The sequence below is a fragment of the Balaenoptera physalus genome (genome assembly GCF_965194825.1).
Source record: "Balaenoptera physalus genome assembly, chromosome: X".
Classification (NCBI taxonomy): Eukaryota; Metazoa; Chordata; class Mammalia; order Artiodactyla; family Balaenopteridae; genus Balaenoptera; species Balaenoptera physalus.
The window spans coordinates 102,931,883-103,066,804 of NC_138903.1; the positions used below are offsets into that span (position 1 = coordinate 102,931,883).

Consider the following 134,922-nt stretch of genomic DNA (forward strand, 5'->3'; position numbering starts at 1 on the left):
CAGCAACGTGCAACCATGTGGGCAAAGGATATTACCGCAGAGACCAGAGGAGGTCAGGGACCTAACATGCAAGGGTCCCTGCATTCCCTCTGCCATGAGGTCACCGAAGCCATATCCCTCTCCCCCGTACAACTACGCTTCGACCTAGGAGAGAAGTAAGGAGGAGGGGGAAGCTGTCTTAGAGACTAAGCTATTTTACCAAGAGAAACTGAACACTCCCTAAAGAGACTGTTTAATTTATTAGATCAGACTAAGATTTAAACTGGATTGGACATTAAATTAATTTTTACCCTCACCAAACAGAGAGTGGGAAACTCAATAGGAAGCCTAAATTAGTTGTAGACAAAATAAATAAATTACATTTTCTCTGCACAATGAAGTTTTAGTGTGAAGTAAAATTTTTAATATTGCTTTTGAAACCTGAAAAGGATGGAAACCCTAGACGTAAACCATGCCTCTTAGTGATTTTCAGATGGTTATTTTTGCTTTTAAGCAGAAGGAAACTGCTGAACAAGGGGAAAATGATAGGGGATTTCAATTCCAGTTACAATGACCCCTGATTCCTGTATAAATCTGAGTGAATCACTAATTCTTAGCAAATGGTGTAGAGAATACACAATTTAACAAAAATTTCCAGAGATGCATTGGGACCCAGCTTCTTATACAATCTTCTCTTCCTATTTGGAGTGATAATAAAGGGAAGGAAACACAAATCAGACCAATGATATGGTACATCAATATCATTACATATGGAGTAAAAGAAAGAAGCAGTCAAAGAAATATTTTGATTATAAAAAAGAGTACAGCTTGGGTGCAAACATGTTAACACTGAGATGGAAGTTTTAGTAATAAATTGCATGAATGTTACGAATCATTTTATTTACTTAATGCAGAATGTTTCAAGAAATAATCTTAAGAATATAATGTATGGGGCTTCCCTGGTGGTGCAGTGGTTGAGAGTCTGCCTGCCAATGCAGGGGACACGGGTTCGAGCCCTGGTCTGGGAAATTCCCACATGCCGCAGAGCGGCTAGGCCCGTGAGCCACAATTACTGAGCCTGCACGTCTGGAGCCTGTGCTCCGTAGCGGGAGAGGCCACGAAAGTGAGAGGCCCGCGCACCGCGATGAAGAGTGGCCCCCGCTTGCCACAACTGGAGAAAGCCCTCGCACAGAAACGAAGACCCAACACAGCCATAAATAAAATAAATAAAATAATTAATTAATTAATTTAAAAAATATATATAATGTAGATTAAAAAGTTAAAAAAACCCTGATTTGCAAAAATGTTACTGTTATTAGTAATCTACTTGTACTTTACAGTTTACAATGCTCTTTCACATTCATTTAGAAGTCATGCAATTGATTAAAATATAAAAATAAATAAAAATTATTAACTAAAACATTTCAAGTGAATTTATTGTAAAATATGTTGAAAACATAGATCCAATATTTAAATATGCTACATAAATCATTATATTTCTAGACTTAATTGATTTAAGTGAAATTATGATTTACTTCTATATACAATACTATCTTTTAAATATATTGGTTCTTCTTTGAAAAATGAGGCTCAGAGATTTTTTTCTCACACTTTAATCTCATTTTATTTATAACAAAAACTAAATATGTTGTATTCTCTGTAAGTTAATTTGAGCTTTTGGGTCTTTGACACGTACAGGTATATAACCTTGAGCAAGGCAGTTCCTAAAGCAAGGATAAGTTTACTCATTGCAAATTGAGAAGATTGGATTAGATGCTAAGACTGTTTCCAACTCTGACATACAATATTCTATGAAATATTTACGTTGTGTGTGTACCACAAGTAATCCAGAACTTTTCATCACCTGACCATACTCTTCCTTCTTTATCAGTTATCACTATCTGAGGGACCTTATCTACATGCTCAGTGAGTATACTTTCAACCAAATGGAAAATAAAGTGACAAAGGCTGGAAATACTCTTTGGATTCTAATTCTTTGCTTTTCATCCATGTCCTAAGCATGATTTCATCCAAGAGTCACTGAACACCAAAGACCATTTACCTTTCAAACAGAAACCAAAATGACTACACTGTAGAAATTGCAGAGAACATGATCAGGGCAGCAGATTCAGGATGGAGTACCTGGTGTGCTAGTTCTGGTTTTCCGCTAGATCATTGAGAGAAATGGGGTGCTTCACCCATACTCTGGTTCCTCCATTTGTTTAATAAAATCTCTGGACATGCACCTTCAGATGGCTCGTCTGTGCCCATTCCTGTGTCAGCTTTTTCTTTTTTCTTGTGATTTCATGGTATGGGAAATGGCTCCTAAGCAACAGACTGGTTGCTCTCTTCTGAAGTGTGATAAACAGAAACAGTAGAATTATCTGGCCACCTCAGATGTCACAACCTCATTAAAGATAGGACCACAGTGGTCAACAGGAGCTACTAGAATGACATTCTGTGAAATACAGTGGGTGGGGGTAAAGAAAAGTTAAAGCTTCTTTTTTTTTTTAGATCAAATGATTAAATTTTATTGAAAACCATTAAAGAACACCTAAATCAATGCATCTAGGTATTTTATATGTGGATTAGAAGATTTATGATTACAAAGATACCACTCCCTCAAAAATGGATCTACAAATTAGTGATTATTCTAATTTTTCAACAAATCACTTTTGGGGGAGGAATTTTAAAAGCTGGTTGTATAATTAATGTGAGAAATCAACTCTTCTAAAGGAGTCTGAGTGTTTAACAAGAAGCAAAGCAAGTAGAGTCCTTGTCTCATCAGATATCAATTATTATTATTACACTGTATTAACTTAGTATTGTATTGATGCAAGAATTGACTAAAGGAACAGAAAAGTCTGGAAGCAAGCCCACAGATATACAAAAAACATAATTTGTAACTAATCTAACATTGTATGTGATGGATTCAGTGATGTACTGTTATAATATAGTAGTATTTAGATTTAATATTAACAAATATAGGATAGGAGTAAAAGAGCTTTTCCTCTGTTTCTCCATCAAGATCAATATTTATGGGAAGCTACATAAAACTGGGCCTGAACTAAACACAAATGATGAATTATGGGAAAAATTAGACTAAGAAAAGTTAAAGCTTCCTTTTTTTTTCTTTTTAAAAAATATTTATTTATTTTTGGCTGTGTTGGGTCTTCGTTTCTGTGCGAGAGCTTTCTCTAGTTGCGGCGAGCGGGGGCCCCTCTTCATCACGTTGTGCGGGCTTCTCACTATCGCGGCCTCTTCTTGTTGCCGAGCACAGGCTCCAGACGCACAGGCTCAGTAGTTGTGGCTCACGGGCCTAGTCGCTCCGCGGCATGTGGGATCCTCCCAGACCAGGGCTCGAACCCATGTTCCCCTGCATTGGCAAGCAGATTCTCAACCACTGCGCCAGCAGGGAAGCCCCCAAAGCGTCTTGATTAGATTGCTAAACCTGCTAAGGCATGTTCTTCCTTGAGTCACAGCTGCTGCTGTTGCTCACAACAAGAATGATATTTATCATTTTTTGAGTGCTTACTGTATCAGGAATTGTACATGCATTATGGTATTCAATTCTCAGAACTTCAATAAATAGATGCTAATATTATCTTTCTTTTACAGATGAGGAGAGTGATCATAAATACGTAATATTTTTGAGGATGTAAAATTAAACATTGGAAGGGCGTGGGTATACACCCAGATATGTGTGACTCCAAAGCCTGACCTCTTTATTACTGAACTAACAGACTTATGCGGAAAATTTGTTAAGGAACCTTTAGACTTTGGGGAATTTATAGTGAGCCATGTTTTTATCTCTGAAAGTATAGCATTTGATTTTAAAACTAAGCAGATTTTACAAAAGTTATTGAATATCATAAGAAACCAGTGCTAATCTAAGACAACTGTATTCTTTATGGAACTTTCCATCTTTTTGAACTTGAGAAATTAAGTAGTTATCAACTTTAATCTAAAATGGCTGTAAGTAAATACTCTGACAGAGGGTATAAAAATATCAGTGGCTGAATAAAACTATTATTACTGATAAAAAATTTAATAGAATTTTTTATTAGGGAAAAGCTGAGTAATATATTCAGGTTTGATTTTTTTTAATGTACAATAGTAGAAGTTAAAAGTGAAAAATAATTTTTGGTTTTGCATTTAAAAATTACACATTTTTTTAGGTTGAGAGGGATGATAAAGACCACCTGGTCCAAAGCACAAATTTACAGATTAGGAAATACATCACCCAGAGGTTACATGGCTTGCCCAAGGTCACACAGTGTCAGAGCCAGGACTAAAATCTTGGTCCCTGATTCCTTGGCTATTCCTCCTTAAAGTCTATATTCCATACCAAATGTTTATTGTAAGAAACTTTGGAAGCCTAACAATTAGATGCTTTTAAAAATCATTTGTGTATTAGGTCTGAAGGCCAATAATTTTAACTCATTGGTTTTAAAATGGAAACATTTAAAGTAGCTTGACATAATAAGGAAAAGCTATTGAATTTATCCCACATATTTAACTGGAAAGCCAGTGCATTTTTAAAGGAAAAATATAATTCTGGAAAACCTCTCTTTAGCCTCTCATCCACTCAAAGGTGAGTCAAAATTTGATACACTGATTAAGAAGCACATTTCTACCCCAATACTTGAGGCTGAAGAAATAGAGACTAGCCTTAGATAAACAAGCAATTGATGAAGCTAAATAAAACCATAAGTTCTTTTTTTCCCCAACTTTATTGAGCTATAAGTGACATAGGACATTGTGTAAGTTTAAGGTGTACGATGTGGTGATTTGACATACGTACACGTTTTGAAACGATTACCACAATAACGTTAGTTAACACATCTATCATAGCACATGGTTACTTTGTGTGTGTGTGTATGTGTGTGGTAAGAACTTTCAAGACCTACTCTCTTAGTAACTTTCAAGTATACAATACAGTATTGTCAATTATAGTCACATGTTGTACAATAGATCACCAGACTTACTCATCTTATAACTGAAAGTTTGTATACTTTGACCAACTTCTCCCTGTTTCTCCCACCCCTCAGCCCCTGGACACCACTCTTCTACTTTCTGTTTCTATGAGTTTGGTTTTTTAGATTCTACATATAAGTGAGATCATGCAGTATTTGTCTTTCTCTCTCTGATTTATTTTACTTAGCATAAGGTTCATCCATGTTATCACAAATGGCAGGATGTCCTTTCTTGCAGCTGGATAATATTCCATTGTACATATATATATATACATATATATATATATATCACATCTTCTTTATCCATTCATCCACTGACAGACACTTAGATTGTTTCCATATCTTGGCTATTGTGTATAATGCTGCAATGTACATGAAAGGGCGATATCTCTTGAAGATCCTGATTTCATTTCCTTTGGATATATACTCAGAAGTGGGGTGCTGAATCATATAGTAGTTCTATTTTTAATTTTTTGAGGAAATTCCAAACTGTTTTCCATAGTGGCTGAACCAATTAATATTCCCACCAACAGCATACAAGTGTTCCCTTTTCTCCACATCCTCACCAATACTTGTCGTCTTTTGTCTTTTTGATATTAGCTATCCTAACAGGTGTGAGGTGATATCTCGTTGCGGTTTTGATTTGCATTTCCCTGATAATTCATGATGTTGAACACCTTTTCATGTACCAGTAGGCCATTTGTATATCTTCTTTGTAAAAATATCCATTTGAATCCTTGTGCCCATTTTTTAATCAAATTGTTTTTTGCTATTGAGTTGTATGAATTCTTTATATATTTTGGATATTAACGCCTTATCAGATAGTGGTTTGCAAATACTTTTTGCCATTTTGCAGGTTGCCTTTTCATTTTGTTGATCATTTCTTTTGCTGTGCAGAAGCTTTTTAGTTGACATAGTCCCATATGTTTATTTTTGCTTTTGTTGCTTGTGCTTTTGATGTCATAGCCAAAAATCATTGACTAATTTCTCTTCCTATGTTTTCTTCCTGGAGCTTTATGGTTATAGTTCTTACATTTAAGTCTTTAATCCATTTTGAGTTAATTTTAGTGAGTGGTATAAGACCAGGGTTCAATTTCATTCATTTACATGTGAATATCCAGTTTTCCCAGCACTATTTTTTTTTTTTTAATCTTTTTTGGCTGCATTGGGTCTTCGTTGCTGCGCACTGACTTCCTCTAGTTGCAGTGAGCAGGGGCTACTCTTCGTTGCTGTGCACAGGCTTCTCATTGCAATGGCTTCTCATGTTGCAGAGCATGGGCTCTAGGCACGTGAGCTTCAGTAGTTGTGGCATGTGGGCTCGGTAGTTGTGACTCACGGGCTCCAGAGCGCAGACTCAGTAGTTGTGGCACACAGGCTTAGTTGCTCCACGGCATGTGGGATCTTCCCAGACCAGGGATCAAACCTTTCTCCCCTGCATTGGCAGGTGGACTCCTAATCACTGCACCACCAGGGAAGTCCCCCAACATTATTTATTGAAGAGACTCTCTTTTCTCCATTGAGTATTCTTGGCTCCCTTGTTAAATATTAGTTGACTGTACATGCATGGGTTTATTTCTGTACTGTCAATTCTGTTCCATTTGTCTGTGTGTCTGTCTTTATGCCAGTACCATACTGTTTTTGATTATTGTAGTTTTGTAATATAGCTTGAGACCAGAAGTGTGATACCTCTAGTTTTGTTCTTCTTTCTCAAGACCTGCCTTGGCTATTTGGGGTCTTTTGTGATTCCATACGAATTTTAGGATTTTTTTTTTCTATTACTACAAAAAATGCCATTTAATCTATACATGGCTTTGCGTAGTATGGACATTTTAACAATTTTAATTCTTCCAACCCATGAACACAAGATATCTTTCCAAACCATGGGTTCTGACTGCTCATGTTCAAGTCTTTATATGCCAGTCATAGGCTGTTATGATAGGGGGAATGAAAAGAAGGTCAAGACTCTCCAAATTATGGTTAAAATAAAATATCAGCCAACTCTAAATTATTTGGGATTATTTGTTGAGTCAGACTAGAGAAGAGACCTAGGCAATGTTCACCATGCAGGAGTGGTAACTTATTAGGCAATGGCTGATCATCAGCCCACCTTTCCTATCTTCCTCCTTCAGGCAGAGAAAGTTGGCAAATGAAACTGGAAACTGGGGGGATGAGAAAGAGAAAAAACTGCTTTAAAAGCCCAGGAAATGATAAAGAAACAACATTATATTTAATAAATACTAATACAGAGTAGGAAGTAAAGTGCTGTGAAAAAAGAATAAAAAACAAACTGTGAGGAAATTTTAAAGTAATTAGTTCCTTCCAACTAGGAGAGTCAAAGAAAATGCATAGAATAAATGGCATATAAACTAGACTCATAAAGACGGGTGGGAATAAGTATTTGGAGATTGGAGAGGGAATGGAAGGCATGTGAAGTGGGAGTAATGTGGTATGTAAAGACATGGGAAAGCGCAGGGCATATTTCAAGTGATCTGTCCATTCTGTCTACAGTTTGAGGTGATGAATGAATGAGAGAGAGAGGTAGGTGATAAAGACTATAGTAATAGTTTAAGGCTAGATTGTAGTGAGTTTTGGAGGTAAGACAAGGATTGAAGTTGGTCCTGAAGGCAGTGGAGAGCTAGTGAGAGCATTTGAGCAGGAAAACAACATGACTTCACCAGCAGTAGCCTATAGAATAAAAATAGATTAGAGGGGCTTCCCTGGTGGCGCAGTGGTTGAAAATCTGCCTGCCAATGCAGGGGACACGGGTTCGAGCCCTGGTCTGGGAAGATCCCACATGCCACAGAGCAACTAGGCCCATGAGCCACAACTACTGAGCCTGCGCGTCTGGAGCCTGTGCTCCACAACAAGAGAGGCTGCAATAGTGAGAGGCCCGCGCACCGCGATGAAGAGTGGCCCCCGCTTGCCACAACTAGAGAAAGCCCTCGCACAGAAATGAAGACCCAACACAGCCAAAAATAAAAATTAATTAATTAATTAAAAGTAACATTAAAAAAAAATAGATTAGAGGGAGAGATCATAGAAATAGAACAACTAGGAGTATGAAGTCACAGTTGCCTGGTGGAGGTGGAGAAAGGAACATGAAATATGCCATTCTGTCCCGAAGGGAAGTCTTTCACCCAGCCTACCAACTATTCTCTTCTTAGGTGATTTTCCTTTTTTTTTTTACTTGATGGTAATTTCCCTGATGGTACTCTCATGCTGGTACATTCAGTAAGGAGATGGGACCAATGCCTTATCCCTGCAAAATATTCTGTCTCATATCTAGAGGATTTCACAGACCTCTTCTTCTTTCACATTCTCCACACTTATGCTTTTCTGAGATTCACAACTACTGCAGCAGTTCAATGTGTGACAAGGAGCTAAAGGTTAGAAGGTAAAAGGATACTGAGAAGTGGCTTGGTAAATCTTTGTATGCTAAGATGAGTTGATGCAGTGAAATTGATTAATCTCAAGTAAAAAGAAAATTTATATCCAACTTTCCAGCCTGCACCTATCATGTGGTAGTAGAATGGGATTTTTACAGAGGATTATTACAGAATATCAAAGGGCCCTTCACTCCCCTAAACCACCTATGTGCCTCTGAAGGAAACTTAAAGGAGAAAGGAGCTGCTCTGAAAACACTTGCACAAAGCCCATTACTGTGTAGGAAATCATTACTATTGTGTTGTTTGTAGGAAAATTGCCAAGTAATTTTTGAGTAAATTCTTTCTCTCCTCCTTTCATGCATACATTCAGATCAGCAATATAGTTTGATTTCCTGCAAGGAAGGGATAGAAAACCATTTGCTCAGTGAGATAAGTTCAAAGAAAACATTGCACACATGTATTAGAATGGCAAAAAGGAACAAACAAACAAACAAACAAATACCCTGACAATACCAACTCCTGGCAAGGATGCAAAGCAACAAGAACTCTCATTTGCTTATTGGTAATGGGAATGCAAAATGGTACAGCCACTTTGGAAGATAGTTTGGCAGTTTCTTACAAAGCTGAACGTAGTTTTACCATACAATCCAGGAATCATGCTCCCAGATATTCACTCAATTGATCTGAAAACTTATGCCCACACAAAATCTGTGCACAAATGTTTATAGCAGCTTTATTAATAATCCCCAAAAACTAGATGCCACCAAGATATTGTTCAATAGGTGAATGTATAAACAAATTGGGGTATATCCATACAATGGAATACATTCAGGGAAAAAAAAGAAGAATGAGATCTCAAGCCATACAAAGACATAGATGAATCTTACGTACATATTCTTAAGTGATAGAAGGCAGTCTAAAAAGGGTATATACTATATAATTCCATTTATATGACATTTTGGAAAAGGCAGAACTATAGAGACAGCAAACATATCAGTGATTGCCAATGGGGGAAGGTGTTACACAGGTGAAACAGTGGAGTTTTTAGGGCACTGAAATTATTCCATATGATACCATAATAGTGGATACATGACATTATGTATCTGTCAAAACCCATAAAACTTGACAGTACAAAGAGTGAACCTTAACATATGCAAACATTTTAAAGTTTATTAGGAAGTTAGGGGATCCCAGGATGAAATACAAAATGTAACACAAAAATCCAACTAAATTAAAAATGCATTAAATAACCTCACTGAAGGGTTGGGGGAAGAAGGTGCTGACCTAAATAACTTTGGAAATGAGTGGACTCTTTAAAGTTAAAAGGAACTGTACATAAGCACTGTACTCTACTTGATAAAAGCATTTCTCATAGGGGTGTGGGTTAACAGTTTGGAAACCAATATACCTGTATATTGGGAATGAACAATTAAGTAAATGAATGGCAGATGGTTTCTTGTTGAAATGTGAGGTTACAGATAAGCAAGGGCAGGGGGCTAGAATGATTCCATTGGATTATAAGAGTTGGTGATATTAGTATGACCTTGTATTTGCCTTAATATGGGTAAAGATAGGTACATGTAGAAATATTTATAGATATATGTGTTTACATGGGTTAGTATATGCACATAACTTTTCTTGCTCTGTCAGCTGAGAGGGCCTAAAATAAATGATACCACAGTAACAATGTGGATGCCTAGCACCCAGATCTTTGTTTCTAATACCATTCCCCAATAAAAGGCACGGAGCATTCCTGGAGAAATGACTGATTCTAGGACAAGTGCAGGAGATATACATCTTTTAGTGCCAGAGCATCTTCTAGTGTCAGAAAATAAAGCAGATTTCAAACAAAACAAAACAAAACAAAACAAAAACACAATAATGGAGCTATGTCAAAGTGGCAGAGAAGCCAACTGAAAGAGCTCCCAATAGCCAAAGCTGAAAAAATTTGTGCAACAATATAAAGTAGTATTGGATTACCACACTAATTATAAAAATAAATATCTGAATTTACACTAATATAAATAAATGATTGAATAAAGAAATAAATGGGGGAGAATAGACAAATCTCCCTCTGGAAGATTTATCTAGATATTCTGCTCTCAAGGAGTGGAGTACAGTGGAGGCTGTGTGTGCATAGTGATTTCCTTCCAAACTGTAGAGTATTGAAAGGGGGTGAAACAGTAACTTTACAGTGAAGAAGTCTGACAAACACTACCTCAGGCAGGTGATCAAGGTTAACATCATCAGTGATAAGACATGTGAAGAGCATGGACCCTTGATGTGATGTGATGAAAATGGTTTACCTCTATGATCTTCCTCCTTAAAATCCATTACCTCAGTCTAAAAAGGAGAAAAACATCAGAAAAACACCAGCTAAGGGACATTCTATGAAACACCTGATTGGTACTTTTTTTTAAAACATCTTTATTGGAGTATAATTGCTTTACAATGGTGTGTTAGTTTCTGCTTTATAACGAAGTGAATCAGCTATACATATACGTATGTCCCCATATCTCTTCCCTCTGGCGTCTCCCTCCCTCCCACCCTCCCTATCCCACCCCTCTAGGTGGTCACAAAGCACCAAGCTGATCTCCTTGTGCTATGCGGCTGCTTCCCACTAGCTATCTATTTTACATTTGGTAGTGTATATATGTCCATGCCACTCTCTCACTTTGTCCCAGCTTTTCAAAAGTGTCACGGTGTAACTGAGCAGGACCCTATGGGGCCTTCCCGGGACAGACCTCTCCCCCATATCCTCTGCTGTAGCTCCTCTCTGAAGTACTTAAATAACAGTATCTCACGCATACTTCCTGAGTTTTTCAGACGCTAGAAACCACCACCAAATGGAAGAAATTAACTACGTGATGATCATGGGCACGTGACCCCCAGACCTGCTGGTGCCTAAGGATTGATAATGTTAACGCCTGTGACACCGCCCTGTTACCTCATCATCAACCAGTCAGAATTGTGCACAAGCTGATCACTTGACCTGCAATGCCCCGCCCTTACCTGGCCCTTAAAAATGCTTTGCTGAAACCCTTCGGGGAGCTTGGAGTTTTTTGGGGGTGTGAGCCACCGACGCTCCTTGCATGGCCCTGCAATAAGCCTTTCTCTGCTGCAAACTCCGATGTTTTGGTTTGTTTGGCCTCGCTGTGCATTGGGCACACGAATTCGCGTTTGGGAACAAAGGTCTTCAAAAACAAAGACGCTTTGAGAAACTGTCACAGCCAAGAGAACTAAGGAGGCATGTCAACTAAATGCAACGTGGTATCCTGATGGAATCTGGAACAGAAAAAGAACAGTAGGTAAAAACTAAGGAAATTTCTCTAAAGTATGAACTTTAGTTAATAATAATGTATCAGTATTGGTTCGTTAATTGTGGCATTGTATACCCTATTAATGTAAGATGTTAAAATAGGTGAAACTGTGTGGGAGGTACTCAAGAACTTTGTACTAGCTCTAATCTGCAAATCTAGAACTATTCTAATATAAGTAGTTTAAATAAAAAGAGACATTGCCACAGTTGGAGGTTATTAAGATCAATCTAAATCATTAATAAGGTGTTCAACTAAGGCTCAGAATTTGTTGACTTTCCCCTTCTTTCTAGATACCCTTCATCTAAGTTATTTTCTTAGTCCCTAAGGCTACTTAGGGATGGTGTGCTCGAACTAGGAATAAAAAATGCTCAGTTGCCTTTTGCTGCAAGAAACTACCCTCAAGGGCTGACTGTAACTTCTATATGGTGCTGGCATTTAGCCTGATCTGGGAAATCACGGCAAACTCCAGATGGAGAAGGAGGGAGGCAAAGGAGCCTGATGTTTTGGTTTTCTCTGAGCATTAGTCATTCTGAAGCCAATGTCAAACCTTAGCTAGTTGATGAGCATTGTACTCTGTCATTTCAGCATGTTCGCTAGTGACAGCATGGTAAACTTGGATGAATTCTCAAACCTTGGGAAAATGCTTTCTGGCTCATTTTAAAGGATGATGTGAAAGCTTTCAGTGCATATTGGGTTCACCTGCTCTCTGAAGTGTCAGCTAAAAAGGAACACCCAAAAGTCCCAGCTTTTGTAAGGACATTAATTTCACTCCTCAACAGGTGCCAGAGAGCACAGAATGGCTCTCACCTTGTCAGAGAAGTTTATGCCTCGGGTAAAGAATAGGTTGAACACCTTTAAAGAAAAGTTCACTAATTCTATGTATTGAATAAATCAACAGAAGGAGCAACATTACAGGACTATTTGAACCAATATCAAAGTCAGTGGCAGGGAGAGATGCAGTGTTGGGAGAAGCAGCAATCAGTAAAGAATATTTAGGCATCTCCCTCCCATGATTCATGAAACAAGTCTCTGCGCAGAAGAAGTCTAAAGAACTATATAGCATTTAACAAATGAGAACACTAGACTTTTATTTATTTATTTATTTTTAGAAGCAAAGGTCATGTGAGGACCTCAATTTTTTTTTTTTTTTTTTTTGGCTGCATTGGGTCTTTGTTGCTGTGTGCGGGCTTTTTCTAGTTGAGGCGAGCGGGGGCTACTCTTCGTTGTGGTGCGCGGGCTTCTCATTGCGATGGCTTCTCTTGTTGCAGAGCACAGGCTCTAGGCGCGCGGGCTTCAGTAGATGTGGTGCACAGGCTTCAGTAGTTGTGGCTCACGGGCTTATTTGCTCTGCCGAATGTGGGATCTTCCCGGACCAGGGCTCGAACCAGTGTCCCCTGCGTTGGCAGGTGGATTCTTAACCACTGCGCCACCAGGGAAGCCCAAAACTAGCCTTTTAGTGGGGAAAACTATCCTGCTAAATGGAACTTTGATAAAGAAGAATCAGAACTTTAAAATATCTCAACTTCAGAGCTTGATAAAATATATTGTATACTCTGCTGGTAATTTATTGAATGTATTCTTCCCTTTATCATAAGGCTCTTTCAATCCCCAGCACCACTCCTTAACCTCCTGCCATTACCCATTTAATACTTATGTGCCACAAGAACTGTCCTTTCCGTTTTCTTTATGGATGTTGATTCTGCTGCTTCCTTACCTCTTTCATATTCCCCTCTTCTCTGTACTGTCCAGTGTCTATATTTAGAAATAAGCTAGTACCATCTACAAAGTAGTAGGAAACACGCCTCCAAAATCCACATGCGTTGACCCTCAGAACTTGAGAAAGAAGAGTTGGTTGATGTAAGTTGGGTACATTTTTTTCCTAGTGGATTTAATAAAGCTGTCAGGTTTTTGTTTTATATCTCTAGAAATTCTAAAGTTTTCTGCTGACTATGAATACATTTAAACACCATAGTTTAATAGTATTAACATTTTGTCAGAAAATTAGCATACTTCCTTAAATATACAGTTTCAAATCATACAGAATGCCACTCTTTATTCTCCTTTGTGATCCTTGTGTTTTGTTTTCATTTTATCTTTTGCAAGGAGTATATCTCTTATGTTATCATGAAAGTCAAGGCAAAAAGTGATTCAAAACACATGCATTCAATTGCAGAAAATATAATGTGAATTAACTCTGTCCTGCCAACACCATGGAAGAGGTATCAAAGTCTATTATGCCAGTGCATTGACTTTCTCCTCTAAAACTTCTACAGTTCAATTCCAAGACCTATAGATTTAGAGACACACCAAGACTGTGCTTATATGGCAGAAGTAGAGCAGCATGCGTGAGTCAGTGTTTTGGATAACTAGTCTTTTTTTTTTTAATTGAAGTATAGTTGATTTACAAGGTTGTGTTAATTTCTGCTGTACAGCAAAGTAATTCAGTTACACATACACACACACACACACACATATATATATATATATACATTCTTTTTTAATATTCTTTTCCATTATGGTTTATCATAAGATACTGAATATAGTTCTCTATGCTATACTGTAAGACCTTGTTGTTGATCCATTCCATATATAATAGCTTACATCTGCTAACCCCAACCTCCCATGCCATCCCTCCCCCAACCCCCTCCCCCTTGGCAACTACAAGTCTGTTCTCTATGTCTGTGAGTCTGTTTCTGTTTCGTAGATAGGTTCATTTGTGCCATATTTTAGATTCCATATATAAGTGATAAATGGTATTTGTCTTTCTCTTTCTGACTTACTTCACTTAGTATGATAATCTCTAGTTGCATCTGTATTGCTGCAAATGACATTATTTCATTCTTTTTTATGGCTGACTAGTATTCCATTGTATACATGTACCATGTCATCTTCATCCATTCATCCGTTGATGGACATTTAGGTTGTTTCCAGTTTTTGGCTATTGTGAACAGTGCTGCTATGAACATAGGGGTGCATGTATCTTTTTGGATTAGTTTTGTCTGGATATACACCCAGGAGTGGGATTGCTGGATCATATGGTAATTCTATTTTTAGTTTTTTAATGAACCTCCATACTGTTTTCCATAGTGGCTGGACCAATTTACATTTCCACCAACAGTGTAGGAGGGTTCCCTTTTCTCCACACCCTCTCCAGCATTTGTTATTTGTAGATTTTTTTTTATGATGGCCATTCTGACCAGTGTGAGGTGGTACCTCACTGTAGTTTTGATTTGCATTTCTCTAATAATTAGTGATGATGAGCATCTTTTCATGTGCCTGTTGGCCATTTGTATTTCTTCTTTAGAGAAATGTCTATTTAGTCCTTCTGCCCATTTTTCGATTGGGTTGTTTTTGTTGTCGTTGAGTTGTATGAGCTCTTTGTATATTCTAGAAATTAAGCCCATGTTGGTTGCATCATTTGCAACTATTTTCTCCCATTCTGTAGGTTGTCTTTTCATTTTATTTTGGATAACTAGTCCTTTATATAGACAAGTATTGTTAACATAATTAAAACCATAACATTTACAAATAATCTGTTGATGTGATTGACTCAGTTAAATAATGGAGATTATGAAGTCATGTCTTTTAGGTAGTAGTGGTTAGTGAGAAAGGATTCTCAGGATCTTCTGTTGGGTATCATTCAATTCCCTGATTCTGGAAAGACACTAGACTCATTCCCTTTCTTTTTTTGCCTCTTCTACTTGCCTTCTTTCCTTCTATCCTATATATAAATATATACCATATCCAATATCCATATTTATAGGATAAATATCTATATTTCTTTTTAGTATACCAAATATATGTATTTATACAAATACAAATATTTACATATAAATATACCATACTACTCCCTTGGGGTATGGAGATAGATATAGATGATATAGTTGTATCAATAGATATAGATCTCCCAAGGGAGGGGTTATAGTTGGGGCTGGGTGAAGGGAGGAAGGGAGGTAGAGAGGGGAGAAGTGATAAGCTTTTCTTGATCAAAGCCTTAATCCATTTTATAGATTTACATATATTGCCAGGATTGTAGATCACAGGTATTTTGGTTTTCTTTGTTTTTGTTTTCGTTTTTTTTGCATTTTTCATAGCCTTTTATGGGGTAAGATGTGTTAGGCACTACCAGTTGTGCAAAAAATGTTTTTATAAGGAAACAACTTGGTTTATTTCTCCCTTATGATACTTTATACATTCTGGTTGATTGCACACTAACCTGGGTAAATGTACCTCTCCTCCTATATTTTAAGTTCCTAGATGGTAGCAACAGTGTTTGTTTCCTATTTTATCCTTCATGGTATGTAACATAGTACCTGGCACGAAGCAAGTACTCTGTGGATGCACCTTGAATAAATGAACTCTAGGGGTTGGATAGCTATAAGATAACTTTTTAACTTTGAACAAAACTATAGTTCTTGAAGTATATTACCTGGGTTCTGTATACATTTCAAAATGATTCAAAAAGGTAAAAACTTACCCTCATTAACCATAAAGGTTCATGTTGGCAACCACTTAGTTCCTACGGTTACATCTCCAAGACATTATAAAACAGGCACTTCAATGGTTTGGGAACAAATTGGCTGTTATAGAATTCATGAATGCTAATAACTCATTTACTTATAATGCTTACAATTAATTGGTTTAAAATCATCTACTACAGTCTTAAAATGAATAGGATATTTGAAGGTCACCATTGCTCTTGACTCTCATTTAAAACTCTAATCGAACAAAAATACATTGTGGATATCAATTAAAACATTTGAAATAATTCTCTAGCTAAACTTGGTTTAGGATAGTAAATGATGTATTCACATGCTATCTTTTAAGTGTTGTGATCTACACCCTGTGATTAACTTATTATAAAACAATAATTTCCAAGATTTTGGATGATGGGGGATATGCCCATCATTTATGAAATGGAGTGAAGTAGAATGAACTATGTACACACAAGGGTAGTTTCTTTTTTTTTTTTTTTTTTTAAGGGTAGTTTCTTGTTAGATATTTAGCAACGAATCTTCACCTTTTTTTTTCCTTCACTGGAAATGCCAATTGATGTCATGTGCTAAACCATGTTTAATACTAAAGATATGAAATTCAATTAGGAAGTCCTTTTATCAATGGCAGATATAGCATCCAACAATACGTCTCAACAAAAATGAAGCAACATATTTACACGTAATGCTAACAGAAGAAGTAGCATCTCGTCATTTTTGACTAGAGGTGTATTAACAGACATGTTGACACTATTAAAATGGGTCATTTGTAATTATGACAATTATAACTCTTTAGAAAAAGTTGTTACTGTTGGTTCATGGCAGAATTTTTCAAGCTCTATTCCATGGAATACTATTTCAGGAAATGTTGATAGAAATGCTATATAAAAAGGGCTCCATGACCAAATAAGTTTGGAGAGTTGTGGATGGTGGTTCTTTAGCTATGTCTTCCTAATCTAAACAGATTTTTCTAATGTCCTGGATGAATGCAGGAAAGCATATCTACCCATTTAATGATACTTTTTCTATGAAAACATTATCAAGACATCAAAAAACATTTTGTTGGGACTTCCCTGGTACTCCAGTGGTTAAGAATTCGTCTTCCAATGCAGGGGACATGGGTTCAATCCCTGGTCAGGGAACTAAGATCCCACATGCCGCGGGGCAACTAAGCTTGTGAGCCACAACTACTGAGCCCGCATGCCACAACTAGAGAGAAGCCCACGCGCCGCGATGAAGAACCACGTGCTGCAACTAAGACCCAACACAGCCAAATAAATAAAATAAATAAATACTTTAAAACATTTTGTTTAAATACAATGCATAAATCAACAATATATAAAGAACTACAGATGCCGAGTGTGACAGATTGTATTTTCCAAAGAAAGATAACTGCAACAATACCTCCCGTCCCACGTGTTTTTCTTACAAAGTAATGTTGACACTTCTCCACTGGAAAAGTGAGATCTATGTTGCCTCTCCTTTAATCTGGGTGAGCTTGTAACTACAGCAGAAGAGTTGCAGTGTGACTTCTGAGGCTAGGTCATGAAAAGTGACACAGTGTCTGCCTGGTTCTTTTGAATACTTGCTTGCAGCCCTGAGCTGCCATGTAAGCAGTCTGAGTGTCTTGAGGGCTCCATGCAGCACCAAGAGGAAGGTCAAAGGGAGAGGCAACATGGAGAGGCCCTGAGGCTACATGAAGGGAAAAGAATGCCCAGTCAGCCCCTTCCTGCTTCAGCACCTCCACAATTCCAACTCTAATCACCACGTGACGGTAGTCACATGTAGACTCTGAACCTGAACCACCCAGCTGAGCCCTTCCTGAAATTACTGGCTCACAGAAACCCATGAGAGAGAATGAAATGATTTTTGTTATTTTAAACTACTAAATTTTAGGGTGATTTGTTACACAGCAGTAGTAACTTGAACATTGGGTACCATATTCGATATAATCTTTAGTAGTAATATTAATGCTATCATCAACTAAATACACCACTCATAGCCTCTTTGACCTTCAGCTTTTGTCATTGTGAAATGAGGATAATCTTTTGAATTTAAAAAAGGAATAAAGAAACAGATAAAATATTTCACAGGTTCCAAATCTCATGTTCTGTGGTAGACAAGCTACGTGCTCACTGTCCAAAGTATTTCCAGGAACATAATTTAGGGTTAATTAGTCACTAGGAACATATGGTTTAACTGTTCTTGAATTATTTAAAAAAAGAATATTAGAAATTTTGGCACCTGTTTCTTTACAATTTACTGCCCACAAAAACCATACTGCAATTTAGTGATTCAAAAGGAGTTGAGTATTCATAGATAGAGACTTATATCTAGACTTGAAAAGACTCCATGTATACTTTTTTCTTTAAATTTTATTTATTTATTTTTTATACAGCAGGTTCTTATTAGTTATCTATTTTATACATATTAGTGTATACATGTCAATCCCAGTCTCACAATTCATCCCACCACCACCCCCCCTCACTTTCCCCCCTTGGTGTCCATACGTTTGTTCTCTACACCTATGTCTCTATTTCTGCCTTGCAAACCGGTTTATCTGTACCATTTTTCTAGATTCCACATATATGCGTTAATATATGATATTTGTTTTTCTCTTTCTGACTTGCTTCACTCTGTATGACAGTCTCTAGGTCCATCCACGTCTCTACAAATGACCCAATTTCATTCCTTTTTATGGCTGAGTATTATTCCACTGTATATATGTACCACATCTTCTTTATCCATTCATCTGTCAGTGGGCATTTAGGTTGCTTCCATGACCTGACTATTGTAAATAGTGCTGCAATGAACATTGGGGTGCATGTGTCTTTTTGAATTATGGTTTTCTCTGGGTATACGCCCAGTAGTGGGATTGCTGGGTCATATGGTAATTCTATTTTTAGTTTTTTAAGGAACCTCCATACTGTTCTCCATAGTGGCTGTATCAATTTACATTCCCACCAACAGTGCAAGAGGGTTCCCTTTTCTCCACACCCTCTCCAGCATTTGTTGTTTGTAGATTTTCTGATGATGCCCATTCTAACTGGTGTGAGGTGATACCTTATTGTAGTTTTTTTTTTTTCCTTATCGTAGTTTTTTTTTTTTTTTAACAGTAATTTATTTATTTATTTATTTATTTATTTTTGGCTGTGTTGGGTCTTCGTTTCTGTGCGAGGGCTTTCTCTAGTTGTGGCAAGCGGGGGCCACTCTTCATTGTGGTGCGCGGGCCTCTCACTATCGCGGCCTCTCTTGCTGCTGAGCACAGGCTCCAGACACACAGGCTCAGTAACTGCGGCTCACGGGCCTAGTTGTTCCATGGCATGTGGGATTTTCCCAGACCAGGGCTCGAACCTGTGTCCCCTGCATTGGCAGGCAGATTCTCAACCACTGCACCACCAGGGAAGCCCCCTTATTGTAGTTTTGATTTGCATTTCTCTAATAATTAGTGATGTTGAGCAGCTTTTCATGTGCCTCTTGATCATTTGTATGTCTTCTTTGGAAAGGTGTCTATTTAGGTCTTCTGCCCATTTTTTGATTGGGTTGTTTGTTTTTTTAATATTGAGCTGTATGAGCTGTTTATATATTTTGGAGATTAATCCTTTGTCCATTGGTTTGTTTGCAAATATTTTCTCTTATTCTGAGGGTTGTCTTTTTGTTTTATTTATAGTTTCCTTTGCTGTGCAAAAGGTTTTAAGTCCCATTAGGTCCCATTTGTTTATTTTCATTTTTATTTCCATTACTCTAGGAGGTAGGTCAAAACAGATCTTGCTGTGATTTATGTCAAAGAGTGTTCTGCCTATGTTTTCCTCTAAGAGTTTTATAGTGTCCAGTCTTACATTTAGGTCTTTAATCCATTTGGAGTTTATTTTTGTGTATGGTGTTAGGGAGTGTTCTAATTTCATTCTTTTACATGTAGCTGTCCAGTTTTCCCAGCACAACTTATTGAAGAGACTATCTTTTCTCCATTGTATATCTTTGCCTCCTTTGTCATAGATTAGTCAACAGTAGGTGCGTGGGTTTATCTCTGGGCTTTCCTGTTCCATTGATCTATATTTCTGTTTTTGTGCCAGTACCATATTGTCTTGATTACTTAGCTTTGTAGTATAGTCTGAAGTCAGGGAGTCTGAATCCTCCAGCTCCGTTTTTTTTCCCTCAAGACTGCTTTGGCTATTCGTGGTCTTTTGTGTCTCCACACAAATTTTAAGATTTTTTGTTCTGGTTCTGTAAAAAATGCCATTGGTAATTTGATAGGGATTGCGTTGAATCTGTAGATTGCTTTGGGTAGTATAGTCATTTTCACAATATTGATTCTTCCAATCCAAGAACATGGTGTATGTCTCCATCTATTCGTGTCATCTTTGACTTCTTTCAGTGTCTTATGTGTATACTTAACAGTAATCAGAGGTCAACTTGAGGACAATGATTGAAAAACTTCTTACAGGATGATATTCCCTCTCATGGGGTAAAACTGAGGAGACACTGCAGGTAGATTTCATGAAGGTAGGAATCCAGTGTGATTCATTAGTCATAAAGAGCCACTTAATTTGTTTGGTTGCCGATGTTCTTCCCGAGAAGGGGAGGGGACATCACATAGTCATAAATTACCAAATTTGAAAAAGGCCATTTAAAAGGAATGCTGATGATATGCATTTGAAATAGGGAACAGTATATGTCTGGAGAAATATTTTAAGCTCTAAAAAGGAGTCTAAAATTTGTCTAGGAGTGTGAAAGTTTAAGGTTAACTTGCCCAAGATTACACAGTCAATAATTGCTAAAGTCTGGATTCAGATGCAGTCAATGTAGCTCCAGAGCCAGTGCTGTTCAGTACCATGCTAGAATGCTTCCCTTGAACATTTGATTAAATATAGTACTAACCAAAGATAATACTCAGTCAAAGTTCTGGCTTTTCAAGATCACTGACTCTGACCTTGGATAAGTTGCTTAATTGTTCTGACTGTTTGTCTCTGCACCTGTGTGATAAGGTAATAATACAGTTCCTATGCTTATAATGCAGTTTTGAGGATTATAGGAAATATGTGTAAAGTACCTAGTGTTATACTCAACACATACTGCTGCTGCTGATGGTGACAGTGATACTTCCTTCCTCCAGGACCTCCTGCTTAAAGCATAACATGGTCACACACACAGACACACAGGGACAGATATATGACTCAGTAGGCATTGGATGATATATTTGAGCAGGTCAAGACTGAGATAAGAGTGTTATACAGGTAAGACAGGCTTGAGGCAGAGGTGATTCCCTTGGGCTATCTATCTGCCCTGTAGCATTAGAAGGAGGCAGATAGGGTAAGGGATGGGCCTAAAACAGGTCATTGATCCCAGGTCTCACAGTGCCACTGAGAGTTCTGTCTTTCTGAGGTTTATGCCAGAGCAAGGGATAAAATGGCATTAGGATTGTTGGCTGTATCTTTGAACATATAAATCTGAACTTATGATTTCATGAGTAAGCATTTTCTTGGGAAAGCCCATTTGTATTTGAAAATGTGCTGAAAATCCATAGAAACATATTAGAAATGGTTTGAAAGACTATAATTATAAACAGTAAGAGAAAATAATTATGATAATGACATTCCCAAAGCCTTTAGATAATCTTTTGCTTAGATATGATTTTGGAGAATTTATAGTATTCTGTGGAAAAAATAGATATTTTTTAAAAAGCACTTTAGTTAAATAACTAGGCCATTATAGCAATCTTGCATCTTAGTACTTTATGATGACCAGGTTAATATGCTGATAAAAACATCTGTGTGAAAAAATCCAGATGTAATATACACGTGTGTTTAGCAACACCCAGATAATCTGCTAAATGTGGCATTTGTTTTTTGGTTTAAATGTCACAATGGGCTTTATCCCCATGTCCTTCACACAAACTTATTTCTAGAAATTTTCATCTAGATGAGTTAAGAATTGGGAAAACTAAATATATCCACATCCCCCAACAACTAATTCCACCCTTTAAAAAAGGTGTTTTAATTATTTCAAAGAAAAACTACTGCATATATTTTTTCCCTTTTATTTCTCTTGAATGAATTTCTTTAAAAAATTTTTTTGGTTTTTTGTTTTTTAAATTTTTATTTATTTATATTTTTAAAATGTATTTATTTTTATTGAAGCATAGTTGATTTACAATATCATGTTAGTTTCAGGTGTACAACACAGCAATTCAGTTTTATATATATATTCTTCAGATTCTCTTCCCTTATAGGTTATTACAAAATATTGAATATAATTACCTGTGCTATACAGTAGGTCCTTGTTGGTTATCTATTTTATATATAGTAGTGTGTATATGTTAATCCCGACCTCCTAATTTTTCTCTACCCCTACCCCCCTTTCCCCTTTGGTAGCCATAAGTTTGTTTTCTATGTCTGTGAGTCCTGTTTTGGAAATAAGTTCATTTGTATCTTTTTTGTTTGTTCGTTTGTTTTAGATTCCACATATAAGTGATATTATACAATATTTATCTTTGTCTGGCTTACTTCACTTAGTATGATAATCTCTAGGTCCATCCATGTTGCCACAAATGGCATTATTTCATTCATTCTTATGGCTGAGTAATATTCCATTGTGTATATATACCACATCTTCCTTATCCATTCACCTGTTGATGGACCTTTAGGTTGTTTCCATGTCTTGGCTATTGTAAATAGTGCTGCAATGAACATTGGGGTGCATATGTCTTTTCAAATTATGATTTTCTCCAGATATATGCCCAGGAGTGGGATTGCAGGATCATTTGGTAGCTCTTTTTTAATTTTTTAAGGAACCTCCATACTGTTCTCCATAGTGATTGTACAAATTTATTGAATGAATTTCTTAAAAGACCTTTTGTTGACTATAAATAGAAGCAAATGAAAATCTCATTTAGTAGTTATATTTGGTAAAATATACAATTTGACATTTCCAGCTGTACCAGTCAATTGGTCAATGAAATTTACTGAATTCACTTTGTAGCACCAAAGACAGAAATAAACTCTGAGATGCAAAGGAAGCTGAAGACATAGAATTATGTGTATTGAGCTGTGGTTCTTACACTTTAGCATTTATAAGGATAACTTGGGGAGCTTGTTTAAAATGGAAATTCTTGGGTCCTCCCTCCCAGGAATTTAGCCTTATTAGGTGTTGGGTAAAGCCCAGCAATCTGCATTTCCAGTAATCTTCCCAAGATGATTCTGATGCAGGTGATCCTTGATCAAACTACTTTTAAGTCTAGAGATAGACAATATTCATGAATAGTGGTTTTCAACATCTGCAGTACACTGGAATCCTCTGGGGAGATTAAAAAACACAAATGTTTAGCCACCACTTCTTGACTGTCAATGCCAAATTATATGGAAAAACACTGATCTAGGATGTGCCAAGGCTCCTATCTCCCCCATTCAATCTCTTGTTCACCTCTTACTGAATTTACTCTCAGTGCTAGATTAGATAAGGTCTTTGTCCAAAAGTTTAAACTCAATTCCATTTCATGCAAAGCATATGAACTTAACCTCTTTAATAGTTTTTCTCTTAAAAATGTAAACCATGGTCCAACTGTATCAGAATTATCTGGGTAGCTTCTTGAAAAGGCTCCACCCCCTAGAGATTTTGATTCAGTAGATTTTGGATGGAGCCCAATCTACCATGGTAAAAAGGTACCCTTAGATGATAAAGATCCAAGTGGATCATTATCTATACTGAGAAATACTGATTTTCAACAGCCCAGAAAATGCCTCTGTCACCTCTACTGTAACATCTCCAGTAAGGATAAAACTCGTGAATTCTTCAGGTAGCAGATTTCTCTTTTGAAAAGTTCTGGTTTTAAAATTCTTCCTTAAAATCTAGCTCCTCCTAGAGATTTCAACCTGTTGAGCTCTTTTTTGTCCTCCCCAGAGGCATTCCTCCAATCCCCAGACCTTCCCCACCCCCCACCTCCAATACATTTTTTTCTTCTGCAAACGAAACATTCCTTGCCTTCATGTGAAGCAAACTAGAGATTGGTATTATTTGTCAATATGTGTTTTATCCACCATCTACACCACAGTCATGTGGAGGGACTTATTAAGATTCAGACTTCTGGGCTTTAGTCTATTGAATTGAACTCTCTGGTGGAGAGATGTAGGGACTTACTATTTTATTAAGTCCCCTAAGTAATTCTGATGACAGTGGGTCATGGACCACCCTTTGAGAGAATGCTGTAAATGTTATATGTATGGTATTTAGAGTGAGATGGAAATGAGTTAAAATCCCAGGTCTATCACTTATTACCTGTATATCAGGCCCTAAACAAATCTCATGTGTCAGGGACCTCAAATTTGTCCTCACCTCCGTTCTGCTCTGTTGTAATATTCTTTTCTGTGCATACTCAATTAGGGCATTCTCCTCTGACCTTGGGCAGAGAAGGCCTCCTGAGTAGGTATTACTATTCCCATTATTTCCTTTCTGTAGATATCCATTTGTCCAGTTGTTTACCTCCTCTTCCTTCTAGTCCCCTGTCTTGAAATGGTTGCCAGTTCTCCTCCTGAGTCATGTTTGCTGAATGGCTTGGTTTCACTGTTCTAAACCCAAGTATTGATGGCTTTGTTTTGGGGTCACCCAGTTTGCAATGTGTTTAGAACAACCACAACTGCAATGCATGGAACTCACTGGAAAAATATCTTTGCAAACCTTAGAACCCTCCCTCCCTGCACCCATTGCCCCTTAGTGTTCCAGAATTGCCAACTCCTCATATCCCATCCCATAGACACAGAAGACATTATAGTTCTTGCAGGTAGAGGACATGAGATCAGGGAAGGCTTCATAGAGAAGACTGTATGGAGCTGTGCCTTGAAGGATGGTCAGGATCCACTGTCATTGATTGGGGAGAAGGGCAGATCAGAAAGAAGCAACAATATGAACAAAAGCATGAACACTGTAGAGCAATGGTTCTTAAAATGTGATCTCCAGACCAGTAGCATCAGTATCAGCTGAAAACTTATTTAAAATGCAGTCTCAGGTCCCACCACCAGATTAATTAATCAGAAACCCTGGGGTTCCCAGGAGTCTGTGTTTAACAGGCCTCCAAGTGGTTCTGATACCCAGTGATGTTTGAGAACCATTGCTATAGGGATTAAGAGTATGAGATCTAGGACTTGGTATAGCTGTATTCAAATCACAGCTGCTGTCACTTGGTAGATCTACTTATGAAATCTACCCCTCTTGCTTGCTCCCTGCTCTTACCCCAGTCACACACCTTCTCCCCTGCTACCCATGGATAGTGGTCTAGGGGCAGCCTTTTATTCTCTTTTCTCCTACCAGCCCTTTGTCTTAAAATGACTGCCAATATACCTTGTCAAACATAGTTCCTTTGTGATTGGAATTCACTGCTCTGACCAATCAGAGGGCTGGTATTGGTTCCATTGTTATAGATTTACTTAATTTATAGCCTGTGGATGCATGTGTTCAATTTTATATCTTGAGTAGAAGCTTGGCTATTTCGTTTTCTTTTGCTATGCCCTACTACTCTTTGGTACAGTGGTACTTATACATTACTGTGCATCAGGATCACTCAGGAAACTGATTTGAAATTACCCAGATTCCTGGCCCTGACCCACATTCCCACCCAAGATTCTGAATCAATGGGTTTGAGGTAGGGCCCAGGATCATGTATTTTTGACAAGAACACCAGGCCATATTGATGCAGAGGTCTATAGATCACAATTTGAGAAACACAGATCTAGGAACTTGCAATGAAGGCAGCAAAGCAAATGCCTTTTTCAGAGTGTATAAGATGAATGCCAACCACGTGGCTGGTATTGTTGAAGAACCATCAACATGTACACAAGTACTTCAAGAGAGAGACTCATTCATGCATAGTGCTTTTCAACTCTTATTGTGCATCAGAATGCTCTGAGGAAATTTTTTAAATATGCAAAAGTTCTATTTGAAAAATGTAGAAATTCTGATTCAATTGGTCAGAGGTGGGACCTTGTACATTTTGGAAAGCTCTTCAGATGATTTTAAGGTATAGTTTGAATTGAAAGCCCTATATTTGGTTAGGGCACAGGTAGGGGCATTGAGAGAGGGAATAATCTGAAGAATCTGTGGCCAAAGGGTAGTGATTGGAGAAAGTATAAGCAAGCTGAGATAGTCTCAGAAAGAAAAGGTTGAATATTTGTGAAGGGAAACAGCATCACTGAGTGAACTTTAACCATTATTATTTTTTTACATATAGAATACAATTGTTCATTAAAATTTTGTTCAACAAAATTTGTTGAGTGCCTGCTATGAGCCAAGCAGTGTGCCAGGCTCTGGAGATAAGACTTCAAGACAACATACAGGGTCCTTGCCTTCATGAGGCAGTTTGACATATGTTTTTTTAAGTCAAAAAATAATTACACAAATAACTAATTACAAATACTCTGCATGTTATGAAAAATACATCAAGAGTATTTAGCCTAGTCTGGAAGGTCAAGGGAAGCCTTTCATAAGAAGGATTGTTAAAGTTTACACTTGATATATGACCAGGGTAAAGGTTTGTATGTGTTTGGGGGCTCTGAGGCAAGAAAGAATGCTATTGTTATAGCATTTGGGTTCCCAAAGTGTGGTCCCCAAACCAGCAGCATCAGCATCATCTGGAAACTTATTAGAGATGCAAATTATCAGGCCCCACCCTAGACCTACTTAATGAGAAACTTTGGGGGTAAAGCCCAGCCATCTGTGTCTTAACAAGCCCTCCAGAAGATTCTTATCTAAAGTGTGAGAACTACTGACCTACTCTGAGAGCTTGAAAGATGACCAAAGTGGTAGAGCATAGTGAGCAAAGGGAGAAATAGCAAAAGAGGAAGCTGGCAAGGTAAGTAGGAATGAGATTTTGCAGGACTCTGTAAGCCCTATTTAAAGATTTTGAATTGTTAACAACAATAATAACAAATCACTTTTACTGAATGTGTATTATGTATAAGATTCACAATAACCTTAAGAGGTAGGTTACTGTTATTGTTTCCTTTTTGCAGGTGAGTAAACTCAGTTTTAGAGAAGTTACTTTTCCAGGTTTTACAGCTAGTAAGTGGTGGAGCTTGGATTAAAATCCAGCCAGTTTTTCTCTAGAGCCCAATTCTTTAACCATTCAGCTGTACTGATTAAGTCAATGGAAAGCTACTGAAGAGTCTTAAATAGGGGAGAGAGATGATCATAATGAACTATCAAAATATCATTCTAGTTGCTGTGTGGAGAATGATTTGGAGAGGGTCAAGTCAAACAGTAGGAAGACCTGTTAAGAATCTATTGTAGAAATTCCAGTGAAAGATGATGATAGCTGGGACCAGGGTGCAAATGGAAAGAAGTAGATGAACTCAAAGTATGTTTTAGAGGTAGAATTGGTAGATAGAAAAATATCTCCCTCTTTATCTTCTTATGAATTCTAAGATTACTCTGGCTGCTGTGTGAAGAATGGATTGAAGGGGGGTAAGAGTGGAAGCAGGGAGACCAGTTATAATCCAGGAATGGGGAGTTAGTGGTGTGAGACAGAGAAAACTGGTAGGAAATGAGGCCAGAGTGGTAGTTTGGGGCTAAATTACTCGGGATCTTGAAGGCCATGATACAAAATGTGGTTTGTATCCTAAATTCATGTAGAAGCCATTGGAAGGTTTTACACAGGTAATGAATACAATTGAATTAATCTTTTTTTAAAAGATCACCTTGGAAGCTGTAAGGAGAATTGATTGGGGATATGAAGGATGAAAGGAAGAAGACCACTGAGGAGACTAATGTGGTCTAGGCAAGATATGAAGGAAGAATGGTAATAGTGTGGATGGAGAGATGGGAGTATATGTAAGATAATAGGTGGTAGAATTGATAGGACTTTGTGATAGGAGGATTCTAAAATGAGATACTAGATGCCATTGACTGAAGTAAGGATAGTGGGGAAAATGAAAAGCAAAGCCAGTTTGAGGCAGCAAGTGTGGGGGGGGGTTAGATAATCAATTCTCATAATTCTCACAACAAATGTTGTGAGAATTTTAGAGATGAATGAAGTAACTTGCTCAATCTCACATACGTGATAAGTAACAGAAATGGATTGAAACCTCTGTCTGATTCCACAAGCTATGCTCTTTTAGTTTATACCACATGGCATTTTCATGGTAGTGAGTCTTACGTATCATGTGTAAGGCAAGAAGTAATATGGTATGGCAGACAGGAAGTAAAGAGGGCTCTTTAACTGGACCTCTCTTGGCCTGATGGACAATGTGGAGGTAGCGGGAAAGAATCTAGGTTTAGGAAAAGGAGACCACAGTGAAGAACTGAATGAGAATGTTCAGAAAAATAAGGGATGGGAAATCATGGAGTGGAGACTTTAGGTGCAGAGCCTAAAAGTTCACTCACAAGCAAAATTATTGTTTGGATTTGACATGCTATAGGGGTGATTTACTACATACAGGCTTGAGAATAGGGGGGTTACATAATCTGAATATCACTTAGGGAATATATTTGTTTACATGGGGAAGCAGACTTGGTGGTGATGGAGCTCAGGGCAGGACGCCCCAAGAGGTGCCACTCTGGCATGAAAATTATTTTAAGCTGAAAACAACCAAGCCCCCAAAAACTCAGGAAGAACCTTTGAGCTTCCCCCTAACTGCCTAAAAGAATTTAAGATAGGAGGCCTGTCCAGGAAGAAGTTATCACCATAGATAACTATAGTAAAGTATTAAGTATGGTAGAAAGAGAGGAACCTAGCAAAGCCCATTTGATCAAAGTCCTCTCTGTGTCGCATTGCCTTTGGATGACCCAGAAAACATTTGTTTACCAAACGTTAACTCTTTATCTTCCTGTGAATTACCTTATTTCTCCTTGAAGTCTCAGACCCCTACCTCCTTCACCTTAATCCAGAATATATATATCTCACCTTGCCTTGATGTCTTTGCAATTCTTCATATTTATGTGAATTCCCTGTGCACATGTAATAAATTTGATTTTCCCCTATTAGTCTGCCTTATGTCATTTTAATTGCCAGCCAAAAGAACTAAGAGGGGAAAGAAGGGAAATTTCCCCTCCCCCAACAGTGGCATTAAGGAGGCAAGTAGTCATCCAGCTGGTTGCAATTTGATTTTGGGCATAGAGAAGAAGAGACACATCTGAGACCTCTAAATTTTAGGAGCTCCTTGGAATTTTGAGGGCTATTTCTTGAGATCTTTGCAGATTTTCAAATTCAAGAATACCACTCTAGCATATAATATGGGGATATGCTATGGGGATAAAATGTAGTGAAGTATGACTGAAAATTTTAAGGGAACGCTTTGGGTCTTTAACAGTCCTATAAATACAGTCTAAAATAATTCATAAAGCTCTTAAAGTCTACCAATATTTTAAGCCACCATGCTCTTAGATCGCTTCACTTTCATCACCGTTACTTGGAAATTGGCATTCTCTGTACAACCTTTGGACAAGAAAACTACTTTGCCCCGGCCTATTCCTAAACATTGCTGTGTCATCCATTTCCAACAGAGAACAACAAAGCTGTGCTGAAAAAGCAGGCGCTTAAAGAAAAAGAAAATGATGTCTGTGGTAGCTGATCAGGTAGTTTCACTTACTAGCTAAGTAAATCACCTCCACACACCAGCTACAGAGAGGACACGGTCCAATTTCATGCCCCAGAACACTGACAAATGATTATGTGTCATGAACCTTCAGAATCACTTGAGAATAATTAGAACTGAGTTTCAAACCTAGGAATGCTTAGTAAAGGTTGAGTATACATTAACCCTTTTGTCACTTAAGGTAAGACTCTTGGCCCATGCCCTTACCTACCCAGTAATCATAATCACTCACTTGGGGCCCTTCTGCTTGTAAGGCTCAAATCATATGTCAAAAAGGGGCTGCATATGAGCATGCAAATGTTGTCTCCTTTACCCAGCACTGCTCTGTTATATCTGTGAAAACTCTATGCCAGTGATTTTGCCTTCCAGGCAATATTTGGTAAGACTTTGGTTGTTACAACTTGGTGAGTTGTGTTGTTACTGGTATCTAGTGGGTAGAAGGGAGGGATACTGCTAAACATCCCACAATGCACACAACATCCCCTACAACATAGAATTATCCAGCCCAAGGTGTCTGTAGTGTTAACGCTAAGAATCATGGGAATCATCTATGTCAAGGAAATCATCTATTCAGAGAAAGGAAACTTAATTTTTCCCACTAAAAGCTGTGTTTGGTTCCCAGTGTTTTGTTCCTCTTAAGTTCTCTCAGTCCTATGATTAGGAGAATCTACAGTCTCTAGAGTAAAGGATACAGACTTTTTCTATCTACAAACTCCTCTTGAGTAAGTCTCTGACCTTTGTGATTTACCCATCTATCCCATGTATGAAGATTGTTATGGACTGAATGTGTCCCCCCAAGATTCATATGTTGAAACCCTAATCCTAGTGTGATGGTATTAGGAAGTGGGGCCTTTGGGAGATAATTAGGTCATGAGAGTAGAACCCTCATCAGTTGGATCAGTGTCCTTATAAGAAGAAGCCAGAGAGCTAGCTCACTTCCTTTCAACCATGTTAGGATACGAGAAGTCAGCCTTCTGCCACCAGGAAAAGGGCTCTCCCCAAGGATTTGACCCCAATGGCACCCTGATCTCAGACTTACAACCTCCAGAACTGTGAAAAATAAATGTTTATTGCTTAAACCACCCAGTTTGTGGTATTTTGTTATAACAGCTTGAGCCAAGACAAATATTTTGCATCTGTTGTGCTAGTTCTGAGTTACAGTAGAGAATGAGATAGACAGGCTTCCCTTATAGTCCCATATCATTTGCATTTTAGTGAGGCACACAGACAAGCAGATAATTACAATGCTGAATGGTAAGTGCTGTAATGGCAAATGATGAGGTTCTCTGGGAGCTCGACATGGATTTGTTGAGACCAGGCATTTGGTGGCAACTCACCTTAGAAGTATAACTCTTCTCTTATAGCTTAATGGATCAGGACCCTAGGGGGCCTTCCCGGGGCAGACCCCTCCCCCATGTCCTCTGCTTTAGCTCTTCTCTTAAGTACCTAGATAACAGTATCTGATGCACCTTTCCTGAGTTGTTTTGCTGATGCTAAAACTCCCACTAAAGGGAAGATGTTAACTACTTGATGACCATGAGCATGTAGCCCTCAGACCTACTGGAGCCTGAGGATTGATAATGTTAACTCTTGTGACACCACCATGTTACCTCACCATCAACCAATCAGAGGATTGTGCATGAGCTGATCACTTGCCCTGCAAGTCCCCTCCTCTCCTTGCCTTTAAAAATGCTTTCCTGAAACCCATTAAGGAGTTTGGGTGTTTTGAGCATTAGCTGCCCTGAACTCCTTGCTTGGCATCCTGCGATAAACCCTATACTTTCCTCCACCACAACCTGGTGTCAGTAGATTGGCTTTACAGTGTGTGGGTGAGAAAACCCAAGGTTTGGTTCGGTAGCAATAGTTCCTTGAACTTGTTATTTTCCCTTTCACTGGGTATTTAACTGGGCTAACTGACAGCATGCGCGCCCTGGTTCTTGATTCAGCCCTGCCTTGCAGGCAGATGGATGGAGGAATGGAGGAAGATGGTGTGGAGCGGAATGTGGGGCCGCCTTTCTGGAGGAGGTGACATCTAAGCAGAAACAGCAGGACAAGAAGAAATTAACCATGTGAAAATAGGGGAAGGAGGAGGAGGATATTCTAGGCTGAAAGGAAAGCACATGTGAAAGCCTGGACTCTTTGAGGAACTGAATTGGCCCTTTGTAGCCTAAGCTATTTTGAATTTGTATTGGTGGATGAGGAGAATGGAAGATTCAAGGGACGAGGCTTATGACGATCACACTGGTCTCATCTCCAATCCTGAAATCATTTTCCTTTTCTTTATTCTTCCGTATGTTACAAAAATAACCCTCGTTTATTGTTAAATTTTTCGAAGTATATAAAATGAGAGATGAAAATCCCCATCAACACCTGTCAACATCCCTTACCAAAGGTAGTCAACATAGTTATAAATATCCTGCTGGCCTTATCTTCACTTCTTTTGAATGCCTTTATGTTCACATGCTATTTACAGTCTTTAGGGTTTTAAAGCATAAAATGTATCATGATACAGATACAGATGCAGATAAAAACCTCTTCCCCTTTTCATTTTTGCAATATTTTCTGGAAGTTTTAAAATATCAGCACATATGGATCTACCTCATTCTTTTAATATCAGCTTAATATTCCATTAATTACTTCACCAAAGTTCCCCCAATTCCTTTTCTGCAAAGTGGGCAGGGCAGTGGACTGCCCACTGAGGATGCAGTGGGTTGTAGGATGATGGGGAAAATAATGAGAACTCCTTAGCTGAGGATTACATACAGACCATCTACACCTGAAACCTCCTCCCCTAAACCACCATCTTCGGCCCAAAGCATTTTTCCTTTCCAATTTTTGCATAAGCCCTTTAGGCTGCAAGTTTTTGTCTGCCCTGACCCTCAAGAATGTCTTTGATGTTTGCCTTAATGTGATTTCATTTGGATAAATGTACCCAAGGAGGGGAAAGGCAGCGAGCTCCCAGTGGGATTTGCCCCAGAACCTGCCCACTCACTTTGCCAGCTATGCTTCAGAGGAAACACAATTGGTTGCTTTTAGATGTAATTTAAATGGTAATCAGGCTTTTAGAAATAAGGCAAGGAAAGGAATTTGGGAAATTCTCAAAGAAAAAGCAAAATTCAGTTAACAGGAAGCAGAGAATGGAGGCACCTGGCTGGGCAAGCCGACAGTAAAATAACATATGTTTGAAAAACCCTAGGCACAGAGGGATTTATTTGAATTGTTAACTATATTATGAGTTTTTTATTCCTGTGTTTGCAGGTTTTATTGGTATATGTTTACAGGATCAAGAGAACAGGCAGTCCGAATTACTGTTTAAAAATTTATCTGCAACACCATCTTTTACTTTACAATTTTTATAAAAGGTGGAATCATCTTCATCCCTCCAGATGATCACAAAGCAGATATGGATATCAGCTTTTGTTTTCAGCCAAAACTGGGGTACACTAAGGCAGGTGTGATCATTGGAGAGGTAGATGGTTCAGAGTACACTGGGAAGCTCTGGGAGTTGATAGAGGAGAGATAAGACATGAAGAGCAGGGCTAAGGCCATTGCTGAGAGAGCATAGGAGAAGGAGAAAGGGAAGTGGATCAAGCAAGGCAGGAGCTAGAGCAGAAAACAGGGCAAAAACTGAGAGAGGGCTCAATCAAACTGCTCAGGGACAAGAATACAGAAGCCTAAGGACCATTCAAATAGACTGCCAGCGTTACCAAACCAAACTTGGATCCACTCGCTCAAGCGCAGTAAAGCCAATCTACTGACACCAGACTGTGCTGAAGGAAAGTTGCAGCATTTACTGTAAGGTGCCAGACAAGGAGTCCAGGGCAGCTAATACTCAAAAATCCCAAACTCTTTGATGGATTTCAGGGAAGTTTTTAAGGGCAGGGTGAGGGAGGGGAGTCTCAGAGTATGTGATCAACCCATGCACAATTTTGATTGGTTGATGGTGAGGTAACAGGGAAGTGTCACAGGGGTTAACGTTATCAGTCCTTAGGCTCCATTAGGTCTGGGGGCTGAGGACATGCTCATGGTCATCAAGTAGTTAATGCCTTCCATTTGGTGGGAGTTTTAGCGTCTACAAAACAACTCAGGAAATGTGCATCAGATACTGTTATCTAGGTACTTCAGGGAGGAGCTAAAGACTCTGTGACTGCCATATGGTTGATCTACTGTTTAAATTCTTACCAGTTCTCCTGGCCCAATTGTTATTTTTGTCACTACATGTTCACATCCTTTCAATTATTAATTCTTGAGCCAGGCTTTTGTGACCCAGGGAAGGTCTGGGAGACTACAGCTTTTATACAAACAAGAGGCAGGCAGAGGACATGGAGAGAGGGGCCTGTCCCAGGAAAGCACCATAAGATCCTTTTCAGTTACTCCAGTGGACCAGGTTGAGTGCCCAGGGAACAGGATTGGCAAGAAAGGGCCACAATTGAGAAGTTACATTACTGAAATGAGTTGCACCAAAATTGCTTGATCTTAGGTTTGAAGAACTCTGAGAATCCTACCAAAGTGAGGTGGGAAGAGCATAATTTTAGTGGCATAGATTAAAGGATACTGGGTGAAGCATAGCAATGGGTGGTCAATTCTCAGATATAAAACTTTGGTCCATATTCTTCTAAGTCTCTTAGGTATTTAGCCCTTATGTGGAATTGGGAATCCAGGGCAATCTGTACTTCATACTCTTCTGAGCCATTTACTGCTTCAAAGGGGAGTATTTATAGTCATGATAAGAGAACAGAGTCAATTTTAGTTGGAGTGAGCAGAGAGAGTGCTGTAAGACTAAAGAGCCTTAACAGTAGTGGAGAGCTCTGTGAAAATTCCCTCCAGTTTCTTGAACAGATGGGTTGATGTGGAAACAGATGCCCATCTTTGTCAGGCATCTCTTTTATAAAGGCTCCTCATTGGGGTGCCATGTGTTTTCTTATGCTTTGTTATTGACTTCTTCCCACTAAACTTGGTGGGCAGATCAGAGTTTACTTAGGACAGTGGTTACTAAATTTTATTTCATTCATTCTTTTTTATTTTTTTAAATTAAGGTAATGTTGATTTATAACATTATATAAGTTAATGTGTAGAACATTATACTTCTATTTCTGTATACACTACAGCGTGCTTACAACCAAAAGTTTAGTTTCCATTCAGTTGATCCACCCTTTACCCATTTTGCTATCCCACCTCTATCCCCTCTCCCCCTCTGGTAACCACTACTCTGTTCTCTGTATCTATGTGTTTGTTTTTGTTTTGTTTGGTTTGGTCATTTATTTGGGGTTTTTTGGTTTGTTTTTTTATATTCCACATATGAATGAAATCATATTGTATTTGTCTTTCTCCGTCTGACTTATTTCACTTAACATAATACCCTCAAGGTCAATCCATGTGGTCTCAAATGGCAAGATTTCCTCTTTTTATGGCTGAGTAGTATTCTAAATTTTATTTTTAACAGTAGGCTTATTTTTATCAAATGAAATCTTACAGGGTGCTGTAATATGTAAACATATGTTAGAATATTTTAAGTTCAAATTTATACCATTTACTTAGGGTATAATCAGTATGTGAACGAAGTTTTGATAAATATAAACCTTTGAAATAGGGGGTTCTGGGTGACAGTTATATTCTTATGTTCAGCTTCAGTATCTAATTTATTTTTCCTATAAGGTTTTGGTTGCACAGTGTAGAGACATTCTTAATTCACACAGATAAATTGCAAATAGCAACACTATTTTGGATAGCTCAACTTGCAGTCTCAGGGTACTCCTGAATTAAGTAGAAATGGTAAGAGTAGCTCTCAATCAAGATCTGCCCCTAAAACTAACTTACATGGTAGCACAAATTAACACTGTAGTGGTTTCCAATATATTACAATTTGCTATTTATTCCATTTGAGTGCGTTGTCATTTTACTATATTTTGAAAGGTATTTAAAAATATAATTATTGTAATTCAAACTGAATGCTTTCAGAAACACCATAACCTCTTTGAGGAATCTTCAAGGTCTTTGAATCATAGTGGTAAAACCCTTGACCTAGGGAGGTGTCTGCTCTGGGAACAACATTATGAGAGGTGAATCAGGGAATTGAATCAGAGGAAAATTGTAACTTGTAAGAAAACCATGTTCTGAATCAAGTCAGATGATCATGTAAGCAAATTCTGTGACTTACAAGAGGCATATTCAGTTATTCCATGGATCATGCAACAATGGAAAAAGTAGCTTCCTGACTCTCAGTGTTTGGGACTCAGTGGAGGTAGGGTGATCAGCAAAGTAGATTGACCCTTGCCTGGAGCACACAAGATAGACTGCTACTGAAGTCTTTTTGCTTCCTTTCTTTTCTCTTTATATATTCAGTTCTTACTACAATACTTGGCACATAGTAGATTTTCAATAAATATTAACTGAATGAGTGACAAGGGCTATGAATGGTAGCCTGGCTCAGGACTTCACAGAGGCAAGATAGTCTTTGGAAGTATACAGTTGACCCTTGAACAACGTGGGGGTTAAGGGTGCCAACCTTCTCCCTCAAGTCGAAAATCCACATGTAACTTGACTTTCCAAAAACTTAACTACTAATGGTTTACTGTTGACCAGAACCTTACCAATGACATAAGCAGTCCATTAATACATATTTTGCACATTATATATATTATATACTGTATTCTTGTAACAAAGTAAGGTAGAGAAAAGAAAGTGTTATTAATAAAATTGTAAGGAAGAGAAAATACGTTTATATACCGTAGTGTATTTATCTATACTATAAGTTTATGTTATCTGTTTACAAGATGAATTGTCAGTACCTACATCAATATTGTCTTATATGATACAAAACACTGTAGACATTATATGTATTACTAACACTAGACATCAAAAAATGAAAAGAAATGAATGTGAAAAAGAAATTCATATTTATTTACAGGTAAAATGATACATGCACTGATAATGAAGAAGCAGCAATATGAATGTGTCTGGGGCTCATTATTAAGTCAAATAAGGGTTACCTGAACACAAATACTGCAATACCACAACAGTCAATCTGATAACAAGATGGCTACTGAGTGACCAATGGCAGGACACACTCAACAAAGGGATGATTCAAGTCCTGGGTGGGATGAAAGGGAGGGCAGAAGATTTCATCATGCTACTCAGAACAGCTCACAATTTAAAACTTATGAATTGTTTATTTTTTAAATTTTCCACTTAATATTTTCAGATGGCAGTTGACCACAGGTAACTGAAATGGCAGAAAGTGAAACCACTGACTACTGTGTAATCTTTTCCCTTCCTTATGTGCACCCTGATTTTGCTATCTCACACACCTGCTCAACAGGTACTCCTCAGTGGCATTGAGCTCATCCCTCTGCAACAGCTCGTGTGATGCCTTCCTTTGTATTAGTCCCTTTCTTCATCCCCCTCTATTTCCCCTGATGCATCCAAAAGTGGAATAGTCAGGCTAAATTATAACAATTGGTCACATTTATTTAGAATGTACTGTGTGCCAAGCACCGAACTAAGTTCTTCACGTGCTTTACCTCAAGCCTCACAAAAGCCCTATGAGGTCGATACTGTATTTTCCTCCATTTTACAACGAAGAAAAATGAAGTCAGTCAAGGAATAATGAACTTGCCCAGGGTCATACAACTTGTTAGTGTGACAGCAAGATCTGATTCCAAACCCTGGCCTCCTGGGATGAGTATAAGTATACCTCTTATCCCAGGAGTATAAGTATACTACTTATCCCAGTATAAGTATGCTTGTTAAACTCTTCCCTTACAAAACAGCTTGTTGGAAAGAAGTATATTATTAGCAAATAAGTCATTGTTTGCAATTCTGGCTAGAGTCCAGCTTATACACAGGCCTAGGGAACAAAGAGCAGGCCACGGCTTTTTAGATCTCTGCTGCTGCTCCCAGAGGCAAACACTGATACAATTCCTTGTGTTCTTTTACCAGATTTGGGGTTCAAGGGTGTTTTTCCCTATTTTACTAATGGTGAACATAAGTGGCACTGAGAGGGCAAGAAGGCTGTCTCAGAGTAACAAATCGAAGGTGTGGCAGGTGCAGGAACAGAACCTGTGAGTTGTCAATCCTGGCTACCTACATTCCCAGGCTATGCCTAAATAAGAGACATAGGGAATTTCCGAAGCTGTCTCAGAATTCCATATTATTCTAAAAAATATCTTCAATGAGCCCTCTTCCTTTCCTTCCAATACCACTCCCCTAAATTCTTCCTCAGCAAAAATTGTGGAACCACAGCCTTTTCATTCCTAACCTCCATGGAATTTTGAGGTGAGTTCCATTCTCTTCTCCAAGTGGGTTATCTCCTGTCTGCCTCTATCTCTTCTTCCCTAGTCTGGACTGTTCTAGGCTACCACTCCTAATGCTTAGTGAGCATCTTAAGGTGCTTCTCCCTTCCCCAGACACAAATATAAGAATCACCAGGTTTAGGGTCTGTGTATTTGGAATTTAATATTGCTAGGTGAACATGGTGCCTGCTCAGGGCCCTTAGAGGTTGTGGGGTTATGTCCCTTGCAGCAGCCTAGAGAAGTTCAGTGTCAGGACTATGGGTGATGATAAAACAATATAGAGACAGGCTAAGAGCTATGATTGGGCAAACAAAGAATATGCTAAAGTCAAGGTGAGCAACTGAGTAGGTCAGTTTGTTTCGGTTTTTTTTTTTTCCCCCACATTCATTATATGAGAATGAAAATAAAATAAAATGACAATGAGAAAACAATAAAATAGTTAATAAGGAAATGTGCAAAATATATGAATAGGAAAAAGTTAACAAACAGCAGCTGCCTCTAGTTGAGCACTGCCTGAGCACAGAGGAGAGAGGGGATATTTTATTCCACATCCTTTACTTTGAGTTTTGTACCATGTGTATGTATTGCCTTTTCAGAAATACATATAAAAGTATTGCTGAAAATAAAATAAAATAAGCTATGTTTTATATTTAACTATGTGAAGTAAAGATTCTTGTTTGCATGCGTGGGGGAAAGGAAATTTCCCCTTTCCCCTCTTAGTTCTTTTACTTGCAATTAAAATGACATAAGGCAGATTAACAAGAGAAAATCAAATGTATTATGTGTGCACTGGGAATTCACATAAGTTTGAAGAATTCCAAAGATGCCACAGCAAGGTGAGGTATAGGTATATTCTGGATTAAGGAGAAAGAGGTAGTGGTCTGAGTCTTCAAGGGGAAGTAAGATAATTTACAAGAAGGTAAAAAGAATTAATGTTTGGTAATAAACAGATGTTTTCTGGGTCATCCAAAGGCAATGGGACACAGAGAGGACTTGGATCAAATGAGCTTTGCTAGCTTCTTCTCTGTCGCCACACTTAATACTTTACTATAGTTATCTATGGTGATATCTTCTTCCTGGACAGGCCTCCTACCTTAAATTCTTTCAGGCAGTAAGTGGGAAGTTCAAAGATTCTTCTTGAGTCTTTTGGGGCTTGGTTGTTTTCAGCTCAAAATAATCTTCATGCCAGAGTGGCATATCTTGGGGTGGCCTGCCCTGAGCTCCATCACATGTATGGTAGTCTTACCCAAACCGCCTGAGGAGGTGGAATTCAAAGTACATTTGCTTCCTTTCCTGGATTGTCTAATGCTGTCTCCCCCCAGACTCAAGAAATACTATTATTTACAGAACTGTGACATATCCTGTTTGTACAGGAAGAAACAATAATTAACATCAATTGAATATTTACTATGTGCCAGGAACATAGTATTAAGGTGTGTTAATTTGTACAATCCACATGTAGACTCCGTGGGGTAGGTGCTATTATTATCATCTCTACTTTTCATTTAGGGGAGCTGAGGCACAAAAAGAGTCAGTAGCTTGCCAGGCTCACATGGTCAATTAGTGGTAAAGGTGGGATTTGAATTAAAGCAGTCTTACTCCAGAGCCCACCTCTTTCCTTACTCTACTACACTGCATCTCAGACACATGGTCACTCAAATGCCATCTAATAGAGGAAGGGTAAAGCTAGGGCATCTATACAATGTCTGTCTTACTATAAGCCACTCTAAATTTCTTTTGGGGGAGTTCAAGATGCAGATAACACAAAAATAATTCTAGGGACCCAGGTAGTGACTGAGACATCTGCAAGGAGTTGCTGTTGAAGGGGTAATGCTGTAGCAACCCAAACAGATCTCTGTTAATTGTTGCTCCAACATTTCCTAGAGTGCTTCTGATGCCTTAAAAAAATCACTCGTGTGATTATTGAAGGATTATTTAATCCTCACAACTACCCAATTACGTAGGTGTTACTTTTGTCCTCCACCTCTCAGAAGGAGGAACTGAAGTCCTAAGAGGACGATCATGTTGTCCAAGGTCACAGAGCTGGTAAGTGGCAGAGCAGCCTGGATTTAAACTCATGCAGTTTGTTTTTAGAACCCACATGTTTAAATGTTGCAAATGATGTAGGAAATCTGGAGTCTAAAAGCTCATGCAGGGGAGTTCCCTGGTTGCCTAATGGTTAGGATTCCAGGCTTCCACTGCCATGGCCCAGGTTCAATCCTTGGTCAGGGAACTGAGATCCTGTAAGCCACAAGGCGCAGCCAAAAAAAATAAAAGCTCATGTAAATCAAAGGTCAGAGCAATGAGTCACCAATCTGGGGGAAACAAAAACCTGCAGGACCAACTTATTGAAAAGCAAAGCCAGCAGTTGATCAAAAGGGCAAGCTCAGAAGAGCCTCAAGCAAAGAAGGAGCAGGACAGGGCAAAGGAGACTGGAAAACAACCTAGAGCACTAGCACAAAGGATATTTGAATTTCGTGTGAATACCTGTCCCAGCCAGGAAACTTCATGTATGTTTCTATTAGTGCAAAGACCAGTCCAAAGGCTTATCTAACCTAGAGCTATAGAAAGAAATAGGTTAAGTAGGAATGCCTGGATGGAGTGGTCATGGCATATTCAGATAAACAGTTGCTAGAGACTATTTTAAAAAATGATAAAATTATGGACTATTAGGGGTCAGGAAAAAATACTAGACTCCTCCCCACCAGGTTTATCCTTAAGTCCTTTTGATAACATTCCTATCAAGAGGTCACCTATCTTCTGCTCAAACACAACCTCCTGGGGCAGCCTATTTGATTTTCAGGCAACTTTCGCAGTTCTAAACTTACTCTTTATGTTGACCTAAAATCTGCCTCCCTGTACTTCTCCTTTTGGCCAGAGACACAAATAAGTCAAAGCCCCAAACACATGACAACAGACTTTGGGGCACATTTTGGAAAGGTACTGAGAAAGGATAAATTGTGCTATAGCCTAACATGACTGGAAAAGTAAGCATGTTATTGAACCCAAGTTCATAACCAAAATGTTGGAGTTTAGAGCAGAGAAAGGTTTATTGTAAGGGCCAAGCAAGGAGAATGGGTGGCTCATGCTGAAAAGACCCAAACTCCCTGATGGGTTTCAGAGAATAGTTTTTATAGGCAGTTTGGTGGGGAGGTCTGCAGGGTGTGTGACCTTCCTCTAATTGGTTGGTGGTGAGGTAACAAGGTGGTGTTCCAGGAATCGCAGTCATCAGCCTTCTAGTTCCAACCAGTCTGGGGTCCATGTGCTTGTGCTCAGCCTGAAGTTACCATTTTCCACCTGGGTGGGGGCCTTAGTTCCCGTAGAAGAACTCAGAGATGTGTACCAGATTGTTATATATAGCCTTTGAGGAGGAATTAGGACTCTGCTTTATAGGTGTACCATTGTTTCTTTCTGCATTCCCTCACTCTCCTAATTAGTAACTTTTTGAAACTGACCTTTGGAACTCAGGGAAGGTCTAGGAGGCTGAAAGTCTTTTTCTTACAAACAAGAAATGGGGAACATGGAAAGGATTTTATGTCCTGGAGGGCCTCACAGGGTCCTGCTCAGTTTCAATCCCCCCATTTCTTTGATTCCCCTCAATCTTGAGGGGAACAAGTGTTGGACAAGAAAGGGAATACCATTTTGGGTAGAGAAGTTAATCGTAAACTCGGCAGAGGGACTCGGTTTTAGGGGGACTCAGTTTCGAGCACAGGCTGACTTTTCTCATGGAAAGGCTGGTTTCTTTGACCATGGAAAGTTGAGTTTCTTAAGACGTGATTTCTCCAAGAGGGGATTTTATTTTGGACTTGCTGTTGTCTGAGCTCATTCTCATGGATCTTCCAAAATACCCTCAGAGCAGTTCGTTCCCATGGTAAACTCAAGTTATAGTTTGACTTTGTTTACTTATTTCTGGCCCACAGGTCTTGGCCCCATTCAGTGAAGAGTATGAGGAAGGAATTTCTGTTCCAAATAAAGTCAAAGCTCAGCAACTCTCTCTCTCTCTCTCTCTCTCTCACACACACACACACACACACACACACACACACACACACACTGCAATTGTTACATGTAACCCCAAATAAATGCTATCTTTGTGGCTAACCTGATCATTTAGGATAAACATTCAATATTTAAGGGATGCTGCATAAGTATAATAAGGACAGAAAGAACAGGCTCTGTCTTATTTTGCTGATGACTTTAATGGCTAAATTAGTAAGATAAGATAGAGACAGGTTAAGGGGATGCAAAAAGTTATGCATTTTTTGTCTCACGAGAGAAAGAGAAATTAAGAGAGGGAGGGAGGGAGAGAGAGAGAGTTTGTACCAGACAGAAAGAGGAATGTGCCATACAGGATAGTCTGGAAAGATCATCCAAGATATACAGCTTCTTGGCCTCTGTATGATGAGAAAGAAAGGAAAAATGGAAACAATGGCAACTATAGATGAAAAGTGGAGTTCGTGAATCAAAATTGAGAAGGATTTATGAACCACATAAAGAGAGAAATTCCATGCTGGGTACTTGTGAATTTTTCCAACCAGAGTCTTGAAAATTAAGAAAAGATGTATTAAGAAGTTGTGGCAGTGTAAATATAAGAATTAAAGAAAGAAATGATAGGGTTTAAATTGGAACTCAAAGAAGCAATTATTTTAACAGAAGTTTGGAATAGCGTTTCATGAGGTTCCTTTTCTTCCCCTTGGGTGTGTGTAGAGAGTCAGGGGCTCTGACTTGGCAGAGATCTAAATCCCAAAAGGCACTGGTACAGCCTTTGTAATGTGGTTCCAGGGAATAGCAGGGGTGGGGTGCAGAACAGGACAAACTTGGGTTTAGGCAAAAAGAAAAGAGGGAGTACAGAAGACTGTACAAAACTGTCAGGGAGGAAGAATTTTTCCTCTACCATTTTAGGTTCCTCTGGCTGGTCTAAGGATTAAACTGACATGAAACAGATTAAGAGGAGAAAATCAAACAAAAGTTTAATAACATATATACATGGGAGAGACCCAGGAAAACTGAGAAATTTATGAAAAAGGCTGAAGCCCTCACCTTAAATACCATCTTCAGCTAAAGACAAAAGCGGATGTTTGGGGTAAGGGTTTGGGACTTCAAAGGGGAGGAAAGCAATTCACATGGAGAAGGGAAAGCAAATGTTTGGTAAACAGATGTTTTGCTGGCCTCACAGAGACAATGGGACACAGAGAAGATTTTTAACAAGCAGACTTTGCTAGGTTCCTCCCTGACACACCTAGTTCATACTATAGTTATCCAAGGTGATAACCCTTCCTGGAACAAGTCCTCTATATTCTTTTAGGTAGTTAGTGTTACCAACCAAGCTTGGGTCCTGCATGCAGTAAAGCCAATCTACTGACACCAGGTTGTGTGAAGAAAGGTGCAGCATTTATTGTAAGGTGCCAGACAAGGAGTCCAAGGACAAAACACGGAAACTCCCCAGTGGGTTTCAGGAAAGCATTTTTACAGGCCAGGTGAGGGAGGGAAGTCACAGGATATATGATTAGCTAGTGCACAATTCTCTGACTGGTTGATGGTGAGGTAACAGGGCGGTGTCATGGGGTTAACTTTATCCATCCTTAGGTGCCGAAAGGTCTGTGCTCATGATCATCAAGTAGCTAACTTCTTCAATTTGGTGGGAGTTTTAGCATCTGCAAAACAACTCAGGACACGTGCATCAGATACTATTATCTAGGTACTTCAGAGAGTTGCTAAAGCAGAGGACATAGGAGAGGGGTCTGTTCCTGGAAAGCCCCTTAGGGTCCTGCTCAGTTACATTAGGGGAAAGGTCAAAGGTTCTTCCTGAGTCTTTGGGGCCTTAAGAATAATCAACCTAAATTATTCTCATGTTTAAGAGATAAAATTAGGGGTGGCAGATATTGCTTCCCTACAAAACAAACAGGGAGGAGCCTTCCAGATAAGCCAGAAACTCTATTGGATCTTATAAGAGCTCTTTTTCAGTTCTGCTGTTGTCAAAGCCAGATTTGTAAAGTGCAAAGAAGGGCCATGAGGCAGTTTTAGAAAAGAAGTAGACACCCAGGATGCTGGGGAAGTAGAATAAAACATACACACACACACACACTATCCTGAATGCCATTATTCTGGAATAGCCTATAACCCAAGCCCAACAGCAATTTAGGCCAATGCTGCAGTCCTACAAGCAGCTCAGTAGTGTGAGCTGGGTACTGAAAACTTTTCCATAGCTCTGACCCACAGAAGGTGAACCCAGTGTTCACCAGCAGGCTACATTTTTGTGAGTAGTTCTTTAGGGGGGCAGATATTCTAGGGTTTTCTCCAGGTCAGAGAGAGAGAAAAGTTACACTGAGTGCCCAAAGCAAAAGGAGCCAGGCAGAATCTCTCTTCTCCTCTGCCTGCTGTTGTCAGGCACACCCTCAAAAAGTCTTGAGTGGATATTGTGTGGAACAGGAGACAAACTTCTCTGACCTCGTGATTTTGCTGAAGGTAATGAAAAGAATGAGTGGATCCTTTCTATTTCCAGTAGCAACAATTGGATGATGGGAATGGAAACTCTACTGCCTGTAAAATATAGGATGGGAGAACAAAATGTCTAGGAAGCTAATCCTTTATTAATCACTAGTTGATCTCCCTACACTGAGGAACTCTTTCTAGATTTTAAGGTCTGATTACTTAATCCCTTCATAGTGCCACATTGTTTATAATTTATCCCAGATAAGAAGTGCATTTTCTTGCCAATGCTTAAAATGCAAAGATATTTAACCGTGAACAAATGAAAAGTAACATAAAGAAAATGAGCTTTATTCATTAGGATGCTCTCAGCTCTGGCTGAATAAAGAACATCTTTTTTTTCACCTAAATTTTAAGTGATAGAGTGCCCTGGATCAAAATCATAATGACATTTATCCTGTTATCCAACACCTCTAAGAGGTTGGAGGGATTTATAAATATAGTTGTCTTCACGTTTCAGACACATCTTTCACTCTTTTTGACAGTTATTAAATACTTTAATTTTCTGGTGGTAATTTCAATGTAATAACCATATAAAAATGTAAGTCTTATTTTCCCATCAGAAAAGAAGAAACTGGGAAGTATCTTCAGAGCCATAAATTAGAGTATGAAAGACCCTTAAGCTGCCATTCACGGAGTGGGGTGGAATTTTGTGTGTCAGAATTGAATTAGAAAAATATAATGTGGTTAGAGTGAAAGGGATTTTTCTATGTAGTACTTCCCTAACCTGGTTAGAGAGATATAGTAGCCTTATCAGAATTATTAGTAAGCAAGAAACACATAGACGTGAGACACGGTCTTGAATTTTTAGTTAACTCTACCAAAATAAACCCATAAATAATGTAAGGAAAAAGCATTATTGAAGCAGATAGCTTAAAAATCAAATAACTTGGGAGTAAACATTGGCTTGGTACAACACTCTGTGAAGGACCTGAATTTATTTCCCGGAGGTGAGGCTAGTTGGCTCAGCTCTGTTCCCGGGCTCTAGGATGCACCCCCTAACCTTAGCTAGATCTTTGGCTAATGCACACTGTTGGCCCCAACGGAACTAAACCAAAGATCAGGTAAATGGCCTAAATATACATAACAATAGAAAAACCATCCAAAGGGCATTCCTTCTCCCTAAATGAAGAATAATACATTATTTGTAATGAAAATGCCACTTTTATTCAGAAACATCTATTTTAGGATATATATGGTTCTTAACATCCATCTTTGTTAAAAGCCCCAAATGAGCCCCAGAGAATAGTCGGAAGCAAGCATGACAGAGCATTTTTGAAGGTTGGCTGGTAGTATTATCCCCATCATTGCTTTTGAGGCAAAACCGGCTGATTTCTTGTTCATTATAAAGACCTTCCTTTCAGACACACCACGACTATTTCACATCCTGCTTTGGCAACTCATTTCATTTTGCTTCATTACTTTTCTTTTTATTTAATTTTTAATGTTACCAAGGTAATATATGTATATAGTTTAAAAATAAAGTTTAACTTGAAAAAAGCAGTCCCTTTATTCATATTTCTCCACTTCCCAGGCCCACTTGAAACTTTCAACTATTTCTTCTAGTATTTCCTTCCATATTTCTAAGGGACATGCTTATGTTACAATTTTTTGACTTATCAACTTTGTAAAACTTGATTGTCTATTAACTTCTTATAATGGCAGATGAAAAATTTAAGCTCTCTGCTTTCCTCTCACAGATTTACTTCTATTATTATTTAAAATATCAGTAAATAATATTCACTGTTGAACTAAGTGTTCTACCATGATTCCATTTCTTTTCTCATACAATTTTTTGTCACTAATTTTCTTTTTTGTTTGTTTTCATTTGCCTTGTTTTCTGTTTACCTAACATTAACTTTTCCCCCAAATGTCTGTCCAGAATTTTCAAATGCCCATCAATATTTTTTACAAGCACTCAAATACTTAGAAAAAATTGCAAAAACTCTACCAGTTCCATTTTTCCCTATAAGCCTCTTTTTCACTGTCCTTTATCCTCCCGTTTCAATCTAGAATGGTTGCGTCTGCACTGCAGGCCTGGGGCACAGTTCTCTTATAACCTGCTTTCATCATTCTGTGTTGGATCACCTACTTCCTATATCTTATTATCTTTTTCAGTTTACTCCTTCACTTTGATAAAGCATATGCAACCTGAGAAAAGATACATGAAAAGTAAAGTTTTGAGTTCTTGTAACCTGTCTTATCTTAAGGGTTTTGCTCAAGTTGGAGACTTGTTTGGCAATTTTTGGCTATATAACAGTGATATATTATGAGATTGATAGCAAAAACTCAGCCTCTGTGTACCGTTGCCAAATCGAATCTCAGAGACAGAGCTTTGGGTGAAGTAGAAAAGAATAACTTTATTGCTTTGCCAGGCAAAGGGGGACACAATGGACTCGTGCCCTCAAAAACTGTGTGTCCCAAGTTGGGGGGACTTGGTGAGGAGTTTTATAGCAATGATTCAAGGGCAGGGTTGCTGATAAGGAACAGAGGGTGTACAAGGCCTGCATTCCTTTAATCTGGCCTCAGGTGGTATCTTGATGAGCTCCTGTGGTTCTCAAGGTTATCAAGCTGTGACCTTCTCTCTGGAATGAAGAATGCTTCATCAAGTAGTTAACATCTTCCATTTGGTGGGGGTTTTAGTTCTGCAGAAGAGCTCAAAGATATTGTTATGTGTATCCCTTGAGGAGGAACGAGGACACTGCCCCGAGGCTGCACTATTGTTTTTTGACAGCTCCTCCCTTGTCTCTGCATCCCCCTTCCTTCCCTGATTAGCAACTGTTTGAATCTGCCCTTTGGAACCCAGGGAAGGTCATGGAGGCTGAAGCCTAAACAAGAAATGGGGGACACAGAAAGCCTTCCATTCCCAGGAGCCCCACAGAGTCCTGCTCAGTTTCAAAAGTGATTAGAGTCTCTATGTGTATGTGTGACCAGGCAGAAGCTGGCCTCTTCATAGGGACACTCCAAATGTCAGTTCTTTTTCTCTAAGGACCTTAGTTTCTCTAAGAATAGTCATCCACTTCATTATCTTGAGCAAAGCAGTAGTAGTATATACCTGGCTGTGTCTAAGAATAGGGTCCAGGAAAAGAGTGAGTGTCCCACTGCCCTTTTTGTTACTGAACCAAACCTTGGGTTCACTTGCCCACACGAGGTAAAGACAATCCACTGACACTGGGTTGTGGTGAAGGAAAGTTCAGTGTTTATTGCAGGGTGCCACGCAAGGAGCCAGGACAGCTAATGCTCAAAACTCCTGACATCCCCAATGGGTTTTAGCAAAGCATTTTTAAAGGCAAGGCAGGATAGGGGAGTCACCGTGAAACAGGAGGGAAGTGGGCAGGGCACAACCTTTGAAAGAATGACATAGCCCGAGGACATGATATAAACGGATTAGAACCAAATGGGTCCAAGATGGTGGACAAGTCAACTTCCACTAGACCCTGAACCTCAGTATAAGCTCATTGTTACACATCAGCAAGCTAAATGACACACCCACAGGCGCCATGACAGTTCTAAGATGACCATAAGGATCAAAAAGTGGGCAGTGGCCCAATTCCTGGAAATCCCTGCCCCTTCCCAAAATAGTTGGAATACTCCTCCCACTCATTAGCCTATGAAATTACCCACCACTATAAAAACTGACAACCCCATACCCTGGTGCCTCTCTCACCTTCTGAGATGGCCCACACTCTGTCTGTGGAGTGTGTTTCTCTCTAAATAAATCCATTTCTTACCTATCACTCTGTCTCTCACTGAATTCTTTCTGTGATGAGACATCAAGAACCTGAGCTTCATTAAGTCCTGAAACCAGGTGTGTGATCTCAGTTGGAAGACTGTGGGTTTTGGCCGGGTTCGAGTCCTGGCTGCATGGGTTCAAGTCCCAGTCTGGGTTTTGGCTGGGTTCAAGTCCCAGCCGCATGGGTTCAAGTCCCAATCTGGGTTTTGGCTGGGATCGAGTCCCTGCACATGGGTTCAAGTCCCAATCTGAGGTGCACGGTTCCAACAGTGTATGTGTTCAGCTCATGCACAGTTCTCTGGTTGGTTGATGGTGAAATAAAGTGAAAAGACAATAAGTTGTTGCAAATGTTTCCTGGTTCTTGCCAGACTCCAAAGGGGATGTATTAATTTCTTCCATTTGGTGGGGGTTTTAGCATCTGTAAAACAGCTCAGGAAACATGCATCAGATACTGTTACCTAGGTACTTCAGAGAGGAGCTACAGCAGAGGACATGGGGGAGGGGTCTGTCCCAGCAAGGCCCCATAGGGTCCTGCTTGGTTACACTTCTTCTCAGCTCCATGATTTATCCTTGACCTACACTATCATCCTTGAGTTTGGAGACTCCCCAGTTAAATTTTTCCAGAGACTAAACTTCTTATCTCCTATTGGAGAAGGAGAGGTAGTCACCACCTGCATGGATCTGAAGAGGGGACCTGGTGAGTCCAAACACTCTGTATATTATCTTTCAACCAATCATTCTGTTTTCATTCTGTGCCACTTCCCTACCTTCTATAGCACTGACCCTCAGGTTCTGCCGGGATACAGGGGTCGCTTCTCATTACTCTTCCCCCTCTGCAGGCACTTAAGTTATACATTTCTTTATTCTGCAGAATTCATTTACATTTTTCCTTCCACTTTTTGTTTTCTGAAAATCTGTTGAAATCTTTTGTCTACTGTTGTCTCCTCTCCTATTTTCTTAGTCCCTGTCAGTGAATACTTTTCATTATTCCTATCCTTGGCATTTTTTTAAAAATTTATTTATTTGGTTTTGCCGGGTCTTAACTGCAGCAGGCAGGCTCCTTAGTTGTGGCTCGTGGGCTCCTTAGTTGCAGCTCACCAGCTACTTAGTTGCATCATGCAGGCTCCTTAGTTGTGGCAAGCAAACTCTTAGTTGTGCCATGCATGTGGGATCTAGTTCCCTGATCAGGCACTGAACCCAGACCCCCTGCACTGGGAGCATGGAGTCTTAACCACTGTGCCACCAGGGAAGTTGCTTGACATTTTGATAAAATTTTGGGAGGAAAACAAGATAAATTCATGTTGTCAGTTTGCCATATTTAACTAGAAGTTTGTTTACCCATTACTTTTCTATAAGCAAGGTGGTTTGTACATTCTTCTCTGTTTACCTGTGATTACAGGTGATTTGGTGCAGCCTTAACTGAAAGGACAAGAAAACTAAATTAAAGTAGCCTGTATATGAAGACTGTTTTGACTTCAACTCAGCAGTACTTCTTAGGGTCCTATAGAAAGTGTAACCAAGCAGGAGCCTATAGGGAGTTCCTGGGACAGACCCCTCGACCCCATGTCCTCTGCCTTCCTCTTGTTTGTAGAAAAGCTATAGTTTTCCGGGCCTCCCATGAGTCACAAAAACCTGGCTCATGAATTAATGATTGAAAGGATGTGAACATGTAGTGACAAAAATAGTAGTTGGACCAGGAAAACTGGTAACAACTTAAACAGTAAATCAGCTATATGGCGGTTGCAGAATCTTTAGTTCCTCCCTGAAGTACATAGATAACAGTATCTGATGTACATTCTGAGTTGCTTTACAAATATTAAAACCCCCACCAAATGGAAGAAGCTAACTACATGATGACCATGAGTACTTAGCCCCCAGACCTACTGGAGCCTGAGGATTGATAATTTTAACCCCTGTGACACCTCCCTGTTGCCTCACCATCAGCCAATCAGATAATTGTGCATGAACTGATCACACACCCTGCTACTTACCTGCCTCACCTGGCCTTTAAAAACTCTTCCCTGAAACCCATTGAGGAGTTTGGGTTTTTTGAGCATTAGCTGCCCCAGAATCCTTGTCTGTCACCTTGCAATAAATGCTGCACTTTCCTTCACAACAGCCCGGTGTCAGTAGATTGCTTTACTGTGCATAGGTTAGTGGACCCAAGTTTGATTGGGTAACAAAAGTAATTTTATTTTTCTACACTTTAGGGAACACCATCAATCTTGGGACTATTACTAATTAATGAAAATATCAGTGTACCCTTCATCAGTTGTCTCTCAAACACCTATCCTAAGCACTGTAGTGAGAGAATTATAAGGAGATAGTAAGTTGAAATCTCATAAAGGCAATTCAGGTATTTGTGTGGGAATTTTTTCAGCTAACCTTTACTTATTATGTAAATCCAAACATCAGATAATCATACATATAGCTTCAAGTTACACTAAAATATTTTATGCAATTCTGAGACCTATTAATATCTCAGTCATTTATTCAGAACTATCCCTGCCAGCGAGAAATTATATAAACTCCATTTTTTTCTACTTATTTAGTCTGAGAAATATCTATGGCAGGAGATTGGGCTTCTTAAAAAGAAAAAAAAAAAGAAGAAGAAGTGAAAGAGAAGCTAAACTGCATAATTCCTTGTTCAAGAATTTATTACATTGTTAAATGTTTTAAAGCAGTGTAAAAAAAAAAAAAAGAAGAAAAAAGCTTTGGTAGGCAGAATAATGCCTCCCACAAAGATGTCCGTGTCCTAATTCCTGGAGCCTGTGAATATGTCCATGTCCTAACTCCTGAAGCCTGTGAATATGTTATAATACTTAGAAAAGGCCAATTAAGATTGTGGATGGAATTAAGGTTGCTAATCAGCTGACTTTGAAATGGGGAGATTATCCTGAATTATCCAGGTGGGCCCAATATCATCACAAGGGTACTTTTAAGTGGAGGAGGGAGGAAGAACACTATCAGACTGATGGAATGACAGTCTTGACCAGCCATTGCTGGCTTTGAAGATGGAGGAAGGGGGCCAGGTACCAAGGAATGTGGGCTATCTCTAGAAACTGAAAAAAGCAAGGAAATGTATTCTTCCCTGGAACCCCCAGAAAAGAATGCTGCCCTGCTGACACCTTAATTTTAATCCACTGAGACCTGTACCAGACTTCTGACTTCCAAAACTGTAAGATAATTAAGCCACTAAATATGTGGTAACTTGTTACAGCAACCATAGAAAACTAATACATGAGCCATATGGTGAGACTTCACTTCATTTATTCAGCATACTTATTGAACACTAACTAGTACAAATCACTGTACAGGTAATATGAAGGCTACAGAGATGAAACATGAGAGCCTTAATTTTTAGGAACTTACAGTCTAGTAGAGTGGATGAGATACTGCTTTGTTTCAGATGTGCTACCGATTGGTAGGAAGACCCTCACAGCCTGCACGCACCTATGTGCACACACACACATGCACAGTTCTTGATTTATTTACCCAAGGATATACAAATTTACCAGAAGTGAGGTGCCTATGAGAGCAGGAGCAAAACAGCATAATTCCTGTAACCCTCTGAGTCCCTAATGTGAGGCACACAGTAGTAGTAATACTGCTTGAATAAGGCAGAGTCTTTCTGGGTGCAAGAAATCTGATTTTGTGTTACACTGTACCCTTCTCTATGTGTGGCTTATATCACTGTTGAGGAAGAATTAAATAACCTTTGCACTTCTGTTTAAGGGGATATTAATAAACATCACTGTTCTCCTGCTTCTTCAGTTGAACTCAGCATCATGAGGTTACATGTCACCCGGGGTGAAAAAGCAGAGTCAGTGAGTTTTAAGGTGCACCTGAGAAGTATTTCTTCCTTGCGCTCTGCAGTGTTCCAGAAAGCCCATTTCCCCATGGGTATTTATGTAAGTGAATCTGATCACTGTACATAGAAGGTAGGAATTGATAAGAGGAATATGTATTTATACACAGAAACACACACATATACATGTGGCTTTAGGTATTTATAAACAAACGTTGCTAAGGTGATTAATGTATTCTCTTAAGCAAACAGATGCAAGGCAGATTTTAGGATAAATCTGGGCTTCGAAGGGTCAGAGAGGAGAAATTAATCATGAAGAAAAGAAAATATCTTGTTGAGGAAAAAAACAGTGACAGAAACAGCAAATGTTGCATCATGTTTATAATTTTTTTTTCTCCCGTCTTGGCTTGCAAGAAGGGATAGGTACAGTGACAGGGAAAGGCTAGAGAACAATAAAGCCTTGGAAGATCTAGAATCAGGGAAATCAGGGTTAGATTAAATAGTGGTTAATGGCTGAGTTTAGTGTTGCGACCACAATCGTGAAATTCAACAATGATCATTTTGGCACCTACTATGCGCTCAATAGGTTTTGTGAGAATACAGAGATGAGCAAGAACAAGTTCTTGGCATCAAGTAATTTTCAGTCTAGCATTTGGGTATAAATACTCATATAACTCTAATGCAAGGCCAGATATAGGAGCTCTTAGCTAGAAGAACAGGGGCATGTTAGTCAAAGAGGGAGAGGGATCAGACTGATGGGTGATGGGGGATGGGACAGAGGAAAAGAGAAAAGCCTCAATGAGGGAGGAGGTATTCAAATGGAGCTACAGAGATGGCTAGAAGTTCAACAAGAAAAATGGACGGGGAAAATGTGGACCATTGGGAAACAAGACTGAGTCTCTGCCCTCAGTGAGCTCAGGGTCTTTGGGAGACTATCATGGACAAGTCACTTAATGTTACTGATTGAATTGGGCCCTGCTGCTCGCCGCTTACAAAATTAAACTCATAAACATTGGTAGAGGGGAAAAATTGTCTTTAATCAGAATGCCGGCAATCTGGGGAGATGGTGGACTCAGTGTCCCCAAAGAACCACCTCCGAAGATTCTGCTCGGCCATGAAAGTTTTAATGGAAAGGAGGAAGGTAATCTCAGTTAATCAATGAGATAGGGGGGTCAGAGTCATCATGATCACCCACTGAGTGCAGGCTCTTCAACTCCTTGTGATCTTCCTCTAGACGTTATCTTGTTCACACAGTTTGGTCACACAGTTTGTTTGTTGGATTACTGAACGGGAAGCTAGGAAAGAGATCTGGTCATCTGTTAATTACCTAGTCTTCATTTCTACTTCTTTGATCTACAGAAGGAACCGAAAAGTTTGGCAAGGTATCGTGGGATTAAAAGATTTGAAAGCTGTGCTCAGGTCAGAGATGAGTAGAGCAGCGGTCCCCAACCTTTTTGGTACCAGGGACCAGTTTCGTGGAAGACAGTTTTTCTACGTACCAGGGGGGTAGGGGGTGTTCAGGAGGTAATGCGAGTGGTGGGGAGCGATGGGGAACGGCAGATGAAGCTTCCCTCGCTCGCCGCTCACCTCCTGCTGTGCGGCCAGGTTCCTAACAGGCTGTGGACCAGTATGGGTCCTCGGCCCGGGGGTTGGGGACTCCTGGAGTAGAGCATGGGGGAGGCTGGTTAACAGTTAGTTACAATATAGCTTTGCTAAAGTGACAAGGAAAAGGGCTTCCTGCTGAGGGTGGTTTCCTGCAAAGAGCTGCTTACATTAACCTTTTGAAGCCTCACTTTCCTCATCTTTGAAAATGGAACTTGGAATGGCTTTCCTACATGGAGCTATGGTAAGACTCAAATTACTGTATGTGAAAGAACAGTTTAAAAGTATGAAGGGAAAGCAACCTAAATGTCCATTGACGGAGGAATGGATAAAGAAGATGTGGTACATATATACGATGGAATATTACTCAGCAATAAAAAAGAACGAAATAATGCCTTTGCAGTGACATGGATGGACGTAGAGATTGTCATACTGAGTGAAGTAAGTCAGACAGAGAAAGACTAATATATGATATCACTTATATGTGGAATCTAAAAATATGGTACAAATGAACCTATTTACAAAACAGAAATAGAGTCACAGATGTAGAAAACAAACTTATGGTTACCAAGGGGGCAAGGGGGCAGGGAGGGATAAATTGGAAGATTGGGATTGACATATACACACTACCATATATAAATTAGATAACTAATAAGGACCTACTGTATAGCACAGGGAACTCTACTCAATAATCTGTAATGACCTATATGGGAAAGGAATCTAAAAAAAGAGTGGATATACCTATATGTATACCTGATTCACTTTGCTGTACACCTAAAACTAGCACAACATTGTAAATCAACTATACTCTAATAAAAATTAATTTTTAAAAATAGCAAAAAAGAAGTATGAAGGGCATTATAAATGTTCAGTGTTATGATTGTGTGAATCTGGCTATCCTCTCCCACTTCTTAGTCCTTCTGCATTGCATAGAGGAGTCTCCTGGGCCAGACTGAACCAGGGTAAGTGCCTGTCCTCTTAACTGCTGCAGTGATGAGTCAGATGAATGCCTTGACTCCAACACATTTGCCTGGCTCTCTGACATTCTCTGGCACTGTTTCTTGAATAAGCATATTCCTACTTGATTGGCCTATTGGGAAAATGGATTCTTATCTGGGAGGCATCAGGCGTCTGAACACCGGGTTGGAGCTCTTCTTGCTGGGGCCCTCTGAGCCATTGGTGTCTTGTCAGACTGCAACTTCTCCCCAGAGTTAACCTTGTTACGCTCTTCAGCTGAGGTCTTCCAAGTGGGAGGTGCAGCAGCAAATGGAAGGCTTTCAAAAATCTACCTGTGGGTAACTTTTACTGAAAATATTGCTATTAATGCACACGTATTCACCTAAGAGTAATGGAACAAAAGAGGGAGTGGGCTTTTGAAATTGATGGCTAGGGTGAACACAATTTGTACTAAGTTTGCCTCTCAATTGGACTTGTGACAGCTTTCAGCTCGGTTTGAAACATCAGAGAAATTTGTCTTTTGTCCCTTGAAGGGGAAGTGGCTAAATTGATTTGGGTTATTTGTCTGGAAAGCTGTCTCTCTGGATGCATGAAACAGCCTCTTTGATAAAGAGGGCCCCTTGGTCATGGCTACCTTTTATAATTACGAAATGCACCACGTTTATCAGCAATAGCGATGTATAGTTTCTCTGTGGAAATGTTCTGGCTGGATTGCAGCTGTTTATCATTATTTCTAAATCAAAAGCTCTGAATGGGTTGTGACGACTGCCAGACAGGTGTTATTTAAATAAATAAATAAACAAAACATTGGGAGAATTCTGATTACATTTCTCAAAGAAGTGGCATCTCAGGTAGTTAGAATAATCATCCTGAGCGCTAGTCTCCCCCCACCAGCCTGCACCTGGGGAAGTTGAGCGACAGCTCTGGGGTGGGTGGAGCGCTGGTGGTGGATCTACTTAAAGTATCGCTGCTCCAGGATTATATGGAAGATGAAAGGAGCACAAAAGTTGGATGGCCCACTGATATCTTGCCTATTTCCATCTGGTACCCAATGAGGAAACTGGAGGAAACTTGATGTGCCCCCTTTATATGACTGAGAGTAGTATCTTAAGAAGCAATACATAGTCCATATAGAGAGAGCTTTTTTTGAAGATAGAAACGTGGACTACAGCTTGGTTTTTCAATCTATAAGATGCGTAAGGTAATGCTTTCTGTTTACCTCTCTAGGCCCTTTATATGTGTTAGTTAACCAAGACAGTGCATGCAAAACAGTGCAATGCCTGCCTGTCACAGGGTAGGGACTTTATAAAGATAAATATCACATCGCTATTGCTGATAAACGTGGTGCACTTATTTGAAAAATGAGTGGATACATGAACAGTGGGTAGTGGGAAGCTCCACCTGGGTGTGTCCCTTTGGGAGGAAACATGCTCCTGGCTAAACCCCTGAGTGTCTTAAATGGAAATAGGTGAGGAGTCCATAAGAGGGAGAAAGTTCTAGGCAACAATTACATGGCCTTCCCTGGTTCTATCAGAGAAGAAACTACAAAGATTCCTCTTTTACTTCTCACAATTCCTTCATCCTCTTATTCCTGCAGTTTTTTTTGGCAATCGAGTATCTGTACTGTCCTCTCCTATGTGAAGCATGCATCATCATGCTATTAGAGTGCTATTTCCATTACGAGGTTCTCTTTTTTTATTAATAGTAATAATATTAGCATAGGTATAGTTTTATTGAATGCTTATTATATGTTAGGCACTTGGACAAGCATCTTTGCATGCCTTACCTCATTTCATACTTAATATCCTTTAAGGTGTAGGTATACTGAGGCCCAATGAGGTTAAATGATTTTTGTAAAATCATATGGCCAGAAGAATGTGAATACATTTCAGAAGAATATTAAGAAATACTAAATATTTTTAAATAGTGTATTGGAGGAAAGGAAAAATGCAAATGGAATTGTTTTGTCAGGCCAAATGAAGTCTGAGGAGTGAATTCCTAATCATCTTCAAGTTTATGAAGGAATATTGTCTTTGATTTCTTTAGGGAGAGTAGCAAGAAGAAATGGACTAATGTGGATGAAAAGACAGAAAGAAGGTACCACGTGCTGTGGTCAAACCTCTGGAATAAGTGACCCATGGATGATGGCCAATTCCACAGTTAGCCAGGGGGCTTGGTTGATTTGTTCAAATGCTTGCTCAGTAACCAGGGTCAAATGAGCTAACCTCTTGAAACACAAGGCTCAAGATATAGGCGCATGTTTCTGCCTCCAGATTTATTTTGCTTTCTGTCCATTGCTTTAGAGAGATCCATTTCATTAAACTATTTTCATGTTTTAAATGCATCAACTTGGTGACGTGACTTACATTTTTTTTTAAACATCTTTATTGGAGTATAATTGCTTTACAATGGTGTGTTAGTTTCTGCTTTATAACAAAGTGAAGCAGCTATACATATACATATATCCCCATATCTCTTCCCTCTTGAGTCTCCCTCCCTCCCACCCTCCCTATCCCACCCCTCTAGGTGGTCACGAAGCACTGAGCTGATCTCCCTGTGCTATGCGGCTGCTTCCCACTAGCTATTGGTTTTACATTTGGTAGTGTATATATGTCCATGCGACTCTCTCACTTTGTCCCAGCTTACCCTTCCCCCTCCCCGTGTCCTCAAGTCCATTCTTTAGTAGGTCTGCTTCTTTATTCCCATCCTGCCCCTAGGTTCTTCATGAGCATTTTTTTTTTTTTTTTTTAGCTTCCATATATATGTGTTAGCATACGGTATTTGTTTTTCTCTTTCTGACTTACTTCACTCTGTATGACACACTCTAGGTCCAACCACCTCACTACAAATAACTCACTACAAATAATTTCGTTTCTTTTTATGGCTGAGTAATATTCCATTGTATCTATGTACCACATCTTCTTTATCCATTCATCTGTCAATGGACACTTAGGTTGCTTCCATGTCCTGGCTATTGTAAATAGAGCTGCAATGAACATTGTGGTACATGACCCTTTTTGAATTATGGTTTTCTCAGGGTATATGCCCAGTAGTGGGATTGCTGGGTCGTATGATAGTTCTATTTTTAGTTTTTTAAGGAACCTCCATACTGTTCTCCATAGTGGCTGTATCAATTTACATTCCCACCAACAGTGCAAGAGGGTTCCCTTTCCTCCACACCATTTCCAGCATTTATTTTTGGTAGATTTTTTGATGATGGCCATTCTGACCGGTGTGAGATGGTATCACATTGTAGTTTTGATTTGCATTTCTCTAATGATTAATGATGTTGAGCATCCTTTCATGTGTTTGTTGGCAATCTGTATATCTTCTTTGGAGAAATGTGACTTACATTTTTATTTTAATTTTTTTTTAGAGTATGTATTTTGACAGATAAAAATATTTATTAATAGTAATATTCATAACTTTGCATATAGGTATACAGGGATGATATCCAGCTGAAACATACCTGTAAGGTGTTCCAGATGTTTACAGCTGGAGTCTGCTCTGACTAGCAGTGCTGGTTGGGTGCCTATATCACATCAATAGTCAAATATTATTAATATCACCATATATACACACAAGTGAAAACCACAGATGAGTACCTGTCTCAAGGAATTCTTTGTGAGTAACGCTATAAAGTGATTTTAATCCCATTATTGATTTTTATTTCAGTGTTTTTCAAATTGTATGTCTGTGACTCCTAGGAGTTATGGAGACATTGTTGAGGGATGGAAAAGTTCAGCTGTCTCTCTCCCACCCCCCAGCACCTTCCCAGAGCAGCTCAGTCACTACAACCTCATCCTCCCGTCCCAGTAATCTTCCTCCCAGAGAACTGAGTAACAAAGCTGTTTCTTTTCTTTTCCTTTCCAGGAAAGCAGTCACTCTGAGCCCTATGAGTGAGATGAGTGTACGTGGGCATGTATGTATTAAGAGCTGCCTGACTCCACAAGGATGGTTACATTCTAGTGGAACTTTTTTAAACAATTAAACATTTATAAATATACATAACTATTACCTAGCTATTAATTAGCTGCCTTTATAGTGCTGATGAAGGCTATACTCATTCACTATTTTTTTTTAACATATTTCCATACAAATAACCCAATGAAAGTTTAGTATTAGTTGTTTTGTTTGTTTGTTTGTTTTTATACTGCAGGTTCTTGTTAGTCATCAATTTTATACACATCAGTGTATACATGGCAATCCCAATCGCCCAATTCAGCACACCACCATCCCCACCCCACCGCAGTTTTCCCCTCTTGGTGTCCATATGTCTGTTCTCTACATCTGTGTCTCAACTTCTGCCCTGCAAACCGGCTCATCTGTAAAATTTTTCTAGGTTCCACATACATGCGTTAATATACGATATTTGTTTTTCTCTTTCTGACTTACTTCACTCTGTATGACAGTCTCTAGGTCCATCCACATCTCAGCAAATGACTCAATTTCGTTCCTTTTTATGGCTGAGTAATATTCCATTATATATATGTACCACACTTTCTTTAACCATTCATCTGTCAATGGGCATTTAGGTTGCTTCCATGACCTAGCTATTGTAAATAGTGCTGCAATGAACATTGGGGTGCATGTGTCTATTTGAATTATGGTTTTCTCTGGGTATACGCCCAGTAGTGGGATTGCTGGATCATATGGTAATTCTACTTTTAGTTTTTTAAGGAACCTCCATACTGTTCTCCATAGTGGCTGTATCAGTTTACATTCCCACCAACAGTGCAAGCGGGTTCCCTTTTCTCCACACCCTCTCCAGCATTTGTTGTTTGTAGATTTTCTGATGACACCCATTCTAACTGGTGTGAGGTGATACCTCATTGTAGTTTTGATTTGCATTTCTCTAATAATTAGTGATGTTGAGCAGCTTTTCATGTGCTTCTTGGCCATCTGTATGTCTTCTTTGGAGAAATGTCTATTTACGTCTTCTGCCCATTTTTGGATTGGGTTGTTTGTTTCTTTAATATTGAGCTGAATGAGCTGTTTATATATTTTGGAGATTAATCCATCGTCCGTTGATTCATTTGCAAATATTTTCTCCCATTCTGAGGGTTGTCTTTTCGTCTTGTTTATGGTTTCCTTTGCTGTGCCAAAGCTTTGAAGTTTCATTAGGTCCCATTTGTTTATTTTTGTTTTTATTTCCATTACTCTAGGAGGTGGATCAAAAAAGATCTTGCTGTGATTGATGTCAAAGAGTGTTCTTCCTATGTTTTCCTCTAAGAGTTTGATAGTGTCCGGTCTTACATTTAGGTCTCGAATCCATTTTGAGTTTATTTTTGTGTATGGTGTTAGGGAGTGTTCTAGTTTCATTCTTTTACATGTAGTTGTCCAGTTTTCCCAGGACCACTTATTGAAGAGACTGTCTTTTCTCCATTGTATATCTTTGCCTCCTTTGTCATAGATTAGTTGACCATAGGTGCGTGGGTTTATCTCTGGGCTTTCTATCTTGTTCCATTGATCTATGTTTCTGTTTTTGTGCCAGTACCATATTGTCTTGATTGCTGTAGCTTTGTAGTATAGTCTGAAGTCAGGGAGTCTGATTCCTCCAGCTCCGTTTTTTGCCCTCAAGACTGCTTTGGCTCTTTGGGGTCTTTTGTGTCTCCATACAAATTTTAAGATGATTTGTTCTAGTTCTGTAAAAAATGCCATTGGTAATTTGATAGGGATTGCATTGAATCTGTAGATTGTTTTGGGTAGTATGGTCATTTTCACAATATTGATTCTTCCAATCCAAGAACATGGTATATCTCTCCACCTGTTGGTATCATCTTTAATTTCTTTCATCAGTGTCTTATAGTTTTATGCATACAGGTCTTTTGTCTCCCTAGGTAGGTTTATTCCTAGATATTTTATTCTTCTTGTTGCAATGGTAAATGGGAGTGTTTCCATAATTTCTCTTTCAGATTTTTCATCATTGGTGTATAGGAATGCAAGAGATTTCTGTGCATTAATTTTGTATCCTACAACTTTACCAAATTCATTGATTAGCTCTAGTAGTTTCCTGGTGGCATTTTTAGGATTCTCTATGTATAGTATCATGTCCTCTGCAAACAGTGACAGTTTTACTTCTTCTTTTCCAATTTGTATTCCTTTTATTTCTTTTTCTTCTCTGATTGCCATGGCTAGGACTTCCAAAACTATGTTGAATAATAGTGGTGAGAGTGGACATCTTTGTCTCATTCCTGATCTTAGAGGAAATGCTTCCAGTTTTTCACCGTTGAGAATGATGTTTGCTGTGGGTTTGTCATATATGGCCTTTATTATGTTGAGGAAAGTTCCGTCTATGCCCACTTTCTGGAGAATTTTTATCATAAATGGGTGTTGAATTTTGTCAAAAGCTTCTTCTGCATCTATGGAGATGATCATATGGTTTTTATTCTTCAGTTTGTTAATATGGTGTATCACATTGATTGATTTGCATATATTGAAGAATCCTTGCATCCCTGGGATAAATCCCACTTGATCGTGGTGTATGATCCTTTTAATGTGTTGTTGGATTCTGTTTGCTAATATTTTGTTGAGGATTTTTGCATCTGTATTCATCAGTGATATTGGTCTGTAATTTTCTTTTTTTGTAGTGTCTTTGTCTGGTTTTGGTATCAGGGTGATGGGGGCCTCATCGAATGAGTTTGGGAGTGTTCCTTCCTCTGCAGTTTTTTGGAAGAGTTTGAGAAAGATGGGTGTTAGCTCTTCTCTAAATGTTTGATAGAATTCACCTGTGAAGCCATCTGGTCCTGGACTTTTGTTTGTTGGAAGATTTTTAATCACAGTTTCAATTTCATTACTTGTGATTGGTCTGTTCATATTTTCTGTTTCTTCCTGGTTCAGTCTTGGAAGGTTATACCTTTCTAAGAATTTGTCCATTACTTCCAGGTTGTCCATTTTATTGGCATAGAGTTGCTTGTAGTAGTCTCTTAGGATGCTTTGTATTTCTGTGGTGTCTGTTGTAACTTCTCCTTTTTCATTTCTAATTTTATTGATTTGAGTCCTCTCCCTCTTTTTCTTGATGAGTCTGGCTAATGGCTTATCAATTTTGTTTATCTTCTCAAAGAACCAGCTTTTAGTTTTATTGATCTTTGCTATTGTTTTCTTTGTTTCCATTTCATTTATTTCTGCTCTGATCTTTATGATTTCTTTCCTTCTGCTAACTTTGGGTTTTGTTTGTTCTTCTTTCTCTAGTTCCTTTAGATGTAAGGTTAGATTGTTTACTTGAGATTTTTCTTGTTTCTTTAGGTAGGCTTGTATAGCTATAAACTTCCCTCTTAGAACTGCTTTTGCTGCATTCCATATGTTTTCAATTGTCGTGTGTTCATCGTCATTTGTCTCTAGGTATTTTTTGATTTCCTCTTTGATTTCTTCAGTGATCTCTTGGTTATTTAGTAACGTATTGTTTAGCCTCCATGTGTTTGTGTTTTTTACGTTTTTTTCCCTGTAATTGATTTGTAATCTCATAGCGTTGTGGTCAGAAAAGATGCTTGATATGATTTCAATTTTCTTAAATTTACTGAGGCTTGATTTGTGACCCAAGATGTGATCTATCCTGGAGAATGTTCCGTGCGCACTTGAGAAGAAAGTGTAATCTGCTATTTTTGGATGGCATGTCTTATAAATATCAATTAAATCTATCTGGTCTATTGTGTCATTTAAAGCTTCTGTTTCCTTATTTATTTTCATTTTGGATGATCTGTCCATTGGTGTAAGTGAGGTGTTAAAGTCCCCCACTATGATTGTGTTACTGTCGATTTCCTCTTTTATAGCTGTTAGCAGTTGCCTTGTGTATTGAGGTGCTCCTATGTTGGGTGCATATATATTTATAATTGTTATATCTTCTTCTTGGATTGATCCCTTGATCATTACATAGTGTCCCTCCTTGTCTCTTGTAACATTCTTTATTTTAAAGTCTATTTTATCTGATATGAGTATTGCTACTCCAGCTTTCTTTTGATTTCCATTTGCATGGAATATCTTTTTCCATCCCCTCACTTTCAGTCTGTATGTGTCCCTAGGTCTGAAGTGGGTCTCTTGTAGACAGCATATATATGGGTCTTGTCTTTGTATCCATTCAGCAAGCCTGTGTCTTTTGGTTGGAGCATTTAATCCACTCACGTTTAAAGTAATTATCGATATGTATGTTCCTATGACCATTTTCTTAATTGTTTTGGGTTTGTTTTTGTAGTTCCTTTTCTTCTCTTGTGTTTCCCACTTAGAGAAGTTCCTTTAGCATTTGTTGTAGAGCTGGCTTGGTGGTGCTGAATTCTCTCAGCTTTTGCTTGTCTGTAAAGCTTTTGATTTCTCCATCAAATCTGAATGAGATCCTTGCCAGGTAGAGTAATCTTGGCTGTAGGTTCTTCTCTTTCATCACTTTAAGTATATCATGCCACTCCCTTCTGGTTTGTAGAGTTTCAGCTGAGAAATCAGCTGTTAACCTTATGGGAGTTCCCTTGTATGTTATTTGTCGTTTTTCCCTTGCTGCTTTCAATAATTTTTCTTTGGCTTTAATTTTTGCCACTTTGATTACTATGTGTCTCGGCGTGTTTCTCCTTGGGTTTATCCTGTATGGGACTCGCTGTGCTTCCTGCACTTGGGTGGCTATTTCCTTTCCCATGTTAGGGAAGTTTTTGACTATAATCTCTTCAAATATTTCCTCTGGACCTTTCTCTCTCTCTTCTCCTTCTGGGACCCCTATAATGCGAATGTTGTTGTGTTTAATGTTGTCCCAGAGGTCTCTCAGGCTGTCTTCATTTCTTTTCATTCTTTTTCGTTTAGTCTGTTCCGCAGCAGTGAATTCCACCATTCTGTCTTCCAGGTCACTTATCCGTTCTTCTGCCTCAGTTATTCTGCTATTGATTCCTTCTAGTGTAGTTTTCATTTCAGTTATTGTATTGTTCATCTCTGTTTGTTTGTTCTTTAATTCTTCTAGGTCTTTGTTAAACATTTCTTGCATCTTCTCGATCTTTGCCTCCATTCTTATTCCGAGGTCCTGGATCATCTTCACTATCATTATTCTGAATTCTTTTTCTGGAAGGTTGCCTATCTCTGCTTCATTTAGCTGTTTTTCTGGGGTTTTATCTTGTTCCTTCATCTGGTATGTAGCCCTCTGCCTTTTCATCTTGTCTGTCTTTCTGTGAATGTGTTTTTTGTTCCACAGGCTGCAGGATTATAGTTTTTCTTGCTTCTGCTGTCTGCCCTCTGGTGGTTGAGGCTATCTAAGAGGCTTGATGGAAGGCTCTGGTGGTGGGTAGAGCTGCTCATTCACTATTAAAAATTGTATAGACACATTTTCTCATTTTGTATCAATCTGCTTTTCTAGCAGCAACCAACGCTTGGATCCTGGCTGACCACAATCCTCCCCACAGCTGCAGAGCCCAGCCGGTAGCCCTTCTCTGGCCAGGGAGCTCGGTGGGCAGTTGTGCCTGATTCGAGTCACCAGGCAGTGAGCCCGCTTCGTGACCCCACTCAGGCAGGGAACTGAATTTCACTTACATTTCTATATGTGAAAAACTTTAAAAAATTTTTTAAATATTCTCATCTAAAATGCAAAATTCATATTGACCCTGAAATAGCAATTAATATCATTTCTGAGAACAATCTTTAAATCTCAGGGTTAAAAGTCTGGGCTCGGGACTTCCCTGGTGGCACAGTGGTTGGGACTCCGCGCTCCCAATGCAGGGGGCCTGGGTTCGATCCCTGGTCAGGGAACTAGATCCCACATGCGTGCAGCAGCTGGGAGTTCACATGCCACAACTGAGGAGCCCGAGTGCTGCAACTAAGGAGCTGGCAAGCTGCAACTATGGAGCCTGCCTGCCACAGCTAAGACTCGGTGCAACCAAATAAATAAATAAATATTAAAAAAAAAAAAAGTCTGGGCTACATATTCTTTGAGTACACACTTAAGATGATAGTTAGCCTTTGGAAAAAATAAGGCAGATAACTGCTAAAAATATGACTAGAAAGGATAAAGGAGTTTGAACTGTAACATTAGAATAGGATATATGTATATGGCAGGATACGTATTAAGTATCCAGATCCAAAATCTCTTTTATATGTATGATTTGAGAATTGCATAGTGAAGTGGAATCCATAGCACTTTCCTCATGTACAGTGACATATCAAACAAGCCTCAAGTTCAGTTATTATTATCTTAATGTGCAAAGTTATTTATCGATCTTTTGTGAATTTCTCTAGTGCTTATAATTATAGTACCTAGGCACTTAATGAATCAGTTAACAATGAAATCAATATACCATGCTAACCTTTCTACCTGCAACCAGAGATCACTTTCGGGGCCATGTGTACATTAGTTCTCTAGAGTACTTAGAACAATGTGGGCATTTAATAAATGATGATTAATAAAAATACAGATAAGTCTGTGCATTGAAGAGGATAGAATTATAACTTTGGATCAATTTTTTGAAATGCTTTCTCTTGAAACAGACCTGAAATTGATCTAAGGGAACAGCAATGAACTACAAATATGGATAATACATTTTTTTCTTTCAAGTGAAATATGAACAAAATGTGTATTTAACAATTATTACTGCCTTATTACGCTCATGGTGGCTGGGCCTGTTTGGTTTTTTTAATCTAGATACTTTCCTGAAGTCCCTACCTTTAGACTTGCAGCAGATGAAGTCTTACTAGTTTCCCCACCCAGTCTATTTGAAGGATTTATGAGCACTTGTATCAGCCTCAGGGATCTCCTTTATGGACTTGTTCTCAGCTCTGGCGTTTGACAGGACAAACCTTCTACACCCCAGAATTCAAGTCTTCCCTACCTAAACTGGCTGACGAGTCCTGTCTCTTTGATTCCAAAGTGGGAATCTTGGAGTTCCTGGTTCTTGAACCTGACCTGAACAGATTTTGCTCTGACCACTGATTATTCCAGATGGGATCTTGTAGACTAGTACTTGTTATCTTATTGAGTTCACAAACTCCTTAAAAATCATGTGAAACTTATGGATGATTGCCCCAGAAAAATTTTTCATAACAATCCTAGTTTATTTATGGATCCCTAGATACTCATCTATGAGCCCCAGGTTAAGAATCACGGCTTTAAACTGTCACAGGCACTTTTTGGTACTCTGAAGCTAGACCCAAAGATTACAGGAAAGTGGTATATTCCAAAAGTATTTTCAGGAAAAGGTAATTTCCACTTTAAGCAAATTCGTATAATTTATCCCCTAGTTTGACATTGTCCAGAGACTCAAGTTGCATAGAAACTAGCATGAGGTAAAAATTTAATACCAAAACTGTAAGTGGAAAATAATATAGCAGTTTTGTTTATGTTGCTAAGATTAAGATCAGAGTATTTTCTTTTGGAATTGTGTGTCTTCTGGGTTGGCAGGAATATTAAAGTTCATCTTATCCAACAGCATTTGTGATGCTTGAATCCCCTCTATGTTGATCAGTTTTCCTTTTGCTTCTGAGTTAGTTCTCACATTTTTAATGTCTGGGGAAGGAGCAATTTTTTAATCAGTTTTTAAAGCCATTAGTTTGAGAATTTAAATATACTTTCTCTTTACATAAGGAAAGTTTAGCCTATTGTGACCTCAGGCGTTTTTCTCAAAATTGTAAAGAATAAAGCAAATGGATTCATGCAGTGAAAGTATATGACATAATCCTTTTTTTTTTTTTTCTGACCTGTTCTTATCTAGATTCTAACATTTGGCTTCTGCAGTCGTTGACATGACATTATTCTTTTATTATGATGAGAGATATTATCACTTTTTGAATGAGAAATAGAAGATCATTGTTGGACCAGATAAAGAAAAATTGAGTCACTTATTTACAAAATGCTTTTCTCTCTGTGACATTCACTACCTAAATTAATAGCATATTTTAGAAATCAGCCTTTTAAACCATGGATATTCTAACTCAACAACTTGGATAGAAATGTAGTGAAGAGAACAAAGTATTTTTGAATGTCAGCTCCAGTAATTCTAGTTATATTTTCCATGTGTTTTCATCAAACTTGTGGATTCCAAATGTCTTTATCATTTCACAAATTCCTCTTCCCTCTTTTACTTTCATGTTGAAGTGTATAAAAACCCTAATTTGATGTATGAGAAAGGATTGAAAAATAATGAGACCAACTTCAACAACAACGTATATGCCAATGAACATTGACCTTCAAAGTAGACACCTCGGGAGCCTGCACAATTATCCCAGTTGTCATTGCTAAAAGTAGTATACAATTTTGTTTCAGAGCTAGTTCATGAGCCACAGCTGTTCCACTGGCCAATGGGGCTAGATCTGTGGTTATCAACCTTGTTTCACATTAGGAGCACCTACGAAGCTTTTAAAATATGGTGTCCAGGCCCACCTCTAGAGATTCCAGTTTAATTGGTATGGAGTGTGGCTGGGCATGGGGTTTTTTGGACTTCTCCAGTTGGTTCTAATGTGCAGACAGGATTGACAACCATTGGGCTAAAGGTTTTAAAGATACCTAATAGCTTATCTGCCTCTTAAGAATGCTTTAAAACCAAATTTCACAGCTTAAAGACATTCAAAGTGAAGTAATAGAATAGCCTGTCAGGTAATTTATCATGGCTCTCTAATTCGCCATGATTTCTCCAGTCCAATGGCTAATTCAGCACTTTGTCTTACAAGCACATTGCCCAGAAAGCCATTGAACTGTCTTTAACAAAGGAAATCTAAAAGGGAACCATATTCACAAGCAGGGCAATCTTATTAATTTGACTTTCAGTTGACTGGGTTTAGATTTATATTTAGTTTGTTGAAGAAGATTATTTTTGTTGTGTACTATTTTGAATAAATGGGTACTGAATTAATGTGTTTTTTACCATATAACAGCAATGAAGGAGTTTTTGTTTGCTTTTACAGCAGAGGGAGAGGAGCAGCTAAAAATACTCTTTTTATCCCATGGTCTTAGCTTATGTGGATTCGAGATTTTGTTCCAGCTTCATGGTACTTGCTCTATCAATAATTTCTCCATAATGCTGATTTTTTATTGAATATGTCTTACAAAATGAGATACTATCTAACACTTCCAAAGTTCTGAATGATTTTACAGAAATACTTGACGTGGTAGAAACATTTTTAGCTCTCCCTCAAATTAATGAGGTTTGACTTTTACTACGTAGATAAACATATTTATTTGATCAATATATTTGATGGAATTAGATTTAGGAGCAGAACTCATTCTCAAAACAAAAAATGAAAGCACAATAACTTACAGATAAAATGAATGATAAAAATGTAGTTATAGGAAGAACAGGGGGAAAGTTGAAATTATGGCCTATGTGTTTTCCATGGGAAGAGAAACTTTTAAGTTACAAAGAAACAAACAAAACTCATCATTGTGGAAAAGCTCCGCATCTGTTGATGGTGAACTAAAGAGAGGCCTCAAGTCCACTGGTGAGGCTATTACATTTATGCTCTTGATAATGATGTGAACCTTGTTGTCTATTAATGCAAATTAGAATGTTAAAGGGGTGTTAATGAATTTCCTCATAGCTGTTAAGAACTACCTATGAGGAACTGATACAATCCGATTGATAAGTAAGGTTGAGGGGGGAGGATCTGAAAGAAAATGCTGAAATACAGGCATCTGCCTACTTCCACAAAACCTAGGATTTCAAAAATTCCATATAATTCCACTGTCCATGTAAAATTTTAGAAATGATTCTCATACTCGATGAGGAACATTTCTTGTTTACTACGGTGGTAAAGAACTTTAAAAAAAATTTAGATGTGTTCCATGCATGTACTTCATAGACCAATATTTTGTCCCCTTTCATTCTTTAAAAATATCATAATAACCACTGTTTATTGAGCGTATGCTAGATGCCAGGCACACTGCTCTATTAGATTGAAGTATAAAAGTGCCATCTTTGACCATTGTTGATCTACATAAATAGCAATTGCATATAGTTCAACCTAATACATTATTTCAATTTATTTTTAGAACTACACTATGAGGTAGTTACTATTATCTTCATTTCATAGATGAAGAAGCTGAGGTTCAGAGAATTAATTTGAGTCTCCAGAACAAGATAATGGCAGAGGCATGATTCAAACTCAGAATGACCCAATTCCAAAGGAAGTTTCTAGTACAGTACTGTTTCTGGCATTTTCCAATTTATTTAAGTGGTGTAAGCATAAGGCACACCTATGATAGAGGTTCAACTTTCAATTGTGCAAGAATGGAGCAGTATTGATGGATATAAGTTATTTTATATAGTTACACTAAATTGGAAGTTACAAATTAAGAAGCAGTAACAAAATATAAAAGTATGAATGCCAAAGAGAAATGTAAATTTTACACTAGCTGGCGTAGATCTAAATGTTATCTTCTGTGGTTGCTAAAAATTAGCAGCTATACATACTTAGCCATATGGGTGTGAAACCATCCAGTAATTTACTACGTGACTTTGAGCAATTAACTTTCCTCTCTGAGCTTCAGCTTACCCATACGTAAGATGAAGGGTTAGGCTTAACAAATCTTTAAGATAATTTCCACATGGACTATTCTGTGATTGCCAGGATTCTATGCGTTCTAGCACTTAGATTCTTTCATGTAGTATTCACTCAATATGTCCTATGGAATAAATGGATTTGAAAAATCACCAAAGTAAAAGGCAGAAATTTTTGTTTTTAGTCTGTTAATTCAAACACGTATTTGAGCATCTATGTGTTTACCATTTTGCCACCTTGCCTAGGACTGGGTGTGTGTGGGTGTGGGTAGCGTTCAGGATCAGTGGGGAGGTAGCGTTCAGGATCAGTGGGGAGGTAGCGTTCAGGATCAGTGGGGAGGTAGCGTTCAGGGTCAGTGGGGAGGTAGCGTTCAGGATCAGTGGGGAGGTAGCGTTCAGGATCAGTGGGGAGGCAGCGTTCAGGATCAGTGGGGAGGTAGTGTTCAGGATCAATGGGGAGATGATGAAGGGATACCGTCAGAGAAATGAAAGGATCAGGTATGCATATAAAAATATACAGAATATAGAATATAGGGGGATGGCATGGCCATGCCCTGAGACATTGAAGGAGAGATTGAGCTGAGGAGAAGAGTTCAGTTTTGGATATGGAAGGTTTATCTTACTGCATATAAGACATTCAAAGTGAAGATGTCCTATTGGACTTTTGAGACTAGAGAGCTCAGAAGGAGAAATTGGCTGGAGATCCATGCTGTAAGAGTATTTGTTTAGTAATAAATTAATTTTCCTTCATTCTTTGTTCTGTGTGAGGTTTAGCTATACATCAGGAGCCGTTTATAGAAGACAGACACAAGGCATATACTGAGAAGCAATATCAAGACAAGGGAGGGAAAGAAATTTCAAGGGAAGATGCTGAGAATCTAGTGAGGACTTTCCAAAGCCATAATGTAGAAAGAAAGCTGAGATTGGAAGCTGGGGTACACAGTTATGAAATGGATCATAGGAATATGAATTGGGTTTCAGGAAAGTTCTGCAAGGTCTTCCAAATCCCTTCTACATCATTTAATGCAGTCTCTATTTAGCTGTCTACACATATATAGTAGCCTTTGCCACTTAAAGGCACTGCTTAATCTCAGACATTACTATAGCAGCTGACATGAAGGGTACTTGGGGATTGAGAAGAAAAATGACAGACCAACCTTCAGAAAATCAAGTAACTGGTAATGAGGGACATTGGCGAGATGGTTTGGAGAAGGAGAGGAATATACTATCACTGCTAATTACAAGTAAAGCTTTAGTGTTTCTTTCTGGATAATGAGAAGTGAGAGTACAGGAGGACAAAAATCAATAAGCCCTTTTCTCTCTTTACTTTCCATCGTGTGTGTCATATGGCATCATTCAAGTTTCTGTTTAGGTCATTCTTTGTGGAAAGTTCATTGTCTCTGAAGTCCGTTAGTGAGGAGTGAGCTATAGATCTGATAATCAAACTAGAGAAGTTACCGCAGTGGAAAGGCCATAAATGGAGAGCATGGAGAGGATGCCCAATCTTTGCTTTAATTAGTATTCAACATTATGTTGATAGTAGAGGATTTTTATCATGTCATGTATCATGGACAGACCCTAGAGAGCTGGAAGTATATCACCCAAATTGTTTCCCTTGAAGTATTTTATTTTGTTGTCTAGGGTTATTACTTTGGAGCATTTATTTAGAGAGTTCTTGCTTCTGCCCATTCTCACAGAAGGTGGTAAGGGCATATCTATAAATTTAGACATGATTTGGAAGTTCTGACTTTTCTATTAGACTGATTGTTACCCCTGGAAATGTGTCAAGATCATGAAGTCAATGAATCCCAGACACTAAGTGTTGTTATTCCTAATTTATAGAACACGAACAAAAACAGTGTAAGGCAAGGTGATGCTTTATAGAAGATTTAATTTTCAGAGACAGTGTCAGGATAGCCTGAGCCACATATGAGCTTTAATAGAGCACAGAACAGAGAACTAAGTAAATATCTTGTCTTTGCCAATATTCTGAGAAAAATCAGGATTTTACACTCTGCCAGAGTGAAAACTGTGAGGTACCTGCACTATCATAGCCGTCATCTTTTCTGAGGCCTTGGTTGGAGAAAATGGAATTGTCCATGCAAAGGAATGAGGGCAGACACTAAGGAAAATCCACAGAGGCAACACAGCACATTGAGTAGTCAGAGAAGTGAAAACTCCTGACAGACAAACTATTACAAATACCAGAGGGAGAGTAAAAATAATTAGATAATTTCATTTTAAAATACTGTGTCCTTTTAACCTCCATCTCTCCTATTGTTTTACCTGTGTTTCCTCTTACGGGAACAACTTGTCATTTCCTTTTACGTATTTAGTCATGCAAGCCCAATAACCTTGAAATGTTCATGGGTTGCAGTTGTCACTATGATTAGGGGTATTATTTTTGTTATTTTTTTTATTGTCTTTCCCAGATATTGAATAAACATGAAAATTACTTTAGAGATATGGATATGGTTTGGCTAAAACAACATTCTGCCCTTCAGATGAGAGTTAGCCCTACAAGCTTATGGTATTGTATGCACCCATTCATTCAGGCATTCTTTCATTCATATAGAATTATTTCTTGAGTTCTTCTATTTTCCAGGCTTTCTCTAGGTATCAAGAGATCAATGCTATATAAATCCTGCTCTCAAAGTACTAACCATCTGTTCAGAATAATTTTGCTTCTAAGAGTCTATGTAAGTTCCATAAAAACAATCTCAATCTTTCATATTATTCCTTTTTTATCACAGTTGCCTTTTCTTTTTGAAATGTGAGGCCATTAGAGTTCACTTTTTTTTTTTAATTTTATTGAAGTATAGTTGATTTACAATGTTGTGTTTAATTAGACTTCACCTTGAAATTGCAAGTCATAGATATCAAATGAGCTACAAAACCGAATAGTAAACAATATCAATGTTTAGGGATTCATTTTGGGTTCTGGGTTACCCCCTTCTATTTAAAAATTATAGTGAGGTTACGTCATAAAAAACCTTCACTATATCTCAGACTTGAAAACCCTCAGAGTCACATACTGTGCCTCTGTCCAACCCAATTATCAAGGCAGTTCTACTGTTCCACAGTTAGGGATAAAGAACCACAAAATACTTACAAGCAGATTTCTTTATGAAAAAGTACCCCAACTACAGTCTGAACTACAGTGGTACCCAGGGCTTGTCCTGAGGTTAATTCGATTGATAAAATATTGCCTCAATCATCATTCAGAGTCTGGAGTACTTTTACTAGAAACTGTATTCAGGTGAGCTCAATGTTTGTGACTCTGGTAACCCTGAGTATTGCATCTGGCCAGAGAAACCTGAAGTCCTGTGAACAGTTTTAGGATGGCTGGTAGTGAACAGGAAAGGTGGGTCCTTTCCTGCTCCTCCATATTGACAGAGTTAATATAGTTATTCTGCACGTTCTCTCCATTAAAAATACCAACTTTCTGTGTATTTACCCTTTTTTTTTTTCTTCTCTTCTTGGCAAATCTTGAACTTCATTGTCCATAAATTCAGTTGGGAGCTGACATCATTAGCTGTCATTTTGATTCTAAGCCAGGACAAGGGTGCACAGCAGGAAGGTTCAGTGATCAGAAAATATTCTCTGTGGAAAACCACTTATCAATACATCTTTGTGCGGTTGGTCCCCGTTAAGAGACTAACTGCTCATTGGTATTTCATTGACACTGTTTGGGTTAAGTCTTCCACCTCACTTTCACCTAAGCCCCTGGGGCTATTTTGATGCTGCATTAAGGAAGTAAATCAACCAATTTATCAACATGTTACACGGAGAATTGGAGCCAAGACTCTGCAGCAAAAATTTGAATTTTATTCTTTTGTTTTTTGTTTTTTCTTTCTATGATAAAAAGAGAGACAAATAACTCTTCATTGGCTAAAGGGTTTTCATACCATGGTCCTTGCCAAATGATGTAAACCAGCAAGTTTTTACAAATCTCATCCATACAATGCCTCACCCAGTTATGCTTTTTAACATGAAGCGGCCTTACTGGACAGTGTAATATTTAGTGATGTGCAATTGGTTTCCTTTTACCCTGTCAGCCTGAGAGACAAATCACCCATTCCAATGAGCAAACATCTTTTCCTCGATCAACCTTGCAGTGACCTTGGCATGACTCCTCTCCATTTGGAAGTAATGACACCCGAGTCCCATTAATCTTCTCAGTGATGTTCTCTGGCCTCATGTAATGGTTACCAACCCTTGAGTTGCTCTAAGGAAATGAAGCATTATGCAAATTTGCACTCATTCCACCGAGGTCAACCTTTTCAGTATTTCCACCAAAAGAATAATGCTTCATTCATGCTTACTCCAGCTTATGAATGGTGTCTCTTAGGAGCTGTGTGGCCCTTACTCGTTTGCTCTGTAGCCTGTATGACCTTCCTGTTTGCTCTGTAGCCTGTATGACCTTCCCTGAGAGGACTCCTTTGCAGTGTAATTAGGATGACAGACCCAGTGTTGTAAGTTGATGTCTCACATCAGCATATGCGTTTAGGGTACTGATGGGATTAAGGCTGAAGAAGAAAAAGAAAAAGAAGCACCTTTTTTCCCTGAAGTATTTAGGGTATTTATTTGGCTCCTAGCTCTCTGAAAGGCAAGCCTGCACTCAGCCACAAGTGAGAGAAGCAATTTTCCTTTTACTTCACACTTCCAGAATGGCTAAATGATTGTAGACTGTTAAAGATGAGTGGAAACTTCATTTCCGGTAGGCTTTCGTATAGTTCTGTGATGCCAGGATGAGCAAAATTAATCTGTTCCAGAATGTTGTTTTTCAACCTTTTATAATTAGTCAAAAAAAAATTATAAAGCTATGCCCAGCTTTAAGAACAATAGATATTTGACAAGTAAGAAGTCATTATTTGCATTTCAAAAAGTCTTCACTTGACTAAGGAATTACAGAAAGTTTCTTGAACTCCATAGTGCATCTCTGCATTTATTTACAGATTATTAAATGTTTGACAGAAAGGCTGTTGGACAGAAAAAGTGAAAATGCAAGTGTTAAAAACCAGTATTAATGGAAGAATAGAAAATATAGCACATAAGAGAGTTATAAGGAAGTCAACAGAAGATTATACTCAATTTAAAAATACTGATTTATATACAACTTTAGAGAAACTCAACCCCTGTGTTATAGAGAACCCATATCCAGGTTAAATGCTTTCTCACTGCCGAAACCTACTGACAGATGCCAACTTGGAATAAAGATTAAACACCTTTAGGAATTGCACAGACCAACCTCATGGTATATATTTGGGTAGAAGAATAGATCCATTCTTAGATCCATTGCCTTATCTTCACAGTACTTTCTAAGTCAATAACTCAAATTTTGGCCAGCCTCAGAATCACCTGGAGGCTTAGCTAAACAACAGCTTGCTATGCCCCACTCCCAGGGTTTCTTTCTTTCTTTCTTTTTTTCTTCCAATTTTATTGAGATATAATTGACATACAGCACTGTATAAGTTTAAAGTATACAGCACAAATGATGTGACTTACAAACATCATGAAATGATCACCACAATAAGTTTAGTGAACGTCCATCACCTCATATTAATAGATAGAACATTAAAGAAATAGAAAAATGATTTTTTCCCTTGTGTTGAGGACTCAGGATTTATCACTCCCAGGGTTTCTGATTTAAAAGGTATGTGGTGAGGCCTAAGAATTAACATTTCTACAAGTTCCCAGGTGCAGCTGATGCTGTTCTAAGGCAGGGCTCCCCAACCCCCAGGCCGCAGGCCAGTACCGGTCCATGGCCTGTTAGGAACTGGGCTGCATAACAGGAGGTGAGTGGAGGGCGAGTGAGCAAAGCTTCATCTGCCGCTTCCCATCGCTCCCCATTGCTCGCCTTACCACCTGAATCATCGCCCCCCTTCCCGGTCTGTGAAAAAATTGTCTTCCACGAAACCGTTCCCTGGTGCCAAAAGGGTTGGGGACCACTGTTCTAAGGTATTCAGGGCAAGTATTAAAATATACTTCTTTTATAAATGGGATAAATCAATATAAGTGGTGCATTGAACCATCAGAACTCAAGGCATATAATCTGAAAGCATCTTTATTTTGCTTCCCACTGTTACTTTAATATTTATTTGGTGCCGAGAGATCTTCTCTTTCTCATAGATGAAAACCTGAGTAGGTGTAGACTTTCAAAACACTCTCGATGGGTCAATTTGTCCAATATTAAGGCTTCCAGGCCAATGCTTTGGTGCTGATAAGAGAATTACCTATATAGGAAAATGTTAAGTGGGCCCAGTCATCCATTCCAGGTAAAAACATAAATAACAGAAGCTTTGAAGGTTCTATGAAAAAAAAAAAAACAACCCAGAATGGCTGAAGAAATTTTCAGTTATGAAGTATATAACATAGACTTGATGGTGTCCTTTCTCTTCCTTCTGTCTTGTAGAAAGAAGGAAAATATCTCTGAAAGAAGAGAGATGGCATCAGAAACACTCTATAAACAAGGACAGTTACACAAATCATTTCTGAAGCTGAAGTACTTCTGCCTGGTGGCTGAGAGAAACTTTAAGGCCTTTTGTGGTCAAACTAATCAGGAATGTTAGAATGATATACTTACCCTAGTCAGTGTTTCACCCTATGATAATAATCGAGGGCGATTAGAAATTTCTACCCAAAGGCTGGAGATAAAACCAGGGTTAGATAAAGCTGTGATTGATAATGCTTAAGAGGTAGAGGGAAAAGTACCTGATCTGACCTAGAGTTAGTTGAAATTCATCTGGAGTTCAGGCAAAAAACAAGTCTCTATCTTCCAAAGTATTCCCCAGATTTTAGGGAATAAAATCAATATATAGGAAAAATGACAATATAAGCCCTGAAACTGGAAATCAAAATTTATGAAGGTAAGACAAAATGATTTAGAAATAAAAATCTTCAGATGTTTTCAAGTTAAATAGTCAGAAATAAGAAGCTGGGGTAAGAACTAGGGAATGTAGTTTCATTGTCCTTGCCAACAAACAGACACACTTTGAACTAACTTTTGTTTCCCTGTTAAGTCTATATTTTATGTCAGATTTTATGTCAATAAATGTTAAGCCCTACCATGTGCCAGGTGCTTTACCAATAATATCTTATTGAATAATAGAAACAGGTATGTACTAATCAAGGTAAGTAATACGAGCAATATAACAATAGGTAACTAAATATACCAATATAAATATATAAATAGTATATTAAAATATATTAAAATATACAAAAGTAATATAAGCAATGTCATAATCTTTTTGGCATGTTACAATTTTTTTTCACTCGTATTTCAGCCTATTTAGATATTGGTGGGTGGCTTTCCATAGAGTTCTCCTCCAAGCAAGTGACTCAGGGACACAGGCTCTATGTATTTCATCATTCCCCATGATGTGAGGCTTCCTCAGAATTCTGTACTAGATGCTCTGCATTCCATTAGCCAACAAGCCAAGAGAGAGAGCATGGAGGATCACATGGGCTGTTTCATGGCCAGGCCTGGATGTGGTATACATCATTTCTGTCCATATTATTGCATTGGCCAGAACCCAGTCAAATGCTACTACCTCATTTAAAGGGAGACTGGGAAATATTCTTTCTGTATAGTCAGGTAAAGGAAATGGGATTGGTTAACCTCTACCTAGTCTCTGCCGCAGTATGAGATATTTTACACATAAGGAAATTGAGGCTTCATGGACTTCAAGGAGCTAGGAGTAGGTGTTGGATCCAAGATTTGAAGCCAAGTGTATATGATTTTTAAAAGACCAATTTTTTTTTTTTTTTTTTTTTTTTTTGCCATGCTGCACGGCTTACAGGATCTTAGTTCCCCAACCAGGGATTGAATCCACACTCTCGGCAGTGAAAGCGTGGAGTCCTAACCACTGGACCGCCAGGGGATTCCCAAAAGTACATATTTTCCAACATTGCCTTATCAATCAACAACTGAAAAATATGCTCATAATGTTCTAGGTCTTCCTGAAAGTATATGTGGCAGAGGGAGTGGAGTATAGCATATGATGATGAGGATAGGAAACAATTATTGATTTGGGATCTATTGAAGCTTCTGTTACTAACCCTCTTGAATTGTGTAAAGAATAGACTAAGTTGGTGAAGGCGCGAGGAGATTAGATTCATGGAGGGCTGTCCTCAATATTTATTGCTGCCTTAACCCACCTAGAAAACTGGTTACTGTCTGGAATAACAATTAGAGGATGTGTCTCTGGCTGCTTTGTTATACTTGCTATCTTCCTTCCAACAGTTGTTTGACAGTATTTTTTTTTTATTGCTTTTCATTCTTCCTCTCTTTTATTACACTGCCACTGGATGGATATACAGCAATACTTTAGCAAATGCCAAAGCATCACTGCTGGATGCAAATCAAAGTTGCCAAAGGCAGCCAAAGTACCACAGGCAGATATATAGCTTAATGTCTACTACTCAGTACCGTGCCATATGTTTTTTCCAAAAGTCAGGTATTTGTTGCCAGCTCTCTTTTATCTGGGCTAGCATCACAGAGATGGAGAGTTTAGGAATTTCCAGGCTATGAGAGCCACATGATCAAATTTATACCTTAGTCAAAGCAGGAAGGAGGCAGCATTTGTCCTCTGCCTTTCAGTTTCCTTTCCTTCATTCCTTTTCAGCCCTGTTTTCTTCAACCAAAACCCCATCATTTCAGTTTCTACTGCTATCTGTTATCCCTCCTAAGATGGCCTCATAGTTACTTATACGTTAGTATAAATTAGTTTAGTGCTTTTATACCTCCTGGAAGCATTCGTGTTTTAAAAGTTGATCAGTCTTATTTCTTATAGTTCTATGGGTCAACGATTCTGAAACTACTTTATGTGTATGCTAGGTATGAACAAATAAGGAAATATATTGTAGATAACAAAATCCAGATTTCTCATTATTGGTAAAAGAAATTATAAATAAGCAAAGGGGGAACGCTAGAATGAATTCTGTGGTGCTGTATTGGAAATTAGATAGATAAGTAGGTATGTAAGTAGGCAGATAGATAGATAGATATGTATATAAAATTTCCTAGGATAGATATGTATATAAAATTTCCTAGCTATCAGTATATCGACTGAGAGGGCCTTCTAAGAGGGATATCACAGTAGCAATAAGTATACCGAGCACACAGATCATGGTTTCTAAATACAACTCTCCAATAAAAGTAATCAGGGATCCTTGGAGAAATGTTTGATTCTAGAGCTAGGTTAGGAAAAATACAAGATGATCTTGGTGCCAAGAATTTAGGTGTTCTTTTTAAAAAAATGATGGTTGTAGGTTAAAAGGACACAGTACTCAACCCAAAAGAGTGTCCAGCAGCCAAATTTGGACAATTTAAACAGAAAATAAATGATGATAGTATTATATCCAAAAAAATAAAATAAATATCAATGCATCCATAATGATATAAATAAATGATTGGTCTGTATCCTGACTGTGGTGGGGTTACACAAATCTATACATATGATAAAATTTCATAGAACTACACACACACAAGAGAGAGAGAATATAAAAACTAGTGAAGCAACTATGCTCCAATAAAAATTAATAAAAAAAACTAGTGCAATCCAATAAATTTCATAGTTAACAGTATATTTTGTACCAATGTCAGTTTCCTGGTTTTGGTACTCTACTATGCTTATGTAAGATACTATCTTTGGAGGAAGATTACATGGAAACTCACTGTACTATTTTTGTAACTTCTTGTGAGTCTAAAATAATTTCAAATAAAAATTTTTATTAAAAAATAATTGAATAAATAAATAGAGGAGAAGGAACAAATCTCCCTTACAGAAGAATTTCAGGTAATAAATGTAGAAGTAATAATAGAAATCATTAGAATACTATAGTAATAATTGCTACAGGCAAAATCCACTGGTAAATATCCAGATTAGTAAGCAAAAGTTTAAGAAGAAACAAAATATTCACATAGCCTCAAACTATCTCCCCCTAAATATATATTCATTACAAAGAAAAAAAATAGTAAATTCATAGTGACAGACACCACCTTAACCAAGCAATCAAGGTTAACATTATGTACCTCTTGATATGATGCACTGAGAAGGGCACAATGCCTCCATGGTGTTCTTTCCAAAAACTCATAAACTCAGTCTAATCATTAGAAAACATCAGATAAATCTAAATTGAGGGCTTGCCTGAGCAGCACTTTACGAAATACCTGACCAATATTCTTCCAAACGTCAGGGTCATAAAAGAAAAGACCAAGTAACTATCACAGATTATAGGATAATAAGGAGACATCATGACTAAATGTATTGTGGGATCCTGGCTTGGATCCTGGTACAGAAAAAGATATTAGCGGGAAAAGTGCTGACATTTGAATAAAGTCTATAGTTTAGTTAATAGTATTGTACCAGTATTAGTTTCTTAGTTTTGATAAAAATGCCATGGTTATGTAAGATGGAAGCTAGGTGAAGGATGTATGAGGATTCTCTGTACTATTTTTGAAAGTTTTCTGTAAGTAATGTAGAAGAATATTTACTGATATATGAAAATGAACTGTATCCTATGCTGGAAATAGCTTTTAACCTCTCCCTTGCCAATCTTTATCAGGAGTGAGATGATATCCACAATCCTTGATCTAGGAAGGAGCAGAAGAAAATATTGAGTAAAGGAGACTGTGAAATCTGTGTAGGTCAGTTTCTAGTTCTGCAGAGAGAATCAGATTTTGTCAGGTTATATACTTCTTTTAAGAATAATTGTTTTCTCTATTGTAAAGAGAATACATATTAATTAAAGAATATGAAAAAGCACAACTATCATTATAAGGAACCCTCATAATCCCAGCCCCCAGGGATTACCACTAATAATCTTTTCCATGTGATATATACACATATATACACATTCATGTGCACATACATATACACATGCCACCATCATGGCCTAGCATAGTATTTGTCACGTGGTGGTTGCTCAATAAATATTTAATGAGTTTTAAAATGGGACTATACATATACTTTTAAATCTACTTTACATTGTAGGACACTATGTAGCAGGGCTTTGATATAAGAAGGACTTGGATTTAAGGCCTGGTTCTCTCCCTTCCTCCCTCTTTCCTTCCCTTCCTCTTTTCCTTTCCTTTCTTTTTTTTATTTTATTTTTATTTTATATTGGACTATAGTTGACTTAAAATGTTGTGTTTCAGGTGTACAGCAAAGTGATTCAGTTATACATATACATATGTCTATTCTTTTTCAAATTCTTTTCCCATTTAGGTTATTACAGAATACTGATCCTTTTCCTTTCCTTTTTTTTTGCCTGTGCCACACGGCTTATAGGATCTTAGTTCCCCAACCAGGGATTGAACCCTGGCCCTCGGCAGTGAGAGCACGGAGTCCTAATCACTGGACTGCCAGGGAATTTCCTTCCTTCCCTCCTTCCCTCCTTCCTTTCTTCTTTCCTTCCTTCTTTCCTCCCTCCCCTCCCCTCCCCTCACCTCCCTCCCTTTCTCCCTCCCTCCCTCCCTCCCTCCCTCCCTCCTTCCTTCCTTCCTTCCTTCCTTCCTTCCTTGCTACCTTCCTCAAATATTTATTAAGCATTTACATTGTACCAGGCACTGTGCTAAGCCCTGGTGATATAGTCACAGGAACAAAAGTCATGGTCCCTGTCTTCCCTTATAGTCTATGGTCATACATAATATAAATACATAAATAAAATGTAAAATCGCAGTTTGCTAAGTTCTATGAAGGAGAAGGTCACAGTGAGTTGACATCCCATAGAGGGGTCAGGAATGACTTTTTTTGAGGCAGTGAGACTTGAACTGAGATATGAACCATGAATTTAATCAGGTGGAAAGAGGAGGCAAAATAAATAGCATGTGTGACGGCCCTGACGTGGGTTAGGGGGCAGTGCAATCATTAAACTATTATGGCTGTGGAGTATAGAATGATGAAGAGAATGGGATATGACACTGGATAGGTAGGGACCACAACATGCAAGACTTTGTTGGTCATGGTAAGGATTTTTTTTTTTTTTGTAGTTTACCAAGAAATAGTAAGCCAACAAAGAATTTTTTGGTATTAGAATGATATGATCAAATTTACATTTTTGAAAGGTTATCCTGGCTACATAACAGAGAAATATAAGAGATAGGCAGAGCGTAGATTCTAGAGTTAGACCACCTGAGTTCACACCCTACCTCTACTACTTGCTAGTTTTGTATACTTGAGCAAGCTGCTGAATCTCGCTGTGTCTCAGTTTCCCCATACGTAAAATGGGGATGATGATAAATTTTACTTCATAGAGTTGTTATGAAGAATAAATGAGTTCATATTTGTAAAGCATTTAGGAGAGTACATGTCTCATGGCAAGTTCTATTTAGTGTTGTTCAATAAATAAAGGGAAACAGCAAGTGCAAGTTTGGAGGCCATTGCTAGGAGAGGTATGGAGAGAGATATGGTGATGCACTGGACATGGTAAGGTAAGGAAAAGATTATTTAAAAAGGTAACTTCTAGGTTTCTAGCTTACATGACTGGATAGGTGGTGGTGTCATTGGCCAAGACAGGGAATAATGAAGGAGCACTATATACTAGCTATGCGATGCTGTACATTCTTAGTTTCCTCTTCCTCTTTTGTAAAATGGGAATAAAACATAGTCTTTCTGAGCTCTTATTCATTCTATATATATAATCCCATCAGATGAAATTGATGACTGTTTCCTCTTTTCCAGTCCTTACATCTTTCATTTCTTTTCTTGGTTTACTGTGCTGGCTGGTGACTCTAGTGACATGTTGAATAGAAATAGTTGTAGCAGGCATCCTTCTCTTGTTCCTGATTTTCAGAAGGTATGCTTGTAAACTTTCTCCATTAATTGTGAAGTTTGTTGTAAGCTTTTTGCTGATACTCTATCAGTATGTAAGGAAATCTTTCTGGTTCTCATCATAAGAAAAAAAGAAAAAACAATTTGTAACTATGTATGGTGACAGATGGTAACTAGACTTATTGTAGCAGTCATTTCACAATGTATACAAATATGGGATCATTATGTTGTATACCTGAAACTATGATGTTATATGTCAATTATACCTCAATTACCAAAAAAAAAAGGTCTTTCTGTTTTAGGGTTCAAACTAACCCCTTTAATCATGAATGGGTTTTCAAATGCTATTTCTTTCACCATTCACTGACAAGATTATGTAAATTTTCTCTTAATTTGTGAATTTATAAATTAATGAACTTTTCAATACAAAACCAATGTTGTCATCATGCAAAAAAACCCAACTTGGTTGGAATCATCTTTACAAGTGTTTGAGTCTGGTGTCTTTTATGCAAAATTATTTTTAATTAATGATTTGATGTTTTAAATGACTAGGGATCTACTTGAGTTTTCTGTTTCTTCTTGAATCAGTTTTGATACAGGAAATTGTTTACCTTATTAAAATATTTAAATTTATTGGCATAAAGTTTTCTATAGAATTATCTTGGGAGATTGAAAAATCCATCACTGTATGTATAGTTATACCCCTTTTAATTTCTAATATTATTTATTTGTGCATTCTCTTTCGTTCAGTCATTTTTTAAAATATTTATTTATTTATTTATTTGGCTGTGCTGGGTCTTAGTTGCAACATGTGAACTCTTAGTTACAGCATGTAGGATCTAGTTCCCTGACCAGGGATAGAACCTAGGCCCCCTGCATTGCGAGTGAGGAGTCTTAGCCACTGGACAACCAGGGAAGACCCTCTTTTGTTCAGTCTTGACAGAAGTTGTCAGTTGCATTTAGTTTTCACAGAACCAACTTCTGACTTTACTGATCCTTTCTACTGTATCACTTTCACTTCATTATTTTCTGTGCTTATCCTTATTTTTTTTCTCTTCAATTATTTCGGGTTTTAACCCGTTTTTATTTTTCTGATTTCTTAAGCTGGATACTTTGTTCACAAATATTCAACATTTCTTCATACATAAATTAAGCTAAGTTTCTATCTAAATTTCACTTTAGCTGTATCTCACAAGTTTAGACATGTAATAGAGTATTTTAGTTTTTATTCCTTTATAGTTATTTTCTTTTTTTTTTAAACATCTTTATTGGAGTAAAATTGCTTTACAATGTTGTGTTAGTTTCTGCTGTATAACAAAGTGAATCAGCTATACATATACATATATGCCCATATCCCCTCCTGCTTGCATCTCCCTCCCACCCTCCCTATCCCACCCCTCTGGGTGGTCACAAAGCACCAAGCTGATCTCCCTGTGCTATGCGGCTGCTTCCCACTAGCTATCTATTTTACATTTAGTAGTAGATATAAGTCCATGCTACTCTCTCACTTCGTTCCAAATTACCCTTCCCCCTCCCTGTGTCCTCAAGTCCATTCTCTATGTCTGCGTCTTTATTCCTGTCCTGCCCCTAGGTTCTTCAGAACCTTTTTTTTTAGATTCCATATATATGTGTTAGCATACAGTATTTGTTTTTCTCTTCCTGACTTACTTCACTCTGTATGACAGACTCTAGGTCCATCCACCTCACTACAAATAACTCAGTTTCGTTTCTTTTTATGGCTGAGTAGCATTCCATTGTATATATGTGCCACATCTTCTTTATCCATTCATCTGTCGATGGACACTTAGGTTGCTTCCATGTCCTGGCTATTGTAAATAGTGCTGTGATGAACATTGTGGTACATGACACTTCTTGAATTATGGTTTTCTCGGGGTATATGCCCAGCAGTGGGATTGCTGGGTCATATGGTAGTTCTATTTTTAGTTTTTTAAGGAACTTCCATACTGTTCTCCATAGTGGCAGTATCAATTTACATTCCCACCAACAGTGTAAGAGGGTTCCCCTTTCTCCACACCCTCTCCAGCATTTATTGTTTGTAGATTTTTTTCATGATGGCCATTCTGACTGGTGTGAGGTGATACCTCATTGTGTTTTTGATTTGCATTTCTCTAATGATTAGTGATGTTGAGCATCCTTTCATGTGTTTGTTGGCAATCTGTATATCTTCTCTGGAGAAATGTCTATTTAGGTCTTCTGCCCAGTTTTAGATTGGGTTGTTTGTTTATTTGATATTGAGCTGCATGAGCTGTTTGTAAATTTGGAGATTAATCCTTTGTCAGTTGCTTCATTTACAAATATTTTCTCCCATTCTGAGGGTTGTCTTTTCATCTTGTTTATAGTTTCCTTTGCTGTGCAAAAGCTTTTAAGTTTCATTAGGTCCCATTTGTTTATCTTTGTTTTTATTTCCATTTCTCTAGGAGGTGGGTCAAAAAGGATCTTGATGTGATTTATCTCATAGAGTCTTCTACCTATCTTTTCCTCTAAGAGTTTTATACTGTCCAGTCTTACGTTTAGGTCTTTAATCTATTTTCAGTTTGTTTTTGAGTATGGTGTTATGGAGTGTTCTAATTTCATTCTTTTACATGTAGCTGTCCAGTTTTCGCAGCACCACTAATTGAAGAGGCTGTCTTTTCTCCATAGTATACTCTCGCCTCCTTTGTCAAAGATAAGGTAACCATATGTGCATGGGTTTATCTCTGGGCTTTCTATCCTGTTCCATTGATCTCTATTTCTGTTTGTGTGCCACTCCCATATTCTCTTGATTACTGTAGCTTTGTAGTATAGTCTGAAGTCAGGGAGTCTGATTCCTCCAGCTCCATTTTTCTTTCTCAAGATTGCTTTGGCTATTCGGGTTCTTTTGTATTTCCATACAAATTGTGAAACGTTTTGTTCTAGTTCTGTGAAAAATGCCATTGATAATTTCATAGGGATTGCATTGAATCTATAGATTGCTTTGGGTAATATAGTGATTTTCACAATGTTGATTCTTCCAATCCAAGAACATGGTATATCTCTCCATCTGTTTGTATCATCTTTAATTTCTTTCATCAGTGTCTTACAGTTTTCTGCCTACAGGTCTTTTGTCTCCTTAGGTAGGTTGATTCCTAGGTATTTTTTTCTTTTTGTTGCAGTGGTAAATGGGAGTGTTTCCTTAATATCTCTTTCAGATTTTTCATCATTAGTGTATAGGAATGCAAGAGATTTCTGTGCATTAATTTTGTATCCTGCTACTTTACCAAATTCATTGATTAGCACTAGTAGTTAACTGGTAACATCTTTAGGATTCTCTATGTATAGTATCATGTCATCTGCAAACAGTGACTGTTTTAGTTCTTCTTTTCTGATTTGGATCCCTTTTATTTCTTTGTTTTCTCTGATTGCTGTGGCTAAAGCTTCCAAAACTATGTTGAATAATAGTGGTGAGAGTGGGCAACCTTGTCTTGTTCCTGATCTTAGTAGAAATGCTTTCAGTTTTTCACCACCGAAAACAATGTTGGCTGTGGGTTTGTCATATATGGCCTTTATTATGTTGAGATAAGTTCCCTTTATGCCTACTTTCTAGAGGGTTTTTATCATAAATCGGTGTTGAATTTTGTCAAAAGCTTTTTGTGCATCTATTGAGTTGATCATATGGTTTTTATCCTTCAGTTTGTTAATATGGGGTATCACATAGGCTGATTTGCCTATGTTGAAGAATCCTCGCATTCCTGGGATAAACCCCACTTGATCATGGTGTATGATCCTTTTAATGTGCTGTTGGATTCTGTTTGCTAGTATTTTGTTGAGGATTTTTGCATCTATCTTCATCAGTGATATTGGCCTGTAGTTTTCTTTCTTTGTGACATCTTTGTCTGGTTTTGGTATCAGGGTGATGCTGGCCTTGTAGAATGAGTTTTGGAGTGCTCTTCCCTCTGCTATATTTTGGAAGGGTTTGAGAAGGATAGGTGTTAGCTCTTCTCTAAATGTTTGATAGAATTTGCCTGTGAATCCACCTGGTCCTGGGTTTTTGTTTGTTGGAAGATTTTTAATCACAGTTTCAATTTCAGTGCTTGTGATTGGTCTGTTTATATTTTTTATTTCTTACTGGTTCTGTCTCAGAAGGTTGTGCTTTTCTAAGAATTTGTCCACTTCTTCCAGGTTGTCCATTTTATTGGCATATAGTTGTTTGTAGTAATCTCTCATGATCCTTTGTATTACTGCAGTGTCAGTTGTTACTTCTCATTTTTCATTTCTAATCCTGTTGATTTGAGTCTTCTCTCTTTTTTTCTTGATGAGTCTGGTTAATGGTTTATGAATTTTGTTTATCTTCTCAAAGAACCAGGTTTTGGTTTTATTGATCTTTGCTATTGTTTCCTTCATTTATTTCTGATCTGATCTTTATGATTTCTTTCCTTCTGAGAATGTTGGGGTTTTTTTCTTCTTTCTCTAATTGCTTTAGGTGTAAGGTTAGGTTGTTTATTTCAGGTGTTTCTTGTTTCTTGAGGTAGGATTGTATTGTTATAAACTTCCCTCTTAGGACTGCTTTTGCTACATCCCATAGGTTTTGGATCGTTGTGTTTTCATTGTCATTTGTTTCTAGGTACTTTTTGATTTCCTCTTTGATTTCTTCAGTGATCTCTTGGTTATTTAGTAGCATATTGTTTAGCCTCCATGTGTTTGTATTTTTTACTTTTTTTCCTGTAATTGATATCTAGTCTGATAGCATTGTGATCGGAAAAGATACTTGATATGCTTTCAATTTTCTTAAATTTACCAAGGCTTGATTTGTGACCCAAGATATGATCTATCCTGGAGAGTGTTCCATGAGCAGTTGAGGAGAAAGTGTATTCTGTTGTCTTTGAATGGAATGTCCTATAAAAATCAACTCCATCTTTATTAATGTGTCATTTAAAGCTTGTGTTTCCTTATTTATTTTCATTTTGGATGATCTGTCCATTGGTCAAAGTGGGGTGTTAAAGTCCCCTACTATGATTGTGTTACTGTCGATTTCCCCTTTTATGGCTGCTAGCATTTGCCTTATGTATTGAGGTGCTCCTATGTTGGGTGCATAAATATTTACAGTTGTTATGTCTTCTTCTTGGATTAATCCCTTGATCCTTATATAGTGTCCTTCTTTGTCTCTTGTAATAATCTTTATTTTAAAGTCTATTTTGTCTGATATGAGAATTGCTACTCCGGCTTTCTTTTGATTTCCATTTGCATGGAATATGTTTTTCCATCCCCTCACTTTCAGTCTGTATGTGTCCCTAGGTCTGAAGTGGGTCTCTTGTAGACAGCATATATACAGTTCTTGTTTTTGTATCCATTCAGCCAGTCTATGTCTTTTGGTTGGAGCATGTAATCCATTTATATTTAAGGTAGTTATCGACGTGTATGTTCCTATTACCATTTTCTTAATTGTTTTGGGTTTGTTATTGTAGGTCTTTTCCTTGTCTTGTGTTTCCTGCCTAGAGAAGTTCCTTTAGCATTTGTTGTAAAGCTGGTTTGTTGGTGCTGAATTCTCTTAACTTTTGCTTGTTTGTAAAGGTTTTAATTTTTCCATCAAATCTGAATGAGATCCTTACTGGGTAGATTAATCTTGGTTGTAGTTTTTTCTCTTCCATCACTTTAAATATGTCCTGCCACTCCCTTCTGGCTTGCAGAGTTTCTGCTGAATGCTCAGCTGTTAACCTTATGGGGATTCCCTTGTATGTTATTTGCTGCTTTTCCCTTGCTGCTTTTAATATTTTTTCTTTGTATTTAATTTTTGGTATTTTGATTAATATGTGTCTTTGTGTATTTTTCCTTGGATTTATCCTTGTGGGACTCTCTGTGCTTCCTGGACTTGATTGACTATTTCCTTTCCCCTATTAGGGAAGTTTTCAACTATAGTCTCTTCAAATATTTTCTCAGTCCCTTTCTTTCTCTCTTCTTTTTCTGGGACCCCTACAATTCGAATGTTGGTGCCTTTAATGTTGTCCCAGAGGTCTCTGAGACTCTCCTCAAGTCTTTTCAATTTTTTTTCTTTATTCTGCTCTGTGGTAGTTATTTCCACTATTTTATCTTCCAGGTCACTTTTCCGTTCTTCTGCCTCAGTTATTCTGCTCTTGATTCCTTCTAGAGAATTTTTAATTTCGTTTATTGTGTTGTTCATCATTGTTTGTTTACTCTTTAGTTCTTCTAGGTCCTTGTTAAACGTTTCTTTTATTTTCTCCATTCTATTTCCAAGATTTTGGATCATCTTTACTATCATTACTCTGGATTCTTTTTCAGGTAGACTGCTTATTTCCTCTTCATTTGTTTGGTCTGGTGGGTTTTTATTTTGCTCTTTCATCTGCTGTGTATTTCTCTGTCTTCTCATTTTGCTTAACTTACTGTGTTTGGGGTCTCCTTTTCGCAGGCTGCAGGTTCGTAGTTCCCATTGTTTTTGGTGTCTGCCCCCCATGGTTAAGGTTGGTTCAGTGGGTTGTGTAGGCTTCCTGGTGGAGGGGACTAGTGCCTGTGTTCTGGTGGATGAGGCTGGATCTTGTCTTTCTGGTGGGCAGGACTGCATCCGGTGGTGTGTTTTTGGGTGTCTGTGAACTTAGTATGATTTTAGGCAGCCTCTCTGCTAATGGGTGGGGTCGTGTTCCTTTGTTGCTAGTTGTTTGGCATGGGGTGTCCAGCACTGGAGCTTGCTGGTCATTGAGTGGAGCTGGCATCTCAATGTCTAGCATTGAGACAGACATCTCTGGGAGAGCTCTCACTGATTGATATTACATGGGGCTGGGAGGTCTCTGGTGGTCCAATGTCCTGAACTCTGCTCTCCCACCTCAGAGGCTCAGGCCTGACACCCGGCCAGAGCACCAAGACCCTGTCAGCCACATGGCAGTTTTGCAATTCAACCAAGTCTCTTCTCTGGATCTGATTCCTTGCCGGGCTTGTCTTGGGCAGCCACAAGAGAGGATCTCCGAACCTGTTACCAAACCAGGTTGCTCTTGCCGACATCCCACAAGCCAAAATGCTGAGATGTAGAGGTTTGCAGCAAAGAGAGGGTTTATTCTTAGTTTACTAAGACTCATATTTTATGTGACTTAGGACACTTGTAATTACCGGGTTCTGGATTCTTGGAAGCTTGGATGTCATTAATTGCAGAAGTAGTCATTAATATTAACAATCTTTTTTTTTTTTTAAAGAGCTATGCTGCTATTATTTTTTTAATGTAACAGACTATGAATATGTTTTCAGTTATTTGATTTACTCTATTTTGAGGAACATGAGATGATGATAGAGACACCAAGATGCCATTTACAACGGTAATTTCTTTCAGTATTATCTGCTTTCAGAACTTGTTGACACACAATAATGATATATGTATCAGGACCCCTTTTCAACAGTCAAACGATTTGAAGTCTACCCCTCCAGTATCTTTTTAAAAAAATTGCAGCTCTTTGAGAAAATATGGGTGCACATATGGTTTTATAGAGTGCCTACAGTAACTCTGTGAACCCCAAGGGATCGTCTGCTCACAGTTTAGGACCACTGCTGTATTAGAGTTCATGTATGTTTCATCTGCCACCTCTGGGTATGCTTCTTGTTGTTGCAAACAGAAGACTGTACAACCATTTGGTAGTCTGGGTCATGAATGGTTAGGCACAAGGAAAAATTAATAATAGCTAACAATGATTCAGTGCTTGTTATGTGCCAGATATTTTACATGTATTAACTCATTTAACCCTCACAACAATGCTATGAGGTAAGTTCTCTGAATAATATCTTCACTTTTTTTCAGATAGGGGAACTGAGGCACAAAGAATTTAAGTAATCGTCACATAGCTAGTAAGTGGGAAAAGTTGAGATTGGAACTGGCAATCTGGCCCATCTCTTCATCACTGTACAATACTACCTGTCAACAGCATGTGTAGTCAGATGCCAGATGATAAGGAAAAGACAAAGACGTGTTCTAGTTGCATCTAAGCCACTTCAAATTCATTTCGAAGGGAGGCAATATATAAGGATCCAGAAGCCCCAGGTAGTATCTGAAACATCTGCAAAGCAGTATTAGGAACTAAAGTTCAAGAAGCAATGAAGGACAGCATATAGGAGTCTGTGATTGTAGCAATCCAGTAAGGTTTTTAATTGTAGCAAATCCAAAGAGATTATTAATAATTGTTCAGTGCTGTTTCAACATTTGCTGGAATGCTTCTGATGCCTTCAAAAATCAACTGCTGACTATATATGCCTGGCTTTTTACATACTTACTTAATACTCACAACTGCCCTAGGAGGCTGATACTATTTTGACCTATTTTACAGATGACAAAACTGAGACCATAAAGAACTTACCCAAGATTATACAGCTAAGTAAGTTGCATAACTGGGTTTTCAACCTAATTTTTTTAGACTTCAAAACCTATGTACTATCATATTATACTACTTCTTAGGTCAAAACATTTCAGATCTCCCTCCTCAGTGCTTTTATATTTGAAGGGCCCTCACTAGTTTTTGACCAGGTTCACTCTCTTCCTAGTAGCCTCTTATGGAATACATTCTTGAAAAGATGGGGGAAATCCTAGAGGAATGTTAAGTCTCTAGAGACTTGGATAAGAAGACCCCAGGCCTAACCATTGTCATTCCAAGGGGAATAAGAAAGATCTGGTTCCCAGGAGCAGGAGCCTTTATACTTTCACCATCTGGTCTTTTATTGTGCCTGAGGAGATCATGTCCCCCAAATTATCCTGATTTTCTTTACTATCTCAATAACCGAAACCATATTCTGATCCTATGCACATGTCTATTTTCAGCCTGTACTACCTTTATAAGCCATTATTTCCAAAAGCTTACTCCCTGTTGTGTGATAACAGTAATAGCTCATTGATCTGGAAGCACTGGGGGAAGGTCTATTCTTGATCTGCTGAAAACTAGCTCTTTCCTGTCTATGTTCATTTTAGTGAGGTCGACATTTGTTTTTGTTTTTCGAACTCCCAATTTTATAAAACTCTAATATTTGATTTCAAAGAAGTCAAATAAAGGTCCAGTAGTATTTTAAAATTCAGAGAACCTTCGTATAGGGCCATTATTCTTCATCCTGATCTGACTATAATCAGGCTCTTAATCAAAAGGCTTGGCGTTTTTAAATGTCTATGCTCCATCTGCTCATAATGTGGGCAGTAAAATAGACTTTTGATGCTTGTTACTGTAGGTTGCCTTGTGCTCCAGTAAATATGAGCGTAATTAAATATATAACCAAGTTTTTGAATCAAATCCAAACTGTTAATAATTTGCCAGACTAGCATTATGCCCATTAAGGAAATTAGAAGATTCAATCTGTACTTTAACTTGGAAGTAAACATTGCAAAGCCATTCTCCAATTTCCTGTTATTTTCTTTTAACCATTCTGCAGTTGAAGTATGGGATCAGATGGCCTTCTCCTTGGTGAGGTGAAAGACTAGGTTAAATAATAGATAACTTTATGGGAAAAATCCATTACCCTCCCCTCTTCCCTTCCCTTCAGTGAAGTTTAGAGGTCTTATACTCTTGGGTTTGTGCATTATTTCCACAGGATGATGAAATAAAGAGTCCATCCTTCCTCAAGTTGATAACAGGCATTTCTATAATCTGTTGAAACTTTTCAATGCAGAGGCAGTAAAAGTGAATGCAGTGGTGTAAGCAGAGAAGAAGGGTATGATTCCCTTTGTATCTCCTCACTGGGCACTAAGACTGAACCTGGGCACACATCACTGAGAGGCAAAACAGTCTACTTTTGAAGAATACAGGCTGTAGTGTTAACTGATCAAATCACAGCTCTATCACTCCCCAGGTCTGCTATCTGGGGCAAGTTATGGAACCCCCTTCAAAGCCATAGTTTTATAATCTGTAAAATAGAAAAATAATAGTATCTATACCATAGGATTGTTTTGAGGATTAAATAAGATAACCCATGTAAAATATCACAATGTCTGACATATCGTAGGTGAACAATAAATATTAATTACTATTATAAATGTATTTTTAAATACTATTATCATTGAAGAAGGAAGAGAAGGAGAAGAGAGTATTAAGCCAAGGACACCATCTTGCTGCCCTTTCATTTCCATATTTTCCCCCATGAAAGAGAGGAACAAAGGTATGCATCTCACATAGCAGCATGGCAGAAGCATTGTGGAATGTGGAAAGTAGACATTCTTTTTTTTTTTTTTTGGTAAATTTATTTAATTATTTCTTTTTCTTTATTTATTTTTGGCTGTGTTGGGTCTTCGTTTCTGTGCGTGGGCTTTCTCTAGTTGCGACGAGCTGGGGCTACTCTTCGTTGCGGTGTGCAGGCTTCTCATTGCAGTGGCTTCTCTTGTTGTGGAGCACGGGCTCTAGGCACGTGGGCTTCAGTAGTTGTGACAAGTGGACTCAGTAGTTGTGGCTTTTGGGCTCCAGAGCACAGGCTCAGTAGTTGTGGCGCACGGGCTTAGTTGCTCCACGGCATATGGGATCTTCCTGGATCAGGGTTCGAACCAGTGTCCCCTGCATTGGCAGGCGGATTCTTAACCACTGCGCCACCAGGGAAGTCCTGAAAGTAGACATTCTTGACAGTGTGTAGCCAGACACCACGGTACTCTAAGACCAAGTGTAAAATAAGTAAAAGTATGCAGGCCCTGGCACACCTGCACTTGCACTCACATGCTACAATCAGAGTCTTCTTTCTAAAGAGTAAACCTCACCCCTATTTGAAACCGTATAATGGCCTTTCATTACCCTTAGGCTAGAGGTGAACCTCCTTCATGCAGCTCATAGATGATCTGTCCTTTGTCTACCTCTCAACCTCATATCATTCTTGTCTTCCCTCTCTGCTCCAGCTGCTTTAACGTTATTTCATTTCTTTTAATGTGCCTTGTCTGCTAACCTTTGTACACGTTGCTGCAGCTTTAAATACTGTCCCCCTATTCATGGCCAAGCTAACCATGACTTATGCTTCAAGCTCAGCTTAAATGACTTCTTCAGGGTAGGCTTCCTTGACCTCCTAGACTAAGGTATCACACTCATAGATATGTTGTGACAGCATAATGTACACCTCTATTTTTTGAAGCATACACCAAAACTTGTTATTTGGGAGAACATTGTTCTCCCAAAATTCATATGTTGAAGCCCTAACCTTCAATGTGACTGTTTGGAGATATGACCTTCAAGAAGGTAATTAAGGTTAAATAAGGTCATAACGGTGAGTGGAGCCCTAATCTAATAGGACTAGTGTCTTTATAAGAAGAAGAAGAGACACAAGAGTACATTCTCTCTTTCTCTCTCTCTCTCCATGTGCACAGAGGAAAGGCCATGTGATGACACAGCAACAAGGCAGCTGTCTATAAGTTAAGGAGAGAGGCCTCACCAGAAACCAGTCCTTTTAGCATCTTGATTTTGAACTCTAGTCTCCAGAACTGTGAGAAAATAAATTTCTGTTGTAAGCCACTCAGTCTGTGGTACAGGTATACCTCAGAGATATCTTGCATTTGGTTCTAGACCACAGGAATAAAGTGAATATCACAATAATGCAAGTCACACAAGTTTTTTGGTGTCCCAGTGCATATAAAATTTATTTTTACACTGCAGTCTACTAAGTGTACAATAGCATTATGTCTAAAAAAATGTACATACTTTAATTTAAAAGTACTTAATTGGAAAAAAATGCCAACCATCATCTGACAACACAGGATTGCCACAAATCTTCAATTTGCAAGAACTGGAATATCTGTGAAGCACAGTAAAACAAGGTGCGCCTGTATCTTACTATGTCAGCCCAACCTGACTAATACAAAATTTTAGTATTCTAATTGTTTAATTATTTAATGCCTGTTTTTTCTGATTGCTTTAGGTCCTTATGAGCCAGGAATGTCTGCATTATTCTGTATCCCTCAAGGGCCTATCAGAACACTTGGCAGATAGTAGGTTTTCATAAATATTTATTCAATAAATGAGATGCTAATCCCCCCTTTTTTTTCCTTCGAAAACTATGGAGTCATTAGAGAACATAATTAATGAACAGTCTCTTGTTCGTTGCTATATGCCAAGCTTACCTAACAAAGGACAGTTCATTCATTTGCACATTTATCAAATATATATTAAGAGCAAAATGCAAACCTGTGATAACCAGAGAAGAAAACCAGAGCATAAGTTTTTGATCATGACCTTTTGCTATGCTTCTTTTCTGACAAAACCCAAACAAAGGAGACAAACAAAAAGACATTTTCATTATTTTTTACATGATGATCATGTAGGTTCCCAGAGGTTAAATACTGTGGAAATATTATATTCTGAAATTGCCAGCATTAATTTTAATTTTGAAAAGTCCTTTTAATATGGGTGAATGATATTTCCTTATAGATATCTTTAACAGACTAGGATTTAGATTTAAATTTAGATAGTTTGGCTGGAATATCAGCTTCTTATTATTTGATGTCTTCTCATCTATTACTCTTAATTTACACAAATAATATAATGTCTTTCCTGGAAATAGTGTGTGGGTACTTGGTAATGCTGCCCATCCTCCACTATCCTTCTCATATTAGCTCTTATCACCATCAAGAAGAAAATAAATAAATCACCTTATTAAGAATAATGATATCTTTAACGGCTTCCCAGCTCTGCTGGTAATGAGGAGATGCTTTCTGTAGCAGAGAATAAAATGCAACCTGTGAATCTGTGACTACCTACTGCATTTTACGTGATTTAGTGATGCATTTAATGAGCATTTTCACTACGGTGTGTTCCAGAACTCCCTGTGCAGGTTTTTGAGATTTAAAAACCTACTTTTGGACGATTTCAATTTCAGCGTGCTCAAATCTTTTCACACCATTTATCGGGAAAGATGGGATGTTTGCACCGTCGTTTTTCCTCTGTGATTTGGTATCCTTTTTGTCTCTTTCCTGTAATGCAGATTTGGCAGATAAGGAGCATCCAAAGGCCAAGTATCTACTCAAAGTAGCTAGACCTCTATTAATGAAGAGGATGCATTCCAATGATAGATTTTGTTGTCAGAAGCTTTGCTAACAGAGGTAATAATATTTAAGAGATCTGGGATACAGCATCTTAGCCCCATGTTGCCATGGTAGTGCTGCTTCCTATCTCTTGGAGCTCAGTGACCCACCCCAGGGACTCCTGTCTCTCTTGGAATAATATGCTAATCCCTATTAACACACAGTTGCTATTTTTTTCATTCAGGGCCCAGATACGTGGCCTTCCGTTCTGCTGGGTTCAGGTCTTATACTTCAGAGAGTGTTTACTCCTTCCTCATAAGTTATTATCACCTCTAACTCTTTGCTGGAGAGACTGAAATTTATCTCACTCCTTCTGATCCCAGGTGAATTTTTTTATGATTAAATTTGACCTCTGAAGATTTGTTAATTAAAGTATCATGGTATACGGCTAGACTCTTTAAACTTGGAAAACATTATCAGACATTGTCTTTCCTTAGAAAAATATTCCATTAGAAACATTCTGTTTCATTATTTATATGGTCTAGTACAAGAAACGGCAGGATTAAAATGGCAGATGGCAGAGTATTTCATATTCCTTTCATTTTTCAATCTACAAAAAAGAGGAACATAAAAGCCAGAAAGTTCCTATTTTTGTGACATAGGGAAGGTCACTTCTTATCAGTCATTTTGAGGATCAAGCTAATCTGTCTCAGGTGATAATCCTATACTATTACCACTCTGATGGGTTATGTGTGCCGATAGTATTGGAGATGATCTAAGACCCTTGCATAGCAGGAGATTTTTTGATTGAAGAAATAATTGCTGAGTGTGTCTTCAGCTACTAGTAAAATACAGTTAAGGTAAAAACTGTAGGGTAACAATGTGGGGAAAGAAATGGGGGCATGAGTATGGGTTCTGGAGTCAGGCAGAACTGGGATTGAATCCTAATTCCTCCTCTTACTAGTTGTGTGATCTTCAACAAAATACTTAGTTTCTCTGAACCTCAGTTTCTTTAAAGATTATTTGCTTTTCCTCCACGTTCAAAGTGTCTGTATGCTCAGAGGAAGGTCTATTACATTCCTGGCTTCAAGCCCCATCCCTATTATTTTTCATGGAGCTGCAGTGAGTTTCCTAATTGGTTTGTCTGGAAGAGAAGCGGGGTATTTATAACTCAACTTATCTTCTTTTCCTTTCTCTTGAGAGACCAGCTGGCTACAAGGAGCACATATTCTGTTCTGCTCCTCCATGCTGTAGGGGGTCTAAGTGGCAGGAAAAGCCTGCAGCGTTCCAGTGATGCCCATGACTGATTGTATTTCTCATAACGCCCAGTTTTGGGTGTTGAGTCTGCCTAATTTTCTTGTTCAGTATTATGAACCCTATTTGTCCACATATATAAGCCACACTAATTTATTTCTAATTGTTTTACTAGTAAAGGTAAAATTTTATTCTCCTATACTGATCTCTGTGATCTCAATTACATCAGAACAAAGGCAGGGAAAAGAGATGCTGTTTCCTGGGTGCCTTCATTTACCCTAATGGGCTGTCATGAGAATTAGATTAGACAATGTAAGTAAAATGTGAATAAAGTGACTTGCACATTTTAGGTGATTAATAAATGCTACCTCTTGATCATGTCGGTAATTATAGGTATGCAGAGTTCTTTCATTGAACTTAATGTGAATGTTGCAAAATTCCCTTGGATCAAGCATCATTGAAGTAGAATGTATCATTCTATTAATTCAGGACTATTTGAGTCTATAAATGTTTCGAGAAAACCATAGGACAAGGGTTTGAGGGAAAACTAGGATGCGCTGTTACAAGGACTTAATCTTTATATCCTAATGCCTTACAATCATAACTTTTTTCAACTAGAAAGATTTGGATCATCTGGTCTAATACCTCATTTTACAGAAGCAGAAACTGAAGCCAAGGTAATTTAAGAGATTTCCTTAAAGTTATACAGATACTAGCAGATGAGAATTATAATTCAGATCTTTCCACTGCACTCTGCAGATAAGAAAGGGACCATAAATCAGCTACTAGAGAAGTTTAGTTTTAAACTTCCTGGCACTGGTTGCCTTAGAACCAGCTGGAAAATGTTGATCTAAATGAACACTTATTTCTGAGGAAAGGTCTGCCACCCTTCTGGATCAGGGGCCCTATGGTGGTAAATATCAATTGAACACATCCTGGTAATGGCGAGCACACATATTTCTATAGTCTTGGGATATGAATAGCCTGAGTGTTGACCCATAATCTCCCTTAACACACAGAACATTCACAATGACTAAAAAGTCATACTGTGAGAATTATGCCTTTTATTTTTCCACGGGATCCTGGCCCAGCTTCCCTGCTGGCTTAGCTGACTCTAGCCTCGTGACCTTTCATCATGTACGCAAAAACTTCAGAAGAAAACCTCACTTGGCTCCACTAAACTAATGATCAGCTGAAAAACAAAACCCAAAAAACCCCAAAAGAACAAAAACAACTCTACACCTAAAGCTTATCAGCATCACTGGACAAATGTACTTGTCACCCAAGGAGAGGATGCTGCAGATTACCACAGCAAGCCTAAACCTAACATGGCTCAAGAGGCAAAGCAAAATGACAATGATAGGTGGTAAACCTGACATTTAAAAACCCTCTGATATTTTTGAAAACTGGTCTCCTTCCATTTCCTTCTCAGCAGACAGAAGCACAGAGCCATCATCCTGCCTTTAAATGCATATTTAAGGGAACATAGCTACTTACTTATATTTAGTTTGTTTTTTCTTCAAATTGGAGAGCAGAAATGTTTTTCTTTCCAAAGTGATTATTTGTGGTACAAATGGATCTAAATCTGTAAGCATTAATACCCACCGTTCATTACAAATCACACATTTCCCTAAGTGGGAGAAGACTATCCTAACAGTGTATTCTTTGTTCATTATGGCTTCGTACCAGAAATGGTGGACTGTTGAGCTATGCAACTTGGCAAAATCTGTTGTATGTTAGAAACAAAATACCTAAATATTTAAACATTTCCAGACTGACAAGACTCTAGGCAGGGAGAAAAACTCATTCCTTATGATGCCAAGTCAAGCCACAAGGTAGGTTAGCCTTATTCCTAGAGGAGAGCAGTAAGAAAAATCAAAATATTAAATGTCATACTTATTACTTATGTGTAATTGTTCCATTCTGTCTTTAGCAGAAAGCAAAGGGATTGGATCCTATTTCAATGACCCTCCTTCTCACATCCAGTTTTATATTGTAGGGCTATTCCTACATCCAGGCAGATAGCCTGCAGCACTACGGCTTTGCTGTGCTAGAAACAAAGAATTCTATTTGAACAAGAAATTCTCTATAAAAGATACATTCAGAAGCCTCTGCTCTTAGTAAGAAATCTATACTTACGGGCTCAGAGAACCTTAAAGCTGAAAAGGATCTGAGAAAACATCTAGTCTACCCTGCTCATTTTTCTATGTTGGGAAACTGAAGTCCAAGTAGGGGAAGGGATTTGCCCATGGTTACAGTCAGTGGCAGGAGTGGGATTAAAAACCTAGGTCTTTTGATTCTTAGTCCTGGAGTCTTTTCATTAAATGTATGTTGATTCTCTTCCCCTTAGAAAGGAAATGCACCATGGTTGTTACGAATATAGACTCGAGGGGCTAAAGTACATGAGTTGGGCTCCTTATTTTGTCCCCTTGCCGATGTGTGATTTAGGACAAATCACTTAGACTTTGCTCCTCATTTTTCTCATTGTAAAATGGTGATAATAATAGTGCTCATTTCATAGGATTCTTGTTAGGATTAAATGCCTGGAATAATGTAAAGCACTTAGGGAGGGGTCTGGCACATAGTAAGGTGTCAAGAGTGTTTGATAGTATTTTCATATTACACTATTAAGATAATTGGTTTAATAAAGATAGCCTTTTTTGACAAGATATTTAAGAACAATACGTGATATTTGAGAAAGAAGTGATCAATGGAAATGTCAACAGAACAGCTAAGAAAAGTACCAGTGGATTAGCAGAACTCCATTATATAAAGTCTAAAATCTTCATGGCTACATCTGGTCTCTCAAGACATACCTGATATCAGAAAGGGAGCATTACTGCTTCTACACAGTTCTCAAACTAATTATGCCTGGTTAATGTTTCTCATACAGTCTGAAATAGTGCATTTTTATTGACACAGAGGTATCCACACTAGTGGATATGCCAATATCACTTGAAACTGTGAGACCTGTTACTGGTCCATAATGAGATACAGAGCTTACACCAATGTACGAATCAACTATGTCACTAAACACACACACACACACACATATGAATATATATGATGTGTATAAAAGAATATATATATGGGGCGATACACACATACACACACACACACACACACACACACATGTAATTGCAGTAAAACTTTTTTGATGTTGGAAGTGGTACATTGCTTCACATTCTGGCACAACACTCCAAATTTCTAGGTGGACCAGTAAAGAGTTTGTAGACTGACACCAATCTATTGATTGGTACTGGCCCTCAGAGCACACTTTGACCAGCACTGACCTAGACCGTGATGTTTAGGGTACTCTAGCAACAAACTCATCCTTTAATTTTATTGGCTCTATCTAAAGCACTTGGCAGCCACCTAGCCTTCCAGAATTGCACTTGTGGGTAAACAGAGCATTCTAATGTAGAAAAGTTGGTGACTTGCCTGCCTGGTCCATTCCAATCTGATTTGTGGGACATCACATATAATTTAGTCTTTCTGGAAAATTCCATTGGTTTGCCTTCTCTAATAATGGCAACGTAGCTCCTCCAGCAAAGGGATTTATAAAATTTTTACTTATGACTGTATTAAAGTGGCAAGTATTAATCACTAGCATTTGTATTTAAGTATCTGCCCAATATTAAATGGCACTTTAAAATGAAATAGCAATAAATGGAAGTAAAATGAGGAACATGTGACAAGGAGAAAAAGAGATGGCTTTGTTTCTAATTCTGCATAGGTTTTTGTACCACCTAGTTTTATCTTCTAGCTTTTCCTCAAGGAACTGTGGTGATGCTTTCTGTAATACTGAATTTTGAAATCACTCCTTCATAGGGATGTTGCAAACACCTAGAAGAATACCTGTAGTTTTACCAGCACCCAATTAATGGGGGTTATCTGCCCTTCTTCTTCACTTCCTGCTTTCTCTGGGAGAAGCATACATCTAGTTTTAAAACCCCAATTTTACAATCCCCCTTAGGAAGGTCAAGATCCTAAGCTGTCTATAGCTATATGGGTAGTTTGGTTACAAATGCTTTCCCGTTCCCTCAGAGAATCTCCCTGCCTTTATCTCAAATCTTTGCCTCCAGATTCCTTAGCTTTGGATGAAACTGACCCGTCATTATTAAACCAATAGGATTGGTTTTACCCCCCACACTAGAAATAACTTTGTGAAAAGAAATCCATTCTAGCTCAGAGCATTTCCAAGTCCAGTGGAAGGAAGCATTACTACCAACGTGTAGCTCCCAGCCCTGTTCCCAACAACTAATAACACTCCCCCAAACTATCTATTTATCAATGCTTTATAAATATTTTTCCTTTTGTTAGGATTATTTAATTGTTAAGGTTAAACCCAATGAAAGCAGAAGGACCATTAACCCTTTAGGAACTAAGACTCTGGAACCTGCCAAAAAAAAAAAAAAAAAATCCCATGTGGTAATCATTAATGATGTTTTCCAAATATTACAATTCTCTTCTCCTTCTAGATTCATGGTAGAGTTGTACTTTCTGGACCCTTATAGCCTTATAGTTGGGTAGGGTTGTGTGACCAGTTCTGGCTAATGAATTGCAAGCAGCAGTGACATGTATCACTTCTGGCTGAGCACTTAATTACTTTATCAGTTAGAGCTCTCTTTCTCTCTGCCATGACAACAAGCAATGCTCCAGAGAATGGCTGTTCCATCATCCATCCTGGGTCCTAGGAAAAGGCAAAATAGGAGATTTGTGGGTTTGTTACTGCTACATAACTTTAAACGATCCTGACTGATATAGCTTCCTTCATGGAAACCTTCTGGAAGCATCCCTACTACCTATCCTTCCTTTCAAATTTGAGTGGAACTGAACATTGTTTCCATGAAACAATTGTTTCCGTAAACAATATAGCATAGCCCATAGGTAAAATGTAGCCCTGGGGTTTTGATTTTTTGAAAGTTTGGATGTGATGTAGGAATTTTGTTATGCTCTGTAGCTTATTAAATGACCTTTTACCTACATAATTTTCACTTAGAAATATATCTGATAAGTTAAGGTGTATATTGTAAGCTCTAGAGCAACCGACATACACATAAATAAAAATAATGGTCGACTTAAAACCAACAATATCAATAATTAATTTAAGTGTAAATTAACTAAGCACTCCACATAAAAGGCAGAAGCTTGCCAGATTGGATTAAAAAAACAAGGCCAAATTAGATGCTACCTACAAGAGATGTACTTTAAATTTAAAGACATATATAAGCTGAAAGTAAAAGGATGGAAAATATACACCACGCAAAAAGTAAGTTTTACAAATATATCTAAGAACCAGAAATTTACCCTGGCAAATATTCTAGGATATTAAATGACAGAGAAAAAGAAAAAAATATTCAAGCAAAGTACAGACTTTATTTGTTTTCAAGTATTAAAGCATTCTCTTACATATCTGCTATTTAAATGCAGGTGTTTTATATCTTGAAGGAAGAAAATAGCTGGAGCATTTTGAGATAAAATGATCATACAGAAGAGCCTCATAAAATAATAATATTTAGGGTTCGAAGAGGACTTGAAAAATCATACAATCCAAGGTTTCCAAATGAAATAGAAATACCACCTATGGTATGTGAAATGCTTTTGGATGGTACTTTAAAAAAATTTAATAGTTATGAATTTAATAAGATTCATTAGGAAATACTGTAACTAGTACATCACACTCATGATTTCACTAACATTGTTAACTACTAAAGACAAAGCTTACACAAACAAGTCATGTATTAATTTAAAGGTAGTTACTAAGTAAATGATAACAGACATGGAATTCAAATATGGCAAAAATCGTGAAGGTGATAAGAAAATGACTGACATTTTGGAAATACTGATTGAACCTAATTCTCTATGGGAAGAACTGAGGCCCAGGGAGGGGAAATAATTTGCTTAAGGTCACATAGTAAGTCAATGGCAAATCTGAGTCTAGAACTTAATTCTTCCAATGTTCATTGCAGTGTTCTTTTTGCTACTTTACTATTTAAGGAGAGGCATAGTTACCTGGATATTTTACACCATCTTGCATTCAATGAAAAATAAATAAGCCGACATTAGGGATTTACTGAACAGTGTAACATGCCAGGACTGAATGAGCTCAATACAGATTCAGCTCAATTTCCTTGTCCATCTCCACCATCTTTCTTATTTAGAGATGGTTGGTGTTAACTCTGAAGTACTAAATCATCAAAAAGCAATTATTTTGCTGGTAATCAAGGTTTTCAACTAGCAAACATTTCTATATGTTTATCATCTCCCACCTCCATTAGAATATAAGCTACATGAGGCAGGGATTTTGTCCATTTTGCTCACTGCTCTATCCTCAGCACTTAGAATGATGCGTTGTCTATATTGAGTGCTAATTTATTATTTCTTGATTGAATGAATTTGAAACATCAAGAGGAAATTGTTACCCCAGAAATGAAGCTTATATATCTTGGCATATGCTCGTGTGTCATTAATTCAACAGAAGTATTTTTTCATTCATTTATTAATTTAACAAACACTTGTGCAGAATCTATCATGTGGTAGACATTGTCTTGGCATAAGAGACATAATAGTGAATGAGACAAACATGATCTCTCCTCACAGAACTCATTTTCTATGAGGAACAAGTACAAACAGGCTGGCAAATATGATCAACTATGTTAAGTGCTACATTAGGTATAAGTATTAAGGTGCTATGGGCAGCAAATAGGGAGAAAGCTTCAACCAGACTTGAGAGTAAGGAAAATCTAAATTGAACCTGAAAGATGAATGGCAATTAATTAGTGTGAAACAGTTTATGCTTAATCACTACTGCAGTCAACCCCTGAGCCAACCCTAGGCAAAAAGATGATATAGATAAAATGCCTTCCCTGCCCCCACCATTTTCCTATGAGTAGTGTATCTGACAGATTTCTGTCTGGTGTTCCATTTCCAAAAGACCTTGCTCTCAACTGAGCTTCACTGTATTAGTAGCTGATAAAAGTTCAAGGCATTTCTCCTTCCAGAGATATTCTAAACAAGTCTACAATTATCCAATCTTTGTATCCTTCTCTGAACTATAAAAACGAACTTAGCATGCTTTAAAAACTTATACTGAGGGGCTTCCCTGGTGGCGCAGTGGTTAAGAATCTGCCTGCCAATGCAGGGGACATGGGTTCGAGCCCTGGTCCGGGAAGATCCCATATGTTGCAGAGCGACGAAACCCGTGCACCACAGCTACTGAGCCTGCACTCTAGAGCCTGAGGGCCACAACTACTGAGCCCACGTGCCACAACTACTGAAGCCAGCACGCCTAGAGCCCGTGCTCCACAACAAGAGAAGCCACCGCAATGAGAAGCCCGTGCACTGCAACGAAGAGTAGCCCCTGCTCGCAGCAACTAGAGAAAGCCCACACACAGAAACAAAGACCCAACGCAGCCAAAAATAAATAAATGAAATAAATAAATTTTAAAAATAATAAATATAAAAAACATTAAAAAAAAACTTATACTGATATCCTTATTTAGAGAAGAGGACAGCAAACTACAACCTGCTAACCAGCCACTTGTTTTTATGAATAAAGTTTTATTGGTACACAACCATGCTTATTTATTTACATATTGTCTGTGGCTGCTTTTGCTCTACAATAACAGAGCTGAGTAGTTGCAACAGAAACTATATGCCCCTAAACCTAAAATGTTTTCTATCTGGACTTTTACTGAAAAAATTTGCCAACCCCTAGTTTAAAGTTGTGGTTTTACCCTTAAAAATAATCATTCAGAGGAATTCCTGGTGGTCCAGTGGTTAGGGCTCTGCACTTCCACTGCAGGGGGCGTGGGTTTGATCCCTGGTCAGGGAACTACGATCCCACATACCGCACGGTGTGGCCAAAAAAAAAAAAAAAAAAAAAAAAAATTCAGTTTGGGATTAGCAGGTACAAACTACGATATATAAAATAGATAAACAGTAAGGTCCTACCGTATAGCACAGGGAACTATATTCAATATCTTATAATAAACTATTATATAATGGAAAAGAATCTGAAAAAGTATATATATATAGGTGAAACTGAATCACTTTGCTGTACACCAGAAACTAACATATTGTAAATCAACTATACTTCAACTTAAAAAAATAATAGTAATAATTCATTTTAACAGTGGAAAATTAAATTTACTGAGGTATTTAATCAATTTCTGTACTTACCACTGTTTTCAGAAATAACACCCTCTGTGTTCAATTTCTTTCTTTCTAAAATACACATTTCAATAATTTTTTTAGGAGAATCTCTGATAAACTTAGTCTTTACATGTCTAAAAATGCATTTATTTCGCCCTTGCTTATAAATGATAATTTACCTGACTAAAAAATACCAGGTTCATAGTCTCCTCCCACCCGAAGTACTTTGAAGGTACAGCATATCTCGTTTTATTGTGCTTTTGGGTGCTTTCCTTTATTGTACTTCACAGATACTGTGGTTTTTAAAAGTTGAAGGTTTGTTGCAACCCTGCATTACTGGATGACGGTTAGCACTTTTTAGCAATAAGGTATTTTAAAATTAAGATATGTACATTGTTTTTTAGACAATGCTATTGCACACTTAATAGCCTACAGTATAGTGTAAACATAAATTTTATATGCACTGGGAAACCAAAAAAATTGTGTGAGTCTCTTTATTGCAATATTTGCTTTATTGTGGTAGTCTGGAACTGAACCTGCAATATCTCTGAGGTATGCCTGTATTATTTCAAGGTCTATGGACTTTTTTTTTTTTTAATTGAGAAATCAGCTCAGTCTTTTTGTATGTCATTGGTCTTTTATTTCTGGTACATTTTAAGATTCTCTCTTTAACCTTGATGCTCTGCAGTCCTACAAGATGTACCTTGATATAAATTTATATTTATTTAAAATGTTTGGTATTTGGAGAACCCTTTCAATCTGAGGAATTATGTGTTTAGTTCTGGAAAATTTGTAGCCATTATAACCTCAAATAGTTCTTGTCTGCTATTCCATTCATTCTCTTTTCCTGGACTTTTATGAGACAAACATTGGAAACTCTTGGGCTGTCCATGTCTCTTTAATTTATCCTTCATATATTTTAAAATCTCTGTCCCTTAGTGCCATGTCCTGGGTTGATTTTCCCAGAAATATTTTCCAATTCATCAATTCTTTATTCAACTCTGTCAAGTCAAGAGCATCTTTTATTTCAATGACTAATGCAAAGGATGAGATTCCCCCAAGCTCCTAGACTCAATCCTGGATCAGGCTGCACATCTTGCATGGAGTAACTTTAGATGCTTTACCCCACAATGGCTGGATTTCTAGCTGCCTCTGCCTGCTTCTAAACAGAGAACCTGGAAGTGGCTTCAGGCTCACACACATTTTATGCTTTTGTCCAATTTCTGGTCCTCAATGATAGCCATATTATTTTTTTAATTGAAGTACAGTTGATTTATAATGTTGTGTTAGTTTCTGGTGTACAGCAAAGTGATTCAGTTATACATATATAAACATATTCTTTTTCATATTCTTTTCCATTATGATTTATTACAGGATATTGAATATAGTTGCCTGTGCTGTACTGTAGGACCTTGTTGTTTATTTTATATATAGCAGTTTATATATGCTAATCCCAAACTCCAGATTTATCCCTCCCCCACCCGTATTCCAAAACTTATTTTGGTAACCATAATTTTGTCTTCTATGTCTGTGAGTCTGCTTCTGTTTTGTAAATAAGTTCATTTGTGTCATATTTGAGATTCCACATATAAGTGATATCATATGGTATTTGTCTTTCTCTTTCTGACTTACTTCACTTAGTATGATAATCTCTAGGTCCATCCATGTTGCTGCAAATGGCATAATTTCATTCTTTTTTATGGCTGAGTAGTATTCCATTATGTATATATACCACATCTTATTTATCCATTCATCTGTTGATGGACATTTAGGTTGTTTCCATGTCTTAGCTATTGTAAATAGCGCTGCTGTGAACATTGGGTGCATGTATCTTTTTGAATTAGAGTTTTCTCTGGATATATGCCTAGGAGTGGGATTGCTGGATCATATGGAAACTCTATTTTTAGTTTTTTAGGGAACTTCCATACTGTGTCGCATGGTGGCTGCAATAATTTACATTCCCACTAACAGTGTAGGAGGGTTCCCTTTACTCCACACCCTCTCCAGCATTTGCTATTTGTAGAATTTTTAATGATGGCCATTCTGACTGGTGTAAGGTGGTACCTCATGGTAGTTTTGATTTGCACTTCTCTAATAATTAGTGATGTTGAACACATTTTCATGTGCCTATTGGCCATCTGTATGTTTTCTTTAGAGAAATGTCTGTTTAGGTCTTCTGCCCATTTTTGGATTGGGTTGTTTGTTTTTTTGTTATTGAGTCATATGAGCTGTTTGTATATTTTGGAAACTAAGCTCTTGTCAGTCACATCGTTTGCAAATATTTTCTCCCAGTCAGTAGGTTGTCTTTTCATTTTGTTTATGGTTTCCTTTGCTGTGCAAAAGCTTATAAGTTTGATTAGGTCCCATTTATTTATTTTTATTTCTATGGCCTTGAATGACTGACCTAAGAAAACACTGGTACAATTTATATCAGAAAATGTTTTGCCTATGTTCTCTTCTAGGAGTTTTATGGTGTCATGTCTTATATTTAAGTCTTTAAGCCATTTTGAACTTATTTTTGTTTATGGTGTGAGGGTGTGTTCTAAGTTCATTGATTTACATGCAGCTGTCCAACTTTCTCAACACCACCTGCTGAAGAGACTGTCTTTTCTCCATTGTATATTCTTGCCTCCTTTGTTGAAGATTAATTGACTGTAAGTGTATGGGTTTATTTCTGAGCTCTCTATTCTTTTCCATTGATCCGTATGTCTGTTTTTGTGCCAATACCACACTATTTTGATTACTGTAGCTTTGTAGTACTGTCTGAAGTCTGGGAGGGCTATGCCTCCAGCTTTGTTTTTCCTCAGGATTGCTTTGGCAATTCTGGGTCTTTTATGGTTCCATATAAATTTTAGGATTATTTTTTGTAGTTCTGTGAAAAATGTCATGGGTAATTTGATAGATTAAATCTGTAGATTGCTTTGGGTTGTATGGCCATTTTGACAATATTAATTCTTCCAATCCAAGAGTATGGGGTATCCTTCCATTTCTTTGAATCATCTTCAGTTTCCTTTATCAATGTTTTATAGTTCTCAGCATGTAAGTCTTTCACCTCCTTGGCCAGGTTTATTCCTAAGTATTTTATTTATTTATTTTTTGATGTGATTTTAAAAGGGATTGTTTTTTACTTTCCCTTTCTGATATTTCATTGTTAGTGTAAAGAAATGCAACAGATTTCTGTATGTTAATCTTGTATCCTGCTACCTTGCTGAATTCGTTTATCAGTTCTAGTAGTTTCTGTGTGGAGTCTTTAGAGTTTTCTATATATAGTATCATGTCATCTGCATAGAATGACAATTTTACCTCTTCTCTTCCAATTTGGATACCTTTTATTTCTTTTTCTTGTCTGACTGTTGTGGCTAAGTCTTCCAATATAATGTTGAATAGAAGTGGTAAGAGTGGGCATCTTTGTCTTGTTCCTGAATTTAATAGGAAGGCTTTCAGCTTTTCACCATTGAGTATTATGTTGGCTGTGGGTTTCTCATAAATAACTTTTATTATGTTGAGATATATTCCCTCTATACCCACTTTGGTAAGAGTTTTTATCATGAATGGATGTTGAGTTTTGTCAAATGATTTTTCCGCAGTGATAGCCATCTTATTTTTGATTTCCAGTTATGTGTTTTTGGTTTTTCTCTTTTTATATTCTGTAAATCATAACTTTGTGTTTGGAACAGAGAGCTAACTGAAACATAATCTCACTATACCATCTCAACCAGAGATCTCTTTCCAGAAGTGTTTGTACTTAATACAGATTATTTAAGAATAAGTGCCTTCAAGAATATAAAATAAATTCATGACAGTAGCTCTTGAGGCAGCATGGTTTACGGTTAGGAATTTAGGGGAAGGGTCTCTGTTGGGTTCCTTAAACCATATCACATAAACAACAACCTCCTTCAAGGATGAGCACTACAATGATATGTGTAACCCCTTATCAACTGGGTTCCTCTATTTTTAATAAGATTCACTTCAACTCTATTCCATACCATTTGGAAGTTCAAATACCTCCTGAAGATTTCTATGAATTTTAGGTGGATTACATTCCCATGTTTCCCTTTACTTCTGGACTCTTATTCCTATTTGTGCTCTCCGTCTTCTATACTGTTCTGATTCAGATGAGAAAAAATATCCCTAGCTCATATTCTTCGTAGTTAACTCTGGTGATAGTTTCCTTCCAAGAATAGACCCTCTATCTAAATTATTTTAGGCAGTTAAGGGGGGTGGGGGTAGGTAGATAAAAAGAAAAACTGCTTGAGTTTTCTGATTCTTAAAAATAATCAGCCTAAAATAATCCTCATACCAACAAGACACATTTTGAGGTGGCAAAATTTTGCTCTCCTACACTTTATTTACTCAAACAATCAAAACAAAAACCTACTGATATAAAAAAGTCTGTGGAGACTTGGAAAGAAGGCTTACATTGAAAAAATAAAACTATTTTCAAATTGGATGTTAGACACCCTGTTTTTAAAATTCTTTCACATGCACACAAATGAATACAAGGAAAACGGGAAATCTGAACCAGATTAACGTCAATATCTTGGTTATGATATTATACTATAGTTCTGCAAAATTTACCATTGGGTAAACTGGACAAAGTGCACAGGGAATCTCTCTGTATTATGTTTTACAACTGCATGTAAACCTACAATTATCTCAATTTTTTTAAATTAAGGAAAAAAGACAACTTTGTCACTGTAAGAGAGGAAGAAATTTCCTTCTACCCTTCTAGGTTCTTCTGGCTGGTCTAAGAATTAAATTGACATGAGACAGATTAATAGGAGAAAAATCACACAAAAGTTTCACAACATGTATACATGGGAGAGAGCCAGAAAAACTGAGTAACTTACCAAAATGGCTGAAACCCTCACCTTAAATACCATCTCTAGCAAAAGACAAAAGTGGATCTTGGGGTTAGGGGTTTGGGACTTCAGAGGGGAGGAAGGCAATTCACATGGAGATGGAAAAGCAAATGTTTGGTAAACAAATTTTTGCTGGGCCTGGCAGAGACAATGAGATCACAGGGTGGACCCTGATCTCTGAGGGTTTCCCCCACCACACCTAGCCCATATTCATTACAGATAGCTCTGGTGATAGCTCTATTCCGGGAACAAGCCCTCTACCTACATTGTTTTAGGAAGTTGGGGGAAGGTCAAAGTTTCTTCCTGAGTCTTTTGGACATTGATTGTTTTCAGCTCCAAATAATCTGTGTGTAAAAGAGTATTTGGGGGTGGCAAATTTTGCTCCCCTACAACCCTGAAGAGTTTTCTTTCTGGTCCTTCACCCCACATGGTACCCAGTCTTCTACCATTTTAGTGGCACCTTGCTTCTTTCTCTTCCCTTCTCTTGTTCTCCTTTTTCAGAGTCAAAAAAATTTAAAAAAGAGAGAGAGAGAAGGAAAGGAAAGAAAAAAGCAAGAGAAAACAAAACAAAAACATTTATTTCTTTGTATAATATAGAAAAGAAAAAACTGGCCATTATCTTTCACTGTCTTGGCTCTGTATCTCACCCTCCATTCGTAGGGCCTTGAAAATTATTTTTCCTAAGAAGTTTTATCCCCAAGAATTCTGATACCAGCTGCTGATATAATATGAGTTTTACCTCCCAAAATGAGACGATTTACTGCTTCTCTGTAAGGTCTTAAAGAAGAACTTAAGTTCTGAGCAGGATATTTACTGGGTTACAGTTAATTGATTTCATGGTTCTGATTTGTGGCTGAGTGGTAGTATTCGGGTTTCTGCTATCATGGTGGTTGTATGACTAAGGAAGACAGGTGGTGCCACGTGGGAAAGTTCAAATCATTCCTTGGCATTCTATCCAATTATGGGTATACTTAGAAACAGCTGGAATTTGATAGAAAGAGTGAAGTAAGGGTTGGGAAATAAAGGGGAGAGGAGTGTTCTTTGGGCCCAGAGGCAAGAGTTATACACAGTTTATATGAAGATGGTAAGTGAAGATTCCTTTGACTATAGCAGATAGTTCCAGCAGTGCTAGAATGGATGGTGAGAAAAGCTAATGCTCTGGGATATTTGGGGGAGAGTCATGGCCTCTGGATAAAAATGGTTAACACTTCCATGATGCTTATTATGTGCCAGACAATCTTCTAAACTTTTACATATCTCAACTAATTTAATCCTTGTGACAATCCCATGAGAGTAAGTACTACTGATGCCAAAAACTCGACCTCTGTGCACCGGCGTTGAATCGAATCTTGGAGACAGAGTTTGAGTGAGGTAGAAAAGAATAGTTTTATTGCTTTGCCAGGCAAAGGATGACACAGCAGGCTAATCCGGGGGGATTTGCTGAGGAGTTTTATATCAATGGTACAAGGGCAGGGTTGCTGTTAAGAATCAGGGTGTGTGCTTCACTCCTTTAATCTGGCCTCAGGTGGTCTCCTGATGAGCCTCTGTGGTTCTCAAAGTTATCAAACTGTGACCTTCTCTGGAATGAAGAATGCTTCATCAGGTAGTTAACATCTTCCATTTGTTGGGGGTTTTCATTCTGCAGAAGAGCTCAAAGATATTGTTATGTGTATCCCTTGAGGCAGAACCAGGACCCTGCCCCAAGGCTGTGCTATTGTTTCTTGACTGTTCCTCCCTTGTCTCTGCATCCCCTCCCTTCCCTGATTAGCAACTGTTTGAAGCTGCCCTTTGGAACGCAGGGAAGGTCATGGAGACTGAAGCCTATTCCCTACAAACAAGAAATGGGGGACACAGAAAGAATTTCATGCCCAGGAGCCCCACAGGGTCCTGCTCAGTTTCACTACCATTATCCCAATATTTTTATTAGGAAACAGAGGCACAGGGAGGTTAGGCAACTTGACTAAGGTCACACAGCCAGGAAATCTTCAGTAATCAGCTTCTAGAGTATATATTTTTAATACTTTCTTCTTCTGGATTCTAGTCCCAGTTCTGCTACTTAATAGTTATGAGTCTTTAGGTAACCCACTTAACTTTTTTGAATTAGTTTATTTAATAACTAAATATATTTTTGCAAGGATTAAATAAGATACTACTTAGAGTAATGCCAGATACAAAGCAAGCACTCAATGCATGCTAGCTGCTATTATTATTATTAGTGGTGGTGGTGGTGTTTTTATTGGTGTTATCACTCTTTTTGTCTCTCCCATTCCTGTCCTTTCCATCACTGACATCTGAAGGGAGAGTTTAGATGTGATCCAAAACTTACCTCCGAGAGAAAAGTAGCCAGAGGCCCTTTAAAATCAAGCCTGTCTGAAAACCGGGAGGAAGAACTTCAACCCTAAACTATGGCATGCCAAGGTGAGTCACAGAAATGCTCTCATCAGTCTAATCAGTGGCTCCATATTAAATTACTCTTAGAATAAGTTGATGAAGATTAAAAATCTTATGTTAGATTTAGTTTTATTTAAAACTTGCTTTGTAAGATGCTTTAAAAATCTTTTAAAAGATGTAGTTTTCAAGACCAGTATATATATGAAAAGGATCAATTTCACTCCTTCGTTAAGAAATGCAAAATAAAGCAACAACCAGCCACCATTTCCCCCTATCATTGAAGCTGATTAAAACACTGACAGCTCCATGTTGTGAGCACATTCATACACTGTGCAACCTCTTTGGTGAACAATTTAACAGTATCCATCAATATTTTTAATGCACATCCCCTTTAACCCAGCTATTCCATTTCTAAAAATGCCTCTTAAAGCAGTGCTTACTCAAGTGAGCAAAGATGCACGTACAAGGCTGTGCAGCATTGTTTTCATTTGCAAAAAACTGGAAACAGCTTAAATGTCCATCAAGCCCTCAATACTGCTATGAATATGTGCAGTGCTTTCCTAACAGGCATCCCTGCAGCTAAAGTTCTCTGCTTTAGTAACTTAAAAAAAAAATGCTTTCTATTCAATGGACTTGTCTATTGCTTTTTTGAATAAATCACTGAGTAATTTCAGTGCTTCTATTGTTGTTTTCATAAACCCGAGTTACCAGAGGTGTTATGATACCATATAAATGTCAAGAGGTGATTGAAAGGAACCATTTTTAGTGTTTAATCATTGCTCACTCTCATTTCTAGGCTATTTTCCCTACCCTGAGGGTTTAGCAGAATTATGTCTTCTTTTCCAAATAGATTTTTCTCTCTAAAGTTTCTTATGTTTCTCTCAAACTCTGATTGTCCTTCGTCTCATACCTGAAGGGCTTAGTCATTGTCAAACTTCTCCAGTATTTAAAAAAAAAGAAAGGAAGGAATGAAGGAATGGACACGAATGAATGATCCCCGGACGCTTTGGAGTGGGGGAGTTACACATCTCCGTGAAAATGGTGACCCCCCCCCCAAACAAACACCACTGAGGCAATTAACATATAAGAAGAAAGAGAGATGGCCAGTGAAAGAGTGGATAATAGTTTGAAATAAAAACCCAGCATGGTCCTCTAGGGAAGAAATAAAAAATGTTTTATATAGCCCTCTAAATGCTCAATTAAGTTTATTTAGCAACTTTTTCCTAATTATGGCATAACCATTCAGAGTAGACATAACATTGCTTTATCCTGGATATTTACAATTGTGTCTGAGAGCCCATTTGTCCTTGAGAGACTAGCAATCAGCAAAGCAGATGATGAAGCTATAAATCTATGGAATCGCTTTGCCAAATATCAGTGTCTCATCGTTATGGTGGTGAAATGAGTTCTTTTACAGAACACTGTTGAATACGTCTCACAATCACCATTTTTCAGTGGCTTAATCTACACTGTGAGTTGACTTGAAATTTTTTTCCCGAAGCTTTGGCTATAAATAACACATCACAAAAGGACAAAGCTGAAGAATGAAAAAGGTTGGAACAGATTTTATTTTAAATCTTTCAAATCGTGTATTTCTAAAGAAAACTTATGTATTTGCAGTCATTTCTAGCCACTATTTGTGCATCCGTACTAAAGAAAGAGAGGAAAGACTATGACCTTATTTAACTCAGAAAAACAATAAAAATCAGTTCTTTGTTCTACCATTAACTCTTTGTCTTTTAGGCATTAGAACATAAATATGTCCTGGATTGCTACCATGCCTGAGAACAGAATCCCAACCATCTACTTAAGAACGTCAATGGACAGTGTAACTTTTTACACCTAAGAACATGTTAGATGAAACCTCAGGATGCAGACTTTAAACGCCTGTAAAACTAGGCCCCTTCCTTCTGTCTAATCAAAATGAAGCAATCCTCTTCCCCATCACCAAACAGACACACCTATTAAAAGATAGAAACTGAGACATACTAAAAAGTTTAAGAAGAGTTTATTTGAGCAAAAATCCATGCAAATGGAGCAGTGCCAAACCGGAAGTGGTTAGGAGTGCTGACTGACAGGAACCAAGGGAAAGACTGATACAGAGAAATTAAGAAAGCAAAGAAAGGAAATTGTTGATTGGCTGCAGCTTACACCCTAGCTGGCTGTGATTGGTTGTCCTTAGCGTTTTGATTTCGTGACCTTGAGGCCTTTACAGGCTTATACTTTGGTTTGCTTATAGAGGTCACCAGGGCATTAGAGACACCTCAGTCTAATGGCCTCCTTGTTTAATTAATTTAACAAACCTTTGATTTAAGCTTTAACATTCCAGGCCTTTTCTATTAAATCAAGCCCATGCTAATGTAACCAAATATCCTGAAACCCTTAAATCTACACCAGCATTCACCTTTTTACCAGATAGCCAGCTGCCCTGCATTTCGGTAGAAATCACAAAAGTTTGAGGTAGCAAGTTTCAAATTAGTGGAAAATTTGGAGTTTAGTGAGTCATTTGACCTCACACCTCATCTCCTTACTAAGTAGACACAGAGGAAGCAAAACATTTGTCTGTATATCAGATGTTCCGTGTGCCTTTTATTGTATGTATTTTATTATGGGCCTTATCCAGAGCAGGAACATCCAGAGCAGGAAATTGAAACTTAATCACACTTAATAAGAAGAGGTTGAAGTTCTGGAAATTCCTGTTTGGCTACTTTTCTGGCCACCAGGTAAATCCTATAATGATTCAGTTAAGCCATGGAAAATTAAATTTTATTTTTATGTTCTTACTCAATGAAACATTTCTTAATTCCATTAACAATAATTATGCTGGAATTGAATTTCTTGTTTATCTATTATTGCTCATTATAAGTTACAGTCTATTAATTTGAAAAAATGGACTCATATTCAAAGGCGTTGATCCATAGCACCACAGCATTTTTTTAAACAAAAGAATAACAATTGAAAGAACTACAGGGTCAGGATGAGGGTATGTAAATGCCATTGTTACCTAGATACTTTATTCACTTTTTAAAAATGGTATTTTGTTTTACTCGGTGACACATTAGGAAAGATTGCTAAAGTTTTTTTTTTCTTTATTATCATCCTAGGGCCCATGTAAATCAGTGATTTGCAGTACCTGAGTGCCATTAAAGGCCTAAAAGTCACAGAGAAAAATGAATCTGTTATTGTTTTTTAACATCTTTATTGGAGTATAATTGCTTTACAATGTTGTGTTAGTTGCTGCTGTATAACAAAGTAAATCAGCTATATGTATACATATATCACCATATCTCCTCCCTCTTGCATCTCCCTCCCACCCTCCATATCCCACCCCTCTAGGTGGACACAAAGCACCAAGCTAATCTCTGGGTGCTATGTGGCTGCTTCCCACTAGCTATCTATTTTACATTTGGTAGTGTATATATGTCCATGCCATTCTCTCATTTGTCCCAGCTTACACTTCCCCCTCCCTGAGTCCTTAATTCCATTCTCTATGTCTGTGTCTTTATTCCTGTCCTGCCCCTAGGATCTTCAGAAAAATTTTATTTTATTTTTTTAGATTCCATACATATGTGTTAGCATACAGTATTTGTTTTTCTCTTTCTGACGTACTCTGTATGACAGTCTCTAGGTCCATCCACCTCACTACAAATAACTCAATTTCATTTCTTTTTATGGCTGAGTAATATTCCATTGTATATATGTGCCATATCTTCTTTATCCATTCATCTGTTCATGGACACTTAGGTCGCTTCCATGTCCTGACTATTGTAAATAGACCTGCAATGAACATTGTGGTACATGACTCTTTTTGAATTATGGTTTTCTCAGGGTATATGCCCAGTAGTGGGATTGCTGGGTCATATGGTAGTTCTATGTTAAGGTTTTTAAGGAACCTCCATACTCTTCTCCATAGTGGTTGTATCAATTTACATTCCCACCAACAGTGCAAGAGGGTTCCCTTTTCTCCACACCCTCTCTAACATTTATTTGTAGATTTTTTGATGATGGCCATTCTGACCGGTATGAGGTGATACCGCGCTGTAGTTTCGATTTGCATTTCTCTAATGATTAGTGGTGTTGAGCATCCTTTCATGTGTTTGTGGCAATCTATATATCTTCTTTGGAGAAATGTCTATTTAGGTCTTCTGCCTATTTTTGGATTGGGTTGTTTGTATTTTTGATATTCAGCTGCATGAGCTGCTTCTATATTATGGAGATAAATCCTTTGTTAGTTGCTTCATTTGCAAATATTTTCTCCCATTATGATGGTTGTCTTTTCCTCTTATTTATGGTTTCCTTTACTGTGCAAAACTTTTAAGTTTCATTAGGTCCCATTTGTTTATTTTTGTTTTTATTTCCATTTCTCTAGGAGGTGGCTCAAAAAAGATCTTGCTGTGATTTATGTCATGGAGTGTTCTGCCTATGTTTTCCTCTAAGAGTTTTATAGTGTCTGGCCTTACATTTAGGCCTTTAACCCATTTTGAGTTTATTTTTGTGTATGGTGTTAGGGAGTGTTCTAATTTCATTCTTTTACATGTAGCTGTCCAGTTTTCCCAGCACCACTTATTGAAGAGGCTGTCTTTCCTCCATTGTATATTCTTGCCTCTTTATCAAAGATTAGGTGACCATATGTGCGTGGCTTTATTTGTGGTTCTCTATCTTGTTCCATTGATCTATATTTCTGTTTTTGTGCCAGTACCATACTGTCTTGATTACTGTAGCTTAGTAGTGTAGTTTGAAGTCAGGGAGCCTGGTTCCTCCAGCTCCGTTTTTCTTTCTCAAGATTGCTTTGGCTATTCGGGGTCTTTTGTGTTTCCATACAAATTGTGAAATTTTTTGTTCTAGTTGTATGAAAAATGCCATTGGTAGTATGATAGGGATTGCAATAAATCTGTAGATTGCTTTGGGTAGTATAGTCATTTTCACAATGTTGATGCTTCCAATCCAAGAACATGGTATATCTCTCCATCTGTTGGTATCATCTTTAATTTCTTTCATCAGTGTCTTACAGTTTTCTGCCTACACGTCTTTTGTCTCCTTAGGTAGGTTGATTCCTAGGTATTTTATTCTTTTTGTTGCAGTGGTAAATGGGAGTGTTTCCTAAATTTCTCTTTCAGATTTGTCATCATTAGTGTATAGGAATGCAAGAGATTTCTGTGCATTAATTTTGTATCCTGCTACTTTATCAAATTCATTGATTAGCTCTAGTAGTTTTCTGGTAGCATCTTTAGGATTCTCTATGTATAGTATCATGTCATCTGCAAACAGTGACAGTTTTACTTCTTCTTTTCCGATTTGGATTCCTTTTATTTCTTTTTTTCTCTGATTGCTGTGGCTAAAACTTCCAAAACTATGTTGAATAATAGTGGTGAGAGTGGGCAACCTTGTCTTGTTCTTGATCTTAGTGGAAATGGTTTCAGTTTTTCACCATTGAAAACGATGTTGGCTGTGGATTTGCCATATATGGCCTTTATTATGTTGAGATAAGTTCCCTCTATGCCTACTTTCTGGAGGGTTGTTATCATAAATGGAGTTGAATTTTGTCAAAAGCTTTTTCTGCATCTGTTGAGATGATCATATGGTTTTTAATCCTTCAGTTTGTTAATATGGTGTATCACATTGATTGACTTGTGTATATTGAGGAATCCTTGCATACCTGGGATAAACCCCACTTGATCATGGTGTATGATCCTTTTAATGTGTTGTTGGTTTCTGTTTGCTAGTAGTTTGTTGAGGATTTTTGCATCTGTGTTCATCAGTGATATTGGCCTGTAGTTTTCTTTCTTTGTGACATCTTTGTCTGGTTTTGGTATCAGGGTGATGCTGGCCTCATATTATCAGTTTGGGAGTGTTCCTCCCTCTGCTATATTTTGGAAGAGTTTGAGAAGGATAGGTGTTAACTCTTCTCTAAATATTTGATAGAATTCGCCTGTGAAGCCATCTGGTCCTGGGGTTTTGTTTGTTGGAAGATTTTTAATCACAGTTTCAATTTCAGTGCTTGTAATTGGTCTGTTTATATTTTCTGTTTCTTCCTGGTTCAGTCTCAGAAGGTTGTGCTTTTCTAAGAATTTGTGCACTTCTTCCAGGTTGTCCATTTTATTGGCATAGAGCTGTTTGTAGTAATCTCTCATGATCCTTTGTATTTCTGCAGTGTCAGTTGTTACTTCTCCTTTTTCATTTCTAATTCTATTGATTTGAGTTTTTTCCCTCTTTTTCTTGATGAGTCTGGCTAGTGGTTTATCTATTTTGTTTATCTTCTCAAAGGACCAGCTTTTAGTTTTATTGATCTTTGCTATCATTTCCTTCATTTCTTTTTCATTTATTTCTGATCTGATCTTTATGGTTTCTTTCCTTCTGCTAACTTTGGGGGGTTTTTTGTTCTTCTTTCTCTAACTGCTTTAGGTGTAAGGTTAGGTTATTTGCGATTTTTCTTGTTTCTTGAGGTAGGATTGTATTGCTATAAACTTCCCTCTTAGAACTGCTTTTGCTGCATCCCATAGGTTTTGGGTCATAGCATTTTCATTGTCATTTGTTTCTAGGTACTTTTTGATTTCCTCAGTGATCTCTTGGTTATTTAGTAGTGTATTGTTTAGCCTCCATATGTTTGTATTTTTTTACAGATTTTTTCCTGTAATTGATATCTAGTCTCATAGCATTGTGTTCAGAAATGATGCTTGATACGATTTCAGTTTTCCTAAATTTACCAAGGCTTGATTTGTGACCCAAGATATGATCTATTCTGGAGAATGTTCCATGAGCACTTGAGAAGAAAGTGTATTCTGTTCTTTTTTTGGATGGAATATCCTATAAATATCGATTTAGTCCATTTTGTTTAATGTATCATTTAAAGCTTTCCTTGTTTATTTTCATTTTGGATGATCTGTCCATTGGTCAAAGTGGGGTGTTAAAATCCCATACTATGATTGTGTTACTGTCGATTTCCCCTTTTATGGCTGTTAGCATTTGTCTTATATATTGAGGTGCTCCTATGTTGGGTGCATAAATATTTACAATTGTTATATCGTCTTCTTGGAATGATCCCTTGATCATTATACAGTGTCCTTCTTTGTCTCTTGCAGTAGTCTTTATTTTAAAGTCTATTTTGTCTGATATGAGAATTGCTATTCCAGCTTTCTTTTGATTTCCATTTGCATGGAATATCTTTTTCCATCCCCTCACTTTCAGTCTGTATGTGTCCCTAGGTCTGAAGTGGGTCTCTTGTAGACAGCATATACACAGGTCTTGTTTTTGTATCCATTCAGCAGGTCTGTGTCTTTTGGCTGGAGCATTTAATCCATTTATATTTAAGGTAGTTATTGATATTTATGTTCCTATTACCATTTTCTTAATTGTTTTGGGTTTGTTATTGTCGGTCTTTTCCTTCTCTTGTGTTTCCTACCAAGAGAAGTTCCTTTAGCATTTGCTGTAAAGCTGGTTTGTTGGTGCTGAATTCTCTTAACTTTTGCTTGTCTGTAAAGGTTTTAATTTTTCCGTCGAATCTGAATGAGATCCTTGCTAGGTAGAGTAATATGGTTATAGGTTTTTCCCTTTCATCACTTTAAATATGTCCTGCCACTCCCTTCTGGCTTGCAGAGTTTCTGCTGAAAGCTCAGCTGCTAACGTTATGGGGATTCCCTTGTATGTTATTTGTTGTGTTTCCCTTGCTGCTTTTAATATTTTTTCTTTGTACTTAATTTTTGATAGTTTGATTAATATTTGTGCTGTGTTTCTCCTTGGATTTATCCTGTATGGGACTCTCTGCACTTCCTGGACTTGGTTGACTATTTCCTTTCCCATATTAGGGAAGTTTTCAACTATAATCTCTTCAAATACTTTCTCAGTCCCTTTTTTTTCCCTCTTCTTCTTCTGGGACCCATATAATTCGAATATTGGTGTGTTTAATGCTGTCCCAGAGGTCTCTGAGACTGTCCTCAATTCTTTTCATTCTTTTTTCTTTATTCTGCTCTGTGGTGGTTATTTCCACTATTTTATCTTCCAGGTCACTTATCCGTTCTTCTGCCTCAGTTATTCTGCTATTGATTCTTTCTAGAGAATTTTAAATTTCATTTATTGTGTTGTTCATCATTGTTTGTTTGCTCTTTAGTTCTTCCAGGTCCTTGTTAAACGTTTCTTGTATTTTCTCCATTCTATTTCCAAGATTTTGGATCGTCTTTACTATCATTACTCTGAATTCTTTTTCAGGTAGACTGCCTATTTCCTCTTCATTTGTTTGGTCTGGTGGGTTTTTATTTTGTTCTTTCATCTGCTGTGTATTTCTCTGTCTTCTCATTTTGCTTCACTTACTGTGTTTGGGGTCTCCTTTTTGCATGCTCCAGGTTTGTAGTTCCCGTTGTTTTTCGTGTCTGCCCCCAGTGGGTAATGTTGGTTCAGTAGGTTGTGTAGGCTTCCTGGTGGAGGGGACTGGTGCCTGTGTTCTGATGGATGAGGCTGGATCTTCTCTTTCTGGTGGGCAGGACCATGTCTGGTGGTGTGTTTTGGGGTGTCTGTGAACTTACTATGATTTTAGGCAGCCTCTCTGCTAATGGGTGGGGTTGTGTTCCTGTCTTGCTAGTTGTTTGGCATAGGGTTTTCAGCACTGTAGCTTGCTGGTCGTTAAGTGGAGCTGGGTCTTAGCATTGAGATGGAAATCTCTGGGAGAGCTTTTGGTGTTTGATATTACATGGGGCCTGGAGGTCTTTGTTGGACGAATGTCCTGAACTCAGCTCTCCCACCTCAGAGGCTCAGTCCTGACACTTGGCCGGAGCACCAAGACTCTGTCAGCCACACAGCTCAGAAGAAAAGAGAGAAAAGAAAAGAAAGAATAAAGTAAAAAAAATAAAGGTATTAAAATAAAAAAAAATTTTAATTATTAAAATATAAAAATAAAAAAGTAATTAAAAAAAAAGAAAGAAAGGAGAGAGCAACCAAACCAGAAAACAAATCCACTGATCATAATGAGTGCTAAAAACTATACCAAAAACAAAACCAAAAAACGGTCAAAGAGAACCCTAGGAGAAATGGTAAAAGCAAAGCTATACAGACGAAATCACACAGAGAAGCATACACATACACACTCACAATAAGAGAAAAAGGAGAAAAATATATATATCTATATATATGAAAAAAAAAGGAAGAGAGCAACCGAATCAATAAACAAATCTACCAGTGATAATGAACTCTAAATACTAAACTAAGATAAACATAGAACCAGAAACCAGTCAGTCACATATAGCAAACCCCAAGTCTACAGTTGCTCCCAAACTCCACTGCCTCAATTTTGGGATGATTTGCTGTGTATTCAGGTGTTCCACAGATGCAGGTACATCAAGTTGATTGTGGAGATTTAATCTGCTGCTCCTGAGGCTGCTGGGAGAGATTTCCCTTTCTCTTCTTTGTTCACACAGCTCCTGGGGTTCAGCTTTGGATTTGGACCCGCCTCTGCGTGTAGGTCGCCTGAGGGCATCTGTTCTTCACTCAGACAGGATGGGGTTAAAGGAGCAGCTGATTCAGGGGCTCTGGCTCACTCAGGCTGGGGGGAGGGAGGGGTACAGATGCGGGACGAGCCTGTGGCAGCAGAGGCCGGCGTGACGTTGCACCAGCCTGAGGCCCACTGTGCGTTCTCCTGGGGAAGTTGTCCCTGAATCACGGGACCCTGGCAGTGGCGGGCTGCACAGGCTCTCGGGAGGGCAGGTGTGGATAGTGACCTGTGCTTGCATACTGGCTTCTTGGTGGCTGGAGCAGCAGCCTTAGCATTTCACGCCCGTGTCTGGTGTCTGTGCTGATAGCCGTGGCTTGTGCTGTCTCTGGAGCTCATTTAGGCAGTGCTCTGAATCCCCTCTCCTTGTGCACCCTGAAACACTGGTCTCTTGCCTCTTAGGCAGTTCCAGACTTTTTCCTGGACTCCCTCCTGGCTAGCTGTGGTGCAGTAGTCCCCTTCAGGCTGTGTTCATGCAGCCAACCCCAGTCCTCTCCCTGGGATCTGACCTCTGAAGCCCAAGCCTCAGCTCCCAGCCCCTGCCCGCCCCGGCGGGTGAGCAGACAAGCCTCTCAGGCTGGTGAGTGCTGGTCGGCAGCGATCCTCTGTGCGGGAATCTCTCCGCTTTGCCCTCTGCACCCCTGTTGCTGCGCTTTCCTTGTGACTCCGAAGCTTTCCCCCCACCCGCCACCCCCCCCCATCTCTGCCAGTGAAGGGGCTTCCTAGTGTGTGGAAACTTTTCCTCCTTCACGGCTCCCTCCCAGTGGTGCATGTCCCATCCCTCTTCTTTTGTCTCTGGTTTTTCTTTTTTCTTTTGCCCTACCCAGGTACTTGGGGAGTTTCTTCCCTTTGGGGAAGTCTGAGGTCTTCTGCCAGCATTCAGTAGGTGTTCTGTAGGAGCTGTTCCACATGTAGATGTATTTCTTTTTTTTTAAATTTATTTATTTTTGGCTGTGTTGGGTCTTCATTGCTGTGCGTGGGCTTTCTCTAGTTGTGGCAAGTGGCGGCTACTCTTTGTTACGGTGCGCGGGCTTCTCATTGCAGTGGCTTCTCTTGTTGCGGAGCACAGGCTCTAGGCACGTGGGCTTCAATAGTTGCAGCACACGGGCTCTAGAGCGCAGGCTCAGTAGTTGTGGCGCACGGGCTTATTTGCCCCGCGTCATGTGGGATCTTCCCGGACCAGGGCATGAACCTGTGTCCCCTGTATTGGCAGGCGGATTCTTAACCACTGAGCCACCAGGGAAGCCCCTTGTAGATGTATTTCTGATGTATCTGTGGGGAGGAAGGTGATCCCCACATCTTACTCCTCCTCCGTCTTGAAGGTCCCTCCGAATCTGTTATTTTTAATCCATCTGAAAACTTGAATGCATAGTAATATCACTTTAAAAAATGTTTCCTTGCAAATAGGAACTGATGACAGTTTAGCTGTGTTTTAGGCAAACAGTCTTTGTGTGTGTGTATGTGTACATGGGTGGGGGGGTGACTTTAAGATAGATAGTTTGCAAATACTTTGCCATAGTACCATGAATTATTAAGATCTGCTTGTAACTGATGTGAACATAGGAATTGGGGCCTTAAGGGGCGCAGAATTTGCCACCCCAAAATATGCCTCTTTGGCATAAGGATTATTTTAAACTGGTTATTTTTAAGAAGCAGCAGAGGAGAAGCTCTGAAAACTGAGTAGAAGTTACTCTTTTGTAAGAAAAATTTACATTTATAGGGGACATCTCCATTTGTAAGGCTGTCCCTCTCTGTATAGGAAAAGGATGGCTCTAAATTTTTAGAAACTTATCAGTGGAGAAGGCAAGGACTTAAATCTGCACAACAACCTTACCCTTGTTTACTGTGCTTTTCCTGGTCACCTTTCACAACTGGTCTCCCCCCATCCCCACACCCTCCACCCAACTTCTTTTGTCTTTAGCTGGAGATGATATTTAAGGTGGTGACTTGTGTCATTTAGGGGAGTTACTCAGTATTCCTGGGTCTCTCCCTTGTATACAGGAGGCATACATGTTATTAAACTTCTATTTATTTTTTTCCTGTTAATCTGTCTTTTATTACAGGGAGGTCTCAGGCAAGACCCTAGAAGGGAAGAGGGAAAATGATTTTCCTCCACCACTGGCCATAGAACCAAAATCATAAAATAAGGAGGTGAATTGGGAGTAATGTGGAAATTCAGGACTACTCTAGTCAAAATAAGAAAAGCCTTTATATTGATGCTCTAGTAAGGAGGGATTAGAGATCCTAGTGATATTTTGATGGGGAAATTTTAAAATCCTGCCAGCAGTAGACCCCTCTGTATGAATAGAGAAGAGAGAACACAATTTAATACTGCATGAGCATTATCACATTCACATGCATGTAAGGTAGCACAGCACTCGGATCAATTTACAAAGTCTGGACAGACTTTCACATAAATTTATACCCTGAAATAGAAGACAGAACAATGAAAACTTCTCTTATCTCCTTGAGAGAAAAATATGTACACCTGTGGCTGTCTCTTGAATATCTCCTGAGAGACTTAATTTCAGAAATGTTTGTTTATAGTTCGAAGGGATAGACAATATGTGAACTGAATTATAAAGTCAAAAGGGTTGGCCTCTTCTTCAGCCAATTAGACTTTCAAGAGTCATCCTAAGGAGGGGAAGGTCCTTGAAGAAAATTTCATCACCTTACCCTTGCAGTCTACATTTCTAATTTGTTTTATTGTTTGAGTGAGTATATTCATATGTGTTTACTATTTATATACTTTATCTGTTAAAGTATATGTAGTTCTGGTGAGGATTTAGTTCTTCTCAACTGATATTTGTTTACATTACTCAGAAGATATAATTCCTGTATTCCCCTTTCAGGTGTTCATTCATAAGCATATATCAAGAAGATGAGAATGGATGGAGACAGGAAAACCTATGCAAATATTTGTTTGATTGAAAGCAAACATTTTCTCAAAGCATCAACACAGTCCACCATGGCATGGACTTCAAACCATATTTGTTCAATGAGAGAATATAAGACAGGCTAAAGGCAGCCTGTTCTTGCTAGAATCTCTCAAGACAAACATCAGAAACTAGCAAAACACTAAACAAATGTATGGTAAAGAAAAACACACAACATAAGAGTTATGCATTTCAGTTTTATTCAGGGACCTTACTGAGGACTATAGCCCAGGAAAAAGCCTCTCAGTAGCTCTGAGGGAACTGCTCCACAGAGGTAGGAGAGAAGCCAATATATATATATGATTTGGGGCTAGGGAATATGTGCAGTCAAGCATACGTCCTGGTAAAAGATTACTGCTAGTCACAAGGAACGAATATCTTAATGATTTTAGTGCTTTTCTATGTATAGAAAGATGCAAAACTCTGGGTTCATTAAAATTCTTCCTAAGATGTACATCTATCTAAGGGGCCTGTTTTTCCAAAGCACAGAGTGCCTCACCCTGTTTCTCGTCTCAAACTCCTCTCAGGGTGCACTGTTTGTCAGTGACTGCAGTGGCTAATGACTTAATCCTTGTAGAACTGGATGGTGAGTAACATTCTTTGTTTTACGGTATTGATTATGAAAGTAAAATTCCAACCATTAGACTGAATCAGCCCTGAACCCTGAGAGAAAAGACACTAAACAATTCAATTTTCCTGAATAGCAGAGATATTCTAAGTAGTTTGTGAATTGGCCTTTATCAGTAAGATTATTTTGGCACATAAAATTTCAAATCTCGGTTCCTTTTTCCTTGAAAGAGAAAGAAACAGGATGAGAGAAGGAGAGAGAAAGAGAGAGAGATCTGTCTAATGCTCTTCTCTTCCCATTTAGAGTTAGAGAAGATTCTGAGTCCCTTTAAAATAATAGTTACAAAAACTATTAGATCAAGGGATATACAGACATAATACATAAGGATTATGTCTGGATATAATATATCAAACATGATATTTGGCAGTATGACTCATGGTGTCTTTATGGAAAAAAAAGTGAACTGGGAAACAGCATTGTTGCGAATATCTGGAGATGGTTGGGTTACTATATCCTAAGAGGTTGGGTGTCAAATTGAAGGAAGGTATTCTGCTGAAGAGCTCTGACCTTGATAGTCCTATTTCACACTTTTATCAGTACGTTGAGGGAACATATGGAAGGAACACATTAAATTTGCAGGTGACATAAAATTTAAGATGCTAGGTAACAGAACTAAGATTCAAAAGGTTCTGGACAGGCCATAATGATGGGCTAAAATTAACAAGGTGAAATTCAGTAAGGATATATATGATGTCAATTTTTTTAAAATCCTGACTTAATGAGGAGAGATTTTATTCAAAAGGTTTACTGCAAAGGGTGGAGAAGGGACTATTGCAATAGGGGAAGGGGAACAATCATAATAGGGAGAACACTATGACCATAAGATCTGCAAAGCATCTCAAGGGTTGGGTAAAAAAATTTTCTTTTATGGAGAGGAGTAAACAAGGCTGGAAAGAACCAGGTGTACAGATGTGGGTTAAAAAGGCATAATCAGATACTAAATTGGATAATGTTTTAGCCTGAGGCCAGCCTGTTTTCCAGGAGGGGCCGAGTTGCTGGGTACTGTATCACACTGAGGCTAAGCCAAATTTCAGGGGCCTATGGCAAGGACAGAATCTTAACCAAAGTTTGGTTAACAAGCATTTTTTTCCTAAATATCAGTGGTGACAAGCATTTCATCTAATCATTTATGAGGTAAAGAATAGAACTTTGGAGGATCTGTGTCTGGCCTTGCCATAGATAAACCAGGGGGCCATTTGTGTGTCTTATCTAAGTCATATGAGGAAGGACAATTTTTTGCAATAAGCTGTTTTTCAGGACACAAAAGAGTGGAAGGTTCCTTTAACCTCTGTTTTCCAGGTGCATAGGGCTCAGGTAGAATCCAACATTGTCTATAACGTGTTTCATTAAAGGTCAAGGAAATAGGTATCAAGGATAGGATGGGGGGCCTTTGGGCTTAATAGTAAGGTTATATGAAAAACACCAGACTTCAGTTGGTATGCGCCATCAGTGTGACATGGTGTGTGGCAGCAGGGCAATTTTAGGCAACATTAATAGAAAATAGAAGTCTATCAAAAGGGAGGGTTAATAGTCTATTGTGGACTGTACTCTTCAAAATATATCTAGAGCAACGTGTTCAGCTCTGTATATGCATGTTGCAGTGTTTTACATAGATTATAAACTTAATTCTTACATTATCACTTCAAGGTAAATAGGTCTATCTTCCAATATTCGAACAGCTTTCATGAATGTGGGGTTACATGTGTATCTTCTGTAGCTTCTGTGGGTGGAAGTAAAGTCGATGAATAGCATTTATAGAAGGCAGGTTCCTGCTCAACCAAAGGAAGACTATTCTCACATTTTCCTTGTCCAGAGGACTTCCAATCACTAGAAGTATTCAAGCAGAAACTAAATGTTCAACAGGCCCAGGTGTTATATGGGGAGCTCTGCATTGGATGAGAATTTTGGTCTATTTTCTTTGGTCCCTTCACAATTCTATGATCCTGTGACTCTCCTAATTGACCATTTCAATCTGATTCTGATTCATCTTTCTTTGAGAGACTTTCTCCCTTCAACTCTGCAGAGAGTCCTCCTCAGCAGTACCAAGCACTTACGACGGCATAGTATTAGCTTTGGGGAAAGTACATTTCACACTAGATAAAAAATGTTCAAAGAGCAGGGTAGTTAAAGACTGTCTCCTAGCCACCAGTCCATGTCTTTCTACATTTTAGGTCCTCTGGTCCTCCACGACCTATAAAACCTGGGCTGTTCCTTTGTTACCCTTGATTTCTTTCTTCTCAATCTAGTTGAAACATCTGTGTTTATTTCCATAGTGAATCTTCCCTTTTATTGGTCATTAGCATATACACATTCACACATAGGCTAAAACTGGGCTATAAGCAGTTTTTTCCTGATAAAAATGTTTTATCTGCTATGTAGGGTGGAGGGTTCTTCCCTGAGCCTCATAACCAAAAATAATAATCTCTGTGTAGGTCATAGTTTCTCCTGGGAGTCTTGTAGAAGCACAGAGACAATTAATCTCCAATAACACTTCTGTGCATATTGTAGGGGAGGAAAAAATAATTTTCCCTCTACTGTTCTAAATTCTCAGATGGAGCCTCTGAAACAAGACAGATTAAGCAGAGAAAACGTTTATTAACACATATATCTCATATATACATGAGAGACACCCAGGGAAAAAGAGGTGGATTAAAATTTGGGCTTAAATATCATCTTCATTGGAAAACATAATAATAAAAAAAAAAAACTTCAACAAAGCAATACAGGTATGAACAACTGAAAAGACAATTCACAGAAAATGAAGAGAAATAGCCATTAAACAGATAAAAATTTGTCCAGGCTTATTAACAAGGAAAGAACACAACATGCCTCAAATCCAATGGAAATGGAAAGGTCAAGAGCACAGGTGGACTGACTGGAACAGCATTTTGGTTTTATATCAAAAAGAGGCAGTTACACCTTTGGAGGAATTATTATCTTCAACACTACTGCCTTCATGAAGCAATGCTGCTACCTCAATGAGGCCCTTGATTCACAGATGTTCTAAATCTCTAGGCCTGACTTTCTGAAATTCAATTCAATTAAAACTTCATTATGTATATAGGGCCACTACTGATGTTCAGGCTTAGTGCCAGCTGTTTGTAAACAAAAGTGAATGTGGTTATGCCACTCAGTGGGCTAAACTCAAGACAGTCTTAATAGCCCTGGCCAGTGCTCTCCTGGATGAATCTTTTCACATTTTTGCTAACACTTGGGATATTGTCAATGTCCTAGGTATCTGGTCTGCCACTTGGAAGACTACAGACTGGCAGATTAAATGCACCCCTCTTTGGAGTCATGAACTGTGGAAACAAATCTCAGCTGGCCGTCAGACTGAGTCACTCATGTAGATGTCTACAGTAAGGGCAGAGTCTTTGATGAGACCAATTGGAATCAAGCTTCTAGTCACGCCTGCTCGGTGGCCATCATCACTACCTGTCTATCATCATACTGGACATGGCCACACATACACTTTTGTAAATGGGGCAAAAAGGACTATATGTTTCTGGTGCAGAAATTACCACTTCAAGCCAAACTTGCGACTCTTGCCAAAAGTAGACCCATTTGACTCACAGTGGGAAGACACGTTGCAACAGCGATTGCTCCTGTCTTCCTCTGGTAGATTGACTACTGGACTCTTTGATCCCTCTCTTAAGGCTATCTCTGGTAATTCAGGACTGTCAACACTTTTTCTGCTCATTGTGTTGCTGTTCCTGTCTGCTCAGATAACACTGGCTACCCAATTATGACCCTTGAATCAAAACTCCACCATGTTCTGCTTTCAAAATCATCTACAGTCTGACAATTGTTTACCTTTTGTCATAAACGCCACATAAAAATGGACTGATGATCACGGTATCTGATGGGCATTCATGTCCCTTATCATCTTCAGGCTGCTGACATCACTGAGATGTGGAATGGATTTTTTTAAATCATCTAAAAATTATTTGACTCTACCTACCTTATCTCTTTCTGGCTGACGTACTTTAGTAAGAGTGTTTGGTCACTGAATATGGCTATTTCCTGTGTTAAAAAACAAAATTCAGCTGCATAAACTTGAAGATCTAGTTTGCTTTATTAAACGATTCATGAATCAGGCAGCATCCCATCTAGCAAGTAGAAAGGTGCTCCAAGGAGTTGTACAAAATGGAAGGTTTTATAGGCAGGAGGGGTTTCTACAAGGAAGTCACAAACAAAAGAAAGGATTACTTCAAGCAGGGTCACCTTCCTTTGGGGGAAGGCCAATGAGCTATCATGAAGATTATCTCACTAGTGTTGATCTCCCTTTTTATAAGAAGAGAGAACAAATATTTTGAGGTGTTCTAGGGACCCTCTGGAAAATCCCAAAGTTACTTCCAGGTCAAAAATTCTTCATTTAGAATTTACTTTGGGAAAGTTTGTCAAAACTATCCAAAAGGTTTGGACACTTGACTAAATAGGATCACAGATTATGAAAATAATACTTATTTATGTATTTAACCAAATTGATAAAGATTTTAAAGGCAAATACCAAAGGTTACATAATTGTGAGCAAAACAGCTCTTTTAATATTGAGAAGATTGTTTTCTTAAGTAATCAAAGACCTGATTAAGACAACATGAAGCACAAGAAATTATTTTGACAAAACACAACATTTTTTGCTTTCTAGCCAGATTACTTAAAAGGTAAAGGAAAACCTTTTACAATCTCTTAACAAGAGCAGAACAATAGTTTTTAAAAAATTGTTCTTTTAACAGAGAGAAGACTAAATTCTAATTTTGCTTTTGATATTAGAATGCATTTAACTTAATTAAGTTCATTCTAATCTTAGCCAGCTTGACAACACATTAAAATTTTTTCCCAAAGATTCCTTTCCACATACTATTTATAACTTTCTTTTTTACATTCAGTTTTTATCCTGTTTTTCCTCTTTCTTCTTTGTCAACAGAAATGTATCTCCATTCCTCATACCTTATTTTACTGAAAACACACATCCTACTTTCCTTGCAGAGATGTTTGCATTATTATTTCTAGCAGCTTTATAAATTGAAAAATTTAATCCTTAAAAACCTTAATTTTTAGTGAGAATAAAAAAGTAAGCAATTGTGAACTGTCTTTTACATTAGCATACCATGGCTTGGCAAACTTATAAATATATTTTATAATTTCTAGAAACATATGCCTTTTTAAATAGTATAATCTTTCAGTGTGGCATAAAACATGTTTCCTAATAAACCCAAATATCTTTTAGTTTGTAAAAAGAAGCCCAAACTGGATAAACCTGTGTTTAGTAATTAATGTTTCAGTATTTTGTCTTACTTGGAAATGATCTGGATATTTAATGAATTTAACTTAGCTTATCATTTAACTTAGCAAAAAAGTTTGCAGGTTACCAAAAAGATTTGGGGAAACTATTTAAAAATTTCACCTAAAAGCTTTTTATCCTACTTCCATCTATTGTTCTTACCAATTATGTTTAGATTACCCACAAAACTTCATGAGACATTAGACATAGCCACATCTCAAGCTATTTTTCTTGCTGAAAAATTTTGTAAGAAATAACATGAACTTATTTGACCTTTAGTAAGGCTAGGTAGAATAAAAGTTGTATGTCTACATTATTTTTAATGTTGATAACTCTAAAGACATACCTATTTTAATTAAACCAACAAGCAAACTAGTTTTTATTATCTCAAATCATGTGAACCTGAAAAGCCTTTGGGTTTTTAATTTTTTTACACTTTTAAGAATTTTATGTGTACATAACTTATGCAAGTGCTTAATTATCTTTAGCCAATTAAATAGAGCTCTTTTAAAAATTAATTTTGGCAATACCATCCAGAGGTAGAAAAATACCATACATCTACAACATACATATAGAGACACACACATACAGACAGATACAAACGGAGACCTTATAGCTTCTGTTTTAAAATTACTATAGTGAATCAGGTATTATAATATAAAACTCACCAGTTATAAAAGAAGTTTGATCTAAGTTATTTTTCTGGTAGATGAAGTATGTTAAGGTTACCTACTCAGAAGGCTAATGACACTTAGGATTTTCATTTGCCTTAGTTTCAAATGACCTTTCTCCCTTTCGATAGGAATTGCCTCCCTGAAGCTTGCATTTCAAAGAGATGACCTAGATAAGAATTCCTGGAGAAGACCAGGTAGAATATTTACATCTCAAAGACACAAGGACAAGCCTTCTGAGATAAATTTGTAAGTGTTCAGTTTCTACACAACTTTATCATCTGCTAAGAATTTAAAAATCACATTCTCTGTTCAGCTGTTAATGCTGGGATCCATATTTAGTTTTATAAGCTTTTCCCTGTTTTTAGTTTTGTTTTGGGTTTTTGGGTCATGAATTTTATTTCTGTTTGTCGATAAGAAATGTAAGAGTGGAATGTTAATAAATTTCAGTTTAGTTCTGTAATGTCAAGAATTTAAAAATTAAAAAATGGATTGGTTAAAAAAAAAAAGACTTCCCTGGTGACACAGGGTAGTTTGAGAATTGATAAAAAGGATTGGTGGACTTTGAATTGTTTCTGGAACCACATCTCTGGTCTTGTAAAGATTATCTTTGTAAAACAAGAACAGTTGTTTTTAATTCCTCAAAGAATTGGGTTACCACCTAAATGATATCAAAGGAATTACAACACCTATCCACCTGTGTTGGAATGTTTTTCCTTCTCTCTGGATACGTTAGGTTAAAGAAGAAGGCCAAAAAATAATTCCTATCGGCCTCTGAATATCAGCTTCAAATTTGGCCAAATTTCTAATCATACAGTTATTAAATTCTTTCAAATATCTTGCCAGGTTTCAGCTGGGACAAACAGTAAATATTTCTGGCAGTATTAATAACTGTTTGATAGTCTCTTCAGAGTGGAAAGGCAATTCAGAGAAAATTATTAGAATGAGTACTCAAAGGATAGAGGACAGCAGTAAGAGTTACATCAATCTTATAGTCTTTTGTTTTAGGTACCTTTATATCTTTAATTTTTCATTAACCTTTGCACCAAATCTTTCAATGAAGCTATTTTGGAATTTTGAACCTCTTGGAGCCTTCTGCATGCCAACTGAAATAAGTGTCTCATTCTATTTGATTTGGAAGCCCTTGCTTTCAAGTGCACTTCTTAAATGATTTTATCTAATTGGAATGCTTCTCATAACAGCCATTGTAATTTCTCAGGACACAAAGTTCTAGGTTGTCTTTAATAAGATTTTGGCCATTTTATAGATATTATAGTTTTTGGGACCATAGTTCTCACAGGAGGTGGTGCACTTAACTCTTTGGATTCTAAGGATATCATTGTATTATTATTTATTTTGTAGCTAAGCCTTTGGGTCTCTCACCTCCAATTAATACCTAAAGGGAATGTGCTACTGGGTTGGATATCATGTGTTTACAGTGTACCTCATTGCATAGAAATTTTCTTGAGGTTGGCAAGTAACCTAGTGTCAAACTAAGCCATTCCATGTCCAACTTATCCTTACATGGGAGACTTTGGGTTTGGTGGAAAGCACTCTAACAGCTCTTAGATGCTCAATCTGTGCCCACCAATATGTGTCTTTTTGGCTTCCTAGATTCCCATGAGCAATTAGCCTTTATCTACAAAAACAAGACAAACAAACACGTGCACCTTAATATTGGCAATAACCAATGAACTAGGGACTGGGGAAAGAATTGAATCAGCAGACCTCAAAAAAATGTGGACTGCAGACTGATTCTAAATAAATGGAGAACTACAGCTGCTACAAACAGTTCCCAAATGGGGAAGGATTCCAAATAAATGGGGATCTGCAGACTAAACCACCAGCAGTTCCTAATGTGGAATCTGGTTTTCCACTAAGATACCTGGGAATTGGAGTCTGAAAGGCTAGAGGCTAGGCTTCAGGCAGAACCATCTGTCAGCTCATTTGGGTTCCAGGCAGAATCATCTACCAGCTCAAGCTGAACTTCCATGTAAAGGAAAGTCAATTAGATCATGAACTCAACAAAAGAGAGTAGAGCTCAGAACCAAGAGGAACTTACTTAACCACAGCCCTCAGAAATGGTGAGAAAGAGAGTGAACTCAGTGTTTGCAGGGTACCATGCCTGAGTTTCTCATTGTCCCTGAATGTCAATAGAAGTTCATTTCATATCCCACCACTGCCACCAAATCTGTTTTAAAAAAATTTAACTGAGTAAATTTAAAGATCTAATTGGATTTATTAAATAATTCATGAATGGGTTAGCATCCTATCTAGCAAGTAGAAAGGCACTCTGAGGAGTTGTACAAAATGGAAAGTTTTGTAGGCAGAAGGGGGTGGGACAAGGAAGTCGTAAACAAAAGAAAGGATTGTTTCAAGCAGGGTCAACTTCCTTTGGGGGAAGGGCAGGGGTCTATCATGCAGATTACCTCACTAGTGTTGATGAGAAAATTTCAGACTGATTGTTTAAAATTCCATTCCTGGAAGAAGCTGAAACTGCAATTAGGTTAGGTATTAAGTTTTGGTTTGCTGATGTGAGGCTTAGCCCAAGTGACTCCATTTTGGGCCTATTGTTTCCTTTTTTAACACCAGAGGGCATCGATCTCCTTTGGCTTCCTCCTGGGTAATAATAAGAGGAAAGGGGAGGAGAAATATATAAAACTTTTGAAAATTCCGGATTCTTCCCTGACCATTCCTGGGCATGATGTGTCTCTTTTACTAGTAACCTCAGGTAGGCCTGATTGGTACACCTTCTGAGTGGCAGCCTGGCCAGAAGGGAAGCTAAGAGATTAAAAGGTAATTCTGCTTCAGCTGCCTGAATTCTAGTAAGATGGATGCTGCACAGGCAATCAATCCATCAGGGCCCTCTGTATCACCCCTGAAGAACATGGGGGAGGGGGGCAAGGGAATGAGGCTGATGCTGTTGATGATGTAGAGGAGCAGAATTTGCCACCCCAAAATATGTCTCTTTGATATATTATTTTTAGTTGGTTATTCTCTGAGACACAGCAGATATGGGTTGGGGTGGGGGGAATAAAACTCTGAAAACCAAGTAGGAGTTACCTTTTGTAAGGAACATTTAGATTTACAAGGGAAATCTCCATTTGTAAGAGTGTCTCCCTCACTGAACCAGGAAAAGGAGGATGATCAAATCTCTAGATACTCTGATCAATGGAGAATACAATTATTACATTCTTCCTAACAACTTCCCATGTAAATTTAGTTCTTACACCAGTCGGAAGAACCTAGAAAGGTGGAGGAAAAATCTCTTACTCTCTGACAGTGCTCACATAATGCTTGCTGAATTGTAAATAATAAAGTCCTATGCCTCTGGAAAAAATATATAATCTTCAGCTAAAACAAAAGAAGGGTGTGGAAGAAGCAGGTTATAGGAAGGTGACCCAGGAAAGCTAGGTAAACAAGGGTAAGGTTTGTTATGCAGATTTAAATTGGGCCTTCTCCATTGTTAAGATACTCTTGTGATTTGGAGTCACCCTTCTCTTCCCCATATAGAGGGAGAAACTCTTACAGATGGAGATTTCCTTTATAAATGCAGATTTCCCTTTCAAAAGGGTAACTTCTACTCTTTTCAAACTTCTCCCATGTCTGGTGTTTCTCAAAATAATCAGCTCAAACCAATCCTTATGCCAGAGACATATTCGAGATGGCATATTCTGAAATCCTACAGTCACATTTTGGGGTGGCCTATACTGGTCTCGTACAATATAAATATTCATAATCATCCCTAAGTAATTTTTATACACATGAGGAGATTAGGCTCAGTGATAGTTAAGAGTTGGAAAAAAAAATTGTACTAAGGAAAGTGGTGGAATCACCTTCATTGCTAGATTTAATTACTGGGAGGCATTCCAAAAACTAATCTGTACTGCTTAGAATTCTGGGTTTGGGTTAATTGACCCCTGAGGCTGTTCCAGTGCTAATTCTTTAATATTATAATGCACATACCAAGGGAGTAAATCACTTTTATATGGATATGAATGGATAATAAAGTAATAAAAATGCTAATGCTCTGGAGACAAATCCAGAGCTTTCTAGTGGTCAGGTTGCTTTTGGACCACAGTGGGAGCTGCTCACCCATGGTGCATGAATCAAATATTTCTAACTGCCAGTTGCCTGATTCCAGTGAAGCTAGATTCTGGAGAACATTTAATTTACTTATTTTTAGTAGAATCAGTTATATTCATGGTCAAGAAGGATTATCAAATGAGACTCTTTCTTGTACCTTTGTTCACAGCTGTTTCATACATGGGAAGTTTTCCTATTTAAAAAGTATCCAAGGAAGACTTTCAATGCTTCTTCCAATACAGCTGCAATACTTCGGAAGTTTTTTTTCTCACACAAAGACCTAACTCCTTACGCTGCCATTTAAAGTCTTTTATCTTGTTCCTTTCTCAGTAGAAGTTGAAGGATAAATCATGAAATCTGATAAAAGATACACTGAGGCATATTAATATTTTAAGAATTTATTTGAG

At 38.0% G+C, this 134,922-nt stretch overlaps 1 long non-coding RNA gene across 1 annotated transcript; it reads right to left on the minus strand.

Moving 5' to 3' along the window:
* Positions 1 to 19,564: 19,564 nt before the first annotated feature.
* On the minus strand, positions 19,565 to 121,041 carry LOC309652125. The gene is made up of 2 exons (XR_014258604.1): positions 115,999 to 121,041; positions 19,565 to 20,095 (listed from the first exon to the last, which is right to left on the minus strand). It is a non-coding gene; the product is annotated as an uncharacterized lncRNA (long non-coding RNA).
* Positions 121,042 to 134,922: the final 13,881 nt, after the last annotated feature.